Below are 144,179 nucleotides of genomic sequence, written 5' to 3' on the forward strand. Positions count from 1 at the left end.
TGTAGGTCTGTGATGTAATAAAGCACTAGGAGATGAAATGAACAAAGAGCAGAATGGTTACATTGCCATGGTGTGTAGGAGGAGTCATCGCATCTCTGCAGTTTCCTTTCGTTGTGTTTGAGAGATGCCTGGGGTCTTCACACTGCTGGGGGCTCCTGTGACTGGGAACACATCATGGCCTTGGCAGCTCATAGAAAAGCTGTAATATTATCAGCGAAAGATTCTTCTGCTGTTTTTCCTCATGCAGTTACTATGAGGATCAACGTAAAGAAAAGAAATACAGAGAAGTATGGTGATAAAGTTTGTCTGGGATAATAGAAATTCCATACCATGTGGGATGGATAGCCTGAGAAATTTATGCTGCCTCCTTTCTCTGAAAATATGGGTAATTTGTGTGTGTTCATTGATGGTCATGCCAAAGTATTTTTAAGTTAAAATGAATCCAATGGTGGATGGTGGAAGAGAATATAATCCTTTCCATATTCTTCAATTATAGAGCAGGCTTTATGTGGTTGATTATTGTTGATGGCTTCCTCTTCAATCTTATAGAAACAAGATGGTCGCTATAGAATTCCTGGGGTTATTATAATCCTTTTTTAAAAAATAGAGTATATAAAGCAAAGTTAAACCAAAAACTTGTGTGTTTCGTTGTTGTTTTCATTTCATTTTTTTTTTTTTTTTTAAGATAAGGTCTCACTATGTAGTTCAGCATAGCCTTAACGCACTGTGCAGCTCAGGCTGGCCTTGAACTCACAGCAATCCTCCTTCCTCAGTCTTCCAAGTGCTGGGATTATAGGCATGCACCACCGCACCCGAAAAGTAAAAGTTTTCTCCAATATCCTGTAGTTTAAGTGCAGAAAATATAAGCTTTTATGGGGCTGTTTCAAAAGTAAATTTGAAAAATCAGAGAAGAACTCGTTTTCCTGCTTTCTTTTGCTTTTCATTTTTATGTGGATACTTAAAAAGCATAAATTATAGAGACTACTTTTAAAAACATCAAAAAGTACTTGGAAGTAAAAGAAGCTATTTATAAAGAGCAAACAGAAATGAGGACAATAGGCAATACAATTTCATGGACACCAGAAAGAAAGAGATTATAATCACTGGCAATATTTATGATTTCATTAAACAGCATTTATTGAAGATTTATTTAAACAAGACACTGTGGTGGGTGCTGTGTGGAAATGGGAGTTTAACAGTTCAGGCAGAGAAGTGTGATGCCCTCCAAACACTTCCTGTCCAATCAGGATCCAAGTGGATCCTGTATGTAGAGATTGAAACTGATTCAGAGGGTATCTACGTAGTGATAATAACTGGCACTTACATTAATTATGAGCCAAGCTCTGGACAGAGAGCTTTGTGCACATTGCTTACTGGATTCTTACAATTCTGGGAGCTCACTGTCAACGCTTCCAATTTACAGATGAGGAAACTGTGGCTTAGTTAAAATACATCATCACTTGTGCAATATTCTGATTGTCCATGTGGATCTCTCTTGCCCCGAGGAAGAGTGGACAGGTTTATCACTCACAAATGTGTCCCCCAAGCTAGGAGGCACCTGTGAAATACAGACTTCTTTGGCCAGGGTGCCACTTATGCAAGCCCCTATATTTTGGGTCACCACAGCTTCAGAAAGTATAGACAGAACCCAGATCTTGCCTGCTCAGAAAACTTGGCCTCCTTTATTACTAGTTTCCATCATTATTTTTTTTTATCACAAATGCCTTTTTCAAACATTTTACAATGAAAAAATAGGAAAAAACCCCAAGAAGTTGTTTTGACTGAAGAACAGGATAAGGAGGAGTCAGTTCTACCATGATCCCATAGGTAGAACATGTATGTTAAAATGCAGGTATTTTTTTTTAAGGGAATAAAGGTTGAAGTTGCTATCAAGCATTTATACTCATTCAGATTCTAAGTAAAGACCCTGAATTTAATAGCTAGGAGAAAGCACAGAAAAAGCAGTAAAAATGTGTATAAAATAGGCAAGCAGGTGGCAGATTAATAAATTAATTAAAATCCTTCAGCTTCTCAACATTGCTGAGATCCAGCCTCAGAATGGGGCTGTGGCCAGAAATCTTGTTGGCAGGCCCAAGCAGGTGAAAACTATCAGGGCAGAGGCAGCTCAAGGCATAAGCTCACTGGACAAAGAGCTTGCATGGACTCTTGTTCAGGGTTTTAAATAGAAAACCCTGTGAAGACGTTTGGATCTGAGACTCTGACATAGAACATGAGGACATCTAGATACTTTTTAAAACAAGTAAATCCTTTAAAATATATTTGATTGCTCCCAAAGATAGTTTGTATTCTTTAGAAGCTTTCTTTCTTACTTTGGCAGCACATGGTTTTCTTTGATTTAAAGAATATGATAAATATATTCCACATTTTAAAAAGTTATATATTTTTTTAAAAGAAGGAACTTTGACCTTTGCATTTCTGATGTGAGTCTGTGACATGCTTCCAGAATTTGATGTGGAGTCATTTGATTTTGAGCCATTAATCCATTAAAATGATATAAAAACTATGTCTTCTGTCTTCAACAGAAAAACTAATATCACAGAGCCCACTGGCAGGGTCAATGATTCCCTGAAGAGGAAAATTTCCTAGAGAGTTGTTATATAAAAATTCTTAGCCAGTCGCTCTCTTTGACTCTTCTGAACCACTCTTCTTCTCTTTTTGAAGAGCTAAAAGGAATTAGATCAAGATGTTAGACTAAAACACTTATACTTTCCTTTCCAAAACCTTTCAATTATCAGGATATGTATTTTTTTCTTTTTCTTTTTGTGCTGGAGATTGAACCCAGGGCCTCACACATATTAAGCAAGCATTCTGCCACTGGGTAAAACTCTAGCCTCTTTCTTTTCTTTTTTTTGCAACAGGATCTTACCATATTTCCGAGGTTGTTTCCCATTGCTAGGCTCAATCCTCCCCTCCTAGTCTCCCATATAATTGGGACTACAGGTGTGGGCTGTCATGCCCAGCTTAAAATACATATGTTTAAAAACTAAATCAATGTATGGTAATACTGTGAACAACAATAATTAACATTAATGAAGCAGAAATGCTGATAATTCTACAAAGATAGCAAAAAGACAGCATTGGGGTGGGAAAGGGAAACCCTGTGGGAGAGGGTTTCTGTAGAGAGGGAGAGGTCTGGCTAGTGATCTAAGCTCAGAGACTCTGGATTCGAGATCCAGAAACAAGGTGCACACACTATTGAAAGTTTCTTATTTATTTGAAACAATGAGCAGAAAACCCAACAGTGAATAATCTTCAACCAAAAATTGCATTTCTATATGTCTTCCCCAGAAAAACAAATATGTGTGTGTCCAAAGAGGATGAATAAGACATTCATTATGAAAAGGGATTAAATTATGATTTAATCATTAGATAAATCATTAGTAAATAAAACCTGCACCAATATATAAATATTCTATTCCATACCAGCATGTAAAGATCACTATGATATCATATTTTCAAAAATCTTCTTAAAAGAGTAGTAGAATAACTCAAAATCCAGATTCAATTTCTATTGAAAGAAAATTCCAATGCTATAAGATAAATGGAACTGGACATTGTTATGGCAAGAGAAATTAGCCAGCCATGGAAAGACAGCTACTATGTGATTTTACTCATTCATGGGATCTAAGACAGTTGATCTCAGAGAGGTTGAGAGCACTATAGTGATTAAAAGAGCTGAAGAGACCTTGGAGGGGAAAGGGTGAGGGCTAGCTCATGGATAGGAGAAGGAAGCTCTGGTGTGCTCTGCACAGTGAGATGACAATGCCTATCAGTAAGGTGTTTGTTTTAAAAAACTAGAAGAAATGACACTGACTGTTCTCATGGTCAAGAAGTGATAGAAGTTTGAAGGGACAGATATGAGTTGAACATCACACAACACATACATGGATTGAAAGTCACATTGTAACCATTAATATATAAAATTTGTATTACTAAGTTTTTGTTGGATAGTTAAACAGAACTGTTTGCAGTCTCGCTGTTTGAATTCCCACTTTATATGTTCCACTTTTGTATCTTGAACAACTATTTGTAAGAGGACAGTATGTAAACATCAGCTAGTGATTTCTTACTGTTTATTTTTTCTTTGAACGTATGTATTATTTCTACCCATTTTCTGTTTTGTTTAGTCTTTCTTTAAATAAAATTTAAAATAAATAAATAAAAATTGTGTGTTACATGACTTAGGATATGCTCTAGTTAATCTTTGTTCTTTAGGTGCTTGAAAAGGATATGTGAAGAGATTTTATAAATGCTGATTAGGTCCCATTGGTGGATGGTAATGGATTTTCTATCCAGCTGTTTTATCAATTTGTCTAGGTACTGAGAAAGGGGAGTTGAAGTCTGCAATCTAACTCAGAATTTGTGTATGGCTTTTTTTGATTCTTCTAATTTTTGCGTCACATATTTTGCTTTTCTGTGTTTTTGATGCATGTTGGTTACAGTTGAGTAGGCCAAACCTAGTCCCGATTCTTGTGTATGACAAAGAAAGAACGGTCAGGTGCACACCTTGTAGATGTAGTAAGTAGCTACATTCCTTGACCATCACGGGGTGGGAGTAGGAACTTGGAGAAGGTTGAAGGGAAAAAGAAGGTGTGGGGATAAAGGGATTCTAGGGCAAAGAAAGGAAAGAGGGACTTGATAGCACAGCCATCTGGTATCTTATAGGGTCAGACACCAGTGCTCTGGGTGCCTCCCAGGTTTGGCTTACTGATGTCAGCAACCTGCACGACCTCCTACACTCACACTTGGTGGGTTTATGGTGAACCGAGAAAGGAAGGAAGGCTCACACAGCCTCTCTGTTTCAGGGTTCTGGAAGTACAGGGGGGAATGGTGTTTACAGCTGAACAATGAGAAGGAAGAGACTACCTCAGCTCCTTTGTTTCTAACTGTAGGATGGACATGTTTTCTTAGATTAATCCTTTTATCATTATAAAATGTCCTTCATCACTGATAATTTTCCTTGCTCTGAAATCTACATTATCTGATATCGTTAAAATCATTTCTAGTTTACATTGGTTAATGTTTAAATGATATATCTTATACAATGGTTTATATCTTTCAGCCCATCATTATAATGTTGTATTTGAGGTAACAGTTTTAACATAGGATTGGGTCATGTTTTAAAATGCATTCGGCCAGTCTTTTCTCTTTGATGTGTTCAGACTGCTCACAGATAGTATAATTATTGATTTTTTAAAGACTTAATATTTTCATTTTATATTGTGCATTATCTTATCTTTATCCTGTTACTCATATGATTTGGTATTTTATTTTTCCTATGTTCCTAAGGGTTACTTAAACATTTTAAAGAATTCCATTTTAAAATAGTGTCATGCTTTTAAATATTTCTTTGTATGATTTTTAGTGGTTGCTCTAGGTATTAAAAATTCTGTCACAGTCTACAGTTGCTGGCATTTTATGAAAGTGAAGTATAGATGCCTTCCATTCGTTTATCCTCTTTCATTTATAGGATGATTTTAGAATATTTTTTCTATTTATGTTTAGAATCATATCAAACAGTGTCATACTTTTTGCTTCAACACTCCAACATTATTTAGAAAACTCAAGAGGCAAAGGCTGTGTACATTTTTTAAAAGTCCATTTTCCTCTTTGTTATTCTAATTGGTTAATTTTCATTTTTCTGCTTTCCAGTCCACTCTTTGTTCTTACCCTCCATTCTGCTGTGGAGCCAATACGTAAAGTTTTTAAACTTAGAAGCTATAGTTGTCAGTTCTAAAGTTTCACTTTAATATTTCTCTATGTGGATCTATTTCTTGTTGAGACTTTCTAAGTGTTAGTTTGGTTTAAGCACATTTTTAATTGCTTGCTGAAACATTTTTACGGTAGCTGACTTAAAATGTTATTAGATCATTGGCATCTCTGTTGTCACACTGCTGACTTTTTTCAATAGGTTTGAAATCTTCCTGGCTCAACTGTGACTTGAATGTTTGATACATTTTATTATGAAGGATGTTACTGAGGCCCTTCCTCTGTTTTATCTGACTTTCTCTGACAGTGCTACAGAAATGGAAAAGGAGTCACAGCCTTGTTACTGCTGGACGTGGTTAGAGATTCGGGGCTCCTCACGTAGCCTTTGTGGACACATAGGAATGCCCCTCCTTACTGCTAGCAAGGGTAGAAGCTGTAGCTTCCCCCTGGTCTCCCATGGTGGCTTCCAGCTGGGAGGGGGTGGAAGCCCCTTGTTATTGCTCCACTGCCACTGATGAAGGAAGTCAGCCTTGTTACCCCTGGATGGTGGTAAAAGTGCTGAGCTTCCACTGTGCCTTCTCTAGTCCTACTCCATGGACAACAGGCAGAGCGTCTTATTACTGCCCGTTGCAGGTAGAATTCCAGGAGGCAGAGGCCTGCTACCATCTGGCAAAGAGGAAAGTGTTGGGTTCCTTCTTGTCCTGTGTTTTGTACCGTCTCATTGCAAGCTGGTGAGGTTAGAAGTCCGGCCTCTCCCACTCAGTCTTTGTCAGTGGGGTTGAGGAGTGGGGGCCGCATTTTTTCCACTGGTGTTTGGCTGAGGTAGAGCAATTATTATCGATCATTTTCTGCCTTGCTGTACCTTGCTTCACCTGGTCCTTAGCTGGAGAGAAAAGGCTTCAATTGGGCATTTTTGTGTCCACACCCGTTGGCCTCTCTGAGTGGTTGACTTCTTTGTCTTCAAATCTTCTTTGAGGCTCAAAGACCCAAGAAATTCAATGCCAAGTTGTTGGGGATCTTGTTTTACTTAGATGGCTACTTTTTCTCTCTAACATTCAGAGGTTTCTTGTTTTTTATGAAATGTACAGGGTTTTTTAGTTGCAATACATGGTAAAATATGGAAAAATTTGTCTATTTCTTCTCCTTGGAAGTGGAAATCTACTTTTTCCTTTATAAATGATTTACAAATTATCTCTATTTTGATTTAACTTATACAATATTTTATTCAAACAAATAAAACAGTACAGAAATACCAAAAGGAGACCTAAACAATATAAAGCTACTTATTAAATTCCATCTCCCAACCTTCTCCCCGCTACCACTTCAATTTCTGAGATAACCAATACCCAAATTCCTGAATATTGTCTTTTTAACTTCTCTTTTTCATGGTAATACAAATATACAATTATAAACATGCATTTTTTGTTGATTTTGCTTTTGTAGAAATTGTTTTGTATTAGTTAAAGATACGCAAGCTTTACATCAGTGGTCAGTTTAGAAATTATGGGAATCTCTATTATTAGAATAATATAGAAAGGAGATAAGGAAACTAAATTGCTGTTTTAAATAGCAAGTTAATCTGAGCTTTTATTGTGTATGAGAAAAAAGCCAAAGGAAGTGTCTCAGGCAATTGAATTAGATAGAAATTTTATAGGCAGTCAGACAGCTAGGTCCTTGAAGGAATCAGTGCGGAAGATTAGATACCTTGCAACCTTAGAGGAGACAGACACTTCCTTCTGTGGGCTAGACTGCAAGATAAAAGATCAAACAAATACACTCACCTCCTAGGGATTGATCCTCTGTTACCCTGAGGAGGCCAGGAGTCACCATCCCAACCCCAACAGGATCTGTCAGTGCTCTTTAAGCATGCCAGTTTGCTGCTTGCCTGGCTTCCCCATTTGTTCCAGATTTAATCAGTGTAAACTGAGCAATCAATCTTATTGGTTGACCACAGTTCTGTCCCACCTCATGTCCACTTCATGAGTTCCCATTTTTCCCCACTTTGGACCCACCTTACCTCATGGCTTTGCTCTCTACAAGTCCCTAGAAAAGACAGAGTCCTTGGCAACCCATTTGGGACCACTTCTGTCTCTCAGACAGAAGCTTTCTTTCTCTCAATAAATGAATTCTGCTCTTTACCTCTATTGTTCCTAAAATTCATGTTTTGATTTTAGAAAACATGAACTCTTATCAGATATATAGCAAGATAGGAGTTTTATTTCTCTATATCAGGAGGAAAAAAATCAGGAGCAAATGGTATTTTTTAGGGAAGATATGTAAATATGATTACTCCATATATATATTTTTTTCTATACTTGGAATCTGATCCTGCGATATGTTAAAGAAGAGGGTCCTACTTCTAGGAAGTACCCAGTAAGTGGACTACAGGAAAGATGCTGAGTGTCACTGGGTGACTATCTAAAAGACATGTGAACCAGCTCCCAACAGAAATGTCGTTTTTCTCTGTTGAACACTTCCTCTTGTTCCTCTCTAGTTTTAGGGTCCCTCCCTCATGGGAGGGAAATCTCTCTAATCTCTTCAACTCCCTACAGCTCAGAAGGACCCCTGCCCAGCGAGAGGGGTGATGGAGGGACGATCTGGCACCCCTACTTTGGGAACTGAAGCAGAGCTGACTCCTGACCTGAGCGGACCCTACTGATTTTGGGATGACAGTGTTGGCATTCAAAAGGGAATGAAGTCTTCCCCGTTTCTTAGAAGCAGGTGTGCTAACGATTCTTTTAGAGCCCTGTGGCTCCAGAAAAGAATGAGGCCTATTTTTCTTAGGCCAAGTCTGAGGATACTCACCACTATTGTCAGCTTCTACTGAGGGTGCTCTGCTGGTGGTAGGCCTCTATTTTTCTTCATTTCTATTAGTTTCGTGGATCATGTAAATTGTGGCCAGGAGAATGAGAGTTGAGTACATACTGTTGTTCAATCTTGTTCAGACAGTGGTTACAAACATGGACCCTATACCCACTGCTTAATTTCCAGTCTTGGCTCCAAACTTTGCAACTGTGATCTTGGGTAAGTTACCCTTCCTCTTTGATTTATTTCTACATTAAATGGATATAATAAATACGGTCTTGATGTAAGGATTAAATAAGGTAGAAAAAACCAGACATACTATAAACATACCTAAAGTATTAGCTAGTCATTGCTATTAGGTTTTTTCAAGGTCAGTGCTTTTCATGAGTACAGAAGAATTATGGTGCATCTTGAAGATGTAGTTAAAGCTTTCTGACTTTCATCCCTGTCCTTTGATGATGTCTGAACAGACAGAATGGGAAGTTATCTGCATGAGTGACCATGTTGGAAACAGTTGGGAGAGTAATGATTTCTGAATAGAGAGTCTGAGAGTGGGAGACAAGAGACAGACAGATGGCTGGGAAGTTACAGCTAAGAGCAGGCAAAGGAGAAATGGTGTGTGTGGAAGCTTCATAGATTGAAAATGCTTTGGCAGACACTGTCCACTGCTTTTAGAGAATATTGTAGGCAACCGAATCAGCCTCTCAGTCAAACCATCCTTGATGGAACTGGGCAGGCAGCGAAGGAAGGCTCTCCTGTCCTCAGAAGCCCTGGGAGGGTGTCTATGATCCGCCTCAGAGACAGAGTAGAAGCGTCTTCTTCCCCCTCCATCGATCATTTTCTCTCCTTTTGCTTCAGGAAGTTACTGCTCTCATATCCTTGTTTCCAGGTTTGCTACCAAATTTAGGGTGCTCTAGACACTTCATTCCAAAGTTGACTCTAGCAAACGTGGCAACATGTTCAGTTTTTCTATGTGTTCCTTTAGTTTTTTGATTTGATGACTTCCTTCCTTCCTTTAAATAGAGCCAGGTTAATTAGGTGTGCTATTTGAAGCCAGACTCAAAATAGGAGCAATTAAATTCATTAAATATGCTTCTTTTTTTCTTCAATAAATGGTGCAACAGCTTGAAACCTAATTTTCAGCTACCTTTCAAAATTCTCAATATTATGAGATGATCTGGGCACTCTGACTTACAGAGCTATGTCTACCTCACCATCCTAAAGCAACGGGAGCTTCATTACTGAGCCTGTTCCAGGGATCTGCATGGATCTACAGTATAAATGAGAACTTCCTGGGAGAACAGGGTCTCTGACACAGAAATACTTTAATTCTTAGAAGTAGCCAACAGGGACTAGGCCATTCTTGCAAAGCCTGTATTTTAAGGGACAATTAACAACCAAACTTCACCAGGCCCTTTATTTTCAGTTTTATTCTATGGAAGAGTACACAACATTACCCATTTTATCTGCATATGGTTTTTCTCTTTCTACATCCAGGGGACACTGATATTGTGGTTTAACATACTTGGAACTCAAAAATCAGTTTGTGTCCTTGTTGGGAGCCGCGTCTGTGATAGCTCGCCTTGCGCGGCGGACGTGCGGCCTGTAGGAAAGAGCAAAGCCTGAGGTAGATTACCCCTCCCATCGAATATGTTAGTTTCCTGCTTACCGCGTAAACAACCCGCTCAACAATATAGTCTGCCTGGCAACTGATGATGTTAGCCAATCAGCTTGCCTTGCTTACTTTAACATGATTGGACACTGTACCCGTATATATACCGGTGCCACCCCTGGGCGGAAGAAGAAGCCAGGTAGAAGCCCAGAAGTAAAAGCCCAAAAGGAGCCGCGGAGAGCGGACCGGTAGAGGCTTTGGGGCAGACTGAAGCACAAAAGGAGCCGCGGGGAGCGGACCAGAGGAGGCTTCAGCTGGGAGAACCCAGGGCAGGCTGTACGGAGAAGGAAAATAAAAAGAAAAGGTTGTCCACTACCAGACTTTGTCGTGTGTCCTTCCTGCCGGCCGGGAGCGGACATCGACATTTGGAGGCCCGCCCGGGGACTGATCACCCCCGAGACGTGGAAGTGGACAACGCTCCAGTACAGAGCTGCGAGACAGGTGAGTTGGGGATAAGCCTGGGCTCTGGGTGGCGCGCACCTACAGGGCTTTTAGACTCCCCTCAGGCTCACGCGTAAGTGGCGGATTCCTTGGGCCTCACGCGGTGAGTAACATATTAAAAGATGGGAAACATGTTAGGTAGCAACACTAAGAGCGAGGGTGGTTGTGGAGAAAGCTCTCAAGAGCTTACAAAAGTACGCAGGGTATCTGAGCAGGCCCAGTCAGGGAGCTCCCGAGAGGGGTCCGTCAAGGGGAACAAGGATGCTAAGGAGGAGGACGGGGCTCTAGCCTCGGAGTCGTCTGACTCCGAGGACGAGGGAAAGTTGAATGGCAAGGAGGCCAAAGAGACCAGCTGTCAGGAGCCTAAGTCGCTCAATAAGGAGTCGCAGGGTTCTTTTCCAGCGTTGCCCCGCGAATTGCGCTCTGCTCAACCTGGTCTGCGGAGGAGTAGAGAGCTCCTGAGCGCTCCCCGGCGCGAGAGGGAGGCGAAGCCTTCCGCCCCACCTTGGGGGCCGTTTCCGGAGGCGATTCCTCGCCACGAGGCGGCCGCCTGGGAGCTCTCTCCCCTTTCGCCAGAACAGGAAGTGATGCACGGGCCCTCATTTTCCGCCCAATCACGGCCGCTGTCTTATGCTCCGCCGCCGGCGGGTCGGTATTTTTACAGGCGGCTTTGGCAGGGGGGACGCTTGTCTCATGAGGTACATCCACCTGGGATAGATAGTGGCCCCTACGGGATATTTCCTGTACAAGTAGCTATGGGCCAGGGACGCAATGTATGGGAGCCTTTTGAGATAAAGCAGATTAGAGAACTTAAAAATGCAGTTACAACCTTTGGGCCGACTGCGCCTTACACCATTGCCATGCTGGAGAATCTGTCTTCTGGGCCCCTCACCCCCGCGGACTGGATTCAGCTGGCAAAGGCGTGTCTGCCCTCGGGCAGTTACCTGGATTGGCGAGCCTGGTACGCAGAGTTCTCTGCCGAGCAGGCTGAGAAAAACGCCGGTCGAGGAAATGGGAGCTGGGGATTTAGCTTAGCGGCATAAGCGCCTGCCTTGTAAGCAGGCAATCGCCAGTTCGATCCCTGGTACCAATAAAAAAAAAAAAAAAAAAAAAAAAAAGATAAAAATAAAAAATAAAAAATAAAAAACAAAAAGGGGGAGTAGGCCAAGGCCTGGCCCCAAAGGCACGATTATCCATGGCACTATTCACACACAATCTTTTAAATTTAAATAATGATAATTGCTCCCCAGCTGTGGAGCACTGCAACCCTTCCCCCAACCATAAAGGGTGGGTGAAGTGGAAAGATGTCCTGACAGGACAATGGATGGGCCCGGATCCAGTGGTCAGCTGGAACCGAGGCGCGGTTTGTGTTTTCCCACAGGAATCGGGACGAGAACCACTGTGGATACCGGAGAGACTGACACGGGCAACAAAGCCCTCGACTGAAGATCAGACCTGCCCTACTGGAGATCCATCACAGACCAACCAATAAGATGAATAGAAATAGCGGTAGCCCGAAATGGACAAGAAGATCCTCAGGCATATGCATGGCTTGCTCAATTGGCCCACGACCGAGTCTAGATATGGCGGGCATCCCTCATTCTCCTCCATAAGGTGACAATACACAGCAGGGTAGGTGAGTCAATGACGGGTAAGAGCGTGCCTCCCCAGCACGACTCGACCTAAGCCAGGCCCTACCCCATCCTGCACGTAAGCCGCTGGACTGTTAGATGCTGCCCAGGTCTAAATTTCTCTCCGAGGGGATTTCTTTACGGAGAGGAAATGAGTGCAAGCTTGTGTGCATCCAGGTTCCGTCCAGTTTGTGCCTGGCCCTAGAAAAAGGACGAGGGCCTCAGGGCCTTGGCAGACCATGGCATGGCCAACCAGGGTCTAAGCCAAGGACCTACGGTGGGCCTACACATAGGGCATAAGCCTCTGCACCCAGTCCAGGAAGGGCTACGATGCGCACATTCATAAAAAATAAAATAGGGGGAGATGTTGGGAGCCGCGTCTGTGATAGCTCGCCTTGCGCGGCGGACGTGCGGCCTGTAGGAAAGAGCAAAGCCTGAGGTAGATTACCCCTCCCATCGAATATGTTAGTTTCCTGCTTACCGCGTAAACAACCCGCTCAACAATATAGTCTGCCTGGCAACTGATGATGTTAGCCAATCAGCTTGCCTTGCTTACTTTAACATGATTGGACACTGTACCCGTATATATACCGGTGCCACCCCTGGGCGGAAGAAGAAGCCAGGTAGAAGCCCAGAAGTAAAAGCCCAAAAGGAGCCGCGGAGAGCGGACCGGTAGAGGCTTTGGGGCAGACTGAAGCACAAAAGGAGCCGCGGGGAGCGGACCAGAGGAGGCTTCAGCTGGGAGAACCCAGGGCAGGCTGTACGGAGAAGGAAAATAAAAAGAAAAGGTTGTCCACTACCAGACTTTGTCGTGTGTCCTTCCTGCCGGCCGGGAGCGGACATCGACATGTCCTGAAAACAGTTAAAATTCTTCTAAATCTGTCTGTGTGATTATTTGACTCCTCATAGACACAATATAGTCTGTGTTCTATTTGATCAAAATCTTTTTCATCATTCTTCAATAACATTTTTCTTCTATGTTTTTTTGGGCTTTTTAAGTCAGATAATTCTTCCACTCCTCCAAAGAAGACAGAGTTTCCTGATCACGGGAGAAATCATCTTTTGTTTGCATTGTCAAGAGTGGGCCCCACTAATGCAGCAGATACTAAAGAGGAGCAAGACAGTTGCCTTCCTTCCTCAGAGCCATGCTACTTTCTGCCATTGTTCTACAACTCATTTCAAAAAGTAAATTTTTATTGTGCAAACAGGAAATAGAAATGAGTAATATTAGTTGAAACGAAAACAGTTTGCATACATTTGAGACAGCATTTCTCAAACCGTGGTCATAACATCATCTACATCAGAAAACTCCCCTGGCGCGCTTATTAAAAATACAGATTATTGGGCACTTTCCTAGGTTTGCTGATTCCAAATCTTTGTGGGCTGGGTTTGGGACTCCAGCATAAGAACAAGTTCCCTCACTGATTCTTGTGCTCAAGGAAGTCTAAGAAATTTAAATTGTGTTGAAGTAGGAGCTCCTCCTTAGGCCCCCAAGTGACAGTTTAACAACCCTGGGGAGGAAACATCTGTTTTGCCTTAATATAACTGTAGTGGGGGGATCATGATTGATGGTGTAACATTTGCCAGAAATTCTACCACTTAGGAAATTTATATACATGCGCTATTCAAATATTGCCACCACTCATTAATGAGATGAGTTAACTTCTTGTTAAACTCATAAAATAAAAAAGAACCAATAGACAGTTTTCTATAATTTTCTTACTGCACCCAGAACCATTTCCTGGAGCTGGGAAATGGCTCTCTGCAGCATGGGGTCCAGGAATAGATCCATCATCCAGAGGGTTCGCACAGCAGCACAGACGTGGTGCTTAGTGTCCCAGATGCTTCTTCGTTTTGATGAGCAGTCTAAGCTTGCCCCATGGAGCTGGTTCATGGAATTCTCTTTTGTCCTGCATGTGTCTGGTGAGAAACCAAGATGAAAGAGAGGATGTGTTTCTCCTCACATGTCACTGAGACTATCATCTCCAAAGATTTTTACACAAGTATGTCAGCTGCCCTTCATTGACAATGTGTAGAAGACCCCATGCTAAGCACTGTTAAGATTTACTCTCCATATGACTTTATGAGGTAGATGTTATTATTATTATTCTCTATTTTTAGAGTCAAAAAATGTGAAAGGTGCATGAATCACATGGCTGGGTAGCAGTGGAGGCAGAATGGCTGCTTGTCTCTGATGTCCACTGGAGTCCTGCTCACTGGAATCAATGAAGCAAAGTGCAGTCTATTCTGTTATACTTGATTAGAGATTGAGCATTGTTACATAGTTAGAGAAACCTTCCCTTTGTTCATTTTAAATAAGATTTAGTAACTGTGACTGTTTTCTGATATACATTTTCTGTCTTCTCTTGCTCATGTTTCCTAGCCTTTCCCTCTGCATTCTTTTAAGCTCTTGAAGGTCCATTTGATTTAAGCTGATGAGAAGTGCTCCCCATACTTTATCCACTGTAAACCTTATGTCAACAGAGAATTAGTCCAATGCTCCACATAAGAAAATTAAACATGTTTGCCATCTTAGTCTATTTGAGCTGCTAAAACAAAACATCAGCTACAGAGCTTACATACAACTGGAGTTGATATCCATAGTTCTTGATCCTGGGAGTCCAGAGACCTGGGCAACAGCAGCAAACTTAGTGTCTGGTGAGGGCTTCCTGCTGCTCAAGGAAAGCTGTCTTCTCACTGCAACCTGACCTGTCTGTCAGAAGGGAAAAGGGATCCTTCTAGAGTTTTAAAAATAGGATCATTAGCTCCATGCCTGAGGGCTTTGCCCTCCTGACCTGGTCACCTCCCAGAGGTTCTACCTCTTGATAGCATTACCTAGGGGGTTAGCATTTCAGCACGAGAATATGAAGGAGATTATAAACTCAACCCACTGAAGAGTTTCTCCCTTGTAATGCAACTTTTTGCATATGTAGGTGTTAGTGGGGTCCTCTAAATCATTCCATATGAATTATTGGTACAGGAAATTGATGTAAGAAAATGTTTATCATTAATATTGTGAACAATAGACCTGGTGGACAAATAACAGCAGCCACAGAGGCTCTCTGAGATTACCAGCTTAGAATCCAGGAGTGGTGCCGTGTGAGGAATCCTAAGTGAGGGGATGCCGACCCAGGAATGAACTAAGCTGAGAGAAACCAACTGGAAATGCAATCCTGATGTTATAACAGGAACAGATAAAATCTCAGCACGGAAGCTGGAGCACGCACCACTGGAAGCCATGATTTGAATTTCCTGTTGCCGCTGCGGCCTCCCAATCAGCAAGGCAGGGAGAGAGATGTGGGAAAGCTCTGAGAGCGGGAATCCGCGAACCAAACGGCGTTGAGAACAGGACTAGCAGGGAACCCTGCATCGACCTCTGGTGAGTGAGAGAAACGGGGACCCTTTCATAGACTAGGAGGCTTCAACAGAAGGCATTCTGGGACTGGGCAGACTAACTGGAACAGGATGCTGCAGTGACTTTAGTCACATATTCCCCTCTCAAGCGGGATTGGTGGGGAGCGCTTGACCTGGTGATGCCATGGACTAAGATCCAGTAGGCTAGCCCAAACCAGGTCCCAGCGCCTGGCAGTGCACCCTAGCAGTGAAGCCTTCACTAGGTTGATCTGGAGGGACTGGCCCAGCAGAGTCTGCCCAGGTCTGTGTCTCCCTAGTACACTGCAGTGGGCGGGAACACCTAGCCAGTGGATTCAAACAAACCGTAACAGACAAAGAGGAAAAAAAAAAAAAACTGGGCCCCTACATACGCTTGTATGGAAGGAACAAAAGTATGGGAAGAGGGAGCAACAAGAAAAGGTCCTCAGTCCCCAATCCTGAGAACACTGATCCAGGAAAGGTAAATGCAAAAGAGAATGAAGACAGAAAACATGTAATATCAGACACGGCACCAATAGACATAAAGCGATATCTCAGGAGCCTCATAGATGAGTTCAAAAATGAAGTATTTAATGAAATAAAGCAAGAAATAAGTAGAATAGTTAGAGAAATGCTAAGCACTGCCCAGGAAAAAACAGATGGTGGAATGGAAGAACAGCAAATAAGGGGAGAATTGTTTGATGGAGAAAACAGAGAAAACATAGAATATGTGAAGCAGGTTCAAAGAGATTACCAAGAAACTAAAAAGTCTATTGAAAGCTGTCATAACAGCTTGAAAGAAACTAAGGATAGATTACCAGAACTGGAGGACAGATTTGTAAGGTGGGAGGATGAAATGAAAAACTTCTTAAAAATAACAAGAAAACAAACAGCAATAATACAAAGGCTAGAAGATGATAAGAGGATCTATAACTTAAGAATTAAGAACATAAAAGAAGAAGTAGGGACATATGAACTACAAAAGCTAATCCAGGAGATTATTATCCAGAAATAATCCAGGAGAATTTCTCTAATTTAGCAAAAGGTAAAGATACTCAGATGTATGAGGCATATAGGACCCCAGCCACCTACAACCCAAACAGAGCTACACCCAGGCATATAATAATCAAAATTCCAGAAATCCAATATAAGAACAGAATATTAAGAGCTGTCAGAGACAAGAAACAGATCACTTACAAGGGAACACCCATCAGAATTACAGCAGACTTCTTGGCACAAACCATCAAATCACGAAGAGCATGGGGGGAAATAATTCAAGCTTTGAAAGATAATAACCTCCAGCCAAGATTGATATACCCTGCACAACTGTCCCTAGAAATTGATGGAAAAACAAGGTGCTTCCAGGATAAAGAGGAACTAGGAGAATATGCAACCACCAATTCAACTCTACAGAGAATACTGCAGGATATTCTAAAAATGAAAAATACCAACATTCCAGAAACAGTGGCAGAGAGGCCACAATGAATGGAGCAGAAAGCGAAATGAAGAGGACAAACTGACAACTAATGACAGAAAAAGAGTTCAACAGAAATGAGGCAGAGAAGGTTGGATGGTAGGAACAGCCATTTTGGAGAAAACAAGACATCATAATAGGTAGTGCTGATTTAATATCACCTTGTTTTAAAGTCCCATCAAGCTTTTGTTCTTCTGTCTCTATCAGTTTTAACCTGTTGTATCTTATTGGACTTTATTATATATGATAATATAAACAAAAACTTTTATAGACAAGGAGAGTATACAGAAACCATTGTTTATTTTCTGTTAGTTGATTCTAAATACCCTGTAATACTGTCATTCTCTTGAATGGTTTTACATTGTCTTGATATGTTTGATGCTACAGTATACAAAGTTATACCCAAAGATTTTAAGGAAAGAGACACTACAGTAACTACTTTTATGTTGAGATTATCTTGTGGTGAAACACTATTTTGCTTAAATGGCTATGTTTTGACCTGTGCTGTTTCGTTGTTATGCCCTCTTTTTTATCTCAATCTCCTTTTTATTATCTACTTTTTCAACTTTATCCTTTTAATTAAGGGAAAAATAAAAAATAGCAGGATATATAAAAAATATTGTGAACAATAAAGTTCTTTATATTTGACAGAATATCGTGTCTTTCTCTAGGAGCTGTTAAACCATGGGAAGACTAACTTAAAAAGGTTGTAAATGATATAAAATCTCAGATGCTTCCTTCACAATTTTGATATCAGATCATTATTGTTGCTGTTGTTATTTGGGTGATGGAGATTGAATCTAAGTCCTTACACATGCTAAAGCACATGCTCTACCACTGGATTATATCTTCAGCCTCTTATTATTTTTGTTTTATTGTTGTTTACCATAATTTGCTGATCATTTGATATGAAATCAATAAACCAATTTCTGTTCTAAGTAATGTACAATCTCCTTTAAGCCTTACTGTGTTGCTGTGAATTATATTACATTATAACCATTTTATAGATGATTTTTCTGAGATTCAAAAAATAGCTAGTTGAATCCCTAGTATCCGTTTCCCTTCTCCCAGCCATATTCTGACTCTTGTGTCCAGTCCACTCTCAGCTAGGCAGGAAGTTGTCTTTCTCACTAGTTTTAGGTCCAAGAATCTCCCCTTTGTAGATGACTACTTTTACATGAAGCTAATAAGAGCCTGACATTCCCCTGGCCATAGTAATTGTTCAGGAAATGAAACATTATGCAGTTTGGGCAAAGGGATTTGGAAGGCACATACTAGGGACTTCTGGGAAAGAAGTTTTATTGCTCTTTTATAAACCCATAGGGAAAGACAGGCTTTCTGAATGTAACATGTATCAGCATAATGCGATAATATTCAGCTGAAATTAATGGAATAAATACTGGATATGATGCTGAAGCAGGGTCTTAAATTCTTTATTGTGCCTTAGAACATCTCGTTGGGGACTGAATTGCATGGGAGTCATGGGGAGAGACGCTACAGTGGCTGGAGGCTGAGAGGTCACGAGGTTTAGAGGAAGGGCTACTTATCAACTGGTAAAACATATTTAATGTGTTAGTAACTGGCACATTTATACTAGGGAGTGATGACCAGAAAGACCATATCCACATCTTTATACCGGTCAAAGGAAGAAGCTCATGCATAGAGACCACGGAGCCAAGACAATCACAGATGGAGAAAGGCACTGGTCTGTGATGACCTGGCTGCTCCCCTCTCTTTGGAATTTTTCAATTAATAGACTACAAATTGCCTTTTCATTTAAGCTAATTTGGATCTGGACTTCAGTTACAGGGAAAAGCATCCACTAAAGCATAAAGTAACTGTTCCAAGGACTCAGAGTAAGAAAATAGCCATAGTAAAGTAAGAGTCAGGTCTCTCTGGCTTAAACGTCCCTGATTTTGGTAATGCCTCCTAGTACTTACTGTCAAGTGCCATGGCTATGAAAAAATTATTTGCAAACTGAAAATAGCTATTTCCAAACTGTGGCTATAATTCTATTAGAAATAATAAATGGACTAATAATTCTAAGAAAAAATGCAAAGAGGCCAATGTTACTTTTTTGTATATGAATTGAGAGTTCTCCTCACTCCTACTAAAAGCATACTTATTTAGCTTAATGACGCTATTAACTCAGGGAAAAAATATAATGTGAAACATCTGATGTTTAAATTACTTACTAAGATGACGAGTAGCTCTGACACAGTTTTGAGACCACACAGGATCAATTCTGGATTCATCCCAGGAATTTTTTGCGCATACTCATCAGCATTTTCCCATTATGACAGTATGTGCCCCCTGAAAACCTTTACTGGGGGAAATTTCACCCCGCAGCCACCCTTAACTCTAAGCACTACTCACTACTTCAGGAAATAAGACTTCAGTGCAATTTCAGTGCTTTCTTTCTTTGCTTGACCAAAAACTTGTGAAGCCAGAAGGTTATGCATTTGCACCTGCTTTGCTTGATGGTCTTTCAGTGTTTTCTAGTAATCTGTTACAATGTATCTACTACTAAAATGGCATATTTGTACATATTTAGAACTCACCCACTTTCTAATTCAAACCCTCTTATTTTATTTTATTTTTTATTTATGTATTTTTTTACCGGTACCAGGGATCGAACTCATGACCATCCACTTGCAAGGCAGGCGTTTATGCTGCTGAGCTAAATCCCCAGCCCCTAAACCCTCTTATTTTATATATGAGAACCCTGAGACATAGGGATGTCAAGTAGGGAAGGCAACGAATGTAAAACTATCTGTAATGTTAACAAGCCACCATCATTTGAGTACTTATTTTGTTTTTAGGAAATCTGCAAAAGTCACTTAGTGTCAAATATTGTGAATAAAGGACATCTAGCTGAATATTATTTGACATTGTAAAAATGCAAATAATGAATAACGAGCCTGTGCTTTTAGTCTGACAAAATCCAGCGGTAGTTCCAAAGATAGCTTAAAGGAAATATTCTTAAACAACATTGAACGAAACCAAGATTATTTAGAAAAAAAATCTGAAACCTGACAAAGTTTACCTAATTTTTAAAACTGTAGATGACTTGGAGAAGTTAAATTCCTCCAAAGTAGGATGCACACAATTCTTTATGTCAGGTATGAGGCTAGGGTTTGGGAAACGCAAGTGAGTGAAGCCCAGAAAACTTGCATCTTGTATAGTTTATGTTCTAGTGGGGCAAAAGACAACAAGTGAATAAGTAATAAAAAATGGTAAACAATATACAGAAGAAGTTAAATGCTAAGGAAATAGAAGTTAAAAGGTTGTTAGTGCATTCACTTATTTTCCTTTGGCAGTGTTGGGCTGGAACCCCGGAATGCAGGCATGCTAGGCAGGTGCTCACCACTCAGTTTCACCCCCATCCCTCCTTAATGCACTTAGACATGGTGATCAGAAAGTGACCTGTGAACCAACATTTAATACACAGGGTAAAGATATAAAACTATTTAGGAAAAAGGTGCTTTAGGTAAGGGGGAAAGAAAGGCAAAGGCCATAAGGCCCTGTTAAAAGAGCAGTAAAGGAGCCAAGCAACGTGTCAACATAGTGGGGCTCTGTGGAGGGGCAAAGGACAATGGACTAGTGAGCTTTCAGCGAGGGCACTGGGAGGCTGGGAAGGGCTCTGGATTTCATTCTGTATCATGAATAAGCACTGAGGGATGCTGAGGAAAGGTGTGATGCGATTGCTTTGTCTGATAGTTTAGAATAGATTGTAGTGGGGAAGTCAAGAAGACCAGCGAGGGGGCCAGAATTCAGGAATCTATGCCACACCGGGTGACAGCTTTGCAGTGGTGATGAGCCTCTGGTGTGTGCCTCAGCCGGCTGTTTATTACCATTGAAAGCTCCAAAAGGTTTGCTATCGCTGAGTAATACACTGATGGTGGTATGTGTGTGTGTGTGTGTGGGGGGAGGATTCCAGATAAATTTTTAACAAAGAGGCAACAGATTCCAGTGATGGCTTTGATGCAGGTTTTCCAAGGTGGGTTTCCATGAAGCTTATGCTCTGGGACCTGCCACTTTTACTAGTGTATCCAAAATAAATGTGTATTATTACATCTAGTTTCATAGTCTTTTTTCTTCAACAGAACTCCATTAATTTGTACAAAAAAAAAATCTAAGTCTTTGGCTGGGTGGTAAAGAAAAAGAGAGCCAAGAATGATGTTCCCTTGGTTTTGGTCAGAGGAATACTGGGAACTGGGCTGGGGTTCCCTGCGACAGGAGCAGGTTAGAAGGAATCCGGAATTCTGTACTGAGCAAACCAAAGAAAGGCTTACCTTCTCATCCTCCCCACGATCTAGGCTTCTAGCTGTGATGCTTCCTCACATTTAAGAAGTCTTTTCTAGTCTTTCTTGTTTGATTGAGCTTCTGCTTGTTCTTCTAGATTCATTCTTCCATAGAGTTGATTTCCTTTTCTAAGTTCCAGAGGTGAAAAACTGAAGCTTACAGTAGGTCTTGGTAGTTTGAAAAATCAAACATGTGAATGCTTCAGGTGGAGGAAGGTCCTCCCGTTTGCTTTGGTCATCTGATGGCCTCATATTCATATTCTCATAGTCCTGACACCTGCTGAAGTCCTCCAGCTACCTGAACGTCTGACCCATGGCCTTCTCAAATCATTCTGTGTGCATCTGTCCTGCAGCTATGCATGCTGGGCATTAGTAAGTATCTAGTGGATTAATGAAGAAATGCATTATGTTTTCTACCCAGATATACTCACCACCAGCAGGAGTTTGGTCAAGGAAAGTTTTGTATATTTTCATACTAGTTAGTTCTTTTTTTCTGTTACATTCTTCTCCTTTGAGGGAAATTTAAGGCTGAAGGAAAAAAGTACAAAGATGGTAAAAGGGACTGTTTCTCAATCACAGGCAAGGTTATTGGACCCAACCTCAAATTGCCCTCTAAGCTTATTTTGTGAAGAAATAAATATTTCACATTAATCCCAGTGAGTAGAAGATAAATTTTATCTTTTCCTTGTCTAGGACAAATGAAATAGGCCAGTTTACTTTTAATTAAAAAGAAAGAAAAAGAATTGAATACTTTCACTATAGAATGCTTGACCAGTTTATTAATAAAATCCACCCTCGCATCCAACTTGGAGGTTAGACCTTAGGACCTGGAATAAACACAAAGTAAACATACTGTTTGTTAGAATTTTTCTAAACCTACTCACTGTTCATGAATACAAAAATGTGGCAAAGTCCACCAGCAGCTTCACAAAGATGGGCTGTGGCAAGATCAGATGACTCACTGTTTGTTTGATTTAGAAGTTGTAATACCCATGCTTGCCAGTTTGTTTTGTTCCCAATTAATCCCCAACTTGTCATCTTTTCAGTAATGAAAAATCAGCTTTGAAAAATTGCTCACCAAATTGCTGTCACTTAGTCAAAAATCTCAGAATGTAACTGTGATTGATTAAGTACTTTGAATGCTGGGTTTTGCTAAATTACCTCTGGGAAGCTGTCAGTGGAGAGAGGCGGGATAACACACGCAAACGTTCATGGATGAGATAGATCACTTTTTCCTCAGAGTGTTATAAAGCAGAGTGAGGCTGCAGAAATGAGCTTTGCAAATTCTCTCCAAGGAAGCAGAGATATCCAAACAGTGTTAATGCTAAGTCCAATGTCCAACTCATCTCTGGTCTTTGCTACAGATTCATACAGAAGAAAATCCTTCTAAGCCCACCTTGCTTGCATCCCTGGCTGTGGAGCTGTCTGACTTTTACACCATTTCTGGATTCTCTGATGCTTGGGCCCAGCGTCGTGCAGTGAGGGCACCCCCAGGAGGTCTGACGTTGCCTGTGATTCTGTCAGAAGACTCCATATAGCTTCTTACATTTCTTCATAATTCTCATTCTCCATAGAAGATAAATATATAAAAGGAATCTTTTCAGTTACCTTCCAGCCAAAGAACAAGACAATAGCAAGTAGGAAACCATTATTCATGCTTAGCATCTCGCTAAGTGGAAGAGTCTCTTCCCAACGGGAAGGACAGGAAGCAGGTTGTAAGGAAGGTACCTTCCCAGAGACTCCCTGGCTCCTTTTCTGAAGTATAGAGAGTGGTACAGGCCCCTAGGTGGGGGTGCCCACAAATGCTGTCCAAAGCCTGCCAACGATGAGGATAGGGCCTAGGCTGAAGCGGACTAGACTGCCACTCTCGACTCATGTTAGGCAGCTGCTGTGATTCTCGGAGTGAGGAGGAGTCCATCAGTACTGAGAAAAGAATTTCCCTCCCCCAACCTGGGAGGTTGTGCTGCTTGCTATTTCTAAAGTCAAAGAATATACATGTGTATTTTCATGTATATAAGTATATATGTTGTGTGACACATATACACATGTAGAAAGATAATAGGTATGGGATATTGAACATATACTATATATAATACATATTCACATGTATATGAACATATACTATATAATACATAGTCATATATATGAAAATGTCTATACATAAAATGCATATTCATATACGAACATATACTATATATAAAGTACACATTCATATGTATAGAGAGAGAGGTTGAGAGAGACAGAGAGACAGAGAGAGAGAAACAGAGAGAGAGAGCAACCTGTGTATTTTTATGCAAGTGCATTTAATGGGTGTTGCAACCTGTCCATGGCCAGAGAAATAATTCACCTTCTATTCTTCAGCAGACAATAAGGCACCCCATTCAAAATAGTGATGCATCATGTCTGATTCAGATTTTCTCAACTTCGAGAGAATTACTCCCTAATGCTCACAGTATATAATGAAGTAATTTTACTCTATGTATCCACAGTGTACTAGTTATAAATTAACTTACATGCATGCACCCACAGTGGTGCCAGTTACGTGCCATTGGTAGTATCATGCTCAGAAAGAATTGCTTCCTCACATAATTTTCTGTGTCCCACCCTCTTGCAGAAATAATTCCCTATTTGGAGTGTAAACGGTAAGCAATAGGAATGGAAAGAGGCAATTTCCCCTGCCTGTGGAAGCTGACTTGGTGGTTTCCTCCCCTCACCCCTCTGTTCTCACCCCCCAACCAAGGGCAAAAGGTTTCCTGCGTAGACAGCAAGGCACCAGCAAGGAGGTGCATCTCAGCATCTGAAAGTGAGTTTTGGAAGCAATCCAACCCCAGTTTGTCTGACAGTGAAGTGTGTCAGATTCCCTTGCCTAGGGAGAGACTTAAAACCATCCATTTATATAGCAATATAAATTGCACTTCACTTTATAGCATGTGCAGATGCTGCCTAGGTAATCAAAACAATCTAATAATAAGGTCTGCAGAAGATGTACTCTAAAATCTGATGTATTATTTATGCTGGAAGGGAGTAATATCTTCTTGCTTTTATGTATTTGGCTCTTGGCAGCCATGTGTGATTGGCAGCCTACAGGACTGAACTAATGTTTGTGATTAAGAAAAAGCCCATTTCTTCAACATGTATTATGCAGTTGCTATGCACTGTGGTGCTCCTCAGGGATAAATAGAATCATATACACAATGGTAGCTTAAAAATAATTCTGATGGTGATAACAATAACATCAATAGTTATGTTTTACTTCCCCACATTCCCTTTCCCCTCTCCAACAACAGCTCCTGTCTCTTCCTGCAGACATAGTGACTGCCCAGTGGGTTCCTGAGGATGAAGCACCTGACTCAGGCCCAAGTCACTGGGTACGCTGCACCTTCCTCTGTCTATGCTAAGTGGTTTAGAGATTGTTCCCACTGGTTAAGTGGGAACAATTCATGAGACTTGTTGCAAGACACACGAAAGATTTTCTCTTTTGAGCTGAGCTGTAACCTCAGAAAATGTAGGGCTAAAATTGCCCCAACAATCTTGTCATCCTGAAAGGCCTGCCTGGAGCTCCTGCAGGAACTAAATGAAGACAGCATAAAGTCTAGACAAGAGGCAGCAAAGGAAAGATAAACTGAGTGGTAGGGACACAGTGTAAAGTCTAAACCTTGCCATGGCTGAAGGCAGCCCAGTCCTTTACCTTTCAGCTTTCTAAGCCAATAAATTTGCATTTTGTCTTCAGCCAATTTGATTATGGCTTTGGGTCACCTGAAACCAAGAACTAATGCATGCAAAAGATGATGCTGACAATAACAGTCATACAAAGAGCATGGATATAAGAGGGCCAATGAAAACTTCATGCAACAGGAAAAATGCTACTAGACATTAAAACCATGTAGATTTTATAGAACAGTTGCCTTGACAGAGGCAAAACAGAAACAAATGGTCTAAGACTTAGGGAAATAGTTATAGCTTTTGGCTTACTCTAGTAATCTTGGTACAGATAAGGCTCAGGAGACAAGCACCACACACAAGACACTAACCCTCTCTGGCTCCAGATCAGGAGCCACTTCCTTGGTTAACCTTGAGAAACCCAGTATAAATGGGTTTTAAAAAGTAGGGGTAGACTCAGATAAGCTTGGTGCAACCAGAGAGACATTTCTGAGAGGTTCAGTACTTACTGCTATGAAGAGAGATTGTGGCCTTACAGAACTACATCAAAATGATAAATAAGAATAACAGTTTTCAAAAGTCAGGGGTATTGGGTATAAGAGGCAAAATTACAATTTCTTGCATTTCCATAGAAAAGCCAAAGAAAGGATTGCTTACAGACTATTATTAGGCAGCTGCTATGTTCCATCAAGTTGTATTCAACCCTATCTCATTATCTTACCACTAAAATGATGTTCAGAAGTGCCATTCTCCTCCTTAGATAGCCATCTCATATTATATAGCTTGGTGATTGGCCTGGAGTTTTCAGATTATTATTTTTCCCCCTATTTTTTAAACACTGAGTTCCAAAGTGTGGCGGGCTAGGAGACTGCTTATCAATTTCTTCCCTCTGTAGATTTTCCCAAGAAATGAAAAACAGCCAATACTGGGAGAAAATTTTCCTCTCAGATTCTAAAACTCCTAGGATCCCTAAATGGCATCGCATCATTTGCTGCAAAAATAGGGATTCTGAGGGGGAAAAGAGTAGCTCCTCTAAGAACTCAGTGCTGCATGACTGAAGATGCTGTGTGTTATTCCACGGATGTGTAAGGAGAGGAACTTGGACTTCTCCAAACCTGTAGCACTGATTGGTTTCTGTATTCCTCCCCAGAAGGCACCCATCTCTTAGGGTGGTATGAAGACTGTATTTTCCAAAGATGGCCCCAGAACTATCTCTGGCTGTGGCAGTGTGAACTTACCACTCCTGCCTCGAGATCTACAGAGTCTTTTGCTTTAATTCCCAGGTGCTCACTCCTGGGCGGGAGCTGTGACTGCTTTGACCAAAGGAACATGTAAGTTCTACCATGTTGGTTCCAAGGGGCAGACCTAAGTATTAATTTCTTGGCCCTGAAAATCTAGCTGCCTTGTGTACCATGAGGAGTACCATGAGTACTCCTCTTCCCTTCCCTGTTTACAAATGCTTCGTTTCTATTTCTTCTTTCTTTTCTCATCACTTTTTTCTTTTCTCTTCCTTCCTTTCCCCTCCCCTTCCCATTTGAATACTTTCTTCCTATTTTACAGTGTGGTGCTTATTTACATTTTCAGTTTCTCACATCAGAGAAATGATGCAGTATTTACACTCACATATCTGATTTATCTCACTTCAGCGTATGAGGCTGCACTGACCACTGTGCCCTTTGGACCACCCTTTGGCCTGGACTGTCGTGTCATGGTGCACTTTCTGCACACCCTGCACCACACAGACTGTCACTGGCTGCTGCCCTTGGAGACCTCCTCCATGTCCTGATCCAGTACTATTATTCATCTTTGGCTCCCACCCTTTCTTCCAGAACCTTGGACTGCAGCAAATTAGCCATGCTGGCTCAATGGGAGACTCAGGAACCCCTCTCCCAAACAGAAGACCTCAGCAGGCTCCAGTCAGTGTGGTGAGTTTGCCCCTAAAATAGAGGGTGGAAACAGGGGCAGTAATGAAGTTCCCTCCAACTATATGACCTTGGTGAGCTTGACAAGAGTGTGGGTGATTCCCTCCTCCACAAAGAGAACATCAGGCAGTTAAGAAGTGTGCCAATAAGGCCTCCCTCAAGTTGGATAAAATTAAAAGGGCTTATGAGACACCCAGTGACACAGTAGGGCCTCAGCCCAAACACTGTAGACAGGAAGATCTGATGAGCTAGATTAACCTGATGACATAGTAACAGCAGGAACTAAGGGTTGACCTACATTAATCCTCTTAGGCTAGATAGCCCAGGAAGAATCTAGGACTCACTCAAAAGGCCCTGCAGAAGAAATATAGGTGACTGGTCCCCCTCTACCTTGTGGTACTCAACAACTGGACAAACATCAATCACACAGTAGGACCGCAAGATACACACTAGCAACAGTTGAGGCTATTGGGATTGAAAGACCAAATATTAGCCCAAAAGGTGAAAATGGCACAATGAAAAAGCAAAATGAAACCTCAAACATCTAGTCCTTCAGGAGACAGGTGACATTGAAATAGAGTACTTTAAAAGTCATACCTCAGAAATCTCCAAAAAGATAGCAAATGAAATAAAGAAACAATCCACAAGGCTACAAATCAAATTAGAAATAGTTTCACATGTAAAGACAATATAGCCAGGGAGGAAATAGATTAAAAAATACAGGAACATCAGGAATTGATTGAAACCTTGAATGAACAATATAGAAAACAAATGGAATCTATGAGATAAATTCAAAGAGATATCCAAGAAACAAAAAATTCTATTGAAATCTGGCAAAATCATTTAAATGAAGCTGAGGACAGAATTTCAGACCTCAAGGACAGGATCCCAGTTAGCAATCATGAAAGGTTAGAACTTTTAAAAATAACAAAGCAGCATGAAATAACAATACAGCTGCTTCCAGATGACTCCAGAAGAAACACATAAGACTAATAGGCATCAATGAAGATACAGGAGCCTATGCGAATGAGATAGGTAAACTTTTCACAGAAATAATAGCAGGAAATTTCCCAAACATGGAGAAAAAAATCAGATATACAGATAAGTGAGGCATATAGAATGCCAAACACTCACACCAACATAAATCTATACCCAGACATATAATAATTAGAATCAGAGACATACAACATAAAATAGAATACTAAAAGCTGTTAGAGAAAAGACACAACTCACCTATTAAGGAAAGCCCATCAGAGTCATGGCAAACTTTTTCAGCACAATCCTCAAGTTAAGAAGAGCTTGTAGTGATGTATTCATGCCCTGAAAGAAAACAACTTTCAGCCAAGACTGATGTACCCAGAAAAACTGTCTTTCAAATTTAATGGAGAAACAGGATACTTCCATGACAAAGAACAACTGAAGAAATTCATGTTCACCAAACCAACCCTAGAAAGAGTATTGAAAGACGTACTAGAGTTTCTGATGGCAGTGAGTTCGAGGCCCATGGCTGAGGCCGGGTTGACTTAATGGAGCTACTGAGGGTGGCTTTGGCTTGGATTCTGGGGGACCTGGCAGTGGGAAACTGGATCCAGGGCTTATCATGGAGCAGGAAATCCACTGAGCTTTTTCACCACAGCCCTGCCAGTACTTGCTCTCGATTGATTTTTTTGATAATAGTCATTCTTTCTTGAGTGAGACAGAATCTCATATTTGTTTTAATTTACATCTCTCAAATGATCAGGAAGAGAGAGAAAGAGAAGAAATAAAAATTAGAAGAGAAGAACAACAACACAAAAATTAAAAACAATGTTTATACTCATAAAAACAAAAAGAAATAGAAGAAACAAAAAGACAAAGAGAAAGAAAATAAAGGAAGAAAGAAAAGAAAAAATTGTCCACTCCAAAGTGTCTCAATTGCCACTGGTAGACAATGTGTGGAGGGAGCGGTATATCTCACTGCTGCCACCTTATCTTGCCCTTCTGTGGGCCTCTGCCGTGTCTGCCTACATTTCCCATGATCCTCACATCTACCTACATTACCCATAATCCTCTCCTGCTTATGGTATATATCCAGATGTGACGATGACCTATCAGATAGCACTCTGTGCCCTCTTCCTGCCCCATTGGCCCACCTCCACCCTATATAAGTTGTCACCATTTTCAGAATAAATGAGACTTGATTGGTACCTTTCATCTTGTCTCCGTCTCTCTCTCCTTTTGCCCAGCCCCCCCCATCTCCATCCCCTCTCCAGGTGAGGCCCACAGACTGATCCGCGGGCCAGATCAAGTGGCGCCCAATGTGGGTTCAACCTGGCACAAGGGATATCGACGTGAGACCGTTCATGGGAGTAAATTGCTGGCCAGCATGACTGTTTCAGGACTTTGTCCCTGTGATCCATGTGGATGGCCACCTTACATTTCTCCTGAATCACGGTAGGTGAATGGGATTGGCATGGGGCAAGCACTTAGTGAACACAAATTGTTCGTAAATGGTCACAGGGAGGCACTCAAGGTTAGAGGGATTAAGGTAAAACTAAAGATTTATTACAGTACTTTCAGTTTGTGTATTCTGTGTGTCTCTGGTTCCCTCTAGAAGGCTCCATTGATTTAAAAAGATGGCAAATAGTAGGAGATGCTCTCAAAGACTATTATAGAGTTTTTGGTCCGGAAAAGGTTCCGGTAACTTCTTATGCATATTGGACTTTAATCTCTGAGCTGCTGATGCAACGTCACACAGATCCCCAGATTGCAGAGACACTTGCTCAGGGTGAGGCTGCATTATCTGCCTCCCGCAATTGTACCCCACAGCCACCAGACTTATTCAAAGCACCCAGCTCTCCTGGCTCTGTGGTTCTTGATATTCTGGAGCCCCCTCAAGATGGCAACTTCTCCCCCTCTGGAGACCCCCCAAATGGAGACTTGCCACCATTTCCCCTTTCTGAAGCACATGGGGGCACTCAAAATGGCACCACCATTCAAACTGGCTGCCAGCACTCCTTAGAGCTCGGTGCTGCCACACCCCCTCCATCATAGAAGCCTATATATCCTGATCTTTCTGACCTCCCAAAGATTAATTGGTCACAACTAGTGGAAGAGGCTATTCAGTAGCAGGGTGAGAGACCCCCTTTTGCAGCCCCTGCACTATTTGTCGATCCTAACTTAGTGACAAAAGGCATAACAAAAAAGATAGATAACCCTCCATTTGGCTTCCAAAAGCTGCCTGGTCCACCTCCTGATCTCCTTGATCTAGAGACAGAGATCCATTATTTACAACAGCGGCTTTAATTAAAACAGGAGAGACAAAGACTCATTTTACAACTTCAGTTGCTAGATGTAGTCTCTTGTCCCCCTTTAGATGCACCAACAATGATGTTCCCAGTAACAGAAATAACCCACCCTCCAAAAATAGATACCTTAAAAATGGCACCTCCTTTACTGTTTCCGGTAATGAAAACCATTCCAACTGGCACAGGTAGTGATGACTTACAAAATGGCAGAGAGACAACTCGATATGCCCAAGATGGTGCCAGTCCACAAGATGGCGGCAGTGAAACAACTAAAGAGAGGGGAAGACAAAAAAGACAAACTAGATGCGGGGATCGATCCCCCAGCCAGGAACATGGAAGGGATAAAACACGGGCCATTACAACAACTAGGGGAAACAAAAAAAGACAGCCACCGCACCTACAGACATGGGATATAGAAACTGATAATAGTGAAGAAGAGAATGATTCTGACCCACATGATAGTGATACAGACACAGACCCACCACCCCTAGTGCCAAGGACTAGTAGGACCCATACACCATTCCCAGTAACTGCCCTAAAAGAATTAAAAACAGCAGTATCCCAATATGGTCCCACGGTGGCCTTCACCCTTGCGGTTTTAGATTCCTTAACCCAAGGCTAGATTACACCTAATGATTGGAAGGATTTAATCAGAGCTACACTTTCCAGGGGTAATTATCTTCTCTGGAAGGTGGAATTCTAAGACCAATGTGAACTTTTAGCTAAAGATAATGCTAACAGGACAAATCATTATATTCTTTCCATGTTAACAGGAACAGGTCGATATGCTACACAACAAGCTCAAATGCGATATGAGGCAGGCCTTTTTGTTCAGATCACTCTGGCAGCAATCAAAGCATGGAAAAAGCTCCCTTCTGGTGGAGTTGCTTCCTCCCTTACAAAAATAAAACAGAAACCTGAGGAACCCTTCTCTGATTTCGTTGATCACATCTTACAGGCAACTGAGCGTCTCTTTGGCATCTCCGAGGACAACTCTGACCTTGTTAAACAATTGGCTTATGAAAATGCTAATCCTGCCTGCCAGGCTGCTATCAAACCACATAGAAAAAAGGAGGATCTCTCAGGTTATATTCGCTTGTGCGCTGACATGGGCCCTGCCTACCATCAAGCTCAGGTCACAGCTGCAAGTACAGCTGCAGCTGTAAAGGAGATCCTCCTCGCACACAAGCAAGGAGGGAAAATAAATAATGGCAAATGTTTTAAATGTGATCAGACAGGCCATTTTTCCAGAGACTGCCCTATGGCCCAAAAGTCCCAACACAATAACCCCAAACCAAAACCCACAAACTTATGCCCGAGATGCAGAAAGGGATATCATTGGGCTAATGAATGCAGATCAAAAACGGATGTAGATGGCAACCCTCTCCCCGAGCAGGGAAACAGGAATTGGGGTCAGCCCCTGACCCCCTACCCAGGACAAGCCCCCGGGGCTATGTTTGTCCCACAACAAAACAACCCAGCACAAAACAATCCATCTCAGACCTCCTCCGCGCCACACCAGGAAGCGCAGGATTGGACTTCTGTTCCACCTTCAACACAGTATTAACCCCAGATATGGGTGCTCAAGTCATCCCTACAGGGATTTTCGGACCCCCTCCTCCCAATACATTCAGGTTGATACTTGGACGTGGCAGAACCATATTTAAAGGGTTACAAATTTTCCCCGGGGTCTTAGACAGTGACTATACAGGAGAAATTAAAATCATGGCTTCTTCCATTTCTGGTGTCATCCCTTATTAAACAAGAACAACGTATTGCCCAATTGGTGCTGTTGCCATTGGTTCAGACTCCCAACACTGCCATGGCTTTCTATAAAGGAGACTCATCTCTTGGGTCCTCATATGTATATTGGGCCCAATCTATATCTAAAGATAAGCCTCTTATGACCTTACAGTTAGATGTAAAAAGTTTTTCAGGCCTCATAGATGCAGGTGTTGATGTGACTATTATTAAAAAGGAGGACTGGCCCCTCACTTGGCCCTTAGAGACTTCCATGACCCATCTACAAGGAATTGGACAATCAGAAAGCCTCCAGTGTAGTGCCAACCTTCTCATATGGAAAGATCAAGAAGGCAACCAGGGACACATACAGCCTTATGTTCTAACAGGACTTCCTCTTAATTTATGGGGCAGAGACTTACTTACCCAAATGGGAATAATTACGGGTAGCCCCAACAGTATAGTCACAGCACAAATGCTCAAAAATGTATTTCTCCCATATCAGGGCCTAGGAAAACAGGGCACAGGCATTAAGGCCCCCATCTCCCCTGTCCCCAACCTAACAAAAGCTGGCATAGGCCATTTTCAATAGGGGTCATTGACACTCCGGTGGCCCATGCAAAGGAGATTACCTTTTTGTCAGATATACCTGTCTGGGTCGATCAATGGCCCCTTACCTCTGAAAAGCTTGCAGCTGCATGACAGCTGGTGCAGGACCAGTTAGATGCAGACCACATTGTCCCTAGTGACTCCCTCTGGAACACACCTATCTTTGTTATTTGAAAAAAGTTGGAGAAATGGAGGCTGCTACAAGACCTTAGGGCAATAAATAAAACCATGATTTTAATGGGACCCTTACAGCCAGGCCTCCCTTCACCCAGTGCCATCCCCCTGGGATTTTTTAAAATTGTCATAGATCTTAAAGATTGCTTTTTTTCTATTCCCTTACATCCAAATGACCAAAAGCGTTTTGCCTTTAGTCTTCCATCAATTAACTTTAGAGCCCCTATGCAAAGATTCCAATGGTGTGTCCTTCCACAAGGAATGGCTAACTCCCCTATGCTATGCTAGTCTTTTGTCACTGCCGCAATACAGCCAGTCAGAGATCATTGGCCAAATATATATATCTCCCATTATACGGATAATATTCTCGTGGCAGGAGATAGTCGAGACTAGACTTTACAGTGTTACCAGGCACCACAAGCTGCCTTACAAAAGGCTGTGCTCCAAATAGCCCCTACCAAGGTCCAGCTTACTGATCCATATACATATTTAGGTTTTCAGTTACAAGGCACTCAGGTGTTTTCTCCAAAGCCTCAACTAAGACTTGATGACCTTAAGACACTTAACAATTTCCAAAACTCTTGGGAGATATTAATTGGCTCTTACCCTATTTAAAATTGACCAAACATGAATTACAACCCCTTTATGAAATTCTTAAGGGAGATATTGATCCAATCTCCCCCTGTGAATTCACACCTGAAGCCAGAAGAGCTTTGCATAGAGTAGAAGTGGCTACTGCTCAACAAACTGTTTCCTTCATAGATTACAACAAACCTTTACAACTCCTCATTTTAGACACAAAACTTTCCCCCATGGCAGTATTTTGGCAACAAGCTCCTCTTATGTGGCTTCATTTGTCAATTTCCCCAAAAAGGGTCCTGTTATCCTACCACCAAACAGTCTCTGACTTGATAATCAAAGGCAGAAAACAAGGAAAATGCTATTTTGGTAAAGAGCCAGATGTCATCATCCAACCTTTCACCAAAGATCAGGTAGACTGGCTACTCCAGACTATCGAGGCATGGCCTGTTGTGCTAGCCTCCTTCTCAGGGACCATTGATAATCATTATCCTCCAAATAAGTTAATTGATTTTGCTAATCATCACCCATTTGTATTCCCCAAAATTACAGCTTCACAGCCCCTTTCTGGTGCCCCAGTGTTTTTTACTGATGGCTCCTCCTGTGGCAAGGCTGCCTATGTAGCTCAAGACAATGTTTTTACCCTCCAGACAGACACCTCTTCTGCACAGCTGGCAGAATTGCAGGCCATCCTGGCAGTTTTCACTGCTTACCCCAACCAACCCTTCAATTTGTTCACCGATAGTGCCTACCTTGCCCAGTCTGTCCCATTATTAGAAACTGTTGCAACCATATGTCAAGCCTCCCCAGCTGCAAATCTGTTCAGGCAGTTACAAGAGATCATACAGCTCTGCCACCATAAGTTTTTTATTGGCCATTTGCGAGCCCATTCTGGCCTCCCGGGCCCTCTCACTCAGGGAAATCATTTGGCTGATATTGCCACATGGACACAGGTCTTCATGACCACTCTGAGCCTATGGATGACTCCAAGATATCTGAGGCTCAACAGGCTCACCAGCTATGCCATCTCAATGCCCAGACTCTCTGCCTCCTCCACAAAATTACCCGAGAAAAAGCCAGACAAATTGTAAAAAAATGCCCCTCTTGTGCTATTCACTTGCCTGTTCAACACCTAGGAGTCAACCCAAGAGACTTAATCCCCAATGCCTTCTGGCAGATGGATGTCACTCATTTTAATGAATTTGGCAACTTAAAATATATACATGTGGTCATTGATACCTATAGTGACTTCATCTTTGCCACACTCCAGACCGGAGAGGCTACCAAACATATTATAGCCCATATGCTATCGGCCCTCTCGGTTCTGGGATGCCCCCAACAGCTCAAAACTGACAATGGCCCAGGCTACACTAGTACCTCCTTCACCTGATTTTGCAAGTGCCTTGGTATTCTACACATCACAGGTATATCTTACAATCCTCAAGGACAAGGTATTGTTGAATGTGCACATTGCTCCCTCAAATCTACCATAGATAAAATAAAAAGGGGAACTTGGTACCCAACCCGAAGGTCTCCTAGAAATATTCTTTCACGTACTCTCTTTATTTTGAATTTTCTAACCCTGGATGCCTCAGGCTGCTCAGCGGCATCTCGCTTTTGGCACACGCGGACAACAACACAATTTGCATCTGTATTATGGAGAGATCCCCTAACCAACACTGGGCCAACACATGGCCCAGATCCAGTCCTTATCTGGGGACGAGGTTCCATTTGCGTCTACTCCCACCAAGAAAAGGGAGCTAGATGGCTCCCCAAATGGCTTATAAGACAAGTTGATACACAACAAACAGACAAATTAATACAGGCCTCTTATGCACCCAGGGATGATGTGGCCTCCTGAGGCTTTTTCTCTGTGCTCTTTTTACAGAAAGATGCTGACCCTGAAGATCTCATGGGCAGTCGTTGGACTTCTAACACGATTATACCTGTGTGCAACGATTGATAATCCCCACCAACCTTGGAAGTTGTCAATTATTCATTGGGACGATCAAACGGAGGTTATAACCTGGGTAGGATCAGGAAATCCAAATTTTAAGGTCCAGTCCTGTGTCCTTGTGCCCATTAATCCATGCCAAAATACATTGCCAGTATATTTTTGTCCCGCTGCAGTAGGAGGCAGATCATATTGTAATTCTCTGGGACAATATTATTGTTCCTACTGGGGCTGTGAAACAGCTGCTACAGGATAGGACCCCTTCTGTATTGGTCAGGGTTTTACTAGAGAGAACAGATATAACCCAGAATATACAGAAACAACAAGATTGGCTTACGATAGTCAGTCACAGAGTCTGATGAGGAAGCATGCAGAGGGTGTCTATGCACTGGAGGCCGAAGGGTTCAATCCAAGATCTCTGGAGTTCACCCTAGTGTCTTGTGCAAGTCCACACCAGCAGGCTGATGGGTCCGCGACAGAAGGCCGAAGGCTCTGTGATGAAAAGCTGAAGAGTCTACGCTGGGAAGCTGAAGAGTCTGTACTGGAAGCCAGGAGGCGAGGTCCAAACTAAAGGCGAAGACTGGAGCTTCTCCCAAGAATGGCATAGATTTGTCCTTCCTCCGCTCCTTTTATACCTCGAGGTGATAACTCACCCTGGGGTGGGTCTTCTTCTATATCCTTGGGTGTAGAATTGCTAAACCCATTTAGTTAGCTTCTAACTGTCTCAAGTTGACACAATCAATCAACCACTAGAATCCACCCCTTGTCAACTTGGCAACCAGACACATTTCTTTAAACTAGTTCCAGATACACAAACATGCATATAATTGTGCCTAACATGTTATGACTGTCCTTCATACAAACGAAAACACATTAATTCCCCTACCAAAATACACAATGTAACTTTTCTTTGGTTGATGCTTACTCCTATCAGTTCATAAGCTTAACATTATAACACAAGTTTAACAATTCCCAAAACACAGCATTACGTCTAACAGTATGTTACATTGAAACCATATTTGGGGAGAAGTAGTAATCATAATCCCCTTTTCTGTAACTGATCATGAGGACGCAGCTGGTATTTAGAACTACCCATTCTGTATTTCCTTGGCCTTCAGCAAGCACCTCAGCAGGTCTCGGTTCTTTCCCCGGTGGAGTGACCCATACTTTCATTCCTGAAGGTTCTGGACCACTTGTCACTTTGTCTGGATTAGGTTGCTGTAATTTTCCATTAACCTTAATGACAGGGCATGGTAATACTAAAAGGCGCCCTAAGGAATCTCCTGCACTCCATGTATATTCTTCCTTTCCTCCATTGTGGAGTAGTAGTCCAACTTCCCCTTGGTAGTCTGGGTCAATCACCCCTGACAACACCGTGACTCCTTTTTTAGCTTGTTTCCTCAGAGGCAAGAGGAGACCAAAATGACCAGGGGGAAGTCTTAGCTTCCAGTTCAATGATACAATTGTCGTGCTTCCTGGTATAAGCCTTCCCCTCTCTGGAACCAAAACTTCTAGTCCAGCAGAACATGAAGTCATGGGAACAGGAAACAAAAATTTTGCTAGTGGATCACTAGGGGTGATGGTGAGTGGCACCATTCCTACTTCCACCCCTTGATTCCTGGACCCATGAATCCTGGCTATGGGAGACACAGTGCCATATAATGGATGTTGATTCAAAGCATATACAGCCGGTTGAAGTACTTTACCCCAGCCTTGCAAACTATTGCCACCTAGCTGGCATTGTAACTGTGTCTTCAAAAGGCCATTCCATCTTTCTATCAATCCAGCTGCTTCTGGAGGGTGAGGGACATGGTAGGGCCAGTGAATTCCATGAGCATATGCCCACTGTCTCACTTCTTTAGCTGTGAAATGTAATCCTTGGTCAGAGGCAATGCTATGTGGAATTCCATGACGGTGGATAAGGCATTCTGTGAGTCCACGGATGGTAATCTTGGCAGAAGCATTACGTGCAGCAAAGGCAAAGCCATATCCAGAATAGGTATCTATGCCAGTGAGGACAAAGCACAGTCCCTTCCATGATGGAAGTGGTTCAATAAAAAGGGAGGAGATGTAGGGAATGGCATATCTCCCTGCTGCCACCTTATCTTGTCCTCCTGTGGGCCTCTGCCACGTCTGCCTACATTTCCCAAGATCCTCACATCTGCCTACATTACCCATAATCCTCTCCTGCTTATGTCATATATCCAGATGTGATGATGACCTATCAGATAGCACTCCATGCCCTCTTCCTGCCCTGTTGGCCCACCTCCACTCTATATAAGTTGTCGCCATTTTCAGAATAAACGAGACTTGATTGGAACCTTTCGTCTTGTCTCTGTCTCTCTCTCCTCTTGCCCAGACCCCCATCTCCATCCCCTCTCCAGGCGAGGCCCATAGACTGATCTGTGGGCTAGATCAAATGTGGGCTGACAGAGTCCAGTTCCATGTCAGTCAATCTCAGCCAGCTGACAGCAGCTCCATGGCTGAGTAGAGGATAATCCCAGCAAGCCTGCCACTATTTCCATTAAAGTTCAGGCGGGCTCCAGTCATGAGGGTGAAAGCAAACCTGCGCAGCACACAGCACTCTTTGCGTCCTCTGTAGGACACAAAACTCTTTTGAAGACCACTAGTTGGAGCCAGCAGCCACCGGTCCTGAGCTCAGCTGGCCCTTCTCCAAAATGGATAGTTGCCCTCTCTTGCTGGATACCTACCTGGGACAACTTATCAGTCACTGAAGTCTGCTGTGCCCACCACACCACCCCACTGGTGTGCTTCCTCAGGGAGGCTTCTGGGGTCCCCAGCCTCTGGGGTTGCAGCAGTCCTTGTGTGTCTGCAGATCCAAGCCACTCCTTTCAGGCAGTGAGCCTGGGCTCAGAGACAAAGCATTGCCTGCCTCTTCCTTCTTCTTTGTTGACATTTCTCTTTTTGCTCTCCCTATGGACTTTAATTCTCACTTCAGATCTTTCCTAGGTCTCCAGGATGCACTTCCCTCCTTCTCTCTTGTTGCTCTATTCCAGTGTTTAGGCACCAAATCTCAGAGAGGCTCTTTCTCTGCTGCTCACTACTTTACCATCCTCCCAGAAGTTTCACATTTAGCATATTGTTTAACACTTTTACATGAGCCAACCCTTTTAGGAAATAAAATTAAAGTGGTAGAATTATCCTTTAATCTGAAGATCCACAATCTAGAGAAGGAAACATTACTCTTCTGCAGGACACCATCTCAGTTCCACTGGCAAGCTGGGTTGTCTGACATATTGGTGTTGAAATCAAGTGTTGGGAGTCAGGTCCTAATAACTCTTTGAGCTAAGGGAGTTAGGTCTATGTTGATGGCTGAGAGGGACAAGAGGACATGAAAGTGAATTTGAATTTTCCTTTACTGTGAGGTATTTATGCCATCATGACTGTGTGTGTCAACATCAGGGAATCCCTCCTCCTGAGAGGCAAGAGGAGTCTCTCAGAACTAGCAAGGAAATGTATTTTCCCCACATCAATCTGGTTCTGGAGACCTTCTATTCGTGAAAAATGTTTCTTGCCAAAAAATAACAATAGTGTGTTCCATGTGCTAGTAACATAACTTTTGAAGAGTAAAACAAAATTCTGCATTTTCATAAAATTTGATTAAAACAGAAACATCTCAAACTGTACAGTTCCTTAGAAAATAGTTAACAAAAATACATACACTTCTCTTGGCATCGTCAGCACTTTCAAATTTCTGTGCCTGGTCTGGTTTGTCATCTCCATTTTCTGCAAAGCTGTCTCTATCCTTGCTGGCATCAGCTTTCCCCTCTTTCATTTTGGGTACCGTGCTTCCCTTCTTGGCAGGAGTTTTTAGGCTTATGCTCTGGCTTTGGAGGAGAAGGTTTAGCAGACAACATTGCAAATGTCCTCAGTGGTTTGCCCTTCACCTTGACTTTATGTTTTTTAGCAACCCCTTCAACCTTTCACTTGGGCTAAGTAGTTATGGCAGCTGCATGCAGGTGATGGAGATAAAGAGGCAGTCGCCCATGACTTTGATCCAGGGGTATCCTTCACATTGCCCCCTGTTCTTAAGTTTCAATCACAGTGAAACATTTGCAAAATAAGGCCTTGCTGTCTCCCTGAATAGTCCATGGACTGATTGTGTTTCCTGGTGATATTGTTTGACTTTGTCCCTTACATACCACTTATTGCCTATAAACTACAGTTAAGTGTCAGACTGGGTTGATTGAATTGATTTTTTATTTTATTTTATTTCATTTTATTTATTTTTGAGACAGGGTGTCACTTTGTACTGCAATAAGGCCTTAAACTCACTAAGTAGTCCAGGCTGGCCTTGAACTTGCAGCCATCCTCCTGCCTCCACCTCTCAAGTGCTTAGATTACAGGTGTGCAACACTATACCTGGCTAGGATTGATTAAATTTAAATTGAACAGTTTTTTTTTTTTTTTTTAGCAAGAATATCTGGTAGGTTACACAGTACCATGTCAGGAGACCTATGTCTGGTCGTCCTGCCTTTTTGTTTGTTTGTTTAGTTTGGTTTGGGACAGGGTCTTGCTGTATAGCCCAGCAGGACTTCAAATCCATGATCCTCCTGCCTCAACTGCCAGGCGTGGAATTCTAGCATGCGTGGCTGTCCAACTTAAGAGGTACTGAGTCCCTTGGTGGGTTTAGGTAGAAGGATCACCTTCTTTGGTGCAATTGCTTATCTACCTTCTATCTCTTGTTTTCATCTACTGCTGATTATTCAGGCAGGGCTCCTGTATCCCCATAAAAATACCACAGGGATGAAATAGTTTCTTTCATTGCCAGTGTTGCTCCCTCTTTTCTCTCTCTTGCCTCAGCAGAGTGCAGTGTGGGGGTGTTAACGTCAATCAGCTCAGGGCAGTGGGAGTACTCTGGGGCTGGAGAGCTCCCATTTTGGAAGGTGACTTTCTAGCACTTTCTGTACTGCTCACAGGCATTGCTTTCATGTTCCAAGATGACGGGCAGTGTTGCTGCAGAGATGATGTTTAAGTACCTCACAGTATTTAGTAGAACAATAATAAGTCAGAGAGGTCCCTAGAGCTGTCTGTTTGTTTCATTTTAAGGGTAATTTCTTTTCTGTGCTTTGCAAGCCATGAAAGTGTTACTGTGTGGAGAATCTTACAGTCACATTCTCTTATGTTCAGAGACACTGTTGCATATTTTCCAGTATGTACCAGGAGTCTTTGCAGTCTCTTCTTCAATGCATAGGGTGCTTTTCTTTTCCATTTCTTTTATTTCCTTAATAACAAAGACTAAAATTTCTGTTATTTTTTCAGTTTCAGGAAATTTTAAACTATTATATTTTTCCTAGTGATAACTCTTTTTCTTTGAAAAATACGCAGCTTCTTTAGAGATCACCCGGACAATAACTGACCAGCAAAGATAGCTTTTGCAGTTCATTAGAGTCACACTGCTTGTTTTGGGGTTTTTGTGTTTTGTTTTGTTTGTACCAGGGATTGATCTCATGACCTCATACTTGCCAGGTAGGCACTTATGCTACTGAACTAAATCCCCAGCTAGAGTCATACTATTTGCTGATAGTGTTTTTCATGTTTTCATCACTGGATCAGTTTTTAGAGGATGGAATACAGTGTACTGTACAGGAGTAGTGGTGAACCTATGACACACATGTGACTTGTTTCTCTTTTGAGACAAAAGATGTTAATATATAAGTTGTTTTTTCTATTCTAAGACGTTAGTATTCAGGTTTAATTTCACTGTTGGAACTTTATGAAAAATAAGTAGGTATTAGATTGCAGGTTGGGCACTCATCTTTAGAAAGTTCCCCATTGCTGGTATAAGGAACATGATCCAGACAAAATTCTGAGCAGAGGAAACATCCTGGCCATGGGACCCTGGGTCTTTTGCCCTTCCCTCTTCCCCTCTCCCCTTGCCTCTTAATGCTGTTAACTACTTTTTTTTGCTGCGTTTAATTCTTCACCCTCATCACCAAGGCAGAGGACTGGATTTGTTTTGTTTTCTTGTCTTTTCATCTGCACTGCAGACATTGAAATACAGCAGTTTCTAGCAAGCATATTTGGCTCAAAAATATTCTCCAAATGAGTGGGTGATGGTTGCTTGGATGGATTGATACGTAGGAGGCTTGTCACAAGAAGAAAAATACTATCTTCCAAGGCAGACAATGGTTTAAAAGTAAAGAGGATCAGCAAGGGAAGCTTTCATCACTTCAGAAAGACCCATGGAAAATGCACGTCTGGAACCCATGGTCATTTCTCTTCAGTCTTGTGGTCTTTCTTCTGTTTCATAAAGCGCCTCAATTTTCCAATTACCCGGGCTGCCCCACCTTAGGATGATGGTAGAAAAGACGGTGGTAAGATTGGGAAGAGGAAAACCTTACTCTTGGGATCTTGAGTCCCGGTTTTAATCCCATGCCTGGCAACTCTGCACTGAAGACCTCTGTCTTGAATTGGACCCTTGATCTGGGACTTGGAATCTAACAACGGTTGATACATTGTGTCAACTTAAAAAGTTTAGAAGTTTAACTAGGTGACTCGGCAGGGGGCCAGGGTCCTCACTTTGTAAACATCTTGTGCAAGAGGAGGGCATGGAATTGGTGTGAGTGCTACACCCTCTCTAGGGGGAGTGGTGGCCTGCTTACAATACAAAGGAGATTAGAAGCTTGCTCCCTCCACTACTCTTGCTACTTTTGCTGTCTTCTGCTGCCTTGAACTATTGTCTGTGTGCCATGCTGCTCTGCCTTAGAGCCAGCTGATTATGGACCGAAACCTCCACAAGCTGTGAGCTAAATAAACCTTTTTTCCCTAAATTTTGGGTATCGAGTATTTTGTCTCAGCAACAAGAGAAAAGTAACTAAGACAGAAGGAAAAGACTGGTTCCAGAGAATGTCAAAGGTTTATCATGCCTCTTCACCTCTGGGTGTGTGTGTGTGTGGGTGGGATTGTACTCTTTCTTCTCTTCTAGTTTTCATTTTTGACTGAGAGTTTTTGGTTGTTTCCTCACTGACAGCAACTATCTCTTTATTCAAGACTTAAGGGACTATTTTACCTTCACAGGAAGACCCAGGACCCAGGTTAGGAGGCTGGATCTTGCTGCAAGTACAGTTCCCCACTTCCCCATCCTGGGGTGGTGTAGGTGGTATATGCAGAGATGCCAGTGAGTCTAGGCAAGTAGGGAATGTGGAGAATCCTCAGACTGCTCAGAACTGAACATCACCTTGCAGGGACACAAGGAAGACTCACCATGTGCTTAGTGGCTGATGTGATCAGTCCTTGACTCAACTGCTGGAATCAGAATAGCACCAAAGAGCTCATTGGGTTCAAATTCTGAGATGTATAAAACACAAGCACTTGATACTAAGCCTGTATATGTGGCTAATCAGTGATTCCCAAATTTGGCTCTACAAAAATCACAGAAATAGTTATTTAACATCACTGAGGCAGTGTGACATCGTGTGTCTCCTGGTAGGGTTCCCACTATTGTCATTTGCATGATTCCTGCCAAAAGTGTTCAGCCAGGATTTCATCATGAGAAAACCAATCCAGAGGGTCATTCTGCAAAAACAGCAAAAATGTCTTTGTTTCTAAAGACAGAAAAAGGAAAGAAAGGTAAGGTTAGAATTAGTCCCAAAGAAGACTAAACATATTCTTGCCTGGCTCGTAGATGAAAAAACAAATACTAAGGCCATTACTGAAACAACTGGGAAAGTTTGAATACAGACTGCTAGTTAGATAATAGCATTGTAACAATGCTAAATCTCCCAAGTATGATAGTTATATGGGAGCTAAACCAGGAATAGCTTTGTGTTTAAATGGAACGGTTCTGGTTTCTCAAATGAGCAACTGTCTCCAGCAGCTAGCCAGAGGCTTGGAAAGAAGGGCACAGCAGGGAGCCTACTATTCCTGCTGATGGATGAAGGCCATTGCTAGCAGGCATGGTGAGAAACTACAGAAAAATTAAGCCATGTCCATCTGCATTGTCCATCCTGAGAAATGCTCACACCTGCCCTGCCCATTCAGAGGAGCACAGCCACATTATTTAGGCCCCAAATTCCTCAGGGCAGCAAACTCTTCCCCTCCCCTTTAAATGTTTTGTTCTCCCTTGCTTCCCGCTGATTACACTCTCAGAACTCAGCCCACTCCCATGGCAATGATAAACAGCCATGGTTGCTTCTACAGAGCTTTCTCAGGTGTCTCTCTCCTCTCTATACCATTAACATATATGGTGTCAGGACCCAGGATAGGATACTAACATTTAGAGGGACTTCAAGCCCTGTCTTGAGCCCCTGGTGCCTTAGAGAGGCCCCCGTGACTTGGCTTCTCAGACCTCTCACTCCAGATACTCCTTACCAACTTCAGTTTGGCTAAGACTTCTCCCTCTACCCTCTCCATGCATTCATACCCTCTCACATTTAAGACTTTCCTCTCTGTTCTGGCTCCTTCCTCACTAACTGCTTCTCTCTGCCTCTGCCTCATAGTGGGGAGTGTGGAGCCCAGCAAGAGCCCAGGTTGTATGCCACTGGCCAATGCAGCACACCTTTTCCCTCAATCGACACCTTTCTCCCCACCCCTCTGCCTTGAGGCATGTCCCTGGAGCGTGGCCATGGGCCACAGAGCCCTAGGTGAGCCGCACATTTGTCAGTGCTGGGCTGGGGGCATCTCAGGTCACATAGTTCCCACCTGCACCTGGCATGGATGGCCCACTGTCCTGAGCCTGCTAATGGCCCTCACAGTCCTGGCAGCATTGCATAGTAAGCACATGGCATTGCCATAAAAGGAAGCCAAGGTCCAACCAATGCTCTAGACCACAGTGCCTAAGTGCTCAGTCCACTGTCTGTACAAGCGCACCCAAGTCCAGCTTGAGTAAGGAAAACATAGACCTGTGCTCTCCTTGACCTGTAACACTGGACTCACATGTACAGTGGGCCACACCACTGGCAAAATCACCTCTCTGTCCCCAGCTATGACATCCTCTGGCTGACCCATGCCATGCCAAGCCCCCTGTCTCTGTTATGAACACATATGGTTTGCCTGGCTCCTCAAGTGAGCTGGTCTATACTGGCCTGAGCCCATCCAGGGCCACCTTCTGAAGGGATGCTGCTGCTTATATGACTGCAGGCCCAGGTGCTAGGGCTCAGGCTGCCCAGGTGTTAGGGCTCGGGCTGCCCAGGCTGCAGGGTGCTCCTTTAACCCTCCACCATATGCCCTCCCAACTTGCATCTCACCACACATCTGGTGCAGGCTACCGTTTTACCTTAGTCTCCTCTTTCTCCCTTTACAAAGTTGTGAGAACAAAAGACATAGGCTGAATCCTCATTCCTGTCTCTGTCAGAGCTCTCCTGGGTTAGCCGATGTTTGAGCTTTTTTCTTCAGATTTTTAAAACCTGTTTTTTTCCAAATTGCCAAAGGTTCATTTTAAACTCCTTAATTGGAGACCATCTTTCCCTCCAGGAGGTTAAATTAACGAAGTTTGCAATAACAGTTTGCCTTTACCAGGAGACAACAGCTATCAGAAAACAATTTACTGCATGTACTTTACATCTGCTAACTAAGACTAGCATAGCTGATCTTCTATGCATTTAACAAGTAAAGTTTAGAGACCAGAACTAGAGAGACAATTGGGCTAAACAGCAGGCAATATTTTGGTCCTGGTCCTCCAAGGTCAGTGGAGACCCAGGACATGAGAGAACCTTTTTCTGCAGGATCCTACCACTTTGGTGAGTTACCCAATCTCCTACACAGGGAGGCTCCTGGACCCCAGAGGGCAGAGATCAACATGTATACAGTGTGCCAAAGGAGGGTCACCAAGAAAGAAAAGTCTCTCATAGTTTCACAGAAAGCAACATAGTCAAGCGAGACCACGACTCATCCTGGCAGTTGACAGTGACAGAGCTGAAAGGCTCTGCACATGATTCCAAGTGTAATACCTGACTTGATAGACAGCAAGAGGTCAATTTTTATTAACACAGGTCTCATTTTAACCTGATCTTAAACACTCTGCAGACTTGTATAATCAAAAGAGATAAACTTTTTTTCATCTGTCTGTGTGCTTCCAAAGTAGTGGTTATTCAGTGTAGATTACACTTCAGCTTACCTCTCTCTTTTAAATAAAAATAGTAAGACAAACCACTCCAAAAAATCAGAGGACCTTAGATAGTCTGACAGCAGTTCAAGGGGTACTTATACAATTATAAAAGCTAAATATTGTGTGTATGTTCCTGATAATTTTGCTAATATTTTAATGAATATTCAAGGTATTAAATGACAGGTTAATGTCACGTTGGGTTCTAAAACTTCCTGGATCTTCTCCTTAAGCTCTTGGGGAGAAGTTGTTATTGGATCTTCCTGATAAAAATATTTTTTGGTTATATCCATAATATCCGTGTTGATTTTATTGTTTGGCCCACGCTTACTTAACTGTTTCTTTGACTTTGACTCCTCTAGACTTAAAGCTATATGCCTACTCAAGATAAGAGAACCTGCTATCTATTAAGGGCCTTCAGATAGACCCTCTGGAGACTCTCTAGTTGCCAATCACAACTGTGACCCCCTTCAGCCTGAACCACCCAGAATGCTCATCAACCCCTCCCCCCATGGCAGTTCAAAATACCTCTTCAGAAGAGGGAATATTATCAACAGGTAAGTAAGGCAAAAATGTAGCAGGCAACCAGGCAGGACTGGGCCTTCCAGAAAGTCAAGACAAAAATGTAAAAACACAAAACTGGCCAGAGACACATCAGTTGGAAGCCAGGTCTTAAGATAAAAGCAAAAGGACCAGGCCTATGTAACCCCTAAGGGATGATCTAAGCACTTTACTTCTATAGGCAAGACCTTATATTCCTGTTTTATGTTTTCTGCATTTAGATTTGCTTAAAAAATGCAATCTGATGGACTTTGATACTTAGACAGGATAAGTTTAGAAAATGCTCTAAAAAGGGTCTTCTTATTAAATCTAGTTTATATTTCGAAAATATGCATGCATATTAGTAAATCACAGGATTTCTTCCATCATTTGAGCTTTTTCTCTTATTTCATATGCATATAAAAACTGATGGATATGCTTTTATTGATTTATAAATCATGGTTGCTAGGTGACAAATATAAGGAACTCTTAAAAACTTCACCAGTCTGGTGCAATAGGGTTGACACCCTTTCCCACACTCATTTTTAGTCATTCCTACCTGTCCCTCTCCTCGTTTAGGGTGAGACATCTTAACCATGTTGTCAGCTACTTTGATCATCCCTGGGATGAAAGCAATGATTATAGCCACTCTAATGATGCCTTCCCCGCCTCCCCAAAGCTTCCCCATTTCCCCTCACTTCAACCCCAGGGTCTGGGACGCTTCCATCCCACTGCTGGCTTCATGCTAACACCTGCTTACCATCCTTGTGAAGCCTAACCACTCCTACCCTAACCCCGGACAGCTTCCCATCCCTGGCCCAGCTTTGTGGGGACTACAGCCTATTATGTGTTACCTATTGTGACATGGTCTCTAAATCCCCATCAGTTCCCCTTACAACACTCCCATTCTCCTGGTATAAAAGGCAAGATGCCTCGTACAAGGTTGGTAAAGGTCTCTGTGCTATCAACTAGATTGTCCTTCCATGTACCCCATGGTGCCTAGCCTGTGTCACCAAACAATTCCTCTCCTTTTTCCATGTACTAGGGTACTTCTGCCTCTGGGTTCCTGGCTTTGCTCTCCTTGCTAAACCTCTCTACAAACTTATAAAGTGATAAATCACATGACTCACTTTTTGAGGATGTCGCCGTGGGCTCTAGGTCTTCAGCTGGATTCTTTGAGTCTCGTAATGTGGACAGACCTCCCACACTTCTTTGTATTTGACTTTTGGGTGAATGCTATGAAATAATCCTATAAATTGTGTCCTGTATTAGACACTTTTCCTTATAAATTCTGACAGCAACATCTTGTGATCCTGGAACAGGTGGCTTATTTGGTTAAAATTCCCTAGAGTTATGCTTACCTCAGGGATTTGCCTTTGCTCTGGGTCCCCATGGTTTAGAGTTATAATAAAAAATGACAAATAAAACAAATCTTTTATTTTCTTTTCTCAAAAACTCATATTTTAAAGATTGCACACAGAAGCTACTTCAGTACTTCAATTCAGTAATTATTTAGTAAGCAACTTAAGAAATTAAACATTTGCTTCGAATACAATGACGTGTATCCGAAGCTACAAATAACCAATCCCCTTAAATTCAATGCTATACATCGTGTATTGACCTGCCCCAGTATACCCATTAATATGTACAATTACTATGTATCAATTAGAAATAATAATGTTTAAAATATTCTTAGCCACTTCTTAATTAGTCTTGAAGAGCTGTGATGGTGGTGGCTGACTTGACTGGCACCAGCTGACATCTGGTGATTTGAGACCAAACCTGTGTGGCAGCCTAGAGTGTGCTACAGAATTCTTATGCCATTAAGCTCTTCTGTCACTGATAGACAGTGAGGAGAGCCTGGCCAACAGGTTGTAGATGGAGGCTTGGCCAATACTGGAAAGCACTTTCTGTATATGTTGATTTTCATGGAGAATGCAGTTTATTATTTTCAGAAAACAGAAATTGATTTAGAAAGATAGTGTGGCAGTATTGCTAAAATCTGGTAGCTTTCTGCCCAAAGTTAAAATGCTTTCCAAGACAAAGCACTGTGAGCCTTACCTCCCTGCTTGGGCGTGTGTGTGGCCCCTCACAGGAACCACGCATGCCATCACACAGAAGCCAGGGTGTGGGCGGGGCCACCCTGTACCCAGCACTCCAGCTGCCTCCCCCAGCTCCTGAGCTCAGCTGTCACCAGTTTGCTTATCTGCTGGGCTTCTCAGCTATGAGCCAAAGGCACTGGGTACACACACACCCCTACACATAATTCCTAAGGCCAAGATGTGCTTCTTTGTGCTACAATGTCTTAGGTGTTCACTTTCTATGCCTCCACTTCTCTCATCAGCTTGGTTAAGCGAGTCACAGTTCTTCCTAGTTCAGCACTCTCCTGTCTTGTTGTTTGAGGATTTAACATTTAGAAATAGATTTAAATTTTAAATATCTATTTTATTTGCATGGTTTAAAATTGAAAAGATGCAAAAGGATATACAGTGAAATGTTTCTCTTATTCTTTTGGCTTTCAACCAACCCCGCTCCTGTCCAGAGGTAACCAGTGTTACTATGTTCTCATGCATTCATCCAGAGGTTTTACACACACACACACACGCACACACACACACACACAGGCCTTTGGGCAAAGGCCAGGTGAAGATATGCCGAGGAGCTGATAGACAGGTAAAGGCAGGTCATGGGGGAGCACAGGGCATTACACTAACAGGAAGATGAGGCCAAAGATTGCAGGCAGGGCAAAAGCTAAGGTGCCAAGAAGCTTAAAAACTAGGAGATGAGGACAGGCACTGTGTGCATACCTGTAATTCCAGCAATTGTGGAGGCTGAGGCAGGAGGATTGAAAATTTGAGGCTGATCTGGGTAATTTAGTGACTTAGTGAAACTGTCTGAAAATAAAAAACATGGGCTGGAGATGTAGCTCAGTGCAAAGACCCTGCATTCAATTCTCAGTGCAAGAAAGAAAAGAAAGGAAGGAACAAAAGGAAGGAAAGAAAGGAAGAAAAGTAGGGGAGAAACAACAGATGGGGAGGAATATACAATCCTCAGAAGGCGAGCTGGGAGCGTGGCTGGTGGCTGAGGAGTGTGCTCCCACTGGTTGTCCCTGGGAAGGAGTTTGACCAGCTGCCTGAGGGTGCCCAGCCAAGAGACAGATGGCGGGATCCTCTAATGCTCTTGATTTAGCAAACCATACCTAAAGGTAGAGCTGCGCATGTGGAATGTTGCTCAAAACCCTGCGAGGACTCTCATTTGGCACCAGTTCATTTAGTAACATCTAAGAAAATCAGCTGTAACTCTGGAGTTAAACTGTACACAGTGTAGCACTGACAACTCAGTGACTTTTCCAGTTTTAAGGAGAAATAAGAGCTGGAACAAAAACAACAGAAACACTTTGATACAGAGGACTTCACAGAATGTAGCTTATGTTTATATGTGGTCAAGAACTGAAAAGTAACTGACTTTTTCTTTGAGGGTTAAAAAGGAAGACCTTTGACTGACTTCATTCCTGGGCTATCAGAAGCAAACTGAAACACCAGGTGGTCGAATTTCACACTGGTTTCTTGTCACCAGACTCAGAGAGAGGCACGTGGGTCTAGAGTCACAGGCAAAGGGAATCTCCTCTCCCTGGGAGGTCTGAATGTGCCCCACTTTGGCAAGTCTTGGAAAGGGCGTAAATATGAGGCTGAATCGAGACAAGCAGAAGACTCAAATAACCAGAGTAGTTTCTAAATATGTGCTTAAATTAAACGCATAATATAAAAGTTCAAAATCAGATACTAGGGACAGAGTCACAAGACAGCTTCTGGGCATATGCTGGGCCCGGCTGCTCACATCTTAACCTGTAGAACGGCATAGTAAAAATACAATGAGGTCCCAAAGACCCTAAAGTTCTTCTAAATTGCTAAAAAAAAAAAAAAAAAAAAAAAAAAAAAAGTAACATGATTTTAATAGTATGACTACTGATGTATTTTGTTGAACTTCAGCTCTTTGCAAGTTGGTAACCTGGCTATGACCACAGTAAGGAGTGCAAGAAGACAGTGCTCACAACATACCACTTTCCTGTCCTGACAGCCAGATAGTTTACCACCTCTAGGTGTGCATTAATGAACCGCTTCAGCCAAAGATACTGATCTTGCTCCCCAGTAGAATGCTAAGCTCATACCTAAAGCACTCTTGGAAAATGAGTGTCTTTATGTGTGACAAACTGTTGCAACCTGAGGCCAAGCAAGGGTACACTGAACTCTTGTGAAGTCCTGTTCCAAAGTGGACAAAGGTTAAACCTTATTATAGAACAGCTGAGATTTCACAAATGATGTTCAAAGTCCTTATATTTAGAAGCTGTTCTCTGTCTCCCTTGTGCATTGTCACTGTTCTCAGTTATCGCTGGCAGCTGCCTGTGGATCTTGTGGAGGGAAGCCTGTGCCTCCGTGGGCTTCCCGAGTGTCCACAGACCTGGGCCCTCAGCTCTGTTTGCCGATCCCCTGCCCCTCTTTCTGAGCCCCAGTGACTCATTCCCAAGGTGGCCAGTACTCTGTTAAAACCCTTTTCTTCCTTTCCTAGGTGTCTGCTTCTGGGCGTCACAGAAACAGAATTATATTTTTAGAAATATAATCCTCTGAAGTTTTCCATGCTATGCTAGCTTGAAATTTTGACAGGTGAATCTCTTCTAAGATACGTTTTCTGAAACACATTTCCTTCCTCTATATTCCTCTACATTTACCCATCACCTATTGGTTCAGATCTCCTGCATCAGCAAAATTAACAATTGGCAGGTTAATTTGGGATGTGGCACAGGGTGAAAACCAAATGCCTCACCATCACTGTTATCACCATCCTAAGAAGAAGACCAAACCCGGGCCTGTGCCAGGCTCTCTGTGGACATCACCTCCCGGGATCCTTATGAAAGGAGCATCTGCTTTGATTGCCTCTGTACAGATGAGAAATGGAGGCTTTGGGAAATTGACTGATTTATCCAAACACAATGCATGAAGGACAGGATTCCAACCTAGGTCTTCACAGGCTGGCCTGTTGTTCACTAAACAATACTGCCTCTCATGTGCTTGGTCAAGCTTGTGGAAAGACCTACGACAGTCAGACCAGAAGTGCCACTAAGCCTTCTCCGTTCTGTTGTACGTGCAGCAGCTGACCGTGAGTTTATATGCAAATCACAGTTTTGAAAATCAAATCTATCCTATGGCATGCTTCATTCCTTCACAAAGAGAGACACAAATGTGTTTTCAGTGAACTCAATTCCTATGACTCTATTTAGTAAGCATAGATTTTTTTATAGGTATTACTGCCTACTAAGAGTTGGGCTCAACTTCCGGCTGGGGCCTGTCACGCTGTAGCCCAAACTCACTTGTTCCTGATGATGTAGCTAACTTGTGACCCAAACAGGAGAGGAAAAGAGTCCACACTTTCACATTCACCAAGCGAGGAATTGTTGACCAGAGGCAGAGTACCAGAAATCAATGCTCCTTTGGAAGGAGCAAGAGGAAACCTGAAATATACATGAAAGCAGACTTGTGCAGACAGCTAATTAATTTTCCTCAGTGATCTCATTGCTTATTTCTCCACTCCACTAGCAAAATGAAGTTAACAGTTCTATGAGTCAGATACCCTTCATAAAGCTTTTTGAAAGCCTCTGAGGAAAACAAGAGTCAATATGTGTTAATGCATTACGTGTCATACGGCTTCTTCTGTAGATCTGTTGCGTGTAGCTAGAATCTCACCAAAATCCTTTGCAATGGGATCATTCTGGAAAGAAGGGCCTTTAGCTCCAGAATTGCTGCTAGCAGAGTGCATTCATGTGACAGCACCTTTAGGTACTGGCTCAGCTGCAGAAAGCCACCTGGCTCAAAGTACCTTCTTCAGGGACAAGCGGCATACTCAGTGAGTGACAGAAGGGCTGGTTCTGAGGAGAGTGCAACCAGCCCAGTCCTAGCCAACTCTGACAGGCCAGCTTAGGTCAGGGTTCCCACGGGGTCCACAAAGGCTGTGGATCTATGGACCGCTCAACCCTTCCCTCTGCCTCTCCTTTTCCACTGGCGTCAATCCCAGGGACAATCCCTATTAGATATGCTTCACACTAAACTCCACCTCAGAGGCCACCTCCTAGAAAACCTCGCATTCACAAAGGGTCTGCACCAACTATTGCAAAATGAAAGCTGCTGTGTTAAGGGAAAGGGCCCCCACTTACTGTGATAGAATCCAGGAAGCCAGGCTACAATAATTGAGAAGTTACCTCTGTGTATTCATTGTTCCCATGGTGTCAACCATATAAAAAAGGTCTGTTTGTTACTACTTTAAATAAGATACCAAACCCATATAAATTTCTCCTGTGGAAAATTCACCTGTGTTGTTATTTGGATCCACCTACCTTTCAGTTTGGCAGGTTGTAAAGATGACTACGATATATTGACTTTTTCCATGTCATTAACAATGCAAGTCTGCAACGCTTCCCATTAAGAGGTAAGTTGGCCATGAATCTGGGTTGGCCTTAGATGTGGCCAATAGGATGTGGTGTAATTGATATGGTGCCAGTTCCAAGGTAGACCTTGAATGCTTTTGCTTTCTCTAGAATCACTTCCCAACCAGTACTGGGAAAAGCCTGGGCCATGCTGCTGGAAAGTGAAGGGACGTGAGAAGTGGCCATAGGCCAACTGTGTTGAGGACTCTCCAGTTCCCAGTCAACACAGTAGATTACAGCTAGACCTAGACAAAACCAGAACTGTCAAGTTATGCTCCGTCCAGATTGCTGCGCCACAAAATTGTTAGCCACATAAATAACTATTATTTTAAACCATAAACTTTAGGGTAAAATATTATGCAGCAAAAGATGTCTGATAGAATCATTTGTGGTTATCTCCAAGACTGATCCTGGAAGAATGACTTTTGGAGCAAATTAATCCATTTCTTAAAACCCCAAAATCAATATTACTGTTTTCTCCTCTCATCTCCCATTTTTCAATTGTCAAGAGAGGGATTAGAGTCAATGATTTTGAGTAGATGGAAAGAAATACAGAAAACAATTCTACATAGGCGTCTTTGAAATTTCACCTTAAAAATAGCTCAAAGAAAGATTGCACACTCTAGGAAGTAAACTTTTAGGCAAATACATAGTGTGGTCAAGTTAGAAGGTTGAGGATCATGGTTTTGACAGTTTCTATGTAGTACCCTGACTGTACTCTCTCCTACAGACACAAATGTGAAGAATTCTAAAAAACTGTATCAGAGGATCGTTAGGAATCTTGCAACCTCCTCTTGCTTGCTGTGAATTATAGTCTGTGAAGAAAGAAAATAATCTCTTTTTTCAATAACAGAACAATGTTATAGATTTAATTATATATATATATATATATCAGATGGAGTTTGGTGTTGAATTAGTTGTTCCTACATTTGGTGCTAAAGGTTGCTGGCACTGTGGTGGTTTCCTAGAAAAGCTACCTTGGGCCCTGGCCCACGTTCTGACAGAAACCTGGTTCCTTTGCCCCTGTTGTGATCCAATCAGATAAATTTGCACAGAGCAGCTGTTTGCACTTGTGGCTTTGATGCATAGCTAGCTGTGCCTTCCTTTGATCTAGTAACCTGCTTTGCTGAGTCATAGTTAGACCTCAGAATTCAAACCTCGCCTCAAAGCAAAACTACCTGTAAGTTCAGCATCATTTAAAATAGGACCTTTAACTTTTAGAAAAATCTTAGAACATCTCATCCTTTTATTTTTTCCATCCAAGATGCTTAAAAAGCATCAACATTAATCAGACTACTTCCTGCTTCCCAGCAGCCGGAAGAAGTAGGTAGAGGGGTGGAATTTCTAACCTGCCTTTGAGAATGATATTCATATTCATGGTGTGGACAATCAGAACACTTCGTGGGGGCAGCTGGCCCTGGGCAGGTCCACGCAATTAAGGCATGTGAAGTAGCAAGCATGCTCAGATGTCCTGTTAGCATGTCCTATTAAGTGCTAAAGTAGAACCTTGGTTGCTCATTACATCCTCATATTTGCATGACGCCATGTATCTGTCACATTGTTATTTGCCATGACAGGGTTTTCTTTCAAATATGAGGGTGTGAATGACAGTGGCCATATATTCAATAGCAATCAGACTGTTTGGAAAAGCTGAAACATTTCTCTTTTAGGGATTTTCCATACTTGCTCAAGCAACTACCCACATTCATAAATCTCAGGCTGCTGATAGGGTGGGAAGTTGACAAAAGTTGTAGTATGGTGGGGCCAGTGCAATCCCATGACTTATGCATTTCCTGCCACAAATATGGAGAGAAAATCTGATTAAGATGAACATCAAGGATGGTGTTTCAAGGAGAAAGTCTCTAAAGTGGAGACCCAGGCATATGGGTGGGTATGTGTGCATGTACAGCTGGGTATGGAACCTCACTGGCTTTGTTAGCAGATACAGAGAATACAGAACCAAGAATGGAGAATGGAGAACAGGCATCCATGCTCTTATTGACTCCTCCAGAGAATTAATGTGAAGCAATCTAATGACCCCACAAAAATCATGCCTGGTTATCAATGAACTCCTGACTATGTCAGGTCATACTTCTTAGTTACACAATGCATTTCTGTGCGTTATTTGTTATATATTTTAAAATAAGAGCCAGGTATGGTGGTGCACACCTGCAATCCCAGTACATGGGAAGCTAAGGCAGGAGGATCTTTGTGAGTTTGAGACCAGCCTGGGCTACAAAGTGAATTCAATCCCAGCCTGAACTGCATAGTGAGACCCTGACTCAAAAAGACAAAAATAAAGTAAGACATACAGTTTATATAACTATAACTTTTGAAGCTAATAAAGTCTGGAAAAGTGCTTAAAAGAACGTTTATATTTATGGATATTTTAATAAGAAAATAATCATATGCTGTTTGAGCATTCATGTGCTTAAACAAAGGCTTTTAAATTTTTAATAAATGTAAAGACAGATAAGTTATATGTAAGAAATGTTAATGCATGATTAATGATTAAATAGACATATAACAAAACATCGCAAAGTGAGAAAAAAGAAGAATACACTGAAGAAGATTAAAATTCTGAAAAATAGATGGGAGGCTAAAAAATGTCTCTGTATAGGAATAATCAATAAGCTGTAATCAAAATAAGAAATTTAAGGGTTAGATGGTATTAATGGGAGTGTGGCAAAGTAACACTTTGGAGATTAGACTTAAACATAGTAACATTATACTAAAAATATTAAAATTTTCAAAAATAGTGGCACTAGATGTGGGACAAGCTCATGACTGTGGGAAAGCACAGGGTGTCCAGGTAGCTGTCAAATGTGTCCATGTTTTAGCAGCAATTCCTGAGCCGCCCTTTTCTTGTACTGCCAGCGTAACTCGCCAGTCAGGAAATGCTCTACCTGTCAGAATGTAATTGGCAGTGGTTATATTTAAACATTGTGTTCTCATAATGATAACAACCAACAATAACAATAACAGTTTTTAAAACATGTTCGATACTCGAGGTTTACCGAGAGCTTTCTCTCTCCTCTCTCCTTTAGGCTCTGTTCTGGTCCCTTCGTGAGCAAGTACTGTGGCCTGAGCCTCTCCAGAACTCAGATTGGCTATTTCCACATCTCCAGTGTCAGAGTTAAGTGGGATAAAATGAAGTATAGAACTGTGCCAACGGGCTGGCGTGTTCAGGGACAAAGCATCCTAGCTTGCTCAAGAGCCATGCCACCTTCTGAGGCCCTGAGGCATCCTGCTTCCATTTACAATATTTCCTAATGCAGCCTGTGCACTGCTTTGCTGACCCAGACCTTGCAGATGGAGCCAGAGCTGTGTAGGTTTGTGGCCAGCAGTGAGCACTAGCTGGGATCCATGCTGGCTGGGGAATTGGTGACTGAGCCATTTCATCAACCAGGCAAGGTAGCTCAGCAGTTAGGAACTAAGGAGTAGGATGCTTCAGAATCAGACTTAGTTCAAATCTTACATCCACCAATTATTAGATGAGATTATGGGCAAGTCACTTAACCTCTTCAAGCTTCAGTTACATCCTATACTGTGAAAGACAAAGGCTCTTTTACCTACAGAGTGAATTGAAGTGAAAAATCAATAGCTCCTGTTTTTCTGAGTTGGCATTTTGAATGTCTCAGAGCATTTTCCGGAAAGGTAATAGAGTTCTCTTTTCCATGAACCTTCAACGCCATGATGAAGTCCATCAGCAGAGGCTTTCCATGACACATTTCACTTGGGTTGCAACTCCAGTGGTCTGTGAAGGATTTTGCAGGCTGTTCTTTTCAACTCTTACCATTAATATTAGTGACAGACTTCTGCTTCTTACTTGCATTCTTAAGAAATATGATTTTACTTCATATAATTGTTTCTATGCACATGTTAAATCTTATCAAAAGATATTAGAAAATGAAAGCCTTTCCATTTGAAAATCGGTAGCAACCTCTGTTTCAAGATAGTAGCAAACACCCATCAAACTTCAGATGGTGTGAACTTCTCAGTGTGCCTAACTTGACAGTTACTCCCAAGCATGAATGACATAAATAAGGAAGCAGTTGTGAAACAAAGCGTGGTTGCATTAAACAAAAACATCTAAAGCAGCTTTTCATGCCCAAACTCAAAATTTGGTTGGCTGACGTTTAGTCTGTTTTGTGAGGCAGCCTGAAAAAGCAGTGACCAGCTTTCGCTAGAGAAATCAGCTCAGTGTTTCTGCTCCACAGTGTGCAGATCCAGAAGGGACCCTGAGAGCTGTTCAATGGTACAGAAGCAGATACAGACCCATTTCACCCACGTCATAAGCCCACTATGCCCTCTGATGGTTAAAACTGCCAATCATGCTAGAACACCCTGCACAGACAAGAGAGACCTGGAATTTCATTTCTTAAGCAGCATCTCTGTCCTGCATATGTCAAGCTCTGTGCTACACAAAGGATACAATGGTGAATAAGGCCTGTGGCTTACTTTCAGGAAGCCAGTTTAGTAAGGAAAACACAAGTATAGAAGAAATTACAACGGAATATTGTAAGAATCACATTAGGGGAAGTAGAGGAGGTAAACGGAAGAAGTCCCTCTAGACCTGACACCTATTCAATGGATCAAAGAGTTGTCAGTGAAATAAAGCTGGATACTGTGACAATGAAGGCAGATTTTATTCTCAGACTCTTGCAGTAAGGGAAAGGGGTATCGGTATGGAACTGCTGCTCCATGCCACAAAGACAGCTGGGATATATACATAAAAACGTGGTTATTGCTGTCTGTAGAAAAGGAGTGGGGAGAAATAGGTAATCAAGAAAAGCAAAAGACATAGCAACTGTATTGGCAATGATTTTTTTTAAATTAAAATAAAGATCTGATGCATGTCTGAAGAAGCATTAACCCTGTTGTTATGTTTGTACACAGATGATCACCAGGAGCCTCATGCACTCAGGTGGTGAGATTATAGAGGAGGTAGAGCTGACCTGCTGTTAGGACTGATGCAGGACCTGACTGGAGGAGGTGGGCAGCTGAAGCCTGGCCCAGGAGGATTTATCTCCCTTCTCAACTCCTCCTCCACTGCCTCTGCTTCTTATCTACCCTGTGGGGAGCAGCTGTCCTCTGCCAGGTCTCTCAGCCAAGCCTCCTGCCTTGGCTGCATTTGTAAGTGCCCTCCACTCCAGGAGGTGGAGCTGAGTTCCTCGCACCCCGCACCTTCTGAGGTGTGGTGCAATTAGTGACTCGGTTCCAAAGACCAGAGGAAGGGAAGAAGACAAAGGACCTTTGCAATGAAAAAGCCTGCAGACACCATTGTGACCAAGTGCCGAGGCTGAAAATCGTCAGGTATGGCCCATGGGATAATGTGACTCCAACGTGACTTGACAAGAAGAGTACCTGTTGGTGTTCTTTCCTACACCAGTAACCCCAGGCGGAAAACAACAGGCAAACCCAGACTCACAGCATTCTAAGCCCTCAGACAATATTCGTTAAAGCTTTGAGAAACATCAAGAACAAGGAAAAACAGAAACTGCCAGAGACAAGTGGAGACTGGGAAGACATAGCCACGAACTTAACATGGTGTTCTAGATTGAAATCCGGAACACAAGAGAATATGAATAGAGTGAAATCCAAATCAAATCCAGAGCTTATTTGATGGTAAAGGACCAATGTTGGTTTCTCATTTGCAACCAGTGTACTTCAGTTATATAAGATATTAACAATAGAGGAAACCAGGCTGTATGGGGGGAATATAAAAGTTTTTTGTGCTGTTTCAAAAACAAACTTTCTGTAATACTAACATTCTTTTATGTAAAAGGTTTCTTTGTTTTAAGTCATTATAAGACCACAAACCAGCTCAGAAATGAAGCCAACAAGAGCTCACCTGTGCCTTTGAAGACCGCAGGGTAATATGAAAATACAGTGGTGCTTTGTTTCCCAGCCGACAGAAAAGCCACTGTGCCACGGAGGTCAGTTTTTCTAACACTGCACTCCTAAAGTTGTTATTTTCAGCTGTTTTTTGATGGCAAGTATTCAAAGATGGATGAACATATTCTCTGCCCCCCTGAGCAGAGGACACAAAAGTAATTGAATCCTCTGGGTAAATCAGGGTCACTACTGTGAGCAGCTGTTACTAAATTACATCATGAAAAGCCCAGCTCTTCCTTCTTTACAGAGGTGTGAAGTTGGAAATGCAGGAACCATTTACTTATGGCTAAGAAATAGCAAACTGAAGCCTGCCCAGGATTGTAGAGGATGATAAGAAGGGTGTTTGTGCTACTTCAGATTAGCTTGCACTAGGTAGGAAATGTCTCCTAGCTTTTTAAGTAGGCAGCTATGCTGAAGAGAGCAACTGGGTGCTAATTTCCCCCCTTTCTGTGCCAGTATGATTAGCAACAGAATTTTCAATACAAAGCATATCCTAACTGAAGTCACCAAGATACCTACATGCCTTCATAAGCCTGGAAAGCAAGCGGAGAGGAAAGTTAGCTCACCGATATTTTCATCAGGGATTTTAAATTTTGATCTTTTTCTAGATCTGCTCAGAGGATATTGCCTTTGTTAGATTTATCTGAGGGGAGCTGCTTGGCTCCTACTATATAAAGAAGTGCCTAATTCACCCAAAGAAGCAGTATGATTTGGTGCGTGGTGAAGGCAATCATAGAAATAAAGGGAGTTTAGTAGAAGAAGGGGCAATTAAACTTCTAGGTAGTGGTGTTTTCCTTTCTGTTTCTTCCATTAGCATGTTCTGGAGACTTATGCTAAAGGCGCTGCCTCCTTAGAAAGACCAGGGAGACGTGATCCACTCAGATATCTTACTCGAGACAGGGGCTGCTTCTGGAAAATAGGCTTGGTCCTGCTGTCTGTCCCAGCACATCATTCAGTTAATCCACCAAGCTTTGCTTAACCAGATGCAGAGATAGGATTTATAGCATGTTCCTTGGATTACCCTACACTCAGGTACAAGCCCCTCAAGTACTGCAGTCTCTATTTGGTTTCTGTTGATCATTTAGAGTAAATTTTAAAATGTCAGTATCAAGAAATATTTCTGGATTATCTGAGTGTGTGTGCAAGTGTCTCTCCAAGCAACCCGACTAGGCAATAGGTAATAAGTGTCAAATTATTAGTACAGAAAGGAGAAGTTGGGACACTTTTCTTCGATATGTCCACTTTGTCACTTGTTTGCTGGAAACAGGATGTGAGCTAACAGCATCATGGAGCTGCAACTACACGTGCTGCAACTGCACGTTTTAACTTGAAATTGTCAATTATCTAATCTTAAACAAACATCTTGCTAAAGGAAAGATATTGTGGGGTCCACACCTTTCTCTCCATTCCTCTAGGAAAGTATGCAAGAATATATATGATGGTACCTTGGTTTACAAACCTAACTTGTTTTTATGATTTGGGGGAAGATGACTGTGTTTGTGTTTGGAAAGACAACTGTGGTTGTGCGGTCACCCAATGCAAAGTTTGAGAATGGAAGTAAACTTTTGCTGAACCAAGGTCTTACTGTACTCTTCTTTAGGCCAGGATTTTGTAATTTCAGCAGCTTATGTTTGGGGCCAGATAATTCTTTCTTGTGTGTAGGAGGTGGGGGTATCTGTCCTGTGTATTATAGAAAGTTTGGCAGCTACGGTTGCTAAAATTAGCAAATTAAAATACAGGATTCTCAATTCAGTGTAAGCTGAAGGAAACAATGGATAAGTTTTTAAGTGTAGGTATGACCTGTGCAGTATTAAAACTATCCCTGGCCTCTTTCCACTACATATTGGTAGTATCCTTTCCCCCAAGAAATAACATAAATGTCACTGGACACTGGAAGATGTCCCCTTGGTGAGCAAAATGTCCCTACAGTAAGCACCACTACAGGATACACATGAGAGAGCTGTATATCTGAACCTCCTTAACTGTCAGAAGAATTATCTTTCTTCAGCAAAGTATCAATGAAAGAATCATATCCAGGACTTGTCAGATCTTGTTTAAATCATTTGAAATATTTTTTATTCACTTTTTATATCTCTTGGGATCCCTTCCCTTGGGGGCATTCGTGCAAGATAAATTCTTGGATCTTTTTCAGGATTAGGTGTACTTCCATCAGTCAATGTGAAGTGTGAAGTCTGCCAGTTTCATTTTTTGTTAACTGCTAGCGTGCTTACCAGTAAATTTAGAGCTCAGTTGCAGAAATTATTTGGGCTCATGTAGCTAGAATTTTTCTTAAACATTTATATAGTGGATTTGATAAGCCACCTATACTTTTAATGCTTTAAAAATATTGTTTTTAAATTTATTCTATCCCTGCAACAACACTATATGAGTAGGCACTAGTATTGTCTTCTCTTTTAAGGAAAAGAAAGTTGAAGTACTTTGCTACTGCTCTGAATGATTTCCTCCCCCATCATTTGTTTATTTTATATGTCAAATCAGTCAGATTCTGTTTGGATGTTGATTTGGTACAAGTTCACATATAATGATACATCTGTATCACTTCATGTCCTCTCAGTCTGGCTTGTCTCTTACTCCAACTGCTACCTCAGCAACAAGCACCAACTACTTCTAGACACAACCTCCTAGGGCCCAGCCAAACCCCATCCATATCTCTCTTGCCTCCCACTTCTAGGCTTCCCTGTTAACCCCAAGAAATGGGACATGAAGGATCTTGCTTCAGATTCCAGAATCCATACATGGAATGGAATTAGCACCTTAGAGTCAAAATGCTGCTCAATAGGCGATGGAAACGGACACATCTGTCCCTATATTGATTCCATACAGATTGTCCTGTGGTGTTGCTTTTCAGAAAATGGCTCTACAAAATCAAGCAATCAGCAGCACCTTGTGACAATCAACTCAGCTGCACCTGCTTAAATTTCTCTCTCTCTCCTTTGGCTGCTTCATGCCCGCCGCTCACTTTGGCTTCTAGGGATGACACGCTCTAACCAAGTACTAACCAAGCACCACAGCACTGTCTTTGTCTGATTTCTAAGGAATCTAGGCTATGACATATGCAGTATCTCCATTCTATTCCAAGACCTGTAGCAGATGCTTGAAACTGTAGTTTTGAAATCTCTCTAGTTTCTTCCTCTTTCATACCTACCAATGATAAAGTTTAATTTACAAAACTAGGCACACCAAGGGATTTATAATAACTAATAATAGAAAAATTATAACAAGATACTATTTTACCTGTTATGTGATTATGGTCTCAAAGTGTCTTATTGTACTGTAAATTCTAGTAGTCTCAGTGTAAAGCTTTTATTGCCTTGTTACATCCTGGGTTTTCACCTTTTTACTTCAAGGAAGAACTGCATGGCTCCTCTATGGAATATCCAAATTATCAGCATCACCACCCTTGTGCTTTGAGGCCATCATTAAATAAAGTAAGGGTTACTCGCATATAAGAAGTGTGATAACTTAATAGTGTTTCTCATCATAAAGACAGCTATTAAGTGATGAATTTTCAGGTACAGTGTAGATACTCTGAAGAAAGGGATGATTACATCCTAGCAGACAGAAACAGAATGTAGAAGATTTCATTATACTACTTGAAATAATGCTCAATTTAAAACTTATGAGTTGTTTCTGGAATTTTCCATTGAAGACACTTATACTCTGGTTGATTAGGAGTAACTGAATCTGTGCACTGTGTACTGAGTACTGAAAGTAGAAACCATGGACATGGGGGAGGTGATTATATAAATAATTGTAAGTAAGATCATACCAAGGTCGCTGAGCACAAAGAGGGAAAGTGCTGCCCAAGGTCACATGCTTTTTCCATAGAGCATAAATACAAAGTAAAGATGCATTTGGCACCTATGATACCAGATCTTTCCCGTTAGTTAGATTTTGTTCAAGATTGGCTAGCCGGCAGGAAGACTAGAAACTACAGAGAAGCTGGAGAAATGGAGCACAACACAGAGAAAAGGATGAACATTCTGGAGAACCAATTTAAGCTCCTAGGTAAGGAAATCTGTCTCTGCTAATGCAGGGTAGGCCTGAGAGGACTGGCAGTTCTAGAGATAAATAACAGATCAGGCCAGCAGCACTGACCCTAAAACAAGCTCATGGTTATAAACTATAAGAAAACAAAATCTTACGATTTTACTGTGTTGTAGTCAGGATTTACAAGGGAAAATATTTAATACAGGACACATAATTTATAGGATCATTTATAATATTTATCCAAAACATCAAGTGCAAAAGAGTGCAAGAGACCTGTTCACTCACAAGAGACCCAAAGGATCTAGCCAAGGGCCTGTATCCCATGGCAAAGTCCTGCATGAGTACAGCTGAAGACCTAGAGCTCATGCGACGTCCTCCAGCAGTCCAAATGGTGACCTAGAGACCTGTATCATTCTCATTGTTTTGTTTGGTTGGATTTTATTCTGTTTTATCTTGTTTGATTTTGTTGTATCTGATGGCATGAGCAGCTATTTCTAAGATAACAAGATATATTATGGTAGTCATTTTGGATTTACTATTATCTTGTTTTGAAGTTCAGTATTACATTCATTGATTTGTTTTTATTGGTTCTATTCTGTTTCTGTTTTGAACTTACTATATCTGAAGGTATGGGCAGCTATTTTGAAGATAGCAAGAGGCATTGTGGTAACCATTGTTGATTTCCTATTATCATGTTTTGAAATCCTGTGTCACTTAAACCGTCTTGTTTTGATTGGCTTTATTCTGTTTCATTTTGCTTGGTTTTATTCTCTCTAAAATAAAATTTAAAAATACACTTTTCAGTTGAAAGATTTTGGTTCATTTTTCCATTGTCCTGTTCCTTCTCAACAACCAAGTTCTCCTATGTTTCATCTCTGCAATCCAGAGATCTACTAGAACCTTCTCTTTGGCAGAATGTTTCAAATCACCTTGCTGGCTCTTTGCTCTTAATTTCCAAAACAGATCTGGCCAAAAGCTCTCAGCAGTATTCATGCCACCATCCCAAAAGTAGACTACATTGAAATTTTTCTGCCACCCAGGCAATATCTTTATTTTATTTATTTATTTTTTTATCTTTTTCATTTTTATCGGTACCAAGGATCGAACTCACGACCGCCTGCTTGCAAGGCTTATGCTGCTGAGCTAAATCCCCAGCCCTGGCAATATCTTTAATACAAGCACAATGCAGATCAACCTCTGCCAAAGCACAACATATGCCACCTGGGCTCCAGCAACCAGTGCAGTCTTTCTTGGTAGAAATCTTCTGACCTTCATCTTAACTGGCAGCATTTCTACCACTTCTCTGATTTTTCAGGCTATAACCAGTCTCCCATATAGTTTATAGTGCACAGGGGCTGCCTCTTTGGCCACTCCCTGAAAACCTTTCCAAATTAATTCCAAAGCCTCTTAAGCCACACAGCCAGGTAACGTCACAGAAATGGTCTCATTCCTGACACCACTTTTTCTGTAGTCAGAATTTGCAAGAGAAACAGATATAACACAAGATATACAAATGGATAACAAATTATAGGATCGGCGTATGGCAGTCAGTCACAGAGTTAGCCAAGGAAGTGTACAAAGGGTGTCTGCACATTGAAGGCTCAAGAGTTCAGTCCAAGGCCTGGAGCTCACTGTAGTGTCCTGGAAGTCCCTACCAGGAGGCCAATGGGTCTGCATCAGAAGCCAGCGGGCGACATCCAAGCTGAAGGCAAAGACAGAATCTCCTCCAAAGAAGAGAAGCCAGTCTCTCTTGCCTCATTTCCCTTTTATGCTGTCTAGGTAATAAGCCACCCTAGAGTGGGTCTTCTACACCCCGTTATGTAGAATTGCTGGGCTGACATAGTTAAACTTCTAAACTTTTCAAGCTGACACAATCAAGGAATCACTGCACTCTGAATGTGACTCTTCCAACATGGTGAGCTAGAGTTAGAGAAGAAATTCAGTGTAGTGCCCACTGTATTTCAGTGCTTAACCAGGAGGTATTTTGGGAAGAAGTTAATTCTTTAAGAGTGTTCTATAGAAAAAATACAGAATATCTTCACTTCAGAATTTCTGGAGTCACCCTACCCTAGTGAGATACAGCGACCAGAGACAGTTATGAGAAGGTAGGAGTTAACTATAAGGCCCTTGAGACACTAAACTCGGGCCCAGGAGGACATGGGGGTCCTGTTCTCTGAGTTGAGAAAGTAGGCCTGTTGCACATGGCTTTTGGAGGGTGCTAGGATGGAAAGTGTTGGCATTACATCCACTGAGTTGTTTGAGTGCTACCCCCTAGTCCAGTTGTCTGTGTCAAACAAAGAGCTTAGTGGACTGTTAGCTTTCCCCATCTACCAATGTGAGCAGGGCTATGGCTTGGCTTGGGTGACTGCCACAGCCTGGGATTACAGGCAGAGGGGCTTCTGGAACAGGGGAGCATATCACAAACCCACAGGCTGAAAAGTTAGGCAGAGTGAAAGTGAAGCCTTACGGGTCATAGAAGGACATGGAAACCGGGAACAGCTGAGGCAAATGCAGGCCTAGGATGGCCTAGGGAGAAGATCTAATGCTGCTTCTTTTGAAACTCTTTAATGAAAGTGAAAAGGAAGCAATACTCCCAAACTCATTCCTGGAAGCAAGCATTACCCTGATACCAAAATCAGACAGGGACCCAACTGAAAAAGAGAACTGTAGGCCAATCTCCCTAATGAAAATAGATGCAAAAATTTTCAATAAGATACCAGACAGCAGAATGCAGCAAATTGTCACGAAGATGACAAACTATGACCAAAGATACAGGGATGGTTCACCCTATATGCAAATAAATAAATGTAATAAGCCATGTTTACAGAATCAAGGACAAAAACATTATGATCATCTCAAGGGATGCAGAAAAAGTGTTTGACAAAGTGCAATGCTCATACATGATAAAAATCCTTCAGGAAAATGGAATAGGTTTATTTATCTCAATGTGATAAAAGCTATTTATGACAAAGTGACAACCAACATCGTACTAAATGGACAAAAACTGAAAGCTTTCGCGCTAAAATTAGGAACAAAAAAAGGATGTCCACTGTCACCACTCCTATTTGATATAACTTTGGAAATATTAGCCAGAGCAATTAGACAAGAGAAAGAAATAAAAGGAACAGGGGAATGAAAGAAACAAGTTAAATTGTCATTATTTAGGGTTGACATTATCTTTATGTAGAAGTCCCCCAAAAACTCCACCAAGATTTGTAGACTTAATGATCACATTTGGTAGCTGTTATAGTTTGTGTCTAGTGTCCCCCTAAAGCCTTTTGCATTCATGGGGGTGGGCTTCTCGAGTTTGTGATTGGTTCATGGTGCAATGCTGGGATTATGGATGTGAGTGCTACACCTGCTCTGGGGTGGGTAACCTTCATACAATATCAATGAAGGCAAAAGGCATGTTCTCACGCTTCTCTTTTTATGCTCTTGCTTTTACTGTCTTCTGCTGCCATGAACTGTTGCCCCTGTTCCATGCCACCCTGCTTTGGAGCCAGATGATTATAGACTGAAACCTCCACAAACTGTGAGCGAAATAAACTGTTCTTTCCTTAATTTTGGCCATTGAGTATTTTGTCTCATAATGAAAGAAGAATAACTAATATTGTAGCATTTGGACACAAAATCAATACTCAAGAATCAAAAGCATTACTGTACAAAAATTTCAAATTTACTGAGAGATAAATAACAGCTTTAACAATACCACACCTTTCATAATAGCATCAAGAAAAATGAAATACTTCAGAATTAACCTAATGAAGGAAGTAAAAGACATTTAAATTGAAAATTATAGTATTCTGAAAGAGAATATCAGAAAATGGAAAGATAAACCTTGCTCTTGGATAGGAAGAGCCAATATAGTGAAAATGGCTACACTTCCAAAACTTTTACACAAATTTAATGCAATCCTGATTGAAATACCAATAGCATACCTCACAGAATTAGAGGAAACAATTCTGTTACGTTGATAACATTGTGTGAATTTGAAAAATTTAGAAATTTAGCTATGGCACTCAGCAGGGAGCCAGGATCCTTACTTTGTAAATATCCTCAGCCTGTGCAGGAGGAGTGTAGACCAGGAAGAACCAGTAATAAAGCTCAGCCCTTGCTTGTGAGGCAGCCAGAACAAGGAATGGGGAGAACCAGGAAGGAATCGAGGCTCCTACAAGTGAGCCAGCTGGAGCAGACCAGGGAGAACCATGAGGGAAGCTGAGCCCCCATCTGTGAGCCAGCCAGCACACAGGCTGGGGAGAGAAGAACAGAACCCCCCATCTCCACTCCGCTGTGAACAATCAACTGACTGTTTGATTGACTTGGCCAGCCTAAAGCTGGTAGTCTGAACTCTTGACTTCATGCTTGACAGGCAAGTGCTTACACCACTGAGCTGAATCCCCAAACCCTAGAGCAATCGATTTTTATTGTATTTTATTTTTTTATAGGTACCAGGGATTGAACTCATGACTGCCTGCCTGCAAGGCAGGTGCTTATGCCACTGAGCTAAATCCCCAGCCCCAAGCAATTGATTTTTGAGACAACTCTTTGTAGGACAACAATATGCATTATAGTAACTATTGTAGATTTCCTACAGTCTTATCACTGTTTTGATTCATTTTACTTTCTGTCTTATTCCCTTTAAAATTTATTTTTTTCAGTTTAATCCTTTATCATAAGGAAAGCAAAGTCCTAAAAACAAAAAACAAACCAAAAAAAAAAAAAAAAAAAAAAACCAAGCCAGAGGGGATCCCATCTAGACTCCAAATCCTATTCTAGCAACTCTGTGGTCCTTCTGTTAAAGCTAAGTGGTTAGACAATTACAGTCTTCAGAGTTAGACAATTACAGTCTTAGTTCATTAATTAGTTTTTTGAGACAGGGTCTCAATAAGGCTGGCCTTGAACTCACTGTATAACCTAGGCTAGCCTTGAACTTGCTGTAACTTCCCGCCTCAGCTTTCTGAGTGCTGGGATTACAGGCCTGTGCCACTGTGTCTGTTTTAGACAATCCCAATTTAAAGTCTCTCAGCTGAGTGCCATGGTGCAGGCCTTTAATTCCAGCTGTTCAGGAGGCCAATTTAGGAAAATTAAAAATTCAAAGCCAGCCTGGGAAACCTTGCAAGACTATGTCTCAAAATTTAAAAAGACCCAGGAATGTAACTCAGTGGTAGAGTCCTTGCTTGGCATTTTTTTTTAATTTTTATTTTGAAAGTATACAACAGAACAAGTCGGAATAAAGCCAACTAAGATCGTACAGTGAAATTGGTACAGAACTTCACAGTAGGTTACCAGGATAACAGTAATAGGTATCAGAGTATATTTTATCTTTACAATAGTTGTTCTTCCAATCCCCTATATCAAAATGAGATGAAATATAGAACACTATAGAACTTATCAAAATAGAATATTGAATAGAGCAGTACCATTAATCAGAAAAGAGCAAAACAGTAATAAAAATATTTGCCTTCAAAGAAATGGTAGAAGGAAGTCTCTCTTATTTGCTATGGTCAACCTCCCAGGAGATGCTCAGATTTCTGGTACCCATTTGCTAATGGGCGGGGTGGGGGGAGGAGAAGGAGGATAGGGGAAGTGTAGGTTTACTATTGCTAAGCAGGGAGGCAGAATGGTCATTTGTTTTTACAGCATCCTCAGTTCCAACATGGCATGGATCTCAGGAGACACTGCTAGTTCTCCTCCTGGAAGAGCTATAGTGGGCCACACTGCCGCCGCTTACCAGGGAGGGGAAGTGCTGGCTTGGCTTCCCAGAGTCCTAAATTCCAACATGGCCTGGATCTCAGGAGACACTGCTAGTTCTCCCCCTGGAAGGGCTGCAGTCTGCCATGGGAATTAGATTTGTGATTATATAACAAAATGTAAAGTAAACTAGTTAACTATAAGCAATATGTAAGTCTGTAATGTGTCAATTTTGCCTTTGGGGTTAAAATTTAAAATGGATTAAGGAGAAAATAGAGAAGTGGAAAGACAAATAGATTACAAGTAAGGTTGGAGAACAAAAATGGGTCCTGACAAATTAGGGACACTGCAGACGATTGAAAGAAAAGAGAGCTGAAAGAGATAAAAGATAGAACAAAACAGAACCACTCTCACACTCATAAACAACTAATGAAAGAGAAATAAAAAACAAACTGAAAAAAAACAAGAAAAAGGAAAACAAACAACAACCAAAATGAAATAAAACAAAACACAGAGTCCACTTCCAGCATTCTCTCTGGGTTCACCAGTGGACAGAGTCCTGAATTGTGCCACAGTATCCCAGCTGGCCAGCACTGCTTTATGGCGGAGTAGCAGATAACATTAGCAGGCCTGCCCGGAGACCAGACTCACTGGCTCGCCACAGTCCAGGCAGTTTCCACAGGTCTGCGCCCAGCTAGGAGCTGCTGGAGGAAGCTGGCAGCAGTTCTGGCCTGACCCCAAAATGGCTCTCTGCTAATCACTGTGTCCTGCGGGAGGACTGAGTCCTCTGCACTCACCGCCATGTCCACTGCTCCTCTCCACTGCCACATCTGTCTGCAGAGGCCTCTGGGGTCCCTGGCTGCCATTGCTACCATAAACTGTGTCCTCAGGTTCCAACAGCTCCTCTCACAGAGTCTGGCTCTGGGTGAAGGCACCACCAGCTACCACCTTCTTTGTTCAAGTTTTTCTTTTTATTCTCTCTGTGGGCTTCAGTTCACCCTTCAGACTCTTCCTGGGTCCAGGGGACCCACTCCTCTCCTTTTTGTCTTCCTCACGATGCTCTAGTCCAGTGTCTCGATGGTAACTCTCAGCGAGGTTGTTGTCTGTGCTGCTTACTGCTCCGTCATCTTCCCGGCTTCCCTTTAAAACTAAATTTCAAAAAATAGCATGGTACTGGTTCAAATACAGACCTGAGAGTCAATGGAACAGATTAGAAGATGTAGAAACAACTCCAAACATAGTCAGCCATCTTACCTTTGATGGAGGAGCCAGGCACCTTCACTGGAAGAAGGATAACCTCTTTAGTAAATGATGCTAGAAAAAGTGGATTTCCACATACTGAAGATTAAACCTAGATCATATCTCACACCACACACTAAACCAAAATTGAAACAAGTCAAAGATCTAAATAGTAAAACAGAAATATTAAATCTGCTGGAAGATAGAATAGGTAGAACTCCTGAAGACACTGATATATCCAAAGACTTTATGAACAAAACTCCATTGCACAGGAAATATTAGAATCAACAACTGGCATTTTATCTTTTTAAAAGGGTTTCTGTACAAGAAAAAAAAAACCACCATAAAGTAAAGAGACACAGAGTGGGAGAATATTTTTGCCAGCTGTTCCTTGGACAGAAGACTATATATAAAATATATAAAAACTCAAAAAAATCAGACTTCTCCACATTGAAGGCCCCATCCAAAAATAGACATCTGACATGAACAGACACCTGTCAGATAAAGGAGTACAAACAGCAGATCAATGCATAAAAATACTTAATATTACTGGTCATTTGAGAGGGTCAAACTAAAACAACACTGAGATTTCATCTCACTCCAGAAAAGAATGACTTTTGTAAATAAGATGTAGAAGAATGAAGGAGAAGGATTAGGAAAAAAGAAGAATTAAGATAAATCATGTACAGGTATAAATACCCCATGATAAACGTGCTCCTTGTGTGTGTGTGTGTGTGTGTGTGTGTGTGTGTATAACAAATAAAAATAATTTTTAAAAATGAAAATAAGACAAAGAAAGTCAAAATGTGGAAATACTGATCATTGTTGAATCTGGATGATGGTCACACAAGGCTTATATGATTGTCTAATATTATGTACCTTTAGAAATTTTCCATAATAAAAACTTTATAAACTAAAGTAACACATAGCTATTAAATTCAGGTGTGGGTTTGGGAGATATTCTTCACAGAGGACTAAAATCATCTCGTGTGCCCACAGGGAGAGTGCTCACACCTTGAGACGGCAGGGTCACTGTCACTGAACATGCACATAGCCTTCGTTTTCTTCGCGGGCTGTGTGCCTGCTGCCAGAGTAACTGGGCCCGTAGGTGTGTGTCCAGTGCTGCCTTCCTTGTGGCTTTTAACTGTCTTGCTAGGGAAATGCTAACTCTTCCTGGTGATTTGGATAATAAAGTAAGGGGAATTTTCACCACAAAATGATTAATGCTGTGGAAAATGGCACACTTTGGGACCTCTTGCTTTACTATTATGAAATTTGATTTCTGTCACTATGAAGAGCATATCTAGACAGTTTCAATAAATTTCTACCATCTAATTTAACTGGTATTGGTTATTTTCTGCTCAGTGAGTTCACATGTGTTACATAATATTACATAGCTATTGTTTGTTTGTTTGCTTGCTTGCTTTTTTGGTCAAAGAATCTTTTATCAGAGAACAAGCTACCTAGACATTTATGATTGAATTATTTAGGTTTTTCAAGATAGGGTCTCGCTATATAGTTCAGGTTGGTCTTGAACTCTCTATGTAACCCAGGCTAACCTCAAACTTGGTGGCAATCTTCTTGCCTCAGTCTTTCAAGAGCTGAGACTATAGGCTAGTGCCACCATGCCTGGCTGTGTAGTCATTTATTCTAAATGGTTTCTGTGACAGACATCTGGAAAAGAATAGAGTGGAATGGCCTCAAAAGTCAGTAAGGACTCACTGTGCTCTCCACTGTGACGCATATCAGCAGGGCGACATCAAGGTACCTTGTAGTAAGCTGTTCCTGAGCATCCTCTCTCCCCCTTAAACCTGGAGCTGGGCAAACACTACCCGCTCTTCACGGCATTCTATCTGGAACATTCTGTGACAGAGCCTGATGCTAAATTGGACATCTCAATTAAAGGTTGACTATACTAGAAGTCTAGATGTATTCTAGGAGAATGGAAAGCCTTGGCAAAATAGCTTTTGTGTATATAATTAGGTATCCTAAGAGACAGCAATAGTGAACTTCTTTATTATGCAAAGCAATTAGTATTATGCAAAATAGTATTTTAAATTATACCATTTTTCCCCTTTGCTGGAAAGCATGGGACAAGTTTCTATTAAATATCCATATACTTATTGAGATTTCTTATGTATTTGGTATAATTCTAGGAATAAAAGAATAAGAGAGATTGTATGACTAATTTAAAGATCCAAAATAGCAGAAACAATAAAAAAAGAGGTCTGAAAACTTAGAGCAGCATTTCCACTCTGCCCCCACAAAATATAAAAACAGACGTTAGGTTTTTGCTCTCAAAATCTTTAGACTGGAAATAACTTTTAATCTTGTTTATTCAGCAATAGCTTTTACAGATCTTTTAGCAAGGAGATGATTAAAGAATGGGCAGAGAATGAAGGTACCACGGTTGGCAGCTCAGCTGCAAACAGCCTTGGCACCACGTGAAGCAGGGTCTGTTCTGTACAAACCAGAACCAGTGCAATTGGACTGCCTAAGACAGCACTGAGGATCTATCTCATGGCTTTGTGGGAAACCTACAACATCTTCATTCAAAGGAAGGGATTGGACGAGTACCAGCTTAAAAGTTGTGCATCGAATAAAATATAAAAAACCCAAATTAAATGAAAAATACTCTATCTTATTTATAACTAAAGGAATTAAGACTAGAATAGTACCTTCTCACCTTTCTGCTGATCTGTTAACATAACATTTTAACAGGTCCTACTTTCATTTGTGCAGGCAGAATCATTTTATAAAAAGTCTGGTCAAGTCTTTGTGCTGCCACAAATGTGTCACTGACTTCCCAGCTTACTTTAGAAACATATTTCAACGTGTATTATACTGTGTCTTAGTTACTTTTCTCTACTGTTGAGACAAAATTCCCAAAACTCTCCAGTTAAGGGGGAAAAAGTTTATGTAACTCACAGTTTGTAGAAGTTTGAGTCCATATTGGCTGTTTTCAAGGGTGTGTGGCAGAGGGGAATTGAAGAGGAGAAAGAGTTCATGGTAGGCAGAAGGCAGCAAACAAGAGGATTAGCAGCTTCTTTCTGCCTCTTTTGTACTCTGTCTTGGCTACAGGGATGACAGCAGTGTGAAATCAATCAGTGGGCTAATTTAGTAATCACATACCCTTAATCCCAGCATCACACACTTTAGGTTCAGCCACCTCTATAAAAGCCACACCGAGGGCCACATGAGACTTTGGGGGGCACCTGGACACAAATCATAACATTTCATAAAATTCTGCAATTGTTTATATTTCTAGTGCCTAGGAAATTTTCATATGGCAACATAAAAAGATGTGCCTCCCTCTTTTTAGCTGCTATATAGTATTTCATAGTATGGCTCAAGTTTCACCCACCAGAGATGTTCCTTTCGGGTGATGCCTGGATTCAGCTGGCCCTCCAGGAGCTGAAAACTCTCTCCCAGCCTAGTTGTTGTATGCTTTTCCCAGAACACTATTGTACACTGAAGACTTGAATAGAGTTTATTAGATAAACCTACTGATAAGTCTCAACATGCGCTTTGAGGTCATCAAGCAACACCTCATAACTCAAGGATTCCTCTTGCTAGTAGCCCAGATAGCACCCCCAAATCCAGTCCTCCCAAAGCACTGAGCATTGACTACGCGGCTGTAAGGATTAGCTCTTCCTGGTTCAATCCCTAGCACCACAGTAAACAAATAAGTAAATAAATAATCTATTTAATTAAATGAAGGGTGTTGGGGATGTAGGTCAGTGGCAGAGCTTGAGGCTCTGGCTTCAATCCTCAGGACAGACAAAATAGATTGAAGTTTTAGGAGGTCTAAACATAAATAGAATATTACTTGAAAAAAGAAATGTTAGAAGCTTTCTCTGGAACAGAAATCAGCAAGACTTGGTTCTACATCCATGCTTTATTATAATCAGAAACTCCACAAATGAAACAGAAGACATTGGTACCTCACGAGGAAACGAGCCCCTTCCAACCCCTTCCTTTCAGAAGCACGTGGTCGATGACCCCAGCATGCCTGAATTCTGTCAGTTATATTACTTTCATTTCTAACAATTTTGTTCTGGATATTTAAGATGTGCCAAACGAGTCACATAAATATAAAGATTTTTTGAATTATTGTGTCTCATCAGTTATCTTTTATGAGTGTATAATTCAAAAACATCAGAGAAATCTCAACTTTAAAAAGTTCTTTTAGAGCAAAAATGAAACAGAACAATTGGTAGTAAAGTAACTTTTGGTCAGAATAATTAAGAAATTGACATAATTGCCATATTTTTGGAAAAGTTAAAGATTACATTATACTAATTTGGAGCTGTATTTTATCAGAAGCTGTGGCATAGTCTGATGCCAAAAAAGACATTTTAACACATGGTACACAGTATCACGAAATACTTTATCCATAAAATTCCAAAGAAAAAATCTGAATTTACAAGTTGCAGTTAAAGAAACCAAGTTTACTGCTGCTTTTAAAGCAAGACACTGATAAACCAGGCTATACTTATGCTATGAAATATACCTTCAGTCTTCATGCTCAGAATTTTCAGTTTGTTACAAACATGTGTCAGATAGCATTTAGAAAAATATTATTCTGGTATAACTTTCTTTCAAACTACATGTGCACCAAAAGATACAATGTGTGTTAGAAACTGACATTATGACATAAATTACTGGATCAGTATCAAAACTTGATGAATTTTCTTAATTGGAAAATATCATTGAAGCCCTGAGTTTTCAGATGCTAATTAGATTAAGAAACATGTGCTTTGGGGTCTACTCAGCTGTTCTCTTTTTGATCCTAATACATAATATGCCTTGATAGGTAAGGTTTTAAGTAAAGTATATAAAAAAAGAAGCAGCATAAGTGAAAGAACTTTTGTGGCGCTGTGTTAAATAAGCACACTTTGTCATTAGGAAATGCAAATTATGGGGTAAAATTACCTTGATAAAATAAGGTTGTGAGAATGTGTGATTTGGTACCACAGCCTGGTAAGAGGAGAAACGTCAATCTGAGAGGCGGCAGAGAGATCCAGCTCTACTGAATGGTATCTTCATTCATACTTTACTTGGTGCTCAGTGAAATGATACAAGTCCTAGTCCAAGTCCTGCTTTGGAAAATTTGGCCTATTTTTATACATAAGTATTTCTTACATATTTGGGGGGAAAATTAATTTTTCTTTTTTTAATTTCATTTTTCATGAAATTATAAAGTACTTTTTATAATGTCGCGTATGAACATATTAAGTGCATTCTGAAGACATGAATTGCTAAGCTTGTGAACTATCATTACACACGAGGTTATAAGTCATAGCTCTAGTAAACTCATATTAAAAAGTCTCATCAAGGTGGCTTTTTTATTGTAAGGGTCAAATTTTGATCTCAATAGGCCCTAACTGATAAATTTCCATCCAAACAATGTTCTTCCTCTTCCTGCTCGGCTTGCCCTCTTGTTTATCTTACTTGGGTACTGCTGGCTCCATGTGCCCACTTTGTTATCTGCCACGTGGTAGATATCTTTGCCACTTTGTTATCTGCTTCCTCAGATGTGTGATAATCTTCACTGCCTTTGCCTCCAGGGTTGAGATCTTCCGTTACACTGCGCTGTCTGGTGGGGCCATCAGCTGCCTGGGGAGGTTGCTGCTCTGGACCTCCTCTGGCCTGTCTTCACGGTAAGCGGAAGAAGGACAGGCCACCGAGTGAGATTTCTCTGAATTATTCAGGTCTGATGCCCTGATAATGGCCAGCCCTGTGACCCATGGACATCCTTGTCTAAGCTGAGCTTCGTGACCACAACCTCTCCCTGGAGGCTGTCCCTTTGTTGTTACTCTTTGGTACCAGAGTGGAAGGACGTCACTGGTGGGGGATAGGTTTCTTGCCTCTCTTTCAGTGGTCCCCTGAGGACTTACGTGCTGACTTTCCTGGACCCCTCCTGCTTCTGGTTTCCACTCTCCGTGGGATGGAGCAGTCATGCCGCTCATCTCCTCTGCGTAGCAACATTTCTCAATACACATTTTAGATAATTTCTGCTTTGAATCAAGCCAGTTTATACACCCTAATGCAGTTTCATCCCAGGCCCCTTTTCAATAGAATCCTTAGTGAGGGCCCTTGCTTCAGTGGTAAAGAAACTCTACAACATACAAAGCTTACCATACTAAAGTAGATCCAGATTTCCTTGTCCACAACAACAAAGTTGCTAGACTTCCAAGAGCTGTGACTACACACTGGAATCATCTGGGGGAGCCTTTTGATTTAGTTAAATTAATTGGGATGAGGTACAGGCATTGCTATATTTGGTAAATTTTGTTTTATTTTGTTTTTGATACCGGGGATTGAACTCATGACCTCAAGCTTGCCAGGTAGGTGCTTGTGCCGCTGAGCTAAATCCCCAGCTCTGTTTTAAGACTAGGATCCATTTAATGGAATCATGTGGAGTGACCATTTCACAAGGCCATATATTACAAATGTGACCATTTGAGAAGTAAGTTGAGAGCATATGACAGTTTTTACTAAGTTTAGTAATCTTAGAATCTTTTTTCTAAGTTAGCAAATCTTTTTTCTTAAATTAACAAATTAAGTAATACAGAAATCAGGTGTAAACGCATTTCTGTATTATATGGAGCATGGGCCCCAGGTTAGTCTTCACAATGAAGAAAAGATGAAATTCAGACTGTGATAGCTGTAGCCTCCTAGGAAAGTCTTTAACCAAACTGTAATTTATTAGTAGGTGTTATGATTTAGAATGTTCCCCCAAAGGCTCATGTATTTGAAAGGTGATAGGATCATGGGAATGCTATACTCATCAGTGGATTTGTTCACCGATGAATTCAGTAGTTCCCATGCTATTAGGAATGGAGCCTGCTTGGCAGAACAGGTCACTGGGTGTGAGACCTAGAAGGGCAGTTTCTTGTCCCTGGCTCCTCCCTTCTCTATTTGTCTTTTTCCTAGCTGTCATGTCATTGTCATGTTTCTCTGTCTCTGCCAACATAAAATCCTCTCACAAGGTACAGTAGGCAGGACCCCAGGAGCTGAAGTCTTCCCAAGAAACTATGATGAATGACTGCTGCATCCTGTCCAGATGCCCAGTGCTGGCCGTGGCTGCCTCTGCATTTGTGGGCACTGAAGGAAAGGAAAGATCAAGTTCTCGAAACAGAAACAAAGCAACTGCCAACAACATCAAAAAAACAGGCTCACATACAAACAATTTTATGTCCCTGTTAGGGACATTGTCTCTCCATTCTGGCAGCTTTAAGCTTCTGGGTTCCTGCTAGGTTGCTGTCTGCAGTTTCATTTGCCTTAAGCTGAGCTTACTTACAACCATGACTTTCAGGCTCCAGGAATTAGTGAAGGCATCCTATTTCCCACGGCATCTCATCTCCTGAAAAGTCCCCAAAAGACGTGCATACTCTTCTGTTTCTCAGTTTCAAAGTCTTACCTTCTCAGAAGACTCAACCCAATGACTGATCCTCATTCTATGATAAAACAAGGGCCACCAGTGAGCAAAGACCGTGAAAGTTGCCCACAATGTGGAGGTGGTGCTAGAGGATGTGTGAAAGCCAGAAAAGAGGCCAAGAAAGTTGTGCAGAAAAGGATGTGGCCACATATTTGCCTAAGTGATCATCTAGTATTTTGGTTAACCTGTCAAATCTTTCAATCCTCAAATGTACCCCAGAGTGACCTCTAAAAGTTTTTTTCTGATATCACATGGTCTTGTTGTACGTCATCCTTCAAAATTGCTATGCTTTCATTGTGCCACAATTTTGTAACACTTCTAAACAACCACTTCTCCTTGCACTGCAGCTTCCTGGAAGGGTGTGAACTCAGGGCTCTGATGTCACGGCTGTGGTCTGCAGGAGGTTGCTCACTCTCAGAGGGCTTTGATGTCAGAAACACGTCCATCGCATGCATTTTCTGGAAACAACATGATTAGCCTTTCAGTGATCTAAAGGTGAGCAACCAGCTGAGCATTACAAATGACAGGTAGATTGAAACTTAGTCATAGCCCTACAGTGAGCACGAACACGTAAACACGCAGGTGCGTATTATGAAATCATTTTTATATAAGGGGTGTTTGGGGGAGGTAGAGGTTCACCCTTCAACACAAGTTCTAAAAGGATAAAAATCCCAAACAGCCTTGAGCTGCATTAGCAAGCTGGTACATTCTTAGAAAACCACATATTAGGTGCAGTTTATCAGGGGAATCAGGCTATGTAACTGCTTACTCCCTCACTTAATATTCAAGTGCCTGGTAGTATCCACTTACTTGCACCTTCCTAAGGTGTTTCAGACACTCTATCAGAACCTCCACGAAGCAGGGCCAATAAACTCAATAGCCTTGAATTCCCAATCTAATCCTTATATAACTCAATAGTACCTTAGTGAGGCTTTGGATGAGGATTTACATTCTCTTCATCCATAAACTTGATGAATTGCATTTGGATAGCCTTACCCACACCCACCTATGCTAGATGTCAACTGATGCTGACTCACAGAAATGGGGGCAAAGAGCTGTACAATGGTTGTACATCCTCACTATTTGGGGCAGGAGCCTTGACACACCAAGATCCCTGAGTGTCTCAGGTGATGACCCTTTCTTCTGCTAGTGTCACAAACCGCTCTAGTGAGACCTAGAAGGAAAGGAAAGGAAAGGTCATCAAGATTTGGCAGAAAAGCAAGTAAATATCAAAAATATCAAAATATCCCCTAAACATATGAGTTAATAACTTGAGCAGAAATATAAGGAGGGAAAAAGGAAGGGTCAAGTCACTTATAGCTTGATATCTTCTATGACATAGCTGGGCTCAGATGGTAGGGGTGAAAGAAACCTGAAGGCATCCCCAGTGATGGGGGTCCTGAGACCCCCAAAGAGGTATGTGGAGGGGCCTGGTCTAGGAGACTAGTGTCTCCAGAAGACAACATGGTACACCATCAAGTTCCTTCCCCATACAGTTTTCTCAGTAAGGTGAGTTCGCAGAGGTTTAGTGAGCTTTCTTCTTTGCCAATAAGGCCTGAAAGTTACACTATTTATATAAATTGTATATTGTGCAGGGACAGAGAGAGAAGACTTACTCTACGTATGAAAAAAGTTTTTTGGGGGTTCTTGAAATGAAGGATCAGAGCTCAGTATGTGCAGAAACAGATCTGTCAAAAGCTCTCCACAGTCAACAATGGACCTCCTTTCTCCAAGCAGGACTTGGGCTACTGGACCTCTGAACTTACTCAGGACACACCGGGGTCTAACATGCAGTTCCCACTGCTGTGCAGCCTCAGGGCCTGGAAAGCCTCAGACAGCAGCGGGGACTTTGGGCCACTTACATAAAACTGAATTGTTTGTTCATTATGTCTCCTGTAAGTTTCCTGAAAATTGTTCAATTATTTTGAGCAGCAGGTAAGTCTGGAACAGGCTCATTAGAGCTCTGGATGGAACTCATGGGAATATATATTCTGCACTTGTATGGTTTTTGAATATGTATCCTGAAAGTCTCAAATGTCTTCCAAGCCTGCCCTCTATGTTGCCAGTATGTTCATTCTTAAATGGAGCACCATTTCTGGGCCCTTTGAAGGCCCACTTATTTTATAACATGAAAAAAGAAAAAACCCCACAGTATTTAGATTCTGTCAATCACTTCAAATTTTCAACCTTATAAGCTGAACAAAACACAATCCTTTATCAGCTCCAACCTGTGGGTTGCTGATTTTCAGGGTCCAGAGAATCAGCATACGCCCCGCACATCTATTTCATGTGGCCCACAACCCATCAGCATGCGTTCTCATCTCTTTAAATTCAGAATTCTATAAGACTAACAAATCAGATTTCTGGCTTGGTTAGTGGCCATCCCTGGTCCGGTCACTTGGTGGAGAGCATCGCGGAAAGAAGTAGGTATGGCACAGTACACTACCGTCAGACGGTTCCAGAGTTTGATTCCTCTTTGGGTCATGTTCTTGAACTGAGAATGGAGCAAGACTTGTCTTACTGAAACTCTCTGATGAAAGTGGCAGTGATCAGAGGCCCCATGACAGTTTCCAGCTTGCACAGAGATAACATGCAGCCCTGACAGGAACCATTCGGGGCATTGTCTGCATCAGTCACTTATGCACCGGTGTCAAGAATAACAGTAAAGACGAGTCACTGTCTGAGCTCTCATTGCTAAAATAGGCTTCTCTCTCTTTTTTCTCCACTTTTCCAAACTATCTCCTTCTTTCTCACTAATGTTTACTTGGAAATAAGTCTGTGCTGATGGCCTTTCCTGTAGCAAGAGTTCTGGAATATTCATTCCCCAGTAAGGAAAAGAACTGACAATCTCCAATTTCTGAGGTGAACTATGCCCACAAGCTCTGTATTTTCAGGAAAGGTGATGAGCGCGCCATCCTGTGGGTCTCTGTGCATGTTTGGCCTGCTCACATGGTTTGTATGCTGACCTGGCATTTCTCGGTTTTCAAAGTCTCTGTAGCCTCACTTCTTACTTATCAGAGTAGAAAAGACAGTATTTCTCAGCCTCCAAAGATTTCATTTCATACATCTCATTTCCGGGAGGTTTCCTGTGTCCCACTGTCTCCTGATCTCTTTCACTGATGTTCTTTCCTGTTCTTTCTATTCACCTGTGTCAAAGACAAAGCAGTACAGCTCATTTGGCACCAGAAGACCAGGGTGTTGGTTCAGTCCCTTAGTTACCAGCTCTTGTGAAAGTGCTTTCATCTGTGAGATGTGTCCTTCATGCACGATCAAAAGCTCTTTGGTCAAACTGGGCTTGATATCACCCACTGAATTATCAGTTATATGGATCAATAACTAGATTTTTCTTTAAACTAGCTTGAGTTGATGGTGTATTTTATTACCAACATTGTTTATTACCAACAATGTCCCTGGTCTTGAAACAAATTTCTGAGTCCTGTATTTGTCATGCATTTCTCCTTTTATGTCATGGACTTCCAGTTCACATTAACCTGCACAAGCATGCATGCCTGGAGCAGCCCTGGATCTTTTCTCTGTATAGACATGAATTTTCTTGATCATTCTATAGTAGTCCTTTCTGGATTACAGGTTGCCGAGGTTTGGGTTTTATCACTAAAGTTTGCAGCCATCAACTAAGGTTACTTCCCATGAAAATGACTATCCTGAAATTGAAGCACCAACTAATCTTCCCTTAGGGCTTCTCAGAAGATCTTCTGGAGTCAAGTGTCACCTCTCCTGCCATCTGCTCATGGCACAGGCTGGCATGCTGCTTTCTTCCCACTGTGGTTTCATCCTGCTCCTTGGCATGAGTAGGCTTTTAGCTGCAGGAGGGAGTCAAAATAAACCCTTGCCTGCGTATGAAGCCAGAGTAAATAAACACCTGGTGATGTGCCAAGTCCTGTCAGAGTATATGCATCTCTGTTCACCCACAAGAGACAAGCAACCTGGCTGGAGCCAGTTGGAGGCCACTGATTGCTCCCAGGACTCTGTGTTCAGTAGAATAACAGTATCGAGTGCAGAACTGGCAGAGACTCTGCCTAGCGCAGGCACTGCTGGGAGACACTGTCATATGTCCTGCTCTCCCCCGATCCTTCGAAGAACCCTGCCAAGAACAGGACCTTGGAGACTCAATAACATTATCTGTTTGTGGGACAGGCAGAAACAGGAGGATGGCATGGGAGTGAAAGAACGGGAGGAGAGCCAGGAGGACAAACAGAAGGAAAGGAGGAGCCCAACAACGCCTTTCTTGTATCCACCAGAAGTCAGACTGTCCCTGTAATATTAAGATAGTGATATTAAAGTTCAGTGCACACAAACTCTTTGTGCTGTTAATTTATGACAGTAGCCCTGGGGCAAAGTTGTGTCACTGGAAATATTTTTTTTTTAAATTTTATTTTGAAAGTAGTCAAATACAACAACAGAACAAGACAGAATAAAGCCAACTAAGATCATACAGTGAAATTGGTACAGAACTTCACAGCAGGTTACCAGGATAACAGTAATAGGTATCACAGTATATTTCGTTATCTTTATAATAGTTGTTCTTTCAATCACGTATATCAAAATGAGATGAAATACAGAACATTATAGAACTTATCAAAACAGAATATTGAATAGAGCAGTACAATTAATCAGAATAGAGCAAAACAGTAATAAAAATGTTTGCCTTCAAAGAGATGGTAGAAGGAAATCCCCTTTATTTGCTATGGTCAACCTCCCAGGAGACACTCAGATTTCTGGTTCCCATTTGCTAACGGAGGGGACAGAAGAAGGGGGGTATGGGAAGTGGGATGTTTGACTCTAGGCCATGCATCAGTAGGTTCACTATTGCTCACCAGGGAGGCAGGCTGGTTGTTTGGTTTCACAGCATCCAAAGTTCCAATATGGCGCGGGTCTCAGGAGCTGCTGCTGGTTCTCCCCCTGGAAGGGCCACAGTCTGGAAATATTTTTTTAATACAGAGAAAGATGGATAATAATTTTTTTGGATAATAAATCTTTAAACTGTATAAAAATATATACAGTCATAAAAGCCTCCTTTACAGTTCCAAATTCCTAGCCCTCTCTCTCTTTGGTTATCAGGTATTTGTTTTCTTTTAGACAAAAGTGAGTGTATGTGTGTGTGTGTGTGTGTGTGTACAGTCATCTCTGAGTATTAATGGGAGGTTGGGTCCTATACCAAACTCTCAGAGGCTCAAATTTGTTGTATAAAATGACACAGTATTTGCATATAACCTATGTACATCCTCCTATATATTTAAGTCATTTCTAGATTACTTCTAAAACCTAATACAGTATGTGCTATGGAAAATATTTTTTGGATAACATTGTTTCGGGAATGATAAACAGGGAGAGAATCTGCACATGTGCAGTACAGAAACAATTGATCTTTTAAATTTTTTCAGTCTGTAGTTGGTCACATTCATGAATGCAGATCCCAGCTGACTATATATGCATGTAACTTACACAAAAGTGCTTACTTATGCTCTTCTATACATTTTTTTTTCTCAATAAGATCTAGGCTCTTTCATGGCAGCACATTAACACAGTTTTTGAACGGCTGGTTGCTGGTCCACTGAATGGCTAGTTTATGTAACCAGTTCCCTAGGATGGCTGCCAGGGTGTTTACAATATGTATATCATAAATGATATTATTTCTTCTGTGTACATATCTACAGGACAAAGTCCTGACTTTGGAATTGACTCCAATGACTCTATGCTCTTTAATTTTTGATAAATAATGCCAAATAGATAGTGCTTTATTAATAATAAACAGTCAGTTGCCTGTATTGATTAGTATTGATCTGTTTGCATATAATTAGAAACCTAAAGTAGCTTTGATTTAACCACATATACATCCATTCTTGTGTGATAAAATAAGTCCCAAGGGAGACAGGTCAGTCCAGGGTATCAGAGTCATCAGAAGAAATGCCAGAGTCCTTCCTTCTGCCCCCTCAGTGGGATGTGTGGCTTCCATTCTCAAAGACACGTGTTGGAGCACTATACTTCACACCTGCCTTCCAAACAGCTGGAAAGAGCTGGAGGAGTGAGGGTACACCTCCCAGGTGAGTCAGCTCCCTTTGAAAATCCTTCTAGGAAGTCCCACATAAATTCTTGCTGATAGCTCATTGCCCAGAATTAAATTGTATGGCTACGCCTCATGATAAGTGAGACTGGGAAATGTAGTCTTTATTTGGGGCAACAAGGAAGCCTGCAGAACAATTAAAGTTCAGCTGCTAAGGAAGAAGAGAAAAGAGCCATTCTTTTTCCCACGTCATTATTCATCTTGATAAATTCCAACAATTCTGCTTGTTTTCAATTTTTTAACAGGAAGGGCCAGATATATCTACTCAAAACAAACAAAAAAGCTCCTTGACAACTCCAACATTTCTTGTGGCTCTGTTTCATCTGTCTACTATGTGCACATTTGGAAGTCTTCATTCTAGTGCAGTTAATCTGCATAAGCAGAACAGAAGTGCAGCTCTGTGCAGCTCTGAAAGAGAGCGCCGGTGCATGACTCTACTGGTTGTCATAAAGAAAACCCTGGTCCCGTGTATGGTGAGGCCCATGAGCCAATCATCTGGCTGTAACAGATATCAGAATGAAGCTGGTTTCCATTAACCAGTTTCCCCCTCCCTGTATCTTTATACCTGTGTTTACGAAAACATCAGTCACGTACAGTATTTTCATCTGTAAACATTTCTGCAGGTATCTCTAAAATACAAGAACTCTCTAAAAACCACAATGTTGTTATCACTTGTAAAATAATAATTGCTTAATACAAAAAGCAATGTTTCACTTAACCATGCCTCAAACTTTTCAGCAATTTGCTTGAATCAAGACTCCAAATGAGATCCCATATAGAGTTAGCTTTTATGACACAAAGTCCAGATTTGTGGCTCACATTTCGTATTCACACCTGTCGGATGATGGCTCTTACCTTACTTGCTTCTGGCCATCTGGATTTTTCCCTGCTCCAGTGCCTGAATGTCTTTGCTTTCAAGCTCTCTTGGTTACCATCTTGAGTAGTTATCAGCCACGAATGTCCCAGAGCAGTCCCAGTTGGTTTTTCCTGCATAGTTTCCTATGGCTGTTCCCAAAAATAGAGAAACCATTACAGTGGTATGTGGAACTCTGTGACCCGGCTCCAGGGAGGTGCCTGACTCAGATATTCATCTGAGATAAAACCAAGTACATTCCTGTTAGGATGAAGTCACTTTTATTCTAACCCAAAACTGCTCTTTTTCTGACCCAAATTTTAGAGGCTCTTACTGGTCTTACTAGTACTCAGATCCATGCTCCCATCAATAAATGCCCCACAGATTTCATCTGTTCAATCCTGGATCTCTCTGCCTCTTTCTTTGGTCTCACGGGCACACTGAAGTCAGGTCTCATACACTAAGGTTGGATCTTGAGAAACAGATCCCTACATTGCAATTGGTAACTATGAGTAAATCTCCAAAATTGACGTGTAGGTTTCCCCTCCATGTCTTGTTTACTTAAAATTAGAGAATTATGGAAAATTTAAACTGCATACAAAAGCCTGTAGGCACTTGAGTTTGCAACCAGTGGTCAAACTAATACAAAAATCTCCTCTTTCTCTGCTTCTCACCCTCCTTTTAGACTCCTCTCTTCCTAGACCAACACAACGGCCCACCCCAAGCATCCTAGGCACCACTGCATTCTCCAGCATGTACAGATCTGATCTTTCATCTCTTTGCTTAAATCAGAAGAGTAAAATAAATAGATTAAAGCCATTGACAAGAAAATCATATTTGTTTTCTTGTGCTATTCAAAAAGCTTCCCTGAAGACAGCTTCTAAGTACAACTTTCATTAACAGTAGGGGTTCACTTGGATATATACCAGAGACCAAGTGTGCAGTAAAGTATTTGAGTGATGAAGTCTCCTGTGTGCCACAGAAGCAGCATGGATCTGGACCTGGTGCGTATACGACTCCCATGGTTAACACTGGAGCTGCAGGAATGTCCTGAGTCAAACTGCTAGGGTTATTTCCAAAAGATGAAAAATATTAACAAAAGATGAGAAATATAAAATAAAAAGCGGCCTTTATTCTGAGAACACGGAGAGAGATAACCGGCACCCCCACCGCTGATCTCTCCGGCGGACACGTGGCATGGGGGCCCGTAAATAGCCTCGGTTTGGGGTGGAACCTAAGGAGGGCATTAGGGATACACAGGTAGCCCATTGGTCCTAGGTTTGGCGCCATATGTAAATTTCCAGGGGCGGGAAGATGGCGTCACAGGTAACTTCCTAGGGGCGGGTGAGATGGGGCTTCCTGCTTCCGGTTGTGGCTTTCCTGGCTACAGTGTCCTATCTGGGCCAAAACCCTTTCACAAACTACAATCCACTTTCCCGGCTTCCATTCTGTTCCTCCTCTTAGAAGAGATTCTTTCCTGATTTGGTTCTTGTCTCTTCAGTTTGGCCCTGCTCATGCCCTTGAGTATCTCTGATTACAACCTGCTTGGCTGCTGATTTTTACTTTCTGTTCTAAGAGCCCAGAGTGTCCTCTCTTCCTACCTGGGGACCTACACATTTTCAGAGCTGTCATTTCTCACCGACTCTACATACCTTTCTGACAACACACACACACACAGGAGCACATACTCTACTATCAAAGACATGAAATCAGATCATTTGTCCTTAATTAACCTCATTAAATTATCACCATATTTCCAACCTCTTTCTATGCTGAAGGAATTCACCACCTATTGCAGTGATGACATTAGAACATATACAGCAATGAAGCATCTACTCCCACTCGAATGTAGTTGCAAAGGTCTAGTTTGGGTGGGAGATCTGGTATTTGAGCTAATAGATTCCCTGGGATGTTGAATAATCAAAATTTTCTATACTGACTAATGTATAAGGTGTGCCCAAATGTAGGCTCAAGTTGGGGGCAAAGACATACTCAGGACACCTTGTTTCACCAGGCTCAGAGAATACATTACACTTTTAAAGTCTGAGATTTGAATCTGTGCAGCAGCCACAGGAGGGCACACAGCAGGTACAGAGGTACTTTTCCGTTTGTTTTTTCTGTTTTCTTGTCCTTCCTTGGTCCCAGTGTTCCTAGGATATCTGTACAAAATGGCCTTCCAAACTAATTTTCTCTCTAGGAGTCCATCTCTGCACTTTTCAGTGAAGTAAATGGATATCTGCCCAGTAACTACCCTTTGCCTGGACTTTCTGCTTTCCAGAAATTGAGCCTGGCTCTGGCTAACTAATCCTGCTCCATCAGGAAGGAGCAGGCTGCTGTGAAATCCCACAGCCAAGAAGCAGCGTCCAGCAGAGGGGAGATCACTCTAAGCTGGGCATTCGAAGAGCCTCAGAAGCCCCGCCCATCCCCATCAGCACTGAGCACTGGGCGCCACTGAGAACTCAGAGTGGGTCATTTGATCTTTGTTATTTTTACCACAGCGCTGGCAGCTATTTTACCAGGGAATCCGAAGAAAGTTATCCTTCTACCTGCTAAGTGCAGATCAGGAAAACAAGCAGCCTTTGAGAGAACAAAGATCTTGAACCAGTTAGCAAACTGGGACTGAAACTCAGGCCTGCCTCTGACCAAGGAACACTGGACTCGAAAAGCTGTATGCACGAAAGTGCCTTGGCCACATCAATATCAATTATTTCAGTGCAGCGTATTTGCACTGGAAAGGACCTAAAGAGGAAATGTCCAGTGTCATTCTCTCATAAATCTAGTTAAAGGATGTTGGCGGTAAGCATCTAATTGGTAGCTGAACAAGTGAAATGCACACACTTCTGCTCCATTTCAGACAAAAGCCTTAACAGAGAGATAGCAGTGATGGCAAAATTGCCATGCAAGGGTAGCCTGTAGTTCTGTCTTTCCACAATACTGCCCACTTCCATTTCCATGGAAAATACTACAGAAAATACTGAATGCGACATTTCTGCTAAATGTAGGTGAAGCGGAAAGGTTAAGTGACCTGACAAAATATTTCCCCCACAGAATCCATCCAGCTCTGTGTGCTTTGCTTCATGTACCCATTCCATCTTTAGTTTGTTATTTTAAAATGTCAAGGAAGGAAAAGGTCATTTGCATACATGCAGCCTTTCCATCAAGAGCTAAGCCACCAGAACTTGTCAAAAAAAAAAAAAAAAAAAAAAGCCAACCACAGATCCTTTCTCTGTTGTGCACAGATGGCAGCTGAGAGCAAGATGCCACCGGAACTGGCAGCAAGGGTCCGGCTGCTGTCAATCATCTCAGGCGAGCTCACTTACTGAGCAACTGTCAGTGTGCGTCTTCACCTGAACATGGTAAAACATCTCTTTAATTCACCTCTACTGTCTAGTTGTGCAGCATTAAGACCTCCAGTTATGGAGCATTTATAACCACATTTCAGCAACAACTTTACAAGGATCTGCGATTTATCACACAAAATGATAAACAGCTCTGAAGGTGAAACAATGCTCTGATCTGTGCTGTGTGCTGTTTCTGTGGTGCAAATATTCACCTGGGCAAAGTTCAAGCTTCCAACATACCGGAGATAATGGTCACTGGCCGGAGGGCAGCTGTAAGCCACACAGGCCCCCATCAGTGCGCTGCCCAACCTACAGAATCTTACTCCCCCATCTTCCTTTTTCACAACACAGAATGACTCTAAAAGGGAAATAACTCTTCCTCTCACAAATGGAGCTATTATAATTTTTTATTTTGTATTACTTTTCGTTTTATCCTAGTCAAAAACAGAAGCAAATCAGGTGCTTTCAGAAAACCACCGCTGCCCTTTTTCTCTCTCCTGACCAATACTGATGTGATTCCAACGTTGCAGCTCAGCTAAGGTGCAGACAGCACAAAACCAGTTTGGTCTGAAAGGTTGATGTGTGCCCAAGAGTAGCTGAATAAGCGTAGGATTAAGTAGGCATTAAGCATAGAAGCTAGAGTCCAAACAAACTGGACTCAAAGTCTGTCCTTTTAGAAAAAGATGGGCAATTTAGGGTAAATTCCAGTGACCTCTCCTAACCTCCTGACACTGATGTAAAATAAAAAAGCTAACAGCTCCTATGGTAAGGGTAAAAGTTACATAACAATGGTTCAACACTGGCACTTAAAGTTCTGTAAACAGTAACTCTGTTCTTTCTCCTGTTGCTTAGGTTTTATCTCCACTTTGTAGCTACCTAACTAGTTTATTGTGACCCCCCCACCCCACCCCCACCCGTCTGTTTGCCAGGGCTGACTTTGTGTCCAGAGGCCTAGGGGACTTTAGCTAACAGCCCCTGTAGCGCTGCAACACGGCCTTTTCTTTGCTTTTCCTTCTTAAATTTTTGGTCTTAGGGATTAAAACTAGGGGCTCATAAGTGCTCCTCAAGCACTGTACCATAGAGCCACACCCCAGCTTTTTTTATTTATTTATTTTTATCTAAGACATGGTCTTGCTAAGTTGCCTAGGTTGACCTTGAACTGCTTTGGGCTCTCATGTACCTTGGATTATAAGTGTGCATACCATGGATGGCTTTTTCAAAGTCATTAATTTAAGAAAAAGAATTTTTGTTTTGTTTTTGGTACTGGTGATGGAATCCTCTGCCTCACACAGGCTAGTCAGATGCTTTATCATGGAGCTACTTTCCTAGCACTTGTATTTTTTATTTAAAAGAAATGCTGTAACAGATGTTTCCAGCAGCAAACCCTAGCCAGCAATGCACAGAGTCTTTGGAAGTGAAGGTCATGGTGAGGACTGGGGACATGGATGCTGGGTTCTATCTGAGCTTCCCAATGCCCCAGCCTGGAGTTGGCTGGCAGCAGGAGCTCTTCTGTGTTTGCTGGTGCTCTGAGTTGTGCCTCGCCTGACGTCTCCTCCCACGCTCTCTGCCCAGCTTCTCTTTTCCCTCATCCCTTTGTTGAATTTCTCCAGCCCTGCTTCCTTCATAGACCACACCCAGGGTCAGAAACAACTGTGAAAGCTGATCATGATCCTTCTGTTTCTGTGCCATTTTATAGTTTCCAAACACTTGTACTTTCATACATATTTGGAACTTATCAAAAGCCTCAGAGGGGTGGGGTTGACTTCACTTCACAAATGTCCCAAAGAGTTGAGTGCCTAACCAAAAGTCAGCATTCCTGCAATAGCTGGGTAGCTCTTGGGTTTAGGTCTCCCTCCAGTGTGCCTTTTGGTTATGCAGAATTCTGACCCAGAGCTAGCTTTCTCTGTCAAGCCCTAAACCGGGAGTAGCCCCAGCCCCATGCGTGTAACATCAGGACAGTGGATTCTACAAGCTCTCCCTGCTCCGTGACTGAACATGCTGTTCCCAGCTTGACCAGTGCGACGGTGACAAAAGCATAGCTGAGCCACTTGCTTACCCTAAGTGGATTCTTAGCCTCATGCGTTATGAATTCCAGAAGGTTTCTGGAATGCTCAGAGGAAGACCAGTAAACAAACAACTGAACTTGGAAGGGCTAAGGAATGAGCCAGTGCAGTTTTTCATTGCAGTAATGAGCAAACTGGAGTCTAGCAAACATGGTGCACAAATGAAGTCCTGAGACTGTCGGCCACTAGCCCAAGCTGGTCAGGACCCCAAGTCTCTTCCGTCCTTGTCTAATGTCCTTTGACCATAAGCCAAGGCTGTGGCTTGGATTTCTAATCCTCTTTAAAGACCTGGGATTTTCAGAGGTTTTTTTGTTTGTTTGTTTGTTTGAAGAAGAAGAAAATAAAAGAAAAGAAAGGAAGGCAAGGATGTGTAAATCCAAAAGTGGTTCTTCTGTCTCTGATGCAAGATCATCTTATTTCTTTTTCATTATGTTCAATGCAAAGATTAGAAACTGTCAACAGGGAAGAAAATATTTTATACATAAGGCACTATTCCTTTAAGCATCCCGTGACATCTTTTTTAAAACATATGTGAGGCCTGATGCCAAAACAATGAGATTTCTTTTCTCAAACAAGACCAAATGCCTGAAAGAGCAGTAGAAATGCCTTGTGCAGAATGTCTGGAACTCTTCCTTTGGAATTTTCTTGAGAATCTATGGCACAGTCTCGGCGAAATGATCCTCCTTTAGGTGAAGCTGGACGATTAGTTTCTGCCTAGTGTAGGCCGTTGTTTCTTTGCCTTCCCACTGCAGAGACCCAGAGAAGGTCGACTGTTTATGTGAACCTGAGTCTTCTTCCAGCTACGACAAAGTCCACTGATCTCATAAAACCATTTGTGCCTCAGACGGAGAGAAACTCAGAGCTATGCATTTTGCCTTTTCCTTCCATCCTCAGGATAACAAATCAGTCTCCTTCCAAGACCAGTAAACAGCTCCGGTGAGATTTCATGGGAGATCCTCACTTTCCCCTCTATCTCCAAATTTCCTGGACTGGTTGCTGATGCCAAAAATTTCTTATTAAAATGGTTGCGTAATAGAAGAGGGAAAGAGATTTCATAAGGCGAAACAGTACCAAATAGGAAACCTTTCATCTTGAAATAAAAGATTGTTTTTTAACTGAAAGGGAAAACCTGGTTGAGTAACTGGTTAAAGTACATCTGGGAGAGAGTAAGTCTTCAAATAAACAAGTTCTGTGGAGATGATCCTGTCAGAACTTCTCTGGGCTTGGATGGTGTGGAAAGCTGGAAAAATAATGTGAAGCACTCTCAGGAGAAGGAAGATGGACGAGGATTTTGAGGGAAGAACTCTTCAGGGTTCTTTTTCTCCCTACTTATCCAAAGAGATTTATTACATAACTAATAAAATTTAAATTTCAACTTTCTTCAGTTGCATTCCTTCTTTCCAAGACTCTCTACTTAATTTTATGTTTGTAATTTGTTTCAAAGAAAGCTACTTGGATTAAATAAATTTCAGCCAGAAAAAAATGTGAATTGGGCCTGTACACCAGACAAAGACTCTGTAACAGAGTTCCACCGAGCAGCCCCTTGGGGTGGGTCACCAATGAAAATGCTAAGTGTAGCTTCTGATAGGAAAGGCTCCCTCTCTCCCTGTATTCTGTAGACCAGCCTGATACCCAAATGGAAGCTTCTGCTTGGTCACACACACACACACACAGCCCTGAGGATGGCTGCTTGAGAGACGACATTTGCTGTGGGAACCGGGGAGTGTGGGTCACCATGTATTCAGGCACATCGCACAGTCCTCCCCTTTGAGAACTGGTTGCTTCAGTGGGGTCCTGAACTGAAAGACTAGCACAGTCCTTTCCCCAAACACCCACAGGCCTCCTTTGCTACAAAAGAACCTCCTCTTTACTAAATCGCTTCCTCCAACACACCCTCTTTTTCAACTTAGTTCTCTTTCCTGTTCTTGTTCAGTTTGCTTTTGGCCTACCATACCTGTAGTATGATGATTAACAAACAGATGTTAATTTATTTGTCTTTCCATGTAATGGAAGACCCTGATGAGCAAACTTCCCCAAGAAAAGAGAGGACTTTACACTGGGTTCTTTCAGTGCAAAAAGAAAAGGGAGCGGAGAAGCAAACATATTAAAATGGAGCGATTGTTTTTATAAGGGCATGTGTCATCACTTGCAGCTGATCTTGACTCATCATTTCTCCAGCCACTGGGAGACAAGACTGTTGTGCTCCAGCAGAGCACTGTGATGAATTTACACAAGGCGTGGGAGATTCTACCGTGGCAGACTGAGGTTGCATATGAAGGAGCGCTTATTTCTAGGCTTGATCCCAGGGCCAGTGAGAAGCTCCCTGAGGGAGTGCTCCCAACGCTTTGTGTGGTTGACTCAAATAGAAAGCAGGTTTCTTTTTCAGCCTCACACTTGGTGAGTCAATATTTGCAAAAGCGCTGCAAATATCACCTCATTGAAATGTTATTACTGTGTTCCTGTGGTCTTGCTTTTATTGTTTGCTTATTGTTTTTCTACTCCAGGTTTTCTAGAAAGCCTCTTATCGGGTAGTTTCTATCTGGTATAAAAAGATATCTGCTGTGGAAAATTTCCACACAGCCCTCATGATTTCCAGAACTGATCAAATAAACACTGACCACTTATTGTTTCTTTCACAGAAGCTCAGTCCTACAGGGTCAGAGACTGGATGCTAGGGATATTCACCCAGTGATGCAGGCAACTGTGGTCCAGCCCGGCTGTCAGAAGGCCCATCTTAGAGGAAAGTGTGTTCTCCATGTGAGCTGGGGTCAGTGCTCTGTTTGCTCCCTTGATTTTGACATGCTGCTTCCCTGTCCAACTGAATCCACCTCTTATTAACAGAACAAGCAAACACCAAGGAGTCTTGTGTTTAAAGACACGGTGTGCTCAGTGACGAATCCAATCTTTGAGTGAGATGAGCCTCTCCTGGCATTGTTCCCAGAGGTTGTATTAGCTGACACAAATCTAGCTGATTGTCTGCACTCTTGAGGATGCATAGCTTTCAGTTCAAGTTTGTGTTCTGTATACTCACCCAAACAGCACTCTGGTTAATGAGGTTTTAAATTCCTCCCATCTTACCCAGCTTAGTGCTGAGCCCACTCTAGGAATAACTAACTACTTTTCAATTGATTCCACCTCTCTACATTCAGCTTGTAACTAGGATACCCCAGAAAAGAAATCCCTCTTGATTTGACTTGGATGTTGAACACCATTTCAGGCAGAGTTGGAGCTTTCTATCATTTTATCTTAAGAACTCACTGTTGCTGGATCTATATTTAATTGTCTCATATTTTTAAGCCTTTAGTAACAGCACCGCTAAGTTTAACCAGGATGTTTACCATCCATGACTCACCCTAATACACTTGTAGGGCAGATGGCTGTTAACACTGGTACTGCATAGGCCAGGAAACATATTTCAAATGACGACACACAGAAAATCTGAGGCAGAACAGGCTCAGAGTTCTGGGTACTCAGGCTGTTCATCACTCAAACACTAAATGCTGCTGAATTAGGTGCTTTTTAAAATCATTTTTATGATAAATCCATTATTCAAAGCAAACTTTTTTGAACTGTTCTAGTCTGTGCTTTTTCTCAGAGTTGCCTTCCTTGGCCTCCCCTGAACTCAGAGTGCACATTTACCCATGTGTGATGGTAGGTAATAGTGTTTTCCTTATCTGGCCAATCCCTTTCGATGGACCTTCTCTCTGGAATCTAACTAAGGATGCTCTTATCGGATTTCTGTACTTCTCATAGCACTGCTTATACTCAGATGGGACTGAGTACGTTCTGTTCTATGGCTGCCACTAGATAGAGTGGCTGTTAACTGAGGATAATAAACTGATGGCACCATGAACCAGGGCGTATTCCTCAGCTTGACCCCAAAGGAGCACGTAGACTCAACCCTCCCAGTCCTGCCTCCCTGGCACTCTCCTCCGTCCCACCTAGGCAGACACTGCCTCCTGCAGCCCTGGCGAGGGGCTTGCTGGGCAGACACTGCACTATGCACTGCCCTGGGGAACTTGCAGGTTCATACCAAAGCAGCTCAGGAGCTAATGTGGAGCTGAGCACCCACAGATTACAGGTTGCCCTGAAAGAGAGCTGAGTCACCAAGCTGGCTTCTTCACGTTCAGATCAACAAGCTCAAGAACATCTGACGGTCTGCAGGGAGGCTGCTCTGCCCTGTACACATGGGGACTCCACTTGTCTACCCTGCCAACTCCCCACTCAATCTGATTGTACAGAGAAAACCAAAACACACATCTACTTTTTAAAATACAGTACAAATTGTTCACTGTAGAATACTCGAGAAATGAACAAAAACATAAAAAGTTATAAAAGTATTCATTATCTCATGACTCAGAGACAAATACTACTAACCCGTTGGCATATTTCTTTCTAGACTTTCTTTTTCCTACATAAATATTTTTCTCACATAACTGAATTTGCACACTTTTATAACCTTTTTTTCACTGAATGTTAGCATTTCACTTAACATCTGTTGAAGTTTTTAAAAATTTCAAAAGAATATTTCCCTTCCCAGCAATACTCTGACGATTTCACTCTGCTTCTGATTCATTTGTCATGTTAGTATTGTTGTGGAGTGAAACTGGAAGACCTGCTTCAAATCACTCCATCAAAGTCTTCAAGGAAATACTCAGAGATTCTCTTCCTGTTGGAGAAAATAAATATAATTTTTCACGACAGACTTAATAATGTCTGCTATATAAAAAATGGCCAGTGTGGCCAATCCTATCGCAGCAGCCCTGGTATTTCCCTGGATCCAGTCACAAGGATCAGAGACACTTTCCTCAACAGCAGACACCTTCAGATTGCAAGCACCTACCTCTCTCCACATTCCAGAGTTTCCTTCAGAACTCAAAACCCAGGTGCACTCCTGCACCAACAAACGGAGTTTGTGGATGACTCTCCTACTCCCTATCTCCTCCCTTGCAAAGTCCTGCAAAGCCTTTATTCAGATGCTCACCGTTCCATTAGGACCCAGCCCCAGATGCTCATCTGGGTGGAAATCTCCTCTCCCTGGTTTTTTTTCCTGTCGGTGTCACTCCCGGCCGGCAGGAAGGACACACAACAAAGTCTGGCAGTGGACAACCTTTTCTTTTATTTTCCTTCTCCGTACAGCCTGCCCCGGGAATCCTCCCGGCCGAAGCCTCTGTTGGTCCGCTCCCCGAGGCTCCTTGCGTGCTTCTCCCTACAATCTGTCCCGAAGCCTCTACCGGTCCGCTCTCCGCTGCTCCTTGCGTGCTTCTCCCTACAGTCTGTCCCGAAGCCTCTACCGGTCCGCTCTCCGCGGCTCTTTGCGTGCTTCTTCTGCTTCTTTTGCTTCTTCTTTTTCTTCATTCGTGGCGGGAGAGGCACTCACTTTTATAGGGTTACAGTGGCCAATCAGTTCAAAGCGCGCGATGCGGGCTGATTGGCTAACATCAGTTGTTGCTAGGCAGACTATCTTACAGGGCGGGTTGTGAAGCAGGAGATCTTACAGGGCGGGTTGTTTACCAAGCAGGAAGCAGGAGATCTTACAGGGCGGGTTGTTTACCAAGCAGGAGATAAGTGCCATCTTAGCACACTCGATGGGAGGGGTAATCTAGCTCAGGCTTTGCTCTTTCCTACAGGCCTCACGTCCGCCAAGTAAGGCGACCGGGCTCGGGGCTGCGGCTCCCAACATTTTCCCTGCTGTCTAAATATCTCAATGGCACTTCCTGAGATCCCCTGTGAAACTACTGAGAAGGGGCACAGATCCAGACTATAGCACTCATCTAAGAAAGAACAGACGAGGAAAAACAGTATCTTACAGCTGACCAATAGATTATTTATTACTAGTCATCATGTGCTGTGTGTGGAAAAATACAAGAATTACATCATTATTTCAAGATTGTCTGAAGTGCTCCTCATTTTTTGAGTCACCCCACCCCTTCTAGCCCCATTGAATGTTGTTATGTAAATTTGAGTGAAAACAGAATACCAATCCCATTTCTTTGGTGGCCATTCTTTAGAACACACAGATTGCCTGGCTCAGGGCTACTCAGAAACAGTCTTGTCACTGCAGTGGTTGATTGTGAAGAATATGGAGACACAGTCATTTGAAATGTCAGCAGATTTAAATACACTGAAGTGTCTTGCTAAATCCAGTCAATAGGTTAATAGTCTCTGTTTATACAGCTGTGGCTTGAGAAAAACCTGAAGCCACAGTGAAGTACCACATAAATAACTCACTGAGGGGTGCTCTAGGTAAATTCATGAAGCAATGGATTTTTAAATAAATTAGGGAGTCAAGCTTTTTGAAACCTCAAATTCTTGACAAAAAATTAAGACTCTTCTTTATGTAGAAAATAATACTAAAGTTTATCACACTTCTTGAACATTCTCTGCTAAGAAGGGTTTTAATCTGTGAATTAAGGAGTCTATAATTCTGTTTTTTCTTTATTTGGACCTCATTTCTCACAGTAGTATACCTCTTACTTCTATTTCTTTTTTAGTTTTTGCTTCTTTGCTTGGCATTTAGAAACAGATTAAAATCTTCAGAGGCTAAATCATAGTCTATTTTTACTCTCCACTAATACATAATTGAAAATCCACACAATTTTAAGCCACAAAATGAATACCGTCAGCCCTCCATCACTATGGGTTCTATATCTGTGGATTTAACCAAACATGGATTGAAAGTATTTTAAATTAACTCTGGTGAGTATGTTTCCTAGACAATATAGTATAATGACTATTTCATGGCTTATATTATAAGTAATTTAGAGAAGGTTTAAACTGTAAAGGAAATCATCAGAAAGATTGTGTATGTATATACACATTTTATGTCATTTTATATAATGTTTGTGACCATCATTGAATGTTCGTGTCTTGGGTGGGGATCCTGGGAATATCAACTATGTTTCAAAAATATCTCTTGTCTTTTCTGTTACCCTAAGCCTGGGCTGCACCGAAGCCTGGGCTGAATTTGCACCCTTGGCATTTCCCTTGATCTAGTCATCAGAGGGATCATAGAGACACTTTCCTTGCCAGCAGATAGCTTGAGACTGCAAGCACCTACCCTCTCTCCTCACTCCTCGCTGGATTTCCTCAGAACTCAAAACCCAGATGCACTTCTGTACCAACAAATGGAGTTTGTGGATAAATACCCCATTTCCTAGCTCCTCCCTGGCAAAGTCCTGGCATGTAATCCCCACCCGAGACTCATTTGAGCTCATGGATCAGTTTCCAACACAGAATTATGAATATAAAAACTAACTGAAGTTACAAATCACATATTCAGTTATATTTTGTATTTATAGTAACAACCAATGATTATAAACAAAGAGTTAAAATCAGCCTCAAATATTTGCCTCAGGATGTATTTAAACAGATAGAAAACTCATCTTATAGGACAGTAGGATGTCTTGTTAGGAATGGTTACTGTGATCATGTTAATCTACATATCACCAAACAAGTATCCTAGCGGTTTCTCTTCTGAAAACAAATTGATCTTAAAATAGCCAACAGAAAAGTCTGGAGGCACAGCCAACTTACCAACATTCGTGCTGGGCTTGTATGCCAAAAATCTCAGCTGAGCTTGATGTCCTGAAGATGAATGGTAGCAGACTGTCTAGGGAACCAGCTGAGTGGACTGAGATAAAGCACCAAATCTTAGGGCCCTTCAGCAGATAAGGAGAGAAATCCAACTCAAACCAGCTCAGGGAAAAAGAGAGGAAAAGCTCGTGTATCACATGCCTGGGAAGCCCAAAGTCTTCAGGGAAACGTAGGGAACATTATTCATGTCTCCAATGCCATGTAAGCCACATTTCTTTCTCTGTCTTTCCCTCCCTCCCTATATTTTTGGGGCTGGAGGTTCAGCTCATTCCACAGATCAGACCCTCTCTCCCAAAAAGGTCCACTGTTACATTTCCCTCTTCATTTACATCAGTGATTGAAGACAGCAACGACCCGTGCATCTTCAATCTGAAAGCAGCTAGTATGGATCCTCACCCCTTCCAGGGGCTTATCTTCACTTGATCAATCACTGGATCAGCATAGAATCCTCAAAGATCAGGCCATTTCTTCTCAACAAAGGCTGTGCACTAGCAATCTATGGAGTGAAGATGAGGAACCTCACCAAAGGGTAGAGCTCACACATACACACACACAGGCTATCAGTAGACATCTGCTATCGGTAGACACCTGGCCTATTTTGCAAAAAGCAGTTTAACTTCAAACATAAAGTCCAAAGCGTACGGGCTAAAAGAACTGAGTCCACCTAATTCTAGATATCCAACAACCTAAAAGAGTAAAGGTGAACCTTTTAGGGTTTTCAGTGATACAAACAGCCCACTGTGGCACACGCACCTTAGGGTTGCCACAACTAGCCTAGCTAATCACTTTTTGAATGGTAAACTTGTGGCTAGTCCAGTATATGGAGAACGGGTCACAACTCACACAGTACTTTGAGAACTCTCAGAAGCCTTTCAGGTCTCTCATTTCTCCCTAGTCAATCAGCCAAATTCTATGTTGGAGTATTACAGAAAAAAATTAGGATAAATTCAGAAGATGTGATTTTGTACAAATCTGGGTCTTGTGATCGCTTGTCTCATCTATAAAGCACATAGTTCAAATTCTAGCGCTCTGTAATCCATGAGCTTTAAAACAAGTCCTGATTTCCAGGTCATAGTCCAAACAAATGAAACAAGAATTATGGTGATAACCCAGTTATCAATGTTGCTTTTAAGTTTCCCAAAGTGATTCTGATCCACGGCCACGGTGAGGATCACTATCTTATTCCATTTCAACCAGCTAGCAGAGAAAGCTGAATCGGGGTCATGAAAGAATCTGGCCCAGCACATTTTCCACAGATCTCCATCTGCAGCCAGTGTGGCCCTGCCGAGAGCAGCGTTTGATGGAAACACTCGCTGCAGTTGAAATTATTTTGTTTTACTGATGCTTCTAATGCCATCTGGCACTCAGCATATTCCAGGGAAAGCATTCAGAATTAGGGCATTATTATTTTTGGTACTGAATTCTTAGTACAAATGATTTGCCTGAAACCATTTCAGCCAAAGGATATTTTTCACTATTAAGAGAATAGCAAACTTCAAGATATACTACATTTTGTATAATGGTTTAGGAAATAAGAGTTACCTAAGTGACAGTTTAATCATTTCCATCTTCTTATATAATAAACATATTTTTGTTCAATTACATGAATCATCAAATTTGCTCTAACATCAGAATGCACTGAGAAGCAGAAGGAAATATATCCTCAGCAATTAGCTGCTTTTGAAAAGATCATAATGAGTTGAACTTCCTATGGCTCCATAATACTAACTAGCATTCATGTCATTTTCAATGATAGGTTGGTCTGTTCCATTGAACCTTTTCTTCTGCCATACAATTGCTATACAATTTCATGATTCACATCCATACCTCCTGTTACATAATCATATGTTCCATGCAAGCCTTCCTCCTACATAAAAGCGCTGCTTTTCATCTTTGTTATTTGCTCCTTCTTGACTTTGTTTTGTGAGCTCTAATGCCCTTTCAAAGTAGCAAGACAGAAATAACCTGGGTTGCAGTTTCAGGAAGTTACTTTCTCTTCATGACACCGTTCATTCATGAGCATCCAAAAGTGGATCTAATGCAATTCAATACATGCTATAAAGTCAATGAAAAATTGAATCCTCTTCATTCCTCCTTTTCCTTAAGCATTAAAACAAGGAAACAGTGTGATTATATAAAAACAAATTCTCCTTGAGTAACTAAAGTTAGGACCGTGGTTTTCTACAGAGAGACTCAGACACATGAAAGATGTTTTTCCCCTGAGAAGTTCCTGAGAGCAAAGGAGGTCTTGTGCCTATTTTACATGGCTTCAAACCCAGTATTTCCTTCATTTCACTTTAGATTGCCTTTCTATAAGGGGTGCTCAAAATCTACACCTTGTGGAAAACTATTCCTACAATTCACATAGTAATTGAGATTTTGGCTTCCCTTAATCACAGGGTTCCCATTTCCACATGGCCACACCTGCCAGGGCGAGTAGATGCTATTACTTTTAAAAACATCTTGGCAATCACTGTTTCTGCCATTCCTACCTCATCCACTTCAGTTATAGATCTTTTCCTGGGATCTTATACCTGGAACATTCTCTATATGCAAGTGTCTTGGAACCTTCTAGGAGTTTTAAGGAGCTTGTAATAGTCAGGGCTTTTCAGAGAAATGGTGCCAAGAGAAAATAGAAGGAGATATCATCAGGTGTGGTGGTGCACACCTGTAATCCCAGCACTTGGGAGATTGAAGCAAGAGGATCTCCATGGGCTACATAGTAAATTGAAAGTCAGCCTGAACTACGTAGCAAGATGTTGTCTCAAAAAAATTTTTTACATGTATATACAAGGATTATATATATATATATATACAGAGAGAGAGAGAGCTATGCAATTGCTGTGACTGGCAATTCAGAATCTGCAAAGCAGTCTTACAGAATGGCATTTCGGCTAAGAGTTGATCCAGTTACGAGTTAGCAGACTAGAAACTCAGAGTTTTTATGTTGCAGTCTTTAGGCAAATCTCCTTCTACTTAGAAATTTTATTCTCTTCTCTTAGTCACTGGCAGTGTGTGCTTGAAGGGCACTGGGACCTTGCCATTTTCTCTTCCTATTTCCTGGGTGTCTCTTCTACATGTTTCTGCTCTGATGTACTATGTGACCACAGGCTGAAAGCAATTGGGTCAAACCAACCTTGGACTTTTGAAAGCTCCAAAATCATGAGCCAGAATAAAGCTTTTCTTCCTTTAAGTTAGTTATCTTAGGTATTTTATCACAGCAACAAGAAATTACACACACACACACACACACACACACACATACACACACATTACAAAAACACTTAAATGAACCTCTTAAGCCTTATATATTTTCAGTTTAGTTTCTATACTTTTAATAAATTGGAAGATTGAATGAAATAAAACCTGGTTTTCCAACCTCTCTCTGTAGGAAAATCATTACATTTAGCAACACTGGACCTGTAGAACAGGTGCTGAGATGCAGCTGGCTAGAGCTGATTCAGGTGCCTCATTTCAGTCCATGGTATCCCAGAGGGAGGGGATTTGCACTCTGCAACTGATCACAAATCCTCCTCACCCTATTTAAGTTACCAGCCTGGTTCCTATAGGCGGTAGAGCATAGAACCCTGATCTATGTCACTCAGGGCCATAATTTCCCTTTGTAGCTCATCTACAAGCCAGGCTCTTCCTGTGACACCATGCTAAGGAACCTTCCCCATTCCTCATTCACCTGTATCTCCAAGGCGGACAATGAAGGCCCATTTTCTTCTGGGGACTGTGGAGTAATCCGGCTCATGGATTAATCCGTGGGGTATATACCTGGAGGGGGAATGGGGATGAATAAAACAAGGGGTGACAAACAGAGATTGAAGCAAGTCGAGAGAATTCAATCAAGCCTCGTTTATTCAGGAAGTGGTCGCATCCTTTATGGGCCAAGGGTGTGTTAGTGGGACAGGAAGAGGCTACGGGGTGGTTTCTGAAGGGTCATCATCAGGTCCGGGTATGTGACACAAGCAGGAGAGGATTATGGTTAATGTAGGCAGGCACATTATGTGCCCATAGGAGAGGGAAGCGGGGAGGCAGCAATGGGGCGGTCGCACCGCTCCCTACAGTGGAGCCATTTGTTAGAACAGTTATTGCCTGTGACCTCATTCTGTTCCTTTCTGCCTTTTTTCTCTGCTGTTTAAAATGAAAGCAAGCCAAGAAAAACCCCAAAGAAAACAGAAGCAAGCACTCACCTATAATCTCCTTAAAGAACAAATCAGAGTCTGAGTGCAAAGATCAGCAACTTCCAACATGAATGGTGGGCATCTTCTCAGAACAAAACCAGCAGCACTTTCAAGTGGCTCAAAGGACCCAGGATGGTGGAAAAGGAAAGGAATTTCTTGAGTTAAGCAAGACTGCAGTATCATAAAAGAGTTGTTAGGTTAAATGTGAAAATTCCAGAGGTTCTCTGGACATTTTTCTTATAAAAGGATATTCTGGGACTTTGAGAAATCTTCTACAAGAGTGACAGGAGCTATCTACTCCCTATGCAGTTGCCTCATGTAGATTCAACCTCTAAGGGAGGAAGATAGGATGGCCTGTAAGTAATCTGAAATTGCCTTGACCCTTTCACTCAGCAGAAATACTAATGATGAATATGAAATACAAATTTCTAAGTGGGACTCAAACCTAGATAAGAAGTGAAATGAGGAAATTCTTCAAACAGAAGTGTGTTCAATTAATGTGCCAGCAAGTTCTTCAAATTTTACTGCACTTAGACTCTCTTCTCAGAGCAAGTCTTTTCTGAAAAAAATCTTTAAAAATATAATTGCATTGGGGCTGGGGATTTAGCTCAGCGGCATAAGCGCCTGCCTTGCAAGCATATAGTCGTGAATTCGATCCCCGGTACCAGTAAAAAAAAAAAATATATATATATATATATTATATATATATAATTGCATATACATTACTTAAGATGTAACCATGCTTTTCTTCAAGAAATTTTATATGATATATAAATTATATATATTATTACAATATATATATAATATATAAATTTTATATAATATATATAAATATATATATACCCAATATATATATATATAATTGCATATACATTACTTAAGATGTAACCATGCTTTTCTTCAAGAAATTTTAAGAAACACAATTAAGCATATCAGAAGTATGTTTCCTAGATAGTTTTTAATACAAATACAGGTGGGGTGCTGTCACTTCATGAAATGGCACAACTTTAAGCACTTTCTGGTAAAAAAGTCTTTACAGCCTGAGCTGTGACTGCATTTACTTTGTAGATGTGTATGTCCCTGAGTGTGTGTGTGTGTGTGTGTGTGTGTGTGTGTATGTGTGTGTGGTCTTCAGAAGCTGAGAGCTGTATGGTAGGGTTATAGGAGCTAAATAAAAAGTGATTTCATTCATCAGGGCCTCTGACTTCTGCAGGAACAGCATGCAGCCCATGTTGGCCACTGTCCCCCCTCCCAGAGGGTAAGAGGTTGGGCCCTGGGTGTATTTTCAATGGGCCTGTCCTAGAGGCCGCGGCAGAAGGGGAAAGTGGAACTGCAATGGGAGGTGAGTGGGCTCAGGCAGATCCAGACAAAAGCCCTGCTCCCACGTGCAGTTACCTGGTCACAGTAGTAACAATAACAGAAAAGATTATAAACATATAGAGCTGCAAGTTTAGGAGGAGCTGAGAGTGTTTCTCAGCTGGACATCTTCAGAAGAAAATTAGCCAAGTGCTAACCCAAGTAAGGGTGCACTCAGAACTCTCCTCCTGAAGACGCTGCCTCCTCATCCACGGAGAACTCTGAACTTCCTGACCAGAAATCCAGGCCTTACTATTTCTCCTCTGTGCCTGTTCTAGTCCTCCTATTCCAGAGGCCATAGTCTGCAGCCCTGGGAGTAGTTCTGACTATAGGAGAGATTTTTGTCCATCTAGCAGAGAGCTATAATTGTTATTCTCTACCATTAAGGCCTTCATTCTGGCTCTTAGCACCTCCTTAACTGTCATGTCTGGCACAGCTCTTGAAACTTAGGATGGTAGAGGATAAGAGTCAAGATGCAGAAAGCTGAGGTCAGGTAGAGCCTCCTCTTGTGGTGAGAAAGAACTGTCCAATGACTACAGGGTGTTTATTTATATACTCAGAAGGCCATTGTCAGTTGAAACCCTTCTGCCTAGCAACTAGTTTACCTGACTCACCTCGGGTGCCTTGCATTCTTGGAGCTGGAACTACTTGTTCATGTGGCTTGCTAAGGCGCTCCATGCTCTCTGGGCTGGTCTTGCCTTACCCCATGCACATGATTGATCCCAGCTTCAGCTGCTCCCACACTTGTCTACACTGGACCCTGCACTTGTCCTGTCTTCCTTACAGAGCATTATGGTCCCCAGACCTCCAACACTCAGCTCCAGGTCCTTTTCCAGGTACCATACACCATTCCCATGACTCCCTCATGAGCTCATTGGCCCAGGCAGGCACTGTCCCCTCACATGACCACCTGGTGACAGTATACAGATGCTTATTCTCAGGACTATTATTATTACTGGTATGTGCTTTGCCTTATTTTGGTTGGAAACCATGAGTTTCCTAGATATCAGCTTTGAATATTTTTACAGGGGGTGCTTTAGGGAAATTGTGACAAAACCATGGAAAAAGTAGAGATGGGAATAAACACAGGAAGAAGGAAGGGACTGTGAAAAGAGAGTTATGATTTCATCTTTTTCTTTGCTAATCGTGTTAATACGAGTCTTACCTCTCTCTTGGCAAGTCTGACTATCTGTTTTATTTATTCTTTCAAAGAATCAGCTCTTTGATTCATTTTTTGGTCTCAATTTCATTGATTTCTGCTGCAATCTTTATAATTTCCCTCCTTAATTTTGGTTTATGTCTGGATTGGGATTCTCAAGTATTTTAAGCTGTTTATTTGAACTAATGCGTGTTTTCCTAATGCGTGTGTGTTGATGTGATGAACTTTCCTCTTAGGGCTGCATTTGAAAAGAGTTTTTTGTAACATCCTTTCAGACATCCAAAAGACATGCATTACACTGATTCCACAGTTAAGATAACTGAAGGCCATAGACGTGAAATCCACCCAGACTGTCAGAGCATGGGCCTTGGACCAGAGTCTAAATTTCCAACTCACAGCTCCTTACACTAAGTTGTCTTATGTTTTGTTGACCATGCAGCTATTTTCCTAGAAGACAGACAAGGCAAAATAAACACCTCTTCTGAGTGGAAGGAGAAAACAAAGAAACCAATTTATATCCTTCTTTCTCTAATTCATGGTGCAGGCAAATGAAGAGAGTGGAGCATATTGGTCAAAGTAAGCCATATTTCTCAGGAAATCCTACTTTTCCTACAGAAAAGGTCCAGACAACCATGAGTGTCTCACTAAGTCCCTAAGGCCTTACTGAAAGCTCAGGGAGCTTAGGGTGAGCTAAGTAAGACACACTTCACAGTTCCTAACAAATGCAGCCAAGTGGGAGTTGCTCTGAGTTGTGTAATGTAATGCAAGCCTATCTTTGCTTGGCGGGAAAAAAATCTGTTCTTTTTCATATTATTCTCATTCCTCTAGGAACACTGTAAAAACCATGAAGTTCTTCTCAGCAGGGAGCTGGAAGTGGAGCAGGAGAACCAGTGATAACAAAGGCTTTCTGTCAGCAGTGCTGGGGGAGGTGAGGTTCATTTTTATTTCTTCTACTGAAATGAAGACATGCAAGCCTTCATAAACTGATCGACACATAATGAGGGGAGAAGGACATACTTGGGATAGGGAGAGGTTATGTTAGGTGAGAAGGGAAGAAAGGTGTAGTTGGACAGTTTAACCCCCTCTAAATGAAACCAGAGTAGTCAGGTGCATGGTTGCTGCCCAGTGGGGATTCTCTCTGCTCTCTGGGGGCTTAAGGTCTTCATTATCCTTGGTAGGGGCACCAAGACCTCACCTTCACAAGCCAGATCATGCCAGAACTCATTATAGGCAAAGTCAAACCAATAGTTAAGCAGGCACCACAATGTCACTGAGTCCAGGTGGCGTATCTCAGTGCTACAGGCCTAGGCTAATGCAAAGCATAATAAGAAAATAACCTAGGAATTCACCTGAGCTCCAAAGGTTAAGACCCTAAATTCCACAAAATTTCAAAGTCATTAAAACACGTTGGGCAGCTTCTCCATCCTTCATATGATCCTTTTGCCTTCCAAGCTTTTTCTCATATCTCCATTTAGGGTGACACACTCACTCCTTATGGGGTTCTCACTCCTTAGGTGGTAGTGTCCTACAGTGACAATAAGATGCCTGAATGGGTGATGTCAAAGGTAAGACTCTGAAGTCTGTTCAAACACATGCATCTCTGGAAGCCTCCAAGGTAGAAATGGCAAGATGTCAGCACACCTTTGCCTACTGGTATGGTCGAGGTGATTGAACTCAACTATTTAAACAAATATTCATTAACATACTTCAAAACTCAAAGTGATATAAAAAATGCCCATTGAAAACTCTAACTCCCTCTCCTTTACCTGACTCTCTACTTCTTACATGTATCCATTTTATTATTTCCTTGAGTGTTCTTCCAGGGTTTCTTTATGCAAATATGAAAATACACTCAATCGGCCATTCCCTACATAAAATGTAACAAACTACTTACAACTTTTTGTATTTGGATTTTTCACTTAATGATCCAGCCTGGCGATCTCTCTCTCTACCAGTTCACTAAGAGATTTCTCATTCATTTTCATAGCTGCACTGTGCTTACCCTGTTCTACTACAGTTCACGTCACTGGCTCCCTAGTAGCTAGCATCTTATACCATATTCAATCTTATTATTGCTAAACAGGCAGCAGTAGAAAACTCTGTCCACACCTCAATATATATACATGGTATATACTCCCCAGGACAGGATTGGCAGGGAGTTTCCTACAGGATTTAACATAGTTAGAATTATGAGGAATATACCCCTATTGTCCTGTACCGAATGACTCCTTCCTGCATTGCTGTTGGGCATGAAAATGGCTGAGGGTAGACAGCTCCCAGGGTCGGGGCAGCCCTGAGGACACTATGCAAGAGTGACATGGCAGGTAAGAGATACTCCTTGCTGTCCTCAGACAGCCAGACGCACCCTGCAGTGAGACTCAGAACTGCCAAATCTACTTGAGCTGCTGTGGGTCAGAGAAATGTAACAAAGAAATGGACTCCAAGCAAAGGTACCAAACACAAATGCCATGGCGTGATTGCCCTCTGGAAGGTCTCTTCCAGAAGTGAATTTGAATAACTGTTTCAGTGAAGAGCACGAACAGCTGAGGTGTGCAATCTTGTAATCTACAAACGAGCCCCCAAGCTTGAGTTCAAAAAATGAGGCAAAAACATATTTTAAAAAGCAGCACTGATTTATTTTATCCTGGGCCCAGCGACACAATGTAGTTGGAGATTGCAAAGCTGTATGTGTGTTGTTCCTCTATACTTGCTGACCTTTATAGTACATATCACAGCTCACAAAGTAAAGGTCTTGGGCGTGGATCAGGAAATGAGAAAATCCTTGATCTGCTAAGGAATAAGGAAGACCTTTGTCTCCCTTTGCAGAGGACAGAGAAGTCTCTCAGGAATTTACAATTCTTTACAGAGGAGAGCATTGATTAACGTATCGATAGGTCACCCAGAGGAAAAAAAAACCACGCATATAGAACAGTAGGCCACATTACAAGTATTTTGATATAATACAAATATAACAAAGCTTTTTGCTAGTGTACAACATTCCCCACTGATTTTAGTTAGTGAGTCAAATCATTGACTCATAGGTATCTGCTTATAACCTTGCATGTGTCTTTAAAATCATAAGATTTTAAGATCTTTGACATAGTTTACCAACTTGTTTACAATACAAGGCCAATAGGAGGATTAACAAAGGTCTTGCAGCTGTCATTAAAGCTGTTAACCAAAAGGACAAAGAAAAACAACATTTAAAGTTATTCTGTTTCATCATACAAGTAATAATTTTTTTTCCTAAAGTCAGACAGAGGCCTCTGTGGGGTCTCTACAAGGAAGAATACAAGATTATCAGTTACATTTGGCAATCTTAAGCTTTAAAGAGTCCTTAGAGGGAATGACAGTCTACTTATCCATAGATTGATTGCCTTTGGAAGCTGGGATCTGCTTGAATTGGGAATGATGCATCTAGGCAGGCTTTCCAGCTACTTTGATAGACCATTGCGGCTCAAGAGATTTATGGTGACTCCTCTTGATAAGGACCAGTATCTCGGCTCCACAGCAGGGTATTTGTCCTTGCAGTAGGCAGCAGGTAGAGGAATGTTGGCTGAAAAGTCTGGGAGGACTTAATAAGATTTTGATTAGCTAAATCAGCTAGTTTTTCTTAGAAACCTTAAGGATAAGAGGAAGAGGTCTCCCATATAAAGCCTCAAAATGGGAAATACCTGTAACATAGTGGGTACATCACACACGCAAAAGAGCAAAAGGAAAGAGACTCACCCAGTTCTTGCCATTTTTTAAGGCCATTAGTAATTATTGTCTTTAAAATCTGTCTTGTCTTTTTTACTTGTCCTGAACTTTGAGGCCAGTAAGCACAATTCGGTTTCCAATTGATCTGCAAAGCTTAGGTTAGTTTTTGAGTTCTCTGGGCTATAAAAGCCGGGCCATTGTTGGACCCCACAGATAAAAGGGAGGCCAAATCGGGGAAACTGTTACCAGGGCTGACTCAGACTTAGTAGGCAAAGTTTTAACCCATCTATCATTATTAATAAGTACTTATTTTCTTGAAGTCTAGGCTTAATGTTTTCTAGGCATAGTCTCACGTAGCGAGTGGTTTCTATTTGTTGCAGTTGTTTTGGGTTCACCAGTTGGCACTGAGGGCATCTGAGGCTCACAGACTGGGAGAGCTTTGATAATTGAGGAATAAAGGAACATTCCTGAAAAAGGGCAGCTAGTTTTGATCCTCCTAGATGGGTAGATTGATGGGCTTGTCGGCTAAGTTCATGGCCCAATGCCTCAGGGAGGAGGATTCCGTTGTCTGGAAGTTGGTACCAGCCTCCAGGGACATTAGGCTTTGCTTGAAGCTGTGCAGCTAGATGCAAGTCTCTTTGAGTATAGACAGGTTCTGACAGAGTAGGGGAACCAGCAGAAGAGTTGGGGCTGTCTCAGTCCCCTCTGATTTTACAGCTGCCTTTCAGGCAGTGATGTCTGCCAAGTTATTCCCCCATACAACAAGATCATCTTCTGTCTGATGGGCTCGACAATGGATAATAGCCACTTTTTTTGGCATCCAGATGGCTGCCAACAAATCTAAAATTTGGGGAGCATTTTTTTTTTTTTTATTTAAGAGGAAAAAGAGAAAAACACAAAACAAACCAAAGCGGCGTAAGGGTACACGCAATACAGAACTACAAAACAAAACAAAACAAAACAAAACAAAAAACCATAACAGTAAGAAATTACCTGCTAGTAGATTACACACTATTTTCTTGAAAATAGTTCCTCAAATCACAGTATCAAAGAACACAAGGTGGACATTCAAACAGGGAGACTGCAAACAGCTGTGTTCAATGTTCCAAAAACATTGATAAAGTCAGCTATTTAACACCCCCAAACACACTTGCTGTTATATCCGTTAGAGCTCCTTTTCTTTTTTTTTTTCCCCTCTCTTTTTTACAACAAAATTTACACATCTTGGATTTTATTACTCCTTAGTGCTTATTACTTTCTTTGGGGGGGGGGGGAAGAATACAGTCAAATATGGCAAAACAAAGCTGTCAGTCAATACCAAGGATAGACGTAGCACATGGTGTAGAACAGAGTACAAGTTTATCAACAATGGTTATCAACGTTGTCCCTTGTTTCCTTAAAAAGAATTGTCTATCTTATTAGATATTATAAAGTTGGACAAAACAGTAGAGAACAAGACCAATAAAACTTAGGCGTTGTAAACATTACAGGACTTCCAAAGAAGACAATAGTCAAACCAGAATGGGTATCTTAGTGAATCTTATTGTCTTCAAAGTAGTTGCCTATGTCTTCAAACTTGATACTATCATATAGAATGGAACAGAGTCTAATCAGTCAAAACAAGGTTGTGGGAGTACTACAGGACTTCAAAACAAGTTAATAGGAAATCGAAAAGAGTTACTATTTATATATCCTAATTTTTTTGAATTTTTTCTTTAATTAAGACAAACATAAGAAATGACTAAATAATTTTTTTTGAAACAATAAGGGGGAGATTGAGATAAAACAGGACATAACAATATAACAATAGAGGTCACAGCATGACTGTTTCAATAACCTAGTACTTCACCACCTTATAACCTGACTTAATAGTAGTTACCATAGTGTCTTTTTCCTTGAAATATTTGGGTAAAACTTCATATACTCTAGCTTCAAATATTTTCATATCAAGAAGCCCAGAATAAAGCCTTTCTAATTAATGAGTGAAAACTTTATAAGGCTTCAAGGCCACCTAATGGGGAATCATGATTACCACATATTTTTATATATTTGAATCATTACTTACATTAGGGAAACTATTCGGTATTCACACATGCGAGATTGATTTATTTCACTAATGAGTATGGTCTCAAGCTGCGCCCATTTATTGATAAATATCTCAATGTGATCCTTCTTTATAGCTGAATAATACTCCATTGTATAGAAATACCACAACTTTTTTATCCATTCCTCAGTTGATGGGCACTTGGGTTGCTTCCAAGATCTGGCGATTACAAATTGTGCTGCTATAAACATAGGTGCACATATATCACTGTGGTATGATGCTTTCAGTTCTTCTGGGAATATGCCTAGAAGTGGAATAGCTGGAATAAATGGGATTTCCAGTCCCAACTTTTTGAGAAATCTCCAGACAGATCTCCACAAAGGCTGTACCAGTCTACACTCCCACCAGCAGTGCAGGAGAGTTCCTTTTTCCCCACAGCCTCTCCAGCATTTGTTGTCGGTTTTCTTGATCCTGGCCATTCTTTCAGGAGTGAGATGGTATCTCAGTGTGGTTTTAATTTGCATTTCTCTAATGACCAATGATGATGAGCATTTTTTCATGTATTTATTTGCCATTTGCATTTCCTCATCTGAGAATTGCATATTCATCTCAGATGCCCATTTTTGGATTGGATCTTTGAATTTCGGAGGTCTGAGTTTCTTTAATTCTTTATATGTTTTAGACAAGAGGCCCTTGTCTGAGAGAGAGTTCACTAAAATCTTTTCCCAGTTTGTGGGTTTTCTTTTCACTATGCTGGAGATTTCTTTTGACATGCAGAAACTTTTTAATAAGAAGTGGTCCCAGTTATTGATTCTGGGAAGTATTTCCCGTGCGGTTTGAGTCCTGTTCATGAATTCTTTACCTACTCCTATGTCTCCAAGGTTTCTACCTATTTTGTCTTCCAATAGATTTAGTGTTTCTGTTTTAATATTCAGATCTTTGACCCATTTACATTTTAATTTAGTACATGGTGATAGACATGGGTCTAGCTTTAGTTTTCGGCAAATGGAGAGCCAGTTTTTCCAGCACCATTTATTAAAGAGACTGTCGTTCTTCCAGTGAACCTGCTTGGCTCCTTTATCAAAAATAAGGTGGTTGAGTGTGTTCGTAGTTGTGGTTGTATCTTCTAATCTATTCCACTGATCTTCAGCTCTGTTTTGATTCCAATACCATGTTGATTTTACTACTGTTGCTTTGTAGTATAACTTCAAGTCAGGGATTGTGATGCCTCCTGCTTTGTCTTTGCTGCTTAGAATTGCCTTTGCGATTCTAGGTCTCTTCTGGTTCCAGATGAAATTTAGGAGTGATTTCTCTAGTTCTATAAGGTATGTTGATGGTATTTCTATTGGGATTGCATTGAATCTGTATAACAGTTTTGGGAGAATGGCCATTTTCACAATGTTTGTTCTTCCTATCCATGAGCAAGGGATGTCTTTCCATTTTCTGAGATCATCTTCAATTTCCTTTTTCAGTGTATTATAATTTTCACTGTATAAGTCTTTCACTTCTTTCGTAAGAGTAATTCCTAAATATTTCATTTTTTTGCTTGCTAATGTGAATAGTCCAGTTTCTCTTATTTCCCTCTCTGTAATTTTGTTGTTCGTGTATAGGAATGCTATTGATTTCTGAGTATTGATTTTGTATCCAGCCACATTACTGAATTTATTTATTGTATCTAAGAGTATTTCAATGGAGTTTAGGGGGTCTTCTATGTAGAGTATCATGTCATCTGCAAACAATGATAATTTAACTTCTTCTTTTCCTATCTTTACCCCTTTTATTTCTCTTTCTTGCCTAATTGCTCTGGCTAGTACTTCCAGTACTATATTAAATAGGAGTGGTGATAAAGGACATCCTTGTCTTGTACCCGATTTTAAAGTAAAGGCTTTCAATTTTTGGCCATTTAGTATGATGCTGGCTGTTGGTTTGTCATAAATGGCCTTTATTATATTGAGGTAAAGACCATTTATTCCAATTTTCTGTAAAGTTCTTATCATGAATAAGTGTTGGACCTTATCGAAGGCTTTTTCTGCATCTATAGAGATGATCATGTGATTCTTATTTTTGGCTTTATTGATATGGTGGATTACATTTATTGATTTGCGTATGTTGAACCATCCTTGCATTCCTGGGATGAATCCCACCTGGTCATGTTGTATAATCTTCTTGATGATTTGCTGGATCCTATTTGCCAATATTTTATTGAGGATTTTTGCATCTGTGTTCATTAGGGAGATCGGTCTGTAGTTCTCTTTTATAGTTGGGTCTTTCTCAGGTTTTGGTACTAGAGTAATATTTGCTTCCAGGAATGACTTAGGAAGGATTGCTTCCCTTTCAATTTCATTGAATAGTTTGAGGAGTGTCGGCATTAGGTCTTCTTTATATTTCTTGTAGAATTCTGCAGTGAATCCATCTGGGCCTGGGCTCTTCTTGGTGGGCAAGGACCCAATTACATTCTCAATTTCATTAGCAGAGATTGGGTTATTCAACAGTTTTATATCCTCTTGATCTAGCTTTGGTACTTCATATGCTTCTAAGAATCTGTCTATTTCTTCTGTGTTATCAAACTTTTGAGAGTAGAGGTTTTCGAAATAGGTGTTGATGATCCTCTGTATTTCTATTGGGTCTGTAGTGATTTCTCCTTTTTCATTTCTTATTGCATGAATTTGAGCTTTTTCTTTCCTTTTTTTAATAAGGTTGGCTAGGGGCTTATCGATTTTATTTATTCTTTCAAAGAACCAACTCTTTGATTCGTTGATTCTTTGGATTGTTTTCTTAGTCTCTATTGCATTGATTTCTGCTCTGATTCTTATAATTTCCTCTCTTCTTTTGGCTTTGGGCTTGACTTGCTCTTCTTTTTCTAGCTGTTTGAGGTGTAGCATCAAGTTATTTACTTGTATTCGTTCTGTTTTCCTGATGTGGGAACTCAGTGCAATAAATTTTCCTCTCAGAATGGCTTTCATTGCATCCCACAGATTCCGGTAAGTTGTATCTGCATTTTCATTTTCTTTTAGGTATTGTTTAATTTCTTCTTTAATTTCTTCTGTGACCCACTGATTACTCAAGAGTGTGTTATTTAGTTTCCATGTGTTTGTGGAATTTTTGCAGTATCCTTTGTCATTAATTTCTAATTTCAGAGCGCTATGATCCGATAATATGCAAGGGATGATTTCAACTCTTTTGCATTTGCTTAAATATGTTCTGTGAGCTAATATATGGTCTATTTTAGAAAATGATCCATGTACTGCTGAGAAGAATGTGTATTCTGATGTTGTTGGGTGGAACATTCTGTATATGTCTATCAAACCCATTTGTTCACAGGTGTGATTCAGTTCTGTTATTTCTTTGCTCATTTTCTGTCTGGTTGATCTGTCCCTTGGTGTCAGTGGTGTATTAAGGTCTCCTGTTACAATTGTGTTACTGATAATTTGAGTTTTCATTTCTGTTAATAATTGTTTTATATAACTGGGTGCTCTGGAGTTTGGTGCGTATATATTTAAGATAGTTATCTCTTCCTCTTGGAGTTTTCCCCTTACGAGTATGTAGTGACCTTCTTTGTCCTTTATGGTCATTGTTGGTTTAAAGTTCACGTTGTCTGCAAACAGAATGGCTACTCCTGCCTTTTTTTGGATTCCTGCTGCATGAAGAATTGTTTTCCATCCTTTGACTTTCAGTCTGTGAGTATCTTTCTGGGTTAGATGGGTTTCCTGTAAACAGCATATGGTTGGATTTTGTTTCTTGATCCATTCTGCTAGTCTGTTTCTTTTGATTGGTGCATTGAGACCATTTACATTAATGGTTATTACTGTTAAATGCTGGTTAATTGTAGGAATGTTATCTCTCTGCTGTTGCATCTTTATCTTTCGGTTCTGTTTAATTATTTGCTTTGCTTAGTGGTTTTTTCCTTTGTGTATCTAAACTGTCTTTCAATATTTTTTGCAGGGTTGGTTTGGTGTTCATGAAGTTCTTCAGCTGTTCTTTGTCATGGAAGTATCGTATTGCACCATCTATTTTGAATGATAGTTTTGCAGGATATATCAGTCTTGGTTGGAAATCATTTTGCTTTAGGATCTGGAATACTTCACTCCATGCTCTTCTTGACTTTATCGTTTGTGCTGAGAAGTCTGCTGTGATTCTGATAGGTTTTCCTTTATAAGTGATTTGTCTTTTCTCTCTGACAGCTTTTAATAATCTATTCTTGTGTTGGATTTCTGGGATGGTGACTATTATATGTCTGGGTGTAGTTTTATTTTGGTTATGACTGTTTGGAGTTCTATATGCTTCACTGATCCTGATGTCAGTTTCTGATCTCATGCTTGGGAAATTTTCAGCTATTACTTCTCTAAATATCCTCCTGACATCCTTCATGTTGTCTCCCTCTCTTTCATTAATCCCTATCATTCTTATGTTATTCTTCTTTGCATCGTCTTGCAGTTGTTGAATTGTTGTTTCCTGGTTCCTTGTTATTTTCAAAAGATCTTTCCTTTCCTGTTCACTAGCTGCAATCCTGTCTTCAAGGTCTGAAATTCTATCTTCACTTTCATTAAGGCGGTTTTTACAACTTTCAGTGGAGTTTTTTATTTCCTGTATATCTCTGTGCATCTGCATTATGTATTCTGTTTGTTTCTTATATTGCTCATCTAGGGATTCTATCTTTTTGTTTAGTTCCTCCAATTTTTTATCTGTGTTTTCTTTAGATATATTTAGAATCTCTTTCATTTCTTTTATCATTTCTTCTTTTATCTGGGAGATTATTTCGAGTTTGAATTTCTTTAAAGCTTCCTGGAGTTGCTTGTCAATTTCAGTGGCTATTGTGTCCGATATATGAGGTGGATGGGATATATTTTCTTCTATATACATCGCTCCTAGGGTTTCTTGAGATGGGCTGGAGGTTTGAGGTTGTAATTTGGTCTTTCGTTTTGTCATTTTCCTATATTTCTGTGTTTCAAGTGTTACTTGAAAGCTTCCTCAGGATCTGTTGAAAATCCCCTTCTATGTTTGGAGCTACTGGGACTCTGGCGCCGTGCTACTCCAAGCCATTAGGCCTACAGAACCAGTGGCCCTCCTCTGCCTGCTCAGAACTCCGCAGTTCCAGACAAGCTGGGCCTCAGGGACACTGTGTGCCCACCTGCCCCTTGGAAGCTCCACAGTTCTTCAATCGCAGCCGGGTTAGGGTACTCACCACAGGCCGCAGTGCTTCAGGAATCTGTGGACCCTCCCTGGTTGCAGAGATATCCACAGTCCTCCAGACACGCAGAGAGGCCAGTGAGGGCACCCCAGATCTGCCCAGTTCCTCCTCTGCAGACCTGTGGCCAGGTGTGGCAGCTAAACAGGCTGGGCTAGGCTGGTAGTGTGGGCCAGCCCACCTATTGGGAGCTCAGCAGGTCTCCAAATGAAGCCGGGAATGGGGAGGCTGATGTGGAAGCCTTAAACCCACCTCTCTCCTTCACTGCACCTGGAAGCCTGAGGGAACTCCAGCAGTCTGGGCGCAGAAATCCAGAGTCCTCCAGACACGCAGAGAGGCCAGTGAGGGCACCCCAGATCTGTCCAGCTCCTCCTCTGCAGACCTGTGGCCAGGCGCGGCAGCTAAACAGGCTGGGCTAGGCTGGTAGTGTGGGCCAGCCCACCTATCGGGAGCTCAGCGGGTCTCCAAATGAAGCCGGGAATGGGGAGGCTGATGTGGAAGCCTTAGACCCACCTCTCTCCTTCACTGCACCTGGAAGCCTGAGGGAACTCCAGCAGTCTGGGCGCAGAAATCCAGAGTCCTCCAGACACGCAGAGAGGCCAGTGAGGGCACCCCAGATCTGCCCAGCTCCTCCTCTGCCTTGGGGAGCATTTTTAATCCGTTGGCCCCCAGAAGTCAATAATCCCTGTTCCTGGTAAATAGCCCCATGAACATGGGCAGTAGCAAATGCATACTTTGACAACTTGAGGCCTCAGTGAGGGCAATGAGTTCAACTTATTGGGCTGATGTTTCCAGCTCCAGTGTTGGTTCCCATAGAATCTGAGAGTCTGTGGTAACGGCAGCTCCCGCGACCCGCTGTAACTGCTTGATAGATGTCACTGCTTCCATTAGAGAAATACAAAGGAACTCTGAATAGTGGCTCATCTGTCAAGTCTGGTCCCCAATATAGTCGTGGAGGGGCAAGGAAGGTCATCATCAGGCAGCAGAGTAGCAGAATTTGAAGACACTGTCCCCTTGAAATTGATGGTAGTCAGATCTAGAAGTAATGCTTGATAATGTATGAGCTGGGAATTGGGCAGCCATCAGTCTGGTGGAGCCTTGATGAGTCTCCAGAGAATAGGATGGGACAATTAAGAGTTTCTGTCCAAAAGTCAATTTTTAAGCTTCTTTTATCAGGAGGGCCACCAAGGAAATCACCTGCAGACAGGGCGGCCATCTGGCTGTCACATAATCAAGTCTCTTGGAAAGATAGGCAACAGGCCTCTGCCAGGGTCTCAAACTCTGGATCAGTCCTGTGGCTCCTAGAAATTTTTGCACTTGCCTTTAGTCACAGGGACTGGAATCTGTTGGATGGCTTGCATCCGCTGGGAGGAAAGAGTCATATTTTTCTTTATGGTGAGTCCAACAACCAATATATTTTTTTCTGCCCAGCAGGAACCTCTTAAGCCTGTTCTTTAGGGTCCTCTCGGTTTTCAAATATCTTTTAAGCAACCTCTAATAATTGACTGAAGGACATTTCCTCAAATATCTCAAACTTTTGCAATTTTTGCTGAATATCAGGGGCCAACTGGCTTACAAAGGCAATATTAATAGCCTTGCATTTTTAGGTGCTACCGGTGTATAAATGTGATAGGCCTTTTGCAATCTTTTCAGAAAACCCCCAGGGAGACTTATTAGCCAATTGTCTCATCTCTGCTATCTTGGGAAAATTGGTGGGTTTTCTGGGGTGCCCTAATGGCTACTGAGAACAACTGGCGATATTGGGGAACCTCCTTACCTCTGATTGTCCAGTCGGGGTGGGACAAAAGGAAAACATGGTTCTGGCATTCTGGATCAGAGGGTAGGCTTCATCTGGATGGCATACTGCTTTTTTTGTCCCAGGGTGCCACGTGTACTGAAATTACATACCTAACAAAAAAGGGCTTTTTCATAGGTAACAAAATTAATTGTGCCACATAATCTCCCAGATGTCCACAGCACATGCAAGAACTTGTATTTTATCCCTATAATCACCAATCACATTAGGCACAATAGTTATTTCTTTTAAATTTAGATTGGCTTTTTCCAGTATAAGATGAATTGTTTCTTTTTCTCTTTTTTCCCCACAATCAAAATCTCAACTCTGTCTTTACAATCTATAACATTTCTGAAAATTTCCCTCCCCCAAACTCACAGTATTGCAAATTATCCTGTTGGGCTCTTTGCTCTTGATTTGCAACATAAAGCTGGCTAAGAGCCCCCAACAATAGCCATGCTATAGAAAGCATTTTTTTCTTTTACATTTTTATTTTAAGACAAAACCACCTTTTTTTTTACTTATTACAAGTCAATTACTTTTTCTCTTTCTTTTTAGACAACATTAAAACCTTTAATAAAATCCTTGAAATGACCTTTTTAGTAGTCTAAAACATATTTAATCATTTTATGTCTTTTTACCACATTAAAATGTTACATTTTTAAAAAAAAATTGTAACCTTTTTAACTGGCTCAATTACAGTATGACCTGGTTTTTACTTGGTAAAGTTAATATGATTTTTAAAAATCATAAATATACATATATGTGTACATATATTCACATTTTAACCAAAAAGAAAAATACTTTTTAAAAAGGCATGCCGAGGTTGCAAGTAATCAATTGTACTAAAACATTAAACAAGGTGCCACAAAAGACAAGACCAACATTAAAGACACAAACAAAGGTTGTTTTGTGCAGTTTGGTGAGCTAAAGGAAATAATTTTCATTATGAACCTTGAGTCCAATGAGCCACATGTATACTACAACAGAAAGGGGCAACGATCCCCTAAGTTAGTAACAAATTCAACAATTTCAAATGGGCAAAAAAATCCCCAAAGTGAGTAACAGATTCAAACAGGAAGACAATTCCAAAGTACAAAAACACTGAACATAAATACACACGAGCAAAAGGCCCCAAACTTATGGACGGGCTGAAGCCCCAAACGGGCCGAAGACCCACACACATGGGCTGGAGCCCCACATTACAAATGGGATTTTGTACCTCAGCCCCGGATTCCAGTACAGAAGGAGCCCTAGCTTGTCTGCAGTCACTGCATGCATCCAATTACTGTTAGGTCTGAGAAGAAGGGAGAGGATGGGAAGAGGGAGAGGAAGAGGGAAGAGGAAGTGGTCCGTGGAAGGAGTGGAGTGGACGGCTGTGAAAGTAGTGGGCGGCGGTGGCTTTATTTCGGGAATGCGGGGAGAGACCCCCCCGCCGGCCCCGGGGCGCAGCATCTCCACTGCACCCGGGGCCGTGGTTATTCCGGGAACATGGGGAGAGGAGACTGGCGCACTGGCCACTGGAATCTGGTGATCTCTCTCTCGGACACGTGGGGTGGGGGAATATAAATAGCCTAAGCTTAGGGCAGTACCCTAAGGCCATTAGAGATGCACAGGTATTTCATTGGCACACGTTTTGGCGCCAGAGTTACAGGGATGGGGGTATAGGGTTACAGGCAAGTCTATAGGGGTGGGGGAGGCAGCGGCTGCGGCTTTTTCCTGGCTTTTTCCAGTCTGGGCCAGCAACTCTTTCAATTACAAATAGGCAAAAGCCTCCACATGGGCCAAAGCCCAAACAAAGTTACGAATAGGCTCCAAAAGCCCTAAAATACAAAAGGGGGAAAAAGGCCTCCAGAAGTTGTCTCATTTTATCTGCAGTTATAAATGTGTGCACTCAGATTACAAACAGTCAAAAAAAACAAAAAAACAAAAACAAAAAACCCCAAATACAGATGGTTAGCCAATTGATAGGTGAAAAAATAATTTGGGGAGGGGTCCTCCATTAATCCCGGACGAGACCCCAAATTTTGTAGTCCACAAATGAGCCCCCAAGCTTGAGTTCAAAAAATGAGGCAAAAACATATTTTAAAAAGCAGCGCTGATTTATTTTTTCATGGGGCTGATTTATTTTATCAAGCGACACAGTGCAGTTGGAGATTGCAAAAGCTGTGTGTGTCATTCCTCTACACTTGCCGACCGTTAGTACATATCACAGCTCACAAAGTAGAGGTCATGAGCGTGGATCAGGAAATGAGAAAATCCTTCATCTTCTAAGGAATGAGGAAGACCTTTGTTTCCCTTTGCAGAGGACAGAGAAGTCTCTCAGGAATTTACAGTTCTTTACAGAGGAGAGCATTGATTAACGTATTGATTAGGTCACCCAGAGGGAAAAAAGATACACATATAGAACAGTAGGCCACATTACAGGTATTTTGGTATAGTACAAATATAATGAAGATTTTTGCTAGTGTACAACATGCAAGACCAGATTTTGAGCTGATGGGGCTTGTGGTATTGACTCAGACCCTGTCTTAGCCAGACAGCAGAGGGTGTGTGCAGTTGAGAGCTGCTGAGCAGACTCAGTTTCCTGTGGTCTAAGGGTATCTGTCAGCCTTTCCTAGGCCAAGCAAACCTCTCTAAGCTTCAGATTCCTCACCAGTAAAGAGGTAAGTGTACTCCCAGCCCCTCACCTGGGCAGGGGGTTAAGTGCTTTGCTTTGTTTTCCTCTGGGGGAATCAGATAATGTGGGTAGAAGCTCTTCACAAACTGTAAGCCACCCTTTAAATGCTGGCGTTATACATACTGAGAAGAAGTATGTAATCAGGATGTTGAGAACTGTGGATCCAACATGCATGGAATAAAAAGTAGCTTGAGAAACCAAGTTCCATGGTCCCAGAGAAGAATGTCCAGGTCACTGAAGCAACTGCAGGCAAGAGCAGTTGGAAGCCCTCGGACTCCTTCCCCAGCTCTTCTTAGCCTTTAACAAGCTGAGCACAGAGAGGACAGCCTGCTGTCCTCACACTGAAGAGTACTTGAAAGGCTGACTCATTCCCCTCTTCCCTGCAATGAGCACAAAGGCCAAACCAGTCTCCTGTATAGGACCCCACAGCCGGCTCTGGGAGCAGCACCCTTCTGGGCCACTGACAGGGAAAGTGTATCCATGAATATTCATTCACCGTGCGTTTACAAGTGTTCTGTGTAAAGGCCCTTTTAATGATGATGGGAATGGGAATGAAAGGGCTTGATGAATTCCTGAGTCAGCTGGCCCCTACCCCAGAACACATGCAATGGTTGTCATAGAGAAGTGGTTTACAAGGAGAACATCTCTGCAGATGTGTGAGCCTCACATTGCAACCACCTCCCATTCTCTAGGGAGAACCAAACAGACCCGAGACACAGATCCAGAGACACAGTGACATTTCAGCTCCTGAGGGGAATGTCCTCCACGCTTGCATTTTCTAAGAAGATAGTTGTGAGTCTAGAAGACCACCACCTGAAATTTCCCTGCTTTCCTCTCCACAGGACCTCGCCGCTCCTGCCGCCTGTTGGTGATGCCTCCTGGTCTCCTGCTGCAGAGGTTCACTCTTCTGCACTCCGTGAACTGGTTTTGTGTCTCCCCAATTAGGGAATCAATGATACTCTTTGCCCTACTGCTGTGTCCCCCAGATTGTTTGCTGGTTTCACTAATGAGTTTTATCATTAGTTGACTTTTTAATGTGTCCTTTCTTGTCCATACATTCCCTCCCTTTGCAACAAACATATTAAGCATATAGCACGTATTTGACTCAGTACTGAGGCAAATAGTGACGATATAATAACAGAAGCACCACAGTATTTACTCAGTACTGTCTCAGCTTCCAGAGTCTGCTGCATCTTATTTAATTCCCACAATAACCTGCTGAGGGATAGTTATTATTCCCATTTTACAAATGAGGAAACCAAGGCTGGGCCTCCACAGTTAGGATATGCTGAAGTCAGTGGTAAACATTAGTGGGGAGAGAAATTATCTGGCAATTTTGACTCATGGGAGTCCTCAGCAGGGCAGCACAGGAGCACAAAGGAAGGAATGTCTGCCAGAATTGTGCGGAAGAAGTGTCAAGCTGGCTCTCTGAGGGAGGGAAACTAAACCATAAGCTGTGCACAGATGAAGAATAAGTCAGTGGAGAGGGGGGACCAGCTTTGTAAGAACAAGTCTCTCTGTTTGTCTTCCAGGGCCAAGCTGTCTCTTCTGTTCACTCCCTGCCCACTTTTGGTCCCAGCTTCCCCTAGAGCCTTCAAAATCAAGCCTATTCTTGAGGGAAGGCAGCTGGGGCGGCCCAGGATTTGGTGGTGGTTGTGGGTGGGCCATGACACATATTTTGATGACTATTACTTTCCAACACAAGCGCACAATTGGCTGAGACAGTCTGGGCTCTGATGCCTCCAAAGGGTCACCTTCCTGGAAACCCTTCCTGAGCTCCTCTAAATTCTTCTCCAGTGTCTGAGCCTGTGTAGAACTCTGTCCCTCCTGCTCCAGGGCATGCAGAAAGGGAGGAATCCCACCATAGCTGTGTGCCATCCTCCATGGGTACCTGAGGAGATGGCCTTGACGCTGCTACAATGTCAGAAGCTTCAGTACGATGGTGCTCAAGAAGCAGAATACATTTACTTTATAAATAACCAGAACAAGGAGAGGAGGTGGTGCTGGGAACAGAGCAGGGGATAGTGAAGTAAAAACACCATAAAAATTTATCACAAAAATTTTAAAATCTCTGTGACTTAAAAAAATGTTATATAACTTCAGGCAATACACAGGGAAAGGAAGAGTCCTTTTTACATTCTACTTTTCTGAGAAGTCCTGTATTAGTTTGTTTCACTTCTGAATTTCTGCTATAGACACTTAAGCGATAGCCAAAAAAGCAGAAGAAACCTCACAAAAATCATGCCGTCAGATATCAGTTAATTATGCACAAACCCGGTCAAACACCTGCTACAAGATGGACAACTAGCGGCTTCCTGCATTCATGGCCTCAGGCTCTTTCCTCATGTGTACCACCTGGAAAAGTCCGAAAACAGAAAATTAGATCACCTTGGGTAGCAAACTTTTAAACCTAAACCAGCAATCAGTCACCCGGCACCTACTTTCAAACAGAATTCATTTTGTGCACTCTTCTCCAAGGATCCTTACCCTGCTGGGATTGGTTTAATCCTCTGGAACTGATACAGACCAGGCCTGTGAACCAATGCTACTCAGTGGAACACAGGAAACCAGCTAGGGAGGCGTCTAGAAATGTTTCCTTCACCTCTTAGAAAGAGATCTAGGAAGGACAAGGGAAAAGATGAGAGGTGAGGGAACAAGTCAGGAGGGTGAAAAGCCAGGAGTTTCATTTTGAATATAAAAGAAAGGTTGTGTTGCAGCTACAAATCCAGGAATCAGTAACATAAAAGCGTTATTTAAGTTTGAAAGACTGAACAAGACTACCAGAGGTCATGTGGGTAGAGACAACAGGCCATTCATAGAATTTATTCCACAATGTTTCCACTTTGGCCCAAGCTAGTCTAATGCAAACTCCTAGCAAGCAAGTGCTCTCTCACCCCCAACACCCCTTTACTGTGTTATTCCGCCTAAAACGCCTTTCTCTCCCCAGAACCTTCTGAATACACCTCCTGACCCCCTCCCCACGGCCTGCACTCCTCCATCTCCAACGCCAGCTTTATGGCTTTCGGTGACTTTGTCTGTTCACCACATTTTGCTATTCTAAACAATCTTGCATTGCATTTATGTCAATTTTCTCCCAACTAGATTATAAACTGGCAGAAGGCAGCCTTTGTACTCCCCAATACCCGGCACATTGCACAGGAAAGAGTTAAGATAAAAATCTATTACTAGTCACTCTTTTTTTTGATAGTTTTATGCCAGGGGGTGAAAACAAAGCTCCACGTCTTAGGCTGGGAGAGGCAATAGCTCAGCAAGGATCCAGCAACCAGTCCTCTGAAAATGAGGCAGCAATTGTCTGGTGCTTTAAAATGCTCATGGCAGATAAAGCTTGCAGCAAATCAAAAGAATGTGATTCAATCTTTATTGAAAAGAATGACTTGAAAATAGTTTCCTACAGAGAAAAATCACACAATTAAAATGAATGCCTGCGAACCACACAACTGCTTCTCCATCTAGCCCTGAAAAACACTCCACTTCACCGGAACATGACTCAGTGTGTTCATGCCATGTGACACTCCCTCCTCCCTTAGGAGTTCATAACACACGGTCACTGCAGACCCCTTCCAGGTGGTTTAGCTCTGTCCCCAGGCCCTGTCCATCTCAGTGAACCCAAAAGATTCTGGAGAGCTTCAGATTATCATTCTTTTTTGCTTGTAACAACAAACTTTCCCATTCTGTCTCTGCCCCACACTACCTCTAGGTTCTCCAGCTGTGTTTGTCTCAGCCTTGAGTCCCAGTTGTCCCCACTGTTCCAGATATCCTCCATCTGGACTCTGCTGGCCACGCGTCCCACAAAAGCATCGTCTAATGGGGCAAAACACTGTTTAATTCTCTTTAAAGCAGCAGCAAGCATGTTCACAAGCTCGCCAAACCTGATGGTTGAGACAAGATCGAATGAAACTAAAAAGATCTGACTCAGTTTTCCAAAGCTGACTATTGCTGCTCACTGAGTCATGCTTGAGTGTTGTCCAGAGGTCATATTATTTTCCCGCTTGACTCATGTTTCCTTTCAAAAATCCTATGAGTCTGCTGCTTGAATGTGATCCCGCCTTCTTGCCTCCTGGGCCTCCAGCTCAGTTCCTGGACTCAGCTGCCAGAAGTTGTTAATGAGAAGGTTCCCTCCTGTAAGAAGATCCCTGTCTCTACCACTACATTTGCTAGCTGATCTCCAGCTAGTTTGAGCTTGTTTCCTTGTGAGAAAATGGAATTTAAAATACATTGAAGTATTGGTGTGAAAATTAAATAAAAAGATAAGGACAATACCAGGACCAATTGTGTACCTGTGTAAGCAAGGCTCAACAAATATTAGGTTGAACCAGATAAAATGGTTAAATACTAACAATTTATGCAGTTTTACCTACCGTTAGCCTACTACTCAAGCACCAAGGAAACTGATATTCATTTGATTGGGGTATTGAGCAAGGAGAAAGTAGACTATTACAGATAGAAATACAAGAGTTGACATTTATATTTACATCACCAACCAAAGCATGCATGCACCCTCTTACACACTTTAAATGTTGGGAGATTTTTTTAGCTAGTTGAGCAAAGCTGATTCAAAAGATAGGACAATGTGGTTAAAAACCTAGGAAAGAGATTGTCTGGGGTCAAATATCAGTTCTGCTACTCATCAACACTTGTCAATTAGAGCAACTCAAATTGTGAACCAATCTGAGTCTCAGTTTTCCTTCCCATGACATAGGATAATAAAAAATTGTTGTCTCGATTAAATAAACTAATAGGTGTAAAGTTCTGAGAACACAGACATGTTAATATTTGGCCTGATGAGTGAGAGATACTTTACGTGATAACCCTGACTGGGTGGAATCACGGCCCTGCCAATGGAAAGTCAGCCTCCCCTGGCTACGAAGTGCCAGTTTACCAACTGGGACATCCCTTGGGAAGCTCGAAGACTGCGGATGTCACTGCTCAGTAGAGAGCTCCACAGGGGTCCAGCCAGCCAATAGCACTGTATCTTCATGCTTCATGCTTTAGGGGAAGAGCTGAGCATGTCAGTGATCCAGAGCAGAAGTGACTCACACACCCTCCAAATCCTCAATGGAAATAAGATGGGTGGAGATAAGAAAGAAGGAGATTCAACCACAGTACACCAAGAAGGAGACGCTGCTCATTCTGGAGTAAACTGAAAGCACAATTTGAGCTCAGCTTAAATTTTGAAACTCACATTAACGAAGACAAAGACATCAGAAGAAGATAATGATGCCCTCTAAGTTTTCCTATAACTCTTTTGTGTATATCATCAGACTACATCCACACACAAAACATCTGTTAGTCAGATAAGGCAAAGCCAGCAGGATTTCTACATGAAGACGACGACGTGAAGAACAGTAGAATTTTAATGGCTCACCAGAGCCTACTCAGCCAGCCGCTGATGGAGCTGGAATCTGTACCCACTAAAAGCTGCACGGTGCACTTAGAATCTCAGAGGGATCTTGGAATGAACATATTTATTTCTTTTTGGACCTTTAAATAAAGGTAAGGAAATAAAGGGTTAGGGCTCAAGCATGTGAGGACTTGAGCACTCTCTTTTCCTTCCTGAAAAAAAATGTTTCTCTTTCCTCCTAGCGAAAGGAAGGAAGATCTTGAATTCAAAATATTCAGTCCTCAACTTTTGTTCCAAATGGATTTTTAGGAGTTGGAGGAGTCATAGGCGAGGACAGTTCTCCAGGTGGACAGGGTTAATAAAAGACTGAAAAGTCTGCAAGTATTATAGTCCTGGGAGGACAGAAGAGTGCTGTGCTGCCAGCTGCAATTCGGTGGTCCCTCAGAGACGGGCAGTGACAACACTCAGGAGTTCAGTGCTGAACTGTGACATCCCTGGGACCTTCTGATATGAATGACAGGTAAAGCTTGCTCCAGAGAAATAAGTTTCTGCAGGCTGGTTGAGATTTCTTATCTGTCTAACATGAGGATAAAAATAGTCTTCATATTAATGTGATTTTCTGTTTTGTATCTTTTAGAATTTTCTCTTTAGCTTTCCGAAATTTTGGTACAATGTAAATTAAGATGTGAGTGTGGAGAATGCATATTTTCCTTATACTACAACTTCAGGAAATTTTTAAAAAGAATGAATGGATTCTTCCCTCCATTATTTCTGTTTTCTTCTCAAATTCTTGTTAGAATGCTGTTGGAATTTCTGGATTTATTTTGGGGTCTCTTAATTCTCTGTCATGCTGTTTGTCTTTTTGCACTGTATGTGGGTCATTCATCAGGGAATTCTTCAGGCTCTTGACCTTGCTCTCCCGTTGTGTCCCATGTTCTTCCTCAGAGAAATACTTTTAGTAAAAAGCCTAACATGAAGAAAATTGTGTAACCTTGCAAGTCATGGTGATCAAAATAATTGGAAAGGTTTACCTTATTCTTAAAGTAGGAATATGTAATAGTATTATTAGTAGAAATAATAATACCATAAGACTGAAAATTCTTAAATTAGCCTAGAAATTCAAAGTAAGTCTAACAAAACCCCTTTAACAGATAAACCATCTAAAGTTAATTAGAGTATATTTTCAAGTGGCAGGGTTTTTTTTTTTTTCCATCTTGTCTCTTATTTGAGATACCATTAATTCAAGAAGGGCGAAGTTGAGAAGAGGAGCTAACAACAGGGGTTGAAATTCTCCTATGGAGTAGTTAGAGCCTTCTGTCACCACAAGCAGGCAGGCTTTTGGTTTCCTAAATTGGTGGTTAAAACGTAGTTTTCTGTCCAATTGGAATATGAGAAAGGTTTAGACTAAGGGATGCAGATGGAGGCAGTATAACGGAGACACAACAACTGTGAACTAAATAGTTCAGCTGCACGGTCCCCCTTCCTTAGCCTGCCCTCTGCACACTGACCGGTATAAAAAAAGATTGTCAGAAGATAAATTTTTAACAAACTACTAAAGGACTCTAAAGGAATTATCAGTTTTATTTGTTTGCACTTGAGAAATTCAGTTCAATTACCCCCTCAGAAGAGCTCACAGGTCACTTAATTCTGCACACACACTCAGGACTTTGGAATAATCTTTTAAAGATTCACTCTTAGCTAAAGAATGCCAAGTTACCCTAGATGATTTAGGAAAACCCCTAGTAGAAAAGGGAAGACTATTCAAGAAAAAAGAAACAAAAACAAAACATTTAGAGAAAACAAATGATGGAAAAGGATGTAAGATTTTTAAATCTACGATCTTTAGGAAAATAAGCAAAGATATACATTCTATACCCAGAAGCAGAGGTTATGTAAAAGGGTAAAACAAAGAACATTTTTTTCTTTTGCAAATAAAACTTGAATCAAACTGGAGAGTAAAACTGAAGAAATGTTCCATGAGCTAGTACAAAAAGAAAGTGCACTAAGAATGAGGAAGGAAATGATGAGTAATATATAGAATGAATCTAAGAAGGCCAAAATCCAAACAAAATTGTTCTTTAAAAGAGAGACAGAAATATAGAGAAGGGAAATCTGAACTGGCAACAAAATTCAAAAAATAAAAATAAAAATCGTCAGATCAAATGTGTCCTTTTTATGCCTGCAAACATGAATGCAATAAGGTCTGTCCCGTACCAAAGCACATCATAGTGAGGTGTTGGCATCCCAAGGGAAGAGAAAACCCTAGTGGTTTCAGACACGAGAGGGAAGGTGATTTACAAGAAAAACAGCATAAAGAAAGAATAGAATTATTCAATAGTTACAAAAACATTAAAATAGATCAAAGAATAGAATTATTGAATAGTTACAAAAATATTAAAATAGATCAAAGAAGTGCCTCCAAATATTTAAAAAACTACATTTAAATTTGGACTTCAAATCCAAGCCAAATTATGATTCCAGAGAGTAGATAAAGGTTTCCAGAAAGCTAAGAGCCCTAAAACTCCCTTATTACCTCTATAAAAATCAACTGGGAGGCTTAATTCTTTCAGTGACAGACTGTATCACCTCTCTTGTTGAGGTCAACTGACACAGCTGTGTGAAATACACATAAATAATATAAAGGATGAATATAGCTACATATAATTTTTCTTAAAAACATTAAAGAGCTAATAAGTTAGGGAAAGATCTCCAGGTCAAAAACATGGGAGACTAAGAAGCAAGTACCCAAAGAATGTTTTTGCAGTGATCAGAAAATACAGCTATCCTGCGGAGCTGTGGTATTTGGTATTTGGTATTTGGGTATTTGGTATTAGGGAGCTGCAGAGTGGGGGGGCTGACAGATGCCCACACATTAGCTGAGGTCCCTGAGGGCTTTGTCCTGGAAGCACCACAACCAAGCTGTCTGCATGTTAGTATACTGAGAGCTTTCAAATCTCAAACCAGGAACTTCAGCTGAGGCTGTCTCAGAATGTCAGAGTGAATTAAAATGTTTGGTGAAGGCAAGTGTTTTCAACCTAGATACAAATTATTTCTACAAATAAAAACAACAGAGTAAGCTGAAGCCTGTATGAATGAAAACAAGATTTTTTTAAAAAAAAGCACAGGAACAAATTCATAAAAATTTCAGATAAAGAAAGTACTGGATACAGACTCCAAAGTCATACTTCCTGTCTTTAAAGACAAATGAAAAATTTGAACATTTCAGTTGGGAAGTAAATAGCTGGGATTTGAAAAAACCAAAACCAAAACCAAAAAAATCTCTGCGTGGAAATCTACAATGAAAATATACAGTAATCATAATTTGAAATTTAATATATGTTTCACACAGTTCATATATAGACAAAAACTAGACTAGGGAATTAGACTATAAAGTAAAAGTATCGGGAAAAAGTAAAAGCATGAAGGAGAGAACACACAAAAGGATTGAAACAGAGCACAGATTGGTAACTTTTGGTTGAAAGATCAAAGTCAGTATTTCAGATCATGAAGACCATATTGTCACTGTTGTAATTACTTAACTCTGTCATTTCTAAGTTTTAAAGACAGCAACTTATAAGTTCAGGAGTCAATCAATTTATCTATCAATAAGATACATACAAAGAGATCCAAATTCTGGTTTACAGGAAAAGCAAAAAGAAAGAAAAGTTATTTATCCTTATAATTTTGTTATTTTAAAGAGAAAAAATAGAATTTCAAAACAAGATAATAGGAGGGCAACAAAAGCTAACACATTGTGTAACGTCATCTTTAGTTCCTCAGTGTACAAGAAATTGGCATTTAACTGTCCAAACAATATTAGCACAAACCTAAGAAAGAAGTGTCTTAAGCTAGAAAAAAAGATTACTTTCAAAGGCATGATAGGGTAGTAACTGAGTTCCAAAAAAGAAAAAACAAAAACAACACTCAAAAAACAGCCCTAACACAGAAGTATCTCCAATATTCTAACGTAACTGCCTACCTGGAATCCTACAGTCAGCCAAAACACAGGCGACATAAAGACGTTTATCTTAAAACTAAAAGTAACCCAAGAATTAAAAAAATAAAATCCATGAGTTCACTTTCTGCAGATCTTCACTGAAAGATATTCTGCAGGGCACCTTTGGTGTACTTAGAGCCAGGATTCAAGCACTGGTGTGTAATAGTGAAGGTATGTCACAAGGGAAATGATCACAGGTAGAAAGAAAAGTTCCAGTGGGCTGTGGATATAGCTCGGTGGCACAGTGCCTGCCTGGCAAGTGCAAGGTCATCAGCTCACTTCCCGGTACTAAAGACAAAAAAAGTAAAGTTCAAGGGAAAAGGAGAGCAAAAAATGGTGAATATGTGAATAAATGTAATGATATTGAGTAGATAATTATTTTATGGTATCTTAAATATGTAAAGAGGATTTAAACAGTAACAATAGCATGAAACTTGTGGAAACTACACTTAATATTAAAGAATTTCTCCTGTCTGGGAGGAGGGTAAAAGTATTAACATTTACTAAGTCAAGGAGGTACTGTATATTGTGATTTCTAGCACAATGACCAAGAGAAGAGGAACAAACTTCCAAACTAGTAAAGGGAGGAGAAGTTCAAACTCATAAAAGCAGTACTTTAAAAAGAAAGGAGAGAGGGAAAGAGGGAGAGAGAAGGACAGGTGGCGTGATGGAAAGCTTCAAGTGAAATTGTAGATTCACACACAAGCATACAGTAGTTATGTTAAATGTGGAAGTGGACTAATTCCTCTTTTAATAGAGGTTCTGGTAAAGATGGCAGATAGATAACAGCAGGCTACAGAGGCTCCCTGAGATAGTCAACTTAGATTCCAAAATAATATAGCGTGAGCAGTCGTGAACAGAGGGAGATGGATCCTCCTGACCCAGGAACAAAACTAAGCGGAGAGAAACCATTTAAACATACAGTCCCGGTGCTACTATTGGAACAGCTGAAGGCTCGGTGCTCCTGCTGCAGCACTTGAACTCGCGCAGTCAAGACTTACCAAGCTACCCGAAAACCCACTGCTGCTTCAACTCACAGGAGACGCACTCTCACTGAGGTCGGGGTCAGCGAGCCAAGCGGACAGCTGAGCTGGTGGGGAACCTGCATCAACCTGCGGTGAGTGTCAGGAATAAAAACCAATCCACAGAAAGGGGGGCTCCAACAGACAACATTCTGGGGTTGGGAAGACTGGCGAGAACAAAGAGCAGTGGTGACTTCAGTCAGCTGCTCCCTTCTCAAGTGGGTTTGGTGGGGTGTGCTTGGCCTGGGTCGTGTCCTGGGCTAAGACCCAATAGGTTATTCCAAACTGAGTCCCTATGCCTGGCAGTACACCCTAAAGCAGTGAAGCCCTCAGCAGGTTGACTGACCCAGAGGGGCGGGTCCAGCATACACTGCCCCTATTTGTACCTCCTTAGTACCCTGCAGTGGGCAGGGGCACCTAGTCAGCACACTTCAGATAAATTGTAATCAACAAAGAAAGAAATTGGGGCCTCCTATACACACCTGTATGGAAGGAATAAAAAATATGAGAAGAGGAAGCAACAAGAAAGGGTCCCCAGGCCCCAACCGTGAGAACACTGATCCAGGAAAGGTAAATGCAAAGGAGATTGAGGACAGCAAACATGCAATATCAGACAAGGCACCAGTGGACATAAAGAAATAACTTTGGGACCTCATAGATGAGTTCAAAAGTGAAATATTTAACCAAGTAAATCAAGATATAAATAGATTAATAAAAGAAAGGCTAAGCACCTCTCAAGAAGACACAGATGGAAGAATGGAGGAAAACAAAGAGATGAAAAATATAAAGAAAACATAGAATATATGCAGCAGGTTCAAAGAGATTACCAGGAGATTAAAAACTCCATTGAAAGATGGAAAAACTGCTCGAAAGAAACTAAAGATAGATTATCTAAACTGGAGGACAGGATTGCAATGTGGGATCATGAAAGGAAAAATTTCTTAAAAATAACAAGGAAGGGGCTGGGGATTTAGCTCAAAAATAACAAGGAAGGGGCTGGGGATTTATCTCAGTAGCATAAGTGCCTGCCTTGCAAGTGTGTGGTTGTGAGTTGGATCCCTGGTACCGATAAAAATGAAAAAGACCAAACAACAACAACAACAACAACAACAAAACACAAGGAAATAAGCAGTAACAATACAAAGGCTAGAAGAAGACAAGAGGAGCTATAACTAAAAAATAAAGAATGTGAGGGGCTAGGGATTTACCTCAGTGGCGTAAGCACCTGCCTTGCAAGCAGGCAGTCATGAGTTCGATCCCCGGTACCGATAAAAATTTAAAAAAAGAAAAAAGAATAAAGAATGTGAATGAAGAAGCAGGGGTACAAACAAAGGAACTACAAAGGTTATTCACAGAAATAATTGAGGAAAACTTCCCAAACATAGGAAAAGGAAATGATATTCAGATGTATGAGGCATACAGAACTCCAGCCACCTACAACCAAAACAGAACTACAGCCAGGCCTATAATAATCAATATTCCAGAAATCCAATATAAGAACAGAACATTAAAAGCTGTCAGAGACAAGAAACAGATTACTTACAAGGGAACACCCATCAGAATTATGGCAGACTTCTCAACACAAACCATCAAATTGAGAAGAGCGTGGAGCGAAGTATTTCAAGCCCTGAAAGAAAATAACCTCCAATCCAGATTGTTGTACCCTGAAAAATTATCTCTAGAAATTAATGGAGAAATAAGATGCTTCCAAGATAAAGAGGAACTGGGGGAATTCGCAACCACCAATCCAACTCTACAGAGAATACTGCAGGACATTCTAAAGAGAGAGAAAAGTACCAGGATTTCAGGAACAGTGGCAGAGAGGCCTCAATGAATGGGGCAGACGGCAAAATGAAGAAGACAAACAGACAACTAATGATGGAAAAAGAGCACAACAGAAATGAGGCAGAGAAGGTTGGATATAATTTCTAATATAGATGGCCTAGATACACTAAATTAAGGAAAAAAAGAGAATCACAGGCAGAGTGGATCAAGAGGTCGGGTCCACCAAGATGCTCTTTATATGAAATATAATTAACCTAAAGAAGGGCATATGGACCAAAATCAAATATGAGAAAACAGAACTCTATGTGATAGGGAACCAGAGAGTAATAGGGGCAACTGAACCAGTATTTATAGATAGGTTGGAAAGACAGGCTTTAATAGGTAAAGAAATAGAACTAGAGATCAAGTCCAGGAGTGAGAAGGTGCGGAACCACTTAGGTAAGTAGCAGGTTGCTCCCCCAATATAAAACCGAAGGTGTTGGGGAGAACCAAAAATTCACAGTACACCCTGGGGGAGAGAAAGGGGAGGAATAGTCTTTAAAAAGACAGCAGAAGATATTGTTAATAGTGTATCCAAAATTAAAACTCATATTACTCACACAACTCTGCTTAGATGGGACATATTCTGTCCCAGTTTGTATACAAGCACTAGATCTGAGGGCACAGACAGCTATCCCAAAAATATCAGGATATAGCACAATAATCATCTTTAATTTCCTAATAACTTAATCTGGGTCCCTATATAACTTACACTGTTATATCATGACTGATCTTAGTTAAATGTGATTTGTTTGATTGCTGTTTGTTATTGACAGATTTTATTCAAAACTGTGAAGGTTGATAGTATCAAGTCTGAGAGTATAGACAACTATACTGAAAATGACAATGATTCACTACAATACCCATTCTGGTTTGGTTACTACCTGTTTTTGTAGTTCTACACTATCTACAAAGTTGTACTTCTATTAATACTGTTATGTACTCATATATTCAATTATACTTATGTCTGATGATATAGCCAATTCTATTGAAGATAACAAGAGACAACACAGTAACCATGGTAAAACTCCTTGTACAGCAGTTTTATATGTCTTTTAAATTTTATGTGTCTATAGGAATATGTTTTGTTCTGTCCTGCTTTGTTCTGTTTCTTCCTCTAATATAGAAAGGATACAAATACATGTTAAGACTCATGCTTTTGTAAAACCTATAAACAGTTTACGAGAACTGATCTTATGACACATGATAAAATGAACAAATACTTTGAAGGAAAAGAAGACACTACAGTACCCAGTGCTGATTCCGGAGTGTCATGATGTGAAATCCAACAATACTATTAATCTTTGTTCAGAGTGATTTTAGTCTGCTTTGATTGTTTAATCTCAACATAAATGAAGATATGGATAAATGTGTGTATGTTTTAGTATATAGGATTGATAACCATGTTGCTAAGTTTTTATTAGATAGTTGAACAGAACTATTTGCAGTCTCGCTGTTTGAATTCCCATTTATATGTTCCACTTTTGTATCTTGAACAATTATTTGTAAGAGGACAATATGCAAACATCAACTAGTGATTTCTTACTGTTTATTTTTTTCTTTGAAAGAATGTATTATTTCTACCCATTTTCTGTTTTGTTGTGTGTTTCTTTAAATACAATTTTTTTAAAAAGACTAAAATTGCCCACCTGGATAAAAATAAAAAAAGAAAGACAATAACAACAACACTCAAACAAACTTATCTATAGCCTGTTTTAAAGCAATACATCTAAAGTAGAAAGATACGACGTGTTTTGTGTGTTTTTTAGCCTGTTATTCTGGCTGTTAATCTATATTTATGGTAATCAATTTTATAAGGATTTATAAAACAATAAAAGAACTTGACACTGACAAAAAATGTTTTTAAAAAGGGAGGTTAAGGGAAAGGAAAACAGAAGAACTGAGATGTGTTATGTATACATACCAACCCTTACAATGAATGTAGTCATTATGCATTACAAAATGTGTACTAAAATTTTTTAATAAAAAAATAGAAAGAAACAGAAATATTGATAGCAAAGAGACAGTATGCTCCAACAAAATGAGGACATGAACTAAGAAAGAGATACAAGGGGTTAAGGAAACAACTCCAAGTTAACTCTGAACTAAACTCGGTAATATCTTCTCATGGACACATGGTACCTGTAATGGAATACTTGGAAAAGTTTAGTTATTAGTCTAAAAACTTACACAAGCAGCTGGAGATTTTTTAGCTCAGTGACGTGAGCACTTGCCTGGCAAGCACAAGGTCGTGAGTTCAATCCCGGGTACCAAAAAAAAAAAATTATACAAGCAAAGGTAGGAGCAATTAATAACTTCAAAAACCCTAAGAAAGTGTTTCTCTTACACAAGAAAATTCAATATTTAATATACTGATTTTTAAATTAAAAAATATCTGCTTAATCTTAATTCCATGATGCTCGATTCATAATTATATTAGAAGTATAATGGCAAGTGTCAGAAAGATTAGCTAAAAGGTGATTACCTCTGAGAAGGAGCCAAAGGTCAAAGAGCATAAGCCAAGTATTGTTTGTAATTATAAGCTCCTTGTTTTATTTAGTTTTACAATTTTGAATATTTAAGCTGAGCAGGGTACCATGCCCAGAACTCTGAAGCTGAGATGGGAAGATTCCAAGTCCACGTCAGCCTGGGCAACTTAGCAACTTAAGGAGACCCTGTCTCCAAATAAAAAATAAGAAAGGCTGCAGATGTAGCTCAGGGCACAGACCCTGGTCTAATCCTCAGCACCAAGAAAAAGTACATTTCTTACTTGTTAAAATTAAATGAAAAAATGAAATCAAAACAAGCCAGAAAATAGAAGTAATAACTGGCACAAAAATAAACATCCATTGTTATCCCAAAGGTGAGAAGTCAAACAGAGAGCAACAGAAAGTAAAAGCCTTGTCACCTGTGATTCCAAAGTAAACTTCCCTGCCTAGGCCTTCAGACTGGATGGCTGGGGCAGAGCGGCCTCTGCACCTCCCTGCCCACACCCAGCCCTGGCCTCTGTCTTGCTCCATCAGCCGCTGAGTACCGCTTCCCTGTGTCAGCATGGTCCTTCCCTTCCTCCTCTACATGCAGCAAATGTCCAGATGGCCACATTCAAAGAATCTATCTGCCCCTAAAAATCTGGGCGTGTAATCTCAGCACTGTCAGAGGCTGAGGCAGGAGGACCAAAATTTCAAACCCGGCATGGGCAACTTAGCAACTTAATGAGACCCTGTCTCAAAATATATACATAAATAATAAATAAGTAAGGCTGGGGGTGTAGCTTGGTGCAATGACCTTGGACTCAGTTCCCAGTACTATAAGAAAAAAATCAGAGATGGTTAATGTAAGGTGATTCTAGGAGTAACTTTGAGTAAGTGCTAAGCCCCAGACTCAGCCTTGGGGCTCTCATTTTCCCTTATCTCTAGTGCCCAGCCTGCTGCCATGGTACAAAGAAACGCTCTAGGCATCTTAGCCTTAGTGCCAGAGAGGCTAGATTTTCTCTTGTTTCACTTCTCAGTGCTCTAAGAGGATGACCATTGGTCCAGTTTATACTTGATGTCCAGGAAAGTTACTAATATTTTCTCCTTTCACACCCCAAGATCCCCAGATGGCGTTAGTTACGTGGTCACCTTGTCTAGGAATTATCAAGATTGCTCTAGAAACATGGACAGCAAGAATACCGTCCATGAAGTAGTATCATCCCCAGGTCAGGGGAACTGACCAAGCTTTAAGAATGCAACAGCAGTTGAACAATAGCAGCCTGGAGGTAGCACATCCAAGCTATCCAAGTTTAGTCACATTCTCCACCTCTGCTGATTACAAGCCCAAATGGTGTTAGAGTCCAGTCTTTCTCAGCATCCTCTGGTTAAGTGCTATTCAGATATATGACCCACTCGTCCACAAGACAATTCAGAAAGCATGTGATGTAGACAAGGCTTGCAAAGGAACAAGACTTAATGTAGGACATAACTTATAAGATTATAATACTCACCGAAAAAGTCAAGTGCAGGAGATCTGTCTATACACTAGAGACCCAAAGAACCCAGCAGAGGGCTTGGATCCCACAGCAATGTCCTGCATGAGTCCAGCTGGAGACCTAAAGCCCACAACAATGTCTCATGCAACTCCTGTCAAGGATCTGCACTGGGAAGGCCCGAAGGTCAGTGAGGGAAGCTAAAAAATCTGCACCAGCAAAATGAAAGATCTGTGCCAGCAGGCTGAGGGATCTGCACTGGAGTCAGGAAGTGACACTCACATAAGGACCAGAGCTCCCCTGAAAAATAACCACAGCCATCATCAGCAACAGTGAGGACCTGAGCTCCTCCAATGATGACAGCAGCTGAGTCTGTATCAGGAAAACCAGCATGATAAGTTTGTCCAGGAGAATCAGCAGCACCGTCTCCCCGTCTAGTTCTTTTATGCTGTCGGCAACAATCCTCGAGTGGGCCTTCCACACCCAGCACCACACTGACTCAGTTCAGCTGGGTGTTACAAGTTGGCCACTAGTCTGCCACAGCATAGCTCAGCTTCAATAGCAGAGGCCCCATATTAATGATACTAGTATTACTTTTAGCAGACATGTAAGGGACTAGCTACACAAATAAGTCTCTGGTCTAGTTACCAATTTTTGTGGGAAAGGAAAGCAAATATCAGACTGTTTCTGTCTGGCACTAGGTATGAACAGCCACAGAGGAAAACTCTCTATTAAGCAAGCTCATGCTATTGTGCATAGGAGTCATGCAAACCAGCTCGGGAGGAAATCCAGCCTTTGCATGTCCCATTCCCCCTCCAAACCAAGGACACACAATGAGGATGAACACATGGGAGCTATAAGAAGAGCCCCAGGTGCCCTGCGGGCTGGCTGCTAGTGCCATGGTTTTTTTTTTTTCCCATTTACTGCTCATTGCCGTGTTTATACTGTACTGTTGATGCTGCTTCAGCTTTCCAAGCTTCCTGGCACTGGAGGTAAATATTGCACAAGAGATCTTCAGTGCAGATCCTTGTGCTGCCTCAGGGCCCTCCCGGCTGTGAGTGGCTGAGTTTTCCAGTGCTCAGCTCATGCCAGATTTAAAAACTGCACTGCCAGTCAGAGTGATACACAGATACCTGAGGGCGTGAAATGCTCACACTCTCCCCATATGCCAGGAGCTATATGGAGTTTCTTACGGCTAAATTGGGCCAATCCAGAAAATTTAGACCTGATTTCCAATTCGAGCCTTTCTTCTAAATAGCTTCCCTTCTAAATTCTAAAACCTAGTTTTGCTTCACTTCTCTCAACCTCACGATCCTGAGCTGGACAGTAGTATGGCTGGATTGAAAAGTCACTAGAAATCCTCCCTGCTCTGACATTTGGTGGGATTGTGCAGCCGGTGGCAGTCACCACCTGGTTATTGTACCTCAGTAAATATTTTCTCTGGGCCTCAGTTTTTTCATTTGCAAAAGTGCTATTCACGCCATAAGCACCCCGCAAGGCAGCTGTGGGTTGTAAGTGGGACACACAGCATGGTGAGTGCACATAGTAGGAACTCAATACAACACAATTCACAACATCTTCCAGATCCTCCATCTGCGAAGGAAGGCACAATGCTTGCCAGTTCATGCTGTGAAACAATATATGGAGGAATGAAAGGAGAGAGGAGTTAAGAAAAACTTGGAATGCAAATGTCAGGAATTCTCATTATGTAAAGTGAACTGAAATCAGAATTTGACAAAGTGAGAGTTTTTCTTTTTTTGGTTTTGGTTTTGTTTTTTGCCTTGTAGGTCATCATTGAAAACAACAGTGCCAGTCTGAGCTTCAAGCTTCTACAGGGAAGGAACCCTTGGGTAGCGGATATTGTCAGGGAACCTGGGCAGGAACAAGGAGCTGCGACTGATTCAAGAGACAAGTCTTCTCCTGGACAAAATTCAGGATTGGCAATGAGTTATTTTTTCTAGCATTTTAGTACCAAAAAATCCTCAAACATCAGCACAATTGAAAGCACTTTCCAGTGAACCTTGGCATAATCTCCTAGATTCTATCACTATTTTATTATATTAAGTTGATCACATCTATCCATTTAACCCTTTCCCTCCATTACTCCATCCTAATTTTTGCGCATTTAGAAGTGAATTACAGCTTGCAGTACGCTTCCCCCTAAAAGCTTCAGCATGTATACCATTTCCTAGAACTCAATATTTATTCATGATGTTTCCTTCCGATGTTAAAGCTATATGCCACTAACTGCACAAATACAGTGCTGTGGCCAGTGAATGCACTGTGTAACCCAGATTTGTCTTAAGACAAAGAACATCTAACCACTCCAAGGTTAGCTATAGATTTCCTACCTGACCTCGAAAGTAGATTTTCCAGATAAGTAGTTCCCAGACATGGCTGCTCATCCAAATCTCTGAGATTGTTTCACTACAGAGTCCAAGGCCCTGTGTGACTCACTAAATTGGAAAGTCCTATAGCCAGAGGTTCTTGTGGAGGTTTCATTATGCAGGAATGACTGATTTTATCATTGACCACTGATAATTGATCTCAGTCTCTCGTGTCTCCTCCCCTCCCTCAAAGGAAGTGCTGAAAGTTCTAATCTCTTAGTCACCAACCCTCACTCTGAAGCTGTCTAACAAGGGCTGCTGTGCTGGTGTAAATTTAAAATCAGCCCATTATAAATAGCAAGATACATTCTTATCACTCAGAAAATTCCAAGAGTTTTAGGAACTTTATGCCAGGAATCTAAGAAAAAGACCAAATGGACCTCTCAATTATTCTCTTCAATTCTCATCAGAGGCCTATAAATTTTCTCAAAGAACATTTAAATAATCTGCTACAGAAAGATTTACTGTAACCCATCCACATGGCTTTTGAGGTTCTTGGGGTGAAGGACTGCAAGAGGATGAGAAAATAAAGAAGAGACAAAAGCTGGGACCATGGAGCCCTTTACCCTCTGGATGAGAGGAAAAGGACTGTCCCTCACTTAGGGACATTTATTTATACACTTAGCAACACAAGGTCACATGGTATGCCTCCACCTAGCAACCCATTGTTTGGATTGTCCAGGGGTTTGGTGTTTTTCTGGGCTAGAGCAGCTTGTTTACATGGTTCACCCCAGGCACTCTGTTTGCCAACTGGCCCCCACAGATGTGATCAATTTCCAGCTTCAACAGCTTCCCACAAAGGTTCAAGTGAATTTTCTATTGCTTCATTTAATCACTGAGGAAATGCAGAACAGTTCCCCTAGTTCCTAATTTAATAAAGAATTTGGGGTCAACTGATCAATACATTCATGTCTTATATTTCTCAGGAAGCTTATAAGGACTCCTTAATCTTAAACTCAAGAACCCAAGAAATATATGAGATCCACTCTAAACATTTTCTAGGAAGGTACTCAAGTTATGATCACCAAGTATGCCAAGTGTCATAGTCTGCTCCCTGGCTACGTTCCTTTATGAGATTCTCAGGCATTAGTGAGATTCTCCGTAACTGCTCCATTTAGTTTTTCCTTTGGAGGAATCACTATCACAGTGGCCACTTTGGATGGCAGGTCACAAAAGGGTTGCTTTCACTTGCACAGGCCTTCTGATCATTTTTCCTACAGAAGCGTGGAGATGTAGGATGTGAAAGGGCATTTGCCCACAGCTTCTGTTTTTCTAAGCTCAGATGACTGAAATAAGAAAAGGTTGTGGCAAAAATTGAAAGAACTCAGCAAAGTTGCTTCAGGCCCCAGCCTCCCTTTTTGGTTGCCTTCCCCCACAGTGTCTCCCTTCCGCTTTGACAGGTTCCCAATCACTTCCTCCTTTCAGACTCACCAGAAGCAACATAGAAGTGGACAAAGAAAGAAGGCATGGAAGAGAGGATGGAGTCCAGCACAGCTCAGGGGGATAAAGCGCGGCAAACCCAAGAGTTGAGTAAAAAGCAGAGAAAATTATAGATTCTTTAAAACTCAGTAAGTGGAAGGAGAAGAAAGATGTAAATATATTTTAGCTAAATAAAACTAGTACTAGTAGAAAAGTTATTTTGTCTGATTCTCTAATTCTGAATTAGAGAAAAAAAAAAAAACCCTAAAATTCATCTGGAACCAGAAGAGACCTAGAAAAGCAAGGACAATAAGCAGCAAAGACAACGCAGGAGGCATCACAATCCCTGACTTGAAATTGTACAATAAAGCTTCTGTGATAAAACAAACAAACAAAACCAATGTGGTACTGGGAAAAAACAGATCTGAAAATCAATGGAATAGATTAGAAGATGCAGAAACATCTCCAAACATACTCAGCCTCCTTATCTTTGATGGAGGGGCCAAGCACCTTCACTGGAAGAAAGATAACCTCTTTAATAAATAGTGTGGGAAAAACAAATGGGATCTCACCCTACTGAAAAGCTTTTCACAGTAAGAGAAAACACCAACAGAGTGAAGTGATAACTCACTATGTAGAAGAAAATGTTTTCCAGCTGTTCCTCAGGTAAAGGGTTACTATCAAGAATGTATAAAGAACTAAAAAATACCAGTTCACCAAGGTTTAAAGACCCAATCCAAAAATGGGCGGCTGAGATGAACACACACTTCTCAGATGAAGAAGTACAAACAGCAAATAAATATGTGAAAAAATGTTCAACAGCACTGGTCAATTGAGAGATGCAAATTAAAACAACACTGAGATTCACCTCACCCCAGAAAGAATAGCTAGAATTAAGAAATCAACCAATAACAAATGCTGGAGGGACCATGGGGAAAAAGGAATTCTTCCCTATTGTTAGTGAGAATGCAGATTTAGAGTAGTCTGAACTTTGATAAAGGAACAAAATTAGAACCCCAATCCTATATCACATAATAACTAAAATATCAGAATTACAATACAATAAAATAATCCTAAAAGAAAGAAAAGCAATGATGCACTTAGCAAGAAAAAGCTATCAGAATTTCAACATATTTCTCAACACAAACCTTAAAGACCAGTTGAGCATGGAGTGAAGCGTTCCAAGCTCTAAAAACTTAAAAATTAAATGTATACATATGTATGTATATAAAATAAAAGAAAAATAAAACCTCCAACCCAGACTGCAAAATTATCTTTCAAAATTGAAGGAGAAATAAGATACTTCTATGATAAAGAAAAACTAAAAAATTCATGACCACCAAACCAACACTGCAAAATTCTCGATGATATCCTAAAAAGAGACAATGAACCTAACAATGCCAAAATGTCTAACAAAATGAATATATCAGGTAGTGTTAATAATTGAATAGAATGTAAAGAAAGAAAAACTGCAACAGGAAGTTGATATGACAGAAATAACTCAACACCTATCAGTTATAATTATTAGAGTAAATGGATTTAGTTCATCAATTTAAAGAAACTGATTAGTAGGATGAATCAAGAAACAAAATCCAAGGTATACTGCATACAAGAAACACCTTTAACACAAAAAGAAATTAGTAAACTAAAAATCAAAGGATGGAAAATAATGTTTCAACAATATTCTGTGAGACCCCCAAAACCAGTAGGCATAGCTGTCCCATTTTCAAAGAAAATGGATTTTAAGCCAAAGCTGATAAAAACAGGCAAAGATACTGATTAATGGAACTATTCAACAGGAAGAGACAGCAATTCCAACATACATACACCAGCCCACGGTGCACTCAATTTTATAACACAAACTCTAAGGAACATAAAAGATCAGGTAAACATCAATACGATTGTAGTGGGGGGGGGTGTCAATACCCCACTATCACAAATAGATCAACTAAACAAAAACTCAACAAAAAATTATCAGAGCTGAACCAAACTTTCAAACAAATGGACTTAATAGATATATACAGAGTAATCCAAACAACAACAGAATACACATCCTTTCCAATCACACATATTTTCTTCACAACAGACTACATGATAGTTAATAAAGCATGCCTAAGTAAATGTAAAAGAATTGAAATTTTACCATGCACATTATCAGGTTACAATGCAATGCTACTAGAAATTAATAGCAAAAAAACACACAGAAACTATGAAAATTAAACAATATACTCTTGAATAATCAATATGTAACAGAGGAAATTAAGGAATACATTAATTCCTACAATTAAATGATAATGCCAGTACAATATACCAGAACGTATGGAAAACAATGAAAGCAGACCTACAATGAAACTACAGTGCAAGTAGTTTATAGCAGTGATCTAAATAATCTAATGATGTATCTGAAGGCTATGAAAACAATACAAAGAACCAATGAATTGAAGAGCTGGTTTGTGGCAAGAATGAATGAAACACACAAATCCTTAGTCAATAGGACCCAAAAAAGGAAAGAAAAGACATAAATTAATGCAGTGAGAGATGAGAAAAGGTGAAATCACAAAGGACATGGCCAAAATCCAGAAAATTATTAGCAGCTACTTCATAAACTGTATGCCAATCACCTGGAGAACTTGGAAAAAATGGAGAGACTCCTAGATACACATAAATTGCTGAAACAAAACCAAGAAGACTTAAAAATCTTGAATAATCCAGTAACAGGCAATGAAATGGAAGAAATAAAGAAAGGATAAAAACCTATCAAGAAAAATCTAGAACCTGATAGATTCATAGCTGAATTCTGTAATAACTTTCGGGAAGATCTAACACCAATCCTCCTCAAACTTTTTAATAAAATTGAAAAGGAAGGAGTACTTCCTAAATCATCCTTCGAATCTAACATTCTCGATCCCAAAACCAGATAAAGTTCCACCTGAATAGAGAACTACAGGGCAACCTCTCCAATGAAAAAATCCAGAGCAAAAATCCTTAACAAAATACTGGCAAATAGAAAGCAACAAATCATCAAAAAGATCACTCACTGTGACCAAGTAGGTTTCATTCCAGGGATGCAAGGATGGTTCAGCATAAGCAAATCAGTAAGTGTAACTCATCACAAACAGAAACAGGGACAAAAATCACACAGTCATCTCAACAGATGCAGAAAACCCTTTCACCATCCCTTCCTTCCTTCCTTGCTCCTTATTCCCTTCCGAGTTCTTATGATGTATCTTATGATGAATGTGATCATTGTGTATACCTAAAATGTACCAATAATTTAATTAATAAAATAAAATTAAAATACTTAGGTATAAACCTAATAAAAGATGTGAAAGACCTTGAAAATGAAATGAAAATTACATCAGACTGAAGAAGGAAATTGAAAAACATAAACTGACTATACTTCCAAAACTGATATGCAGATTTAACACAATCCCAATCAAAATACCTGCATTCCAAAAAATGATAAATAAAATGGGTTTGAAGTTCTAGTTATCAAAAAGAGTTTAAATGCTTTGCTATGTGCTCTTCTTTTTGCTATGATTGCATTTGATTGGTTCAGCTGCCTAGGCATCCTATTAAAAATTGTTGTGTCCAGTAGTGGTGCTTGATATTTTCATTATTTTAGCTTTCATTCAAGACTCCTAACTGATTTAAAGACCTACAGTCTGTTCAGAAACCTCACAGTCTGTGAGCTTGCATGTCTCGTAGACCACGAGAGATTTCCTGTTTCATGAGCAGCTCTCTTCCCTTTTAAACTAAATGTGACATCTCATGGTCAACTGAAGCATAAATGGATTTCTAACCTATGTACTAAGAAATGTTCTGTTGAAATGGCTATCAGATGAAATAAATGTTTCAAGGGAGAATAGATGAGAACTCGATTAATATATTCTGCTAAAGATACACCTATTTGTACAAATGCCAGAGATCCTTCAGTTGATGGAAAGAAACAGTCTAAGCCTGGCAGCACCAATTTACTCCATAATGATTTGCAGTGAGTAATCACTCAAATCCCAACATGCTTTTCCTTTCTTCATTATCTCACCTAATACTTGCAGGGAGATACAGCACCAAAGAAGTTGAGATTCGTGTGGGAATTTCAGAGGGAAGAATGTCCTGTAGTGACAGTCAGATTCAGACAAGGATTAGAGACGCAGGCTGTGGTCGCCCCACTGCCATCATCAGTGTGCATTGCAATAAATCAACGCTGTACTCCAGGTCTTCGTCTCCTAAACTCAGATAATAATCTCCAAGGTTACTTCCAGGTTTTATTTATTTTTCAAGAGAAAAATCTATTCGAGTTGGTTTTCCCTTGACTCACAAAGTGCTCTAATATAGACATTCTCCTCTTACCTTAGACACAAGAACAACAGACAGCTCTACTTCCAGGGCATTCCCTCCTTACTGGTAGATTTGCAGTCTTAGCATCTGCTATGGTTTAATTTCCTTTCATGGATCTTAGTGTGTGTACAGGATAATCCAGAACAAGAGATCTAACCTGCCCACATGACAGCTGTTTAAATATCAAAAGACATCATCTTGGCCTTCGCTTTCAAAGTTAAACCTCTCTTCTTCCTTTCACTCTACAAAAATCATTTCCAGGCATTTTAGCATCCTCCTTACATTTGTGGGTAATTTTTCAAGTCCTGTCTTAAAATCTAGTTCCCCAAATTGAGTTGTATACCTTGCTTGCTCTCAGTAGATAGTCCAAAGAGTGTCTTCAGTGATGGAAGAAATACTTCTCCAGTATGGCACAGAGAGGAAGACCACAGAGCGAGGGCTGTTCCTCCGTGGTGCACACAGCAGGACCTCTCCCTCCTGCCTGGCTGCTCTCTGGAAGCCCTGGGGAGTAGGACCTGTGACAGCAGTGCTGTAGTAACTGCCCACTCAAATCCTGTGAGCTTTCCGTAGACACTGGGTGAAGAGCAGGTGTGTTTACATAACTCTCTTCTCAGACAGAGGTTTCAAGAACTACGTTAAGAAGATAATTTAGCAGCCAGGCCTAGGCACATCGTAGATGAGGGAATACCTATCTGCATGCAGATAGCAAAAAAAGTAGCTAACTCAGGTAAAACTTAGCCAAGCCAATATTAAACTGGGATAGATGACTGATAATTTACTATGCCCTTCTATTTCAACCTATCATTAAATAGGTGTTTTGCACATCTCCAACTTTTTATCTTTTATTCCTCATCTATTTTTAAAAACTGAAGACATGTAAGGCAAAAAATCAAAAGTCCAGTTGATCCATTAAAAGAAAAATTAAGGAACCAACACTTGGATTGAAAAACCCAGAAAGCACTGAACTGTAAGACCTAAGTGATAGACAGTCATTGTAATCATCCCCCAAATTAGCACGGTGCTCCTGGTAGTCAAGGAGAAAAGGATGACTTATAAGTTTGAAAACTCTCATCTAATAAAAGGAAACACATTTGCTCATTAA

The 144,179-nt window shown here is 41.3% G+C and overlaps 2 long non-coding RNA genes and 1 pseudogene across 2 annotated transcripts; all 3 read right to left on the reverse strand.

Moving 5' to 3' along the window:
* Window positions 1-37,204: 37,204 nt before the first annotated feature.
* Window positions 37,205-75,237, reverse strand: LOC100735845 (non-histone chromosomal protein HMG-17-like; annotated as a pseudogene).
* A 2,139-nt stretch (window positions 75,238-77,376) lies between these two features.
* Window positions 77,377-83,784, reverse strand: LOC106028379 (uncharacterized). The gene is made up of 3 exons (XR_001201999.3): window positions 83,656-83,784; window positions 81,554-81,654; window positions 77,377-77,892 (listed from the first exon to the last, which is right to left on the reverse strand). It is a non-coding gene; the product is annotated as an uncharacterized LOC106028379 (long non-coding RNA).
* Window positions 83,785-118,162: 34,378 nt separating this feature from the next.
* LOC134471641 (uncharacterized) lies at window positions 118,163-126,463 on the reverse strand. Its single transcript, XR_010041149.1, has 2 exons — window positions 121,249-126,463; window positions 118,163-121,116 (listed from the first exon to the last, which is right to left on the reverse strand). It is a non-coding gene; the product is annotated as an uncharacterized LOC134471641 (long non-coding RNA).
* Window positions 126,464-144,179: the final 17,716 nt, after the last annotated feature.

This window comes from Cavia porcellus, unplaced genomic scaffold (assembly GCF_034190915.1).
Source record: "Cavia porcellus strain 051 isolate PalLab524CR breed Dunkin Hartley unplaced genomic scaffold, mCavPor4.1 scaffold_19, whole genome shotgun sequence".
NCBI classification, from domain to species: domain Eukaryota; kingdom Metazoa; phylum Chordata; class Mammalia; order Rodentia; family Caviidae; genus Cavia; species Cavia porcellus.